Source organism: Phoca vitulina, unplaced genomic scaffold (assembly GCF_004348235.1).
Source record: "Phoca vitulina isolate PV1807 unplaced genomic scaffold, GSC_HSeal_1.0 scaffold2, whole genome shotgun sequence".
Taxonomy (NCBI): Eukaryota; Metazoa; Chordata; class Mammalia; order Carnivora; family Phocidae; genus Phoca; species Phoca vitulina.
In genome coordinates, this window is record NW_022589705.1 from 77,003,282 (window position 1) to 77,141,959 (window position 138,678).

The 138,678-nt window shown below is 44.2% G+C and overlaps 3 protein-coding genes across 6 annotated transcripts; all 3 read right to left on the reverse strand.

Annotated features, from left to right (window-relative positions):
* Positions 1 to 474: 474 nt before the first annotated feature.
* KPNA6 (karyopherin subunit alpha 6) lies at positions 475 to 57,493 on the reverse strand. Of its 2 annotated transcripts, XM_032389092.1 has the most exons (15): positions 57,323 to 57,493; positions 25,101 to 25,186; positions 17,403 to 17,536; positions 16,166 to 16,258; positions 15,658 to 15,757; positions 14,507 to 14,601; positions 13,062 to 13,193; positions 11,631 to 11,719; positions 10,622 to 10,721; positions 10,139 to 10,302; positions 9,916 to 9,994; positions 8,074 to 8,199; positions 7,398 to 7,525; positions 6,211 to 6,389; positions 475 to 5,640 (listed from the first exon to the last, which is right to left on the reverse strand). In XM_032389092.1, exons 3-15 carry the CDS (start codon positions 17,529 to 17,531, stop codon positions 5,453 to 5,455), a joined length of 1,602 nt encoding a protein of 533 aa, XP_032244983.1. In that variant the 5' UTR covers positions 17,532 to 17,536; positions 25,101 to 25,186; positions 57,323 to 57,493; the 3' UTR covers positions 475 to 5,452. The 2 variants fall into 2 exon arrangements, with proteins under 2 accessions (XP_032244983.1, XP_032244975.1); XM_032389084.1 differs by lacking the exon at positions 25,101 to 25,186.
* Positions 57,494 to 59,339: 1,846 nt separating this feature from the next.
* TMEM39B (transmembrane protein 39B) lies at positions 59,340 to 79,274 on the reverse strand. 2 transcript variants are annotated; one of them, XM_032389103.1, is made up of 9 exons: positions 79,171 to 79,274; positions 77,312 to 77,438; positions 76,568 to 76,787; positions 75,891 to 75,974; positions 75,417 to 75,571; positions 67,756 to 68,092; positions 66,621 to 66,808; positions 62,116 to 62,236; positions 59,340 to 60,464 (listed from the first exon to the last, which is right to left on the reverse strand). In XM_032389103.1, exons 1-9 carry the CDS (start codon positions 79,172 to 79,174, stop codon positions 60,222 to 60,224), a joined length of 1,479 nt encoding a protein of 492 aa, XP_032244994.1. In that variant the 5' UTR covers positions 79,175 to 79,274; the 3' UTR covers positions 59,340 to 60,221. The 2 variants fall into 2 exon arrangements, with proteins under 2 accessions (XP_032244994.1, XP_032245003.1); XM_032389112.1 differs by lacking the exons at positions 76,568 to 76,787; positions 79,171 to 79,274 and having other exon boundaries at positions 77,312 to 77,376.
* Positions 79,275 to 86,966: 7,692 nt separating this feature from the next.
* Positions 86,967 to 125,185, reverse strand: KHDRBS1 (KH RNA binding domain containing, signal transduction associated 1). 2 transcript variants are annotated; one of them, XR_004297597.1, is made up of 11 exons: positions 124,594 to 125,185; positions 112,366 to 112,490; positions 111,416 to 111,532; positions 109,119 to 109,265; positions 106,322 to 106,455; positions 105,585 to 105,786; positions 104,995 to 105,062; positions 104,171 to 104,229; positions 101,454 to 101,646; positions 98,796 to 98,855; positions 86,967 to 88,066 (listed from the first exon to the last, which is right to left on the reverse strand). XR_004297597.1 is itself a non-coding variant. In XM_032389126.1 (9 exons), the coding sequence occupies exons 1-9, from the start codon at positions 124,973 to 124,975 to the stop codon at positions 101,549 to 101,551; spliced, it is 1,332 nt and encodes a 443-aa protein (XP_032245017.1). In that variant the 5' UTR covers positions 124,976 to 125,185; the 3' UTR covers positions 100,305 to 101,548. The 2 variants fall into 2 exon arrangements, 1 of the variants encoding a protein (XP_032245017.1); XM_032389126.1 differs by lacking the exons at positions 86,967 to 88,066; positions 98,796 to 98,855 and having other exon boundaries at positions 100,305 to 101,646.
* Between the last annotated feature and the right edge of the window lie 13,493 nt (positions 125,186 to 138,678).

The window sequence follows — 138,678 nt, forward strand, 5'->3', positions numbered from 1 at the left end:
CTTATCAAATTGTACATTTTAAATATGTGCCAGTTACTGTATCTCAATTATATTTCAATAAAGCTGAGTAAAAAAAATTCTTGGGGTACCTGAGTGGCTCAGTCAGCTAAGTGTCCTGATCTCAGCTCAGGTCTTGATCTTAGGGTTTTGAGTTTGAGACCTGTGTTGGGCGTAGAGCTTACTTAAAAGCAATTCTTGGGGTGCCTGGCTCAGTTGGTTAAGCATCTGCCTTCGGCTCAGGTCACGATCTCGGGGTCCTGGAATTGGCCAGGTGTTGAGCTCCTTGCTCATTGGGGAGTCTGCTCCTGCCCCTCCCCCCCAGCTCCTGCACTCTCAAATGATTAAAAATCTTAAAAAAATTTTTTTTTCTTTATAAGCAGGAGCAGGCTGCTGCAATCCTAATTCCACTGTTAAGCCACATGTTTAAACACCCTTGGCTCATTCATTTCCAAAAAATCCAGTTTAGGATGATTCGAAAGAAGACAATTTAGAACTTTGCAACAGGTTTTTATTTTTGCTTTATATCTAGTACAGTGTTTGAAACCTAAAGAAATACATTTTCTCTTCAAATTTGGATGTGTATATAAATATCATTTGTCTGGACTCAGCACACTCAATGCCACGGTTTCTTGGCCTATGTCTGCTCTGAAATCATCAAACTTTGTCCGTCTACCCAGGGGCCCTGAGAACATGGAAAATAGCCAGAGTCTATAGTTCTTAGAAAACTAAAAGCAAATGAATTTGGAAAGAATAAACCAATGGGGAAAAGTTTCGATTCACCTTCCTAGGGTCTTTAGCTGGGAACCCAAGCTGTTTTTGAAGGACATCCAGTCTGACCTCGGTGGATGGGACCTCATACCCACCTCCCACCCCTCCTTAGCTTCTTTAGTCATCAAAGGCAATTCCCACAGAAGCTGGCTAAGAGAGACAATACCTAACTCCAGGGTCTGAGGGTTCTGGTAGAGGTGGACTCTTTTTAATGACATCCTGAGTCAAGAAGTTCCCAGCCAATCTCAGGATCTGAGCTTTGACTTCCTTCACTGGCCCCAGGGCATGGCAGTTTTTTCTCCCCAAACCCAGGAGCTAAAAATCTAATCTACACAAGGGAGGAGGGCTAGCGTTAGGAAAGGGGTTTAGGTATATGCTAACATGGACATCAGCAGTCAGGCTGGCCCAGAAATAGCGAGGTAGGCCCAAAACCACTGGAGACCTTTATGACACACTATAGGAGCCTTTTTCCTGGGTGTTCGGGGCCCAAAATTTAATGTTGCTGCCCACACCCAGTTTTGGTTCTGCACATACCCCAGGCCTGATGCAAAATGCCCTCTCAGAGGAAAAATAACAGCTTTAATTCGCAGACTTGATTGGTATTGACTTCAAATTCTTCCCTTGTCATGGCCTTAAAGTGGGGGTGGGGCTGGGGGTAGACAGTGGGATGACTGAATCACTTACAAAGGCCTTGGACAAAGAGCAGCTAGTGCCTACCACATGGATCCCCGCAGGGCCAAATTCTCAGCTTGCTGGCTTAACAAAAAGACTTCAAAAGTTAAGACACAGAAAAAATACTGGACAAGATTGGTCTAGAATGTGCAATCCTAAACAGCTGTGGAAGAAACCTACTCTGAGCAATTACTCAGTCTCACACTCACTCACTTCTAGGACAGTCCTACCTAGAAGATGTTGCTACTGGTTACGAGTACATCCTATGGTTCAGTGCACTGAGCCTCACACCTTTCCCCAGGCTGCCAGGGAGGCCTCCAGCCAGCCTGTCCTCCCTATGGCTCCCTGCCTTCAACTGAAAATCCAGAGTCTGGGCTCACAGATTATCTACTGAAGAATCCAAGATGATGGATACCAAGCTGAGTGAGTCTCAGGGAGAAGAGGAGGGAAGTACTGTTCATCTTCCCTTTTAGTTTGCTGGAAACAAGTAGCTCTAGGGTATAGAGGGAAACAGGTAGACATGAGAACATAGAAATCCAGTTCATTCTGTCAGATGGTTTTCATTTTAAACTAGTGTGACTTGAGAGAAAAAGTGTGCCTGAGAGCCTTCTTTCACTCTTCCTTGACCAAGTACAGTAGCAGCTATTATCTGTGCAGTTTAGCTCCAAAAAATAGGGCTCTTGGGAAGTGGCTTCCAGGGCAAAGAGTAGGAGTAGATCTAAGGTTCTTTGTAAAGGGGGAACAGCAAGGGTCCCCAAAAGCTGAGGTCATCAATGCCTGCTTTTCGGAAGAGTCATCTGTCCGCACTGCCCCAAGTAACCAGGCTGGCCAGCTGGAAGTGGAACCCATGAAGTTCTACCAGAAGGCAGCAGCCAATGCCAAGGCCATGCAGTCACCTGGGGGCAGCTCAGAATTGAAGGCAGACTTGTAAGACCAAAGACTATTAGTACTAGAGATGTTGGGGGTAGGATAACCAGAGGGGCTGGCAATAAAGAATAGCCAACAGTCTTTAAAACTTCAGCTAAAAGGATCCTTATCCCCTGATCCACACCTAGATATCTCCACCTCCAGCGGAGATCTTAAATGGATATACCAGCCATGTGCCAGCATATGAAGATTCCAAAAACAGGTCTTTTCAAGGCTATTCCCGACAACAGGCTGCGGAGCCCCTTCATCCCTACAACATCCATTCAGAAATCTACCGGAAAGCAGACTGTGACCTCACTGAGGCCAGGGTCTGAAGTCCAGATTGGGGCTGCCCACGAAGAGTGGCTGTCAAGGCTGGCCTATGGAAATAATGTTTTGCTTTCCAAGAGGACCAAAGGAGAGAGGAGACACTGAAGATGTTATTGCCCCTGTGGGCTGGAAGAATCTCACCTGCTGACTGAAACAGGGGTAGAAGGAAATAATGGGAAAATATGGTCTGAGGAAGACGCCAACAAAGGAAAGCTCCTAGAGGCCACTTTATCTGATGAGAAATCTGTCCTCATATTGTACCCTGGGAGACTTCAGCCTTTCTAGTCCCTGGAGAAAGCTGGCTTGTAAGCAGCAGCCAGATGGATCAGAAAAGTCTTCCATCTGGTATAGGCCCCAGATCTGAAGTGCAAGATTTTAGAGTAGTTGGGAAAAGCAGAGTGTGTATGTCTCACAATAAAAATCTGGCCCCAATGACAGGGACTCAACTATTGCTTGAGATGTACACAATAGGTCCTACTAAAGTGCTTTGCCCTTTGGGAAGGACGGAGGGGGGGCAGGTGGCTTCTCTTTGAACTGTAGGGGAAAAGTTTTGTAATGGAGTCAGTGGGCCAAGTAACAGAGGTCCCGCCCCTTGTCTCCTTGTGGGCCGGTATCTGTCATTCCTAAGCATCTGACGTACTAAGGTCAGGGTACTAAAGTCTGACGTCCTGAAGTGGCACAGCATTGGTGTGACCTTTCAGTGATAACTGCAAGCCCCACACCACCTTCCTCAGCGAATGGTTCTGAAGTTGGATCTCAACACTAGGAGAGGGCAAAGTTAAGACCAGTGACCGACAGTGAGCACCTGAACTTTAGATCTGTAAGCAGAGGGGCAGGGATTTAACCTGAGCCAGAAGGGATTTGCAGGAATGGGAGTGAGAGTGGCACTGTCTCTGGGGACGGGCAACGACAGCTCGGCGCAGGCACAGGACTGACCGCAGTGGGGAAGCAGGGGCAGGGCAGACTGTGCCCACAGCTCCACAGTTGGTCTACACTTAGCCAGCAACTTTCTCCACTCCTCTCCCCAACAACTGGGCTTTATTCTCATGTAATCCACCAAAGCGTAGGCAAGCCACTGAGGCACTGCTCTAGCTTTACTCAAAGAGAAAAGGCATTAGGATTATAACTGTCACAAGGAAGGGAAAAACCCAAACCAGGCCCAAGGATCCCAAACAGGAAAGATACCAATAACTCTCACGAAAGTCCCGAGGCTGCTAAGTTTCTATGATCACTGGAGAGGCAGCTGTGTCTGATACTTTGTGTGGCCAGGGCCTTTGAGACTGAATCTGAGTTCTGGGTTTCCTGATATAAGCAGGACGCTTAGCAATAAGGACTAGAGTGGTAGACTTCTCCGGGCCCTGGGGCCATCCTTGCTCCCTTCAGGTACTGGGACAATTAGACCAGGCTGACCTGCTATATGAAGGTTCCAGAGCTAAGGGTTGGTCCCAGGTGGTGGCCCAGAACCTAAGCAGAGAGGAAAAGGACCAAGCCCAGGCTCCCTGAGCGAAGCAGCTTCCTCCTCTCTTTTTGGTCGTCCTCACAGTATCCTACTTACAGAAATTACAGACAGTTCTTCCTCTTGAGACCAAATAAGATTGACCTACCTAATATATAGAATATAAAAAAATACAGAACTTTTTGACATTCTCTCCTTTGGAAGTAAAATATACATGATCCAACTATGGAAGAGGAAGAGGAAGAAGGAAGGCCAAAGGCAGGGATCCCTGGCTATCCCAATACATGACACTCTCACTCCACCTCCTCTGCAACTTATGGGTCACCAGAGCAAGGACTTTCTCCTCAGGAGAGAGGAAGGACCACTGCCCCCTGTCTCGTGCTTAGGAGAAAATACAGCTACCTCAGAGGTTCATTCAACTCCGAGGGGAATTTTCAAGTAAACAAATGAAGTTGGGTCGCACCACTGGAAGGTGGGTAGGAAACATGGGATCAGTAGCGACACATGGGAAGACCCACCTGAAGGCCTGCGCTCCTCCCCTCCACGCCCACTGGTGTACGTGCCCCTGGAGGGAAGGCGAACCCCCAAACTAAAGAGGTCTGCGGAGGGGTTAGAGGGAGGAAGGAACCTTTGTCTCATGGTGACCTCCCCCTCAGCCTCTAGTCCCAGACCATGCTGGCAGCTGGGATTCCTAAAACCAGGAACTCATGGCTCTTGGAAAGAGCAATCTTAATACAAGAAAAATGTGCAAAAGAAAAAAAAATTAAATAACTCAATCCAAGCATACAAGATTAATATTCTGTCAGAGCAAGAACACTTTGTTTTGAATTTTTTCCCTCCCCTCCCACCCCCCCACCTCTGGAATAGTCCATCTGCTCAAGTACCCAAGATAAGAGTTACACAGATCAGGGCAGAGAACTGGGAAGGATGAAGGAAGATAAAAGGGAAGGAAGTCACCACTAAAGGAAAAAAAAAAAAAAAAAATTAAAAAGGTGCAAAATTGATTACCTCAGTCCTCCTTTGTCTACCCCTGGGCTCCTGGGTTAAAGACATATGTGCAGCCAAAATATAGTGTAAGGAAGAAAAACCCAACACGTCCCCTTCTTGTCACAAAACCCAAATGTGAGCCTCAGATGGTTCCGTCTGTCCAGAGGGTGCTCCCTCCAGGGAAGGGGGCGGAGCAGGTCAAGAGCACAGTTTCCAGGGCAGCAGAGGTGTGTGGTGGCTGATGATGGGGGGGCTGGTTTCCCGCCCACCAGAGGGCTGCTTTTCCGCTGGTTGGTGGTGCTTCCCATCCCCTCCCCTCCCCGGAGGCAGACATTATAGCTGGAAGCCCTCCATGGGGGCCTCAGGCTGCTGGAAGATGAACTGCTGTTGTGTCTCATCCACTTGGGGAGCCAGGCTGCTATCATCATCTTCTACACCAAAGTAGTGCTCAATGAGGTCGAAGGCCTTCTGGTAGATTTCCTGGTTCTCATGGCTCTGGAGAAACTCAATTTTATCCAAGCCTACGATGGCGGTGGCAAGGAGGAAGGAGGGACAAGAGTAAAATGTAATTGCTCTTCTCCATGAAACATTTATGTTTTTCTTTCCCTGAGGTATGTTAGTGTTTATCAACATAAGTAATACGATCAGATCTCTCTTTGACAAGAAAGAGGAGAGCCAAGACTTTTTCCTAAAACTACATAGCCCCAAAGGAAAAAGACCAAAATGTCAGTTATAAATCAGAAGTTCTAGTCCTGCTTTAAATACCTGTGTGGCCTGGGCAAATCATTAGCTTCTCTGAAGCTCTCAGAGATGAGTGATGAACACTCTTACTGGAACTTGCTAGAAACTGGAGCTCTATTTTTGCATCAGCGCCATGCCTACTTACTGGGGGCAGAGCCTATCAAAAAGAGAAGTGGATCTATTGCTCCTCAGAGGGAGAATGAAATGATGGGATAAAACCTTGTTCAATGATGACCCCCCAAATCCCACAGCCTTACATGTAAACTACCTTGGAGGCCCTCAGTCCCTGGGGTCCTGACCTGGAACCTCTCTACTTAAGGCAGAGGTGAGGCTAAAGACAGGACACATACCATAGGCTTCCTCAATGAGGCCACAGTAGGGGTTGACCCCTGAGCCACTGCGCTTGCCCTCTTGCTCTCCAAGCCGAAGGATGTTCTCTAACCCATTGAGGGCCACCTGCACAATCTTCGAATCCATCACAGTCAGCAAGTCACACAAGGGTTTGATGCAGCCCAGTGAGACCAGGTACCTAGGGGCAGAGACCAGGGAAGTTCTAAATTAATGCAGGGCAGAAGAGGTGCTAGGCAGGTGCCGTAGGGCCTGTGGGTCTCCTTCACACATGTCAATACTCTCAGCAACCCCCTTTTGCTGAGCCTTCATATCCACTTCTTTATCTCAGTCTCTCCACTCTTCCAATGCTCTGGGTCTAGTTCATTTCCATGGCGAAGGCTGCCATAGATTGCTCCTCCTTGTCTCTATTGTCCCCTTGCTGTAATGTTACCACTCTGAACACATCACTTCCCTGCTTAAAATGTTCAGCCCAAGCTCTACAAGCCTGACAAAACAGACCCTCTCCGATCTGGTTCCTACCCTCCCATCATTCCCTTCCAAGGACATTACATTCCAGTCAAACAAGTAAACATCTCCAGGTTTCTGATTCTTGTACCTTTACTTATGTTTTCTCCTGTCCAAAAGGGCTTTTACAACCCTAAATCCTTCAAAGTTTAACTTAATGGTTATTCCTTTTCTCCTAAGGCTTTAAATATGCTGAATATATTCCTACTCCTCTTCCTGGGCAACAAGCTGAGGGCAAAACACTTGTCCAGTTCCCATCACTCCTACTCATGCTGATGATGGAAACCAAAATCAAAGAGCACACACACACACACACACAAAATGGCTATTTGCTTCTCCCAAGTGTCAACCCCCAAAAATGATTTCCCCCAAAAGTTGCTATGAATGAATCACAGCATGGTTTCTCCTTCATTTGTATGGGTGATTCTCTGGAAGGTGGAAAGTAGAGGAGAGATGGATGTCTGTGTCCTAGGTTTCTATTCTCTTGGAAGAAAAGAGGTACATGCTTTAGAGGAATCTATTCCAGATTCCAATGCCAATCTAGTAGCTTACCAGTTAAACCTGGTGCTGTTGGACTGGGGGCAGACCTATCCCAGGAAAAGCAGTTTAGTGGTTACTGTAGACCATGAACCAAGAAGGAGAGTACACATATCACTCAAGACAATGAGAAACAAATGGATACCTGATCTGCTCAGGTGTTCCTCCTGATGTAGCATTGGTGATGGCCCAGGCTGCCTCTTTCCTTGTACGGAACTCTGCTTTCTGAAGGATTTCGATCAACACAGGGAAGATATTTGCATCTATGACAGCCTGAGAGAGGATGGGGGAGGGGGAAACACACAGCAAAAGTCACTTTAAGAAGATTAAGCTTACAAAAAGGCTTAACAGGGCGCCTGGGTGGCTCAGTTGGTTAAGCGACTGCCTTCGGCTCAGGTCATGATCCTGGAGTCCCTGGATCGAGTCCCGCATCGGGCTCCCTGCTCGGCGGGGAGCCTGCTTCTCCCTCTGACCCTCCCCCCTCTCATGTGCTCTCTCTCTCTCTCTCATTCTCTCTGTCTCAAATAAATAAATAAAATCTTTAAAAAAAAAAAAAAAAAAAAGGCTTAACAAATCTAGCCTACAAAATCAGCTAAGATTCAGACATCTTCCTCCTCCTGGGGGTCCTTTGTTCTTCCCATAGACTAAGAGGATACAGAGGAACTGGGCTTCTTAAAAAGAATATTCAACAGCACATACTGACCCCAATTTCTAAAGGGGAACAAATTATTTCTTCTAGAAGCAAATATCCCACAACCTCTCATGTTCCCTTGCCTTCCCACCTGCTCCTGCCCCGCCCCCTTCCCTCCTGCTTGTTTTACCTGTATTTGAGCCCTGTTGCCAGCAGTGATATTTGAAATGGTCCAGCAAGCTTCCTTTCGGATTGACTCCTTGGGGCTGCTCAGCAAGTGGAGCAGACAAGGGAGGGCTGAACAGTTAAGAATGACCTAGAACACCAAAAGCACAGGCAACAACAAAAAAAAACTAGGTAAACAGGACTTAATCAAAATTAAAAACTTCTGTGAATCGAAAGATACCATCGACAGAGTGAACAGGCAAACCACAGAATGGGAGAAAATATAGGCAAATCATGTATCTGATAAGGATTAATATCCAGAATAAAGAACTCCTACAACTAACAAAAAAACTGAAGAACCCAATTTAAAAAATGCTGAAAGGGCTTAAACAGACATTTCTGCAAAGAAGAAATACAGATGGCAAGTGAGCATATGAAAAGATGCCAAACATCGCTAATCATTAGGGAAATGCAAATCAAAACTGCAATAAGGGGGCACTTGGCTGGCTCAGTTGGTGTAGCATCCAACTCTTGATCTCAGGGCTGTGAGTTCAAGCCCCACGTTAGGTGTGGAGCCTACTTAAAAAACACAACAAAACAAAAAAACCACCAAACTTCAATAAGATACCATTTCACTTATTAGGATGGCTATTATCAAAAACCTTAGACAATACAAGTGTTGGTAAGGATGTGGAGAAATTGGAACCCAGTACATTGCTGGTGGGGATATAAAATGGTGTAGCCACTGTGCGAAACAGCAGGTGGTCCCTCAGAATCTTAAACATAAAATCAGCGTATGATCCTGTAACTCCACTTCTGGGTATGTACCTAAAAGAACTGAAAGCAGGGACTCAGACATTTGTACACCACTGTTCAATGTAGCTTTATTCGTAATAGCCAAAAGGTGAAAACAACCCAAGTATTTATCAACAAGACAAATGGATAAACAAAATGTGATATATGCATACAACAGACTACTATTCAGCCATAAAAAGGAATGAAGGCATGCCACATGCTACGTATGAATGAACCTTGAAGACATTAGGCTAAGTGTAATTAGCTGACACAAAAGGACAACTATATATAGTTCCACTTATATGAGAGACCTAGAGTAATCAATTCCTAAGAGAGAAAAAGTGTTATGATGGCTACCAGGGACTGAGGCCCAGGAAAGAGGAAACAGGGAGTTATTATTTAATGGGCACAGAGAAATCAGTTTAGGATGATGAAACCCTGTGGGGATGGGTGTTGATGACAAATAACAATGTTAATGGGCTGAATGTCACTGAAGTGTACACTGAATGGTAAAAGCAGTACATGTTATATTATGAAAATTCACACATATATGCAACACACACACAATGACCTAGGAATTGAGTGTGGTTTGAATGAGATTACTCAACTCTTAGAAATTTGTCAAGAATCCCACAGAATTATGCCAACTTCTCAAGACCAAACGAATACTCTGATCTCTAGCATTTGAACAAAGGAACCCTTTTTACTGTGCCCTCATCGGAGGTGTTATTAACATGAGGAAGTGTCTGTAGGATTCTAAGGGTGTAGGAAGTAGAGGTAAGATTCTACAGCTTTGTGTCTCAAGGGGACCATGACTCAAAAACTTAAAAATTACCCTACAATGTCCCAGGTAGTCAGTCTGACATTTAGTTTTCCTTCAGAAGCACCCAATGGACAATGATTTGCTTCCAACTTATAAAAGAAATTAAGGCAATCAAGTCAATCATTCAGGAAGTGGCAAAGTTGGAATTTTTCACCCAAGCCCATGCTTTGTCTCCTGGACCATGCTGCCCCCCCAACAAGACCCAAACCCTTGGTTAGGGCTTTTGTCCCTAAACAGCTCCCTCCTTACCTGGGTTTGGATGTCATCCCCGGTGACAATGTTACCCACTGCTCTCAGGGCAGGAGAGGCCACTTTGTAGTCATTGTGCCTATAGAGGGGGGAGACCTGATCAGCAGAGGGCCAGCAGCACTGTCACGGCTCCAGCCCTCTGCACAGAGCAGCAGACTGCTTACGGCAGCTCTTTAGTTGGAGCTTGGAGAACTTTAGGGAATCTTTCCAACCAGATACTCACATTAGAAGCTCTACCAATCTTCGGCAGACTCCAGAATCTATGACTGCCTGGATCTTTTCGTTGGGGCCATCGGACAGATAAGAAAGGGCCCAGCAAGCATCTGCCAGCAAGTCTGAGTCACTGCTGAAGAGTAGGCGAGACAGCACAGGTAAACAAGGGGAGACCTGTTGGAAGCAGAGTGAGAGGGACTCATGAGGGGACAGGGCTAATCAGCTCTACCACTAACCCTAACATCGTTGTCTCCTCCCCTACAAGTAATTCTAAGCCCTAGAGATTTCTGCTACATTAAACCATCAGGACTACCTTTTTCACTTTGCCATCCAAAGCACACAAGATCACCTACTTCATTGACAATTGCCTCTTTCAGTTTCCCATGGACTGAGACCCTAAGGGGTCCCCGAAAGACCTGAAAACTCCTATATCAAAATGCCTGCATATGAAGGAAACTGCTTTCATTCAGAAACTGGTAAGAAGCTCTCTCACCTTTGCAAACTCTGGGGGTGGGTTCTTTCCTCGGCAGAGGTTTGACAGGGCCCAGACTGCATTCCTTGTCATTGTCAGTCGTGTGGACTTGGTAAGGAGTCTGAAGGAAACAGCAAAGCCAGAGAGATCCTAAGCAATGATGCCCTTGGCATAGGGCTGTCACCTATGAACCCCAGGAGCAAATCCAATCAGACCCCTAAGACTCTAGCAGCCTCACCGTGTCTTTCTACCCATAGACCTAAGTTAACTGAGCTTGTCTGGGCCAGGAGGCCGACCTACAGCTTCACAGGATAAGGACCAGCTGTGGCTTGTTAAGACCATAGCTAGTAAGGACATACAAAGGGCTGAAATTTGAGTAAGCCTGCAAGCCTTTTAAGATAGGACATACTGTGCTCCTAACTCTGGCCACAAGATCTAAACAAGGAGTACTGTTCTCTTTGGAAATAAAAGCTGAAGGTCTAGTGTGAGATAAGCAATGATTTTCTGTGAAGGGCCCAAGAAAGAGTTATAGTGGTAGTCTTTGAGATTGTGGTCTCCGAAGAAGTACAACTCCTCCATCTATTTTGATTTAGATGAAGCTCTATTTGAAGGGTATGGGAGGGAGGGATTGGCGAAGGATCCCCATGCCCCTTCCTGGGGTCTTTAATCTGTCGTTTATGACATAGCTCTCCGATGTGCCTATGCATAAAATAGCAAATCAATGCATTCCATAGAAAGGGTTGGATTTTTCCAGATGGGCTAGTCTTGCCTCTCTCTTCTGACTCAACAATGAGGCAGGTATGACCAACATGAGAATCTATAGTGCCATGAAGTAAGGAAACAGAAGATACTCCTTGGCACAGACACAATCTTCTTACTCTCAAAAGATACCTCTATCTTTTACTTTGGCAATCAACATACTTTTAGTATTTTTGCACTTACTCAACATCTTAAGGTAAGCTGCCCCGCAAAGATCTGCCACGTGGCTGCCTTACAGAGGCCCCAGGTGCACATGATCATAATTACTCACGTTAACAAAGGATTAAGGATGGAACAGTTCAAGACGTAATCTCGGCAAACGGAGCTGTCTCCAGCTATGTTTCCAAGTGCCCAGACTGCCTGAAAAGGAGATGATGGAACCGTCACTCACAGACTCTAGTGGCTTCTGTCACTATTTTATACCAGAGTGAGTACCCACCAGTAACTTGGACAAAAACCGTATCAAGGTACCCTCCTTGCTGACCTCCTTATTGAGCATTTGCTCTATGAGGGCCTTTCCTCTCGGAGTTCCTGATTTAGTAGGGGAAGACAGGCTGACATCTGTACTGCTGCCAAAGAAGCCAAACCAAGACCTCCCTATGCCCACTCCTCAGAAAAAGAGAAAGTGATTGGAAAGTTGCATTCTTGCAGCCTCACAGGATCTAGCCAGTATGTAGTAAGGGAGGAAAAAATCTAGGCACCACTTTCTTTCTTTCTTTTTTTAAGATTTTATTTGACAGCGAGAGACACAGTGAGAGGGAACACAAGCAGGGGAAGTGAGAGAGGGAGAAGCAGGCTTCCCGCTCGACCCCAGGACCCTGAGACCATGACCCGAGCTGAAGGCAGATGCTTAACGACTGAGCCACCCAGGTGCCCCTAGGCACCACTTTCTACTTTCTATCCAATCAGTAAAAATTCAATGAAAGAAATGCAAGTTGTGTCTTAATCTCTACGATCTGTAGGTATTGAGAAATGCATACTGTGGTGTCTTCTTTCCAATACTACCTCTGATGCCAAATGTGTGGAGTTTTTTCTACATCAGCAATCAATTCTCCAACACCACTTGTGTGTCCAACAGTCTAATTCAATTCTGACACTAACTCTTAAGAGTTAACACAGACCTTACAGGTTAAGGGCTCAGGCCCACAAGAATGCTCCCCACTTTAGACACCAGCTACAATTACCAGGTGCCACCATACTTCTGACCAACTGGCTATAAATTCAAAAGTTCCCATAATCTCCTCCTCAGAGTCAATAATTCACTAGAATGATTCACAGAACTCAGGGAAACATTTTGCTTACATTAGTAGCTACTGTAATGGATATCACTCAGGAAGAGCTAAATGAAAGAGATGCATAGGGCAAGGTATGGGGTGAGCAGTCATGGTGGTACCGAACTTCCATGCCCTCTCTAGGGCACTGCATCAATGTGCTCACCAACCCAGAAGTTCTCTGGGGAGGTTGGGGTGGAGGCATGGGAAGAGTTGGGGGTTCTGATGACCACCTTCCTCATCTTGAGGCTACCTAGGGGCCCCACCCAATCATCTCATTAGGTGTGTTCCATTATAAATAACAAAAGACATTCTTATCATGCAGGAAATGCCAAGGTTTTTAGTAGTTTTTAGGAACTGGGCACAAAGATCAAATATATTTTTTATTATAGCACAGGGACCCCAAGAATTAAGCCAAATGTGAACATTACCTGTTCCTGTACATCCTCAAAGTCCGAGTTAAGCAGCTCTATAAAAATGGGGACTGCCCCTGCTTCAATGACAATCTTGGTCTGCTGAGAGGTTCCAGAGGCAATGTTCGTTAGAGCCCAGGCAGCCTCAAACTGAAAGTGAGATTAAGCCATGACTGAGAGATCATTCCAGACAGATCAGCCGTGCCTACCAGCTGACTGAGAGCAGTGAGCCACGTGCCCCTGACTAAAAAACTGAAACATAAGCCTTTTCCTCTTCCCCTTTATTTATTTTTATCTTATATTTAAGTAGGCTCCACGCCCAGCATGGAGCCCAATGTGGGGCTTGAACTCATGACCCTGAGATCAAGACCTGAGCTGAGACTAAGAGTTGGAGCCTCAACTGACTGAGCCACCCAGGAACCTCCTCCTCTTCCCCTTTAAATGACAAAAAGCAGGGGCGCCTGGCTGGATCAGTCAGTGGAGCATGTAATTCTTGATCTCGGGGTTGTTGAGTTTAAGCCCCATGTTGGGTGTAGTGATTACTTACAAATAAAATCTTAATTAAAAAAAAACTGACAAAAAGCAGTGTGGCCAGTGAGTAACACAATGGGAAGGTGGACCCAGGCTTCAATGGTCCCAAGTGTAGCTCTGCAGCACCAAGCACCCACGTCCTTTGGCAAGTCGCTTTATTTTCTGAGTTTCACGTTCTTCATTTCCGAAACCAGGATTAGAGTGACATGCATCTCTCAAAGTCCCTTTCAGCTGAGTTTCTGGCTAGGTTCTAATGGATGGACTCACTACCTATTTCTGAAGAGACACCTAGAGAGGTTAAATGATTTGCCTCAGGTCACACAGGTAATTAGAAGTGGACTAGAACCTTTGTATGTATTTTTAAAGTAAACTCTACGACCAATGTGGGACTCAAACTCATGACCCCAAGATCAAGAGTTGCATGCTCTACTGACTGAGCCAGCCAGGCGTCCCTAGAACCTTCTTTGATTTATAACTGAATAATCAAACTGTCATATTAAGGTATCTTTCTTTCTTCTTTTTTTAAAGATTTATTTATTTCAGAGAGACTGAGCCAAAGCATGTAAGTGAGCACCGGGAATGGGGGACGTGGGCAGATGGTGAGGGAGAGAGAGTCTTAAGCAGACTCCATGCTGAGCGCAGAGCCCAACCTGGGGCTTGACCTCACGACCCTGAGATCACCTGAGCTGAAGCCAAGAGTCAGATACTTAACCAACTGCACCACCCAAATGCCCCTCTGGTATCTTGCCTTTGAGACTGTTTTAGGGAAGAAATTTTGGCTCTCTTATTTGAGACCAAGACCTCTGATGCATCTCTTAAATACTTCCTCATATTACTTGTCTATTTCTTGAGAGATGTGTCTATAGAAACACCCCACAACAATTTCTTGGGAAAAGGGCTTTTATCTGGTACCCTTCTACACCAGGCCTCACCTGTAATGTACAATTCTCATTCCTCTTCAGAAACTCCACAAACCGATCCACCACTCCTGGAGTGTTGATAACTTCATCTATTGGAGGACTAGGCTCTGGTAGAGGGAGAAAGGAAGGAAAGAAAAAGTCAGGAGAGGTTTTGGCTGGTGTATTCACTGGGGTCAGTCCACGCATCCTTCCTAGGTAGTTCTGACTGTCCTTATTGATATTCTCAAACTCCTTTTTGGTGAAGTAGTTTTCACAATAATTGGTCATCTTTGAAATGTGGGATACAGTTGGGATGCTAAAGAGAAAACCAATCCCAAATTAAGTATATTCACCTTTGGCTTCCTGAAACTTAATTCCTGAAGTAAAGAATTAAGGAAGAGAAGAAAGCCCAAGAGATGGGGAACCCTCGTCTAAATATTTCCCTTCTAAAAAGAGCATTTGTTTTCTCGGGAGGACTGCTTCATATACTGAGACAAGAAGTATTTTCCTATCATACATCAAATTTTTATTGAGTACAAACTATGTGCCAGACACAGTTCTAGGTACTGAAGATACAACAATGAACAAAGTCAACAAAAGTCTCTGCCCTCATAGAGGAGAGACATTCTATCATGTTAGTAAGTATAATGAGAAATAAAGGAGAGGTAGGGCAGGGTAAGAAGATTAAAAATGCTGAGTGGAGGGGACCTGCAATTTTATATAGGGCATCAGGGTAGGCTTGCTGAGAATCTAGAATATAATCAGAGAAGTAGGGAGCTGTCACACAGTTATCAGCGACCAGAGGATATCAGGCAGAGGGAAGAGCCAGTGCAAAGATAAGAATGTGCCTGGCTTGGGGTGCCTGGGTGGCTCAGTCGTAAAGTGTCTGCCTTCGGCTCAGGTCATGATCCCAGGGTCCTGGGATCGAGCCCTGCATCGGGCTCCCTGCTTGGTGGGAAGCCTGCTTTCTCCCTCTCCCGCTCCCCTTGCTTGTGTTCCCTCTCTCGCTGTCAAATAAATAAATAAAATCTTAAAAAAAAAAAAAATGTGCCTGGCTTGTCCAAGGAATACCAAAGCAGTATGGTTAGAGCAGAATGAGTGAAGGGGAGTAGCAGGTAAGGTCAGTGAGAGGAAACAAGAGCTTAAATCATGTAGGGCCTCTGTACGAGGACCAGGCTTTGTACCTTTGGAAAGCAGTTTCCGGAATTTCTGTGTGGTTGCTAACTGCAGGTCAGAATCATCAGAAAAGAGCATCTCCACCATCTCTCGTGTGATCACACTCTCCTAGAACGTAAGACAGATTTAAGACTGCAAACCAACACCAGAGCTAGATATGAGTACACACTCCTGCTTGGCATCCTGCTTTCTAAAGACTTGAGGGCAAGAGGATGGCATAACAGCAGGCTCAGGAGAAGGTATTTGTTGTTTAATCCATGGCTGCTTTAAGTTGGGACATTTGGATGATTCCTAACCTCTGAGGCAAATGATGGCTTCCCTTAAATGTTTCCTCAGGTGTCTCCATCACCGAGGTAACCCTATTGATTCCTTATGCTGACCAGTTACAAAACTGGACCATGGAAGAAAGAACTTAGCATGGCTGTCGGCAAAGCCACTAGATGAGAACTGCCCAGTTTCTGTTCTATAGACACCGGTACTTCCCAGGTCTACCTGAAGCACATGCAAGGGCCTTACCCCAGTGGTAGAGCTCACATAGGAGTCCATGAGGAGACTGTCGAACATGGCAGCTTCTTCATTAATCAGCTCCACATTTCTCCGTTTAAAAAGCTGAAAGAGAAGAGAGTGGTTAAACTATTCACTGTAATAAAGAAAACCAAGAATGATCCAATGCTAAATTATGGCAGTAACTGTCAAGGATATGCTAGCATAGCTGAGATAATGCCAAGCTTAATATATTGACATGGAAAGATACTCAACAGCTTTACTATGTTATACCTAATTGTTCACATTTTTTAAGAGAACATTTTTCCTTTTTTTTTAAAGTAAGCTCTATGCCCAATGTGGGGCTTGAATTCATGACCCTGAGATTAAGAGTTGCATGTTCTACTGACTAAGCCAACTAGGTGCCCCTAAGAGAACATGTGAAGATTTCTGTGCCCTTTGTATAAAAGTTGATGGGTATAAAAGGCTTTGAAGGAAAGAAATAAGAGTAAAGCAAGAGGGTGGGCAAAAGCAGGTTAGGTAACTGCATCTAGACCTGGGCAAGGCACCAATCATGGTGGTTTATGCCAGAATAGATGATGAGGCATTAATAAAGTCTCAGTCCTAGGGAGACTTACAAAGAATGGACTTAAGACAGAGAAGTAAGGCAGCCAGAATGGCTGATGAACCTCTTAAGGAGCCAGGCCTAACACTGACTATGGGGGTGAAGAAGAGAGAAGACAACAAGGGGCTAGAACTAGAATATTATAGTGAAGACAATATATGAAAAATGATATATATATATTTCATATATGTGAAAATAGACAAAAATGACGTCTAAATTGTTTTGTTTTTTTTTTTTAAATTGAGAGAGAGCATGCGTGAGTGCAAGTTGCGGGGAGGGGCAGAGGGAGAGAGAGAATCTTAAGCAGGCAGGCTTCATGCCCATGCAGAGCCCGATTCGGGGCGGGGGGGCGGCCTCGATCTCACAACCCTGAAGTCATGACCTGAGCTGAAATCAAGAGTCAGATGCTTAACCAACTAAGCCACCCAGGCACCCCGTAAGTTGTTCTAAATTATGGAAAAGGAGTAAGAGATTGGTTCTTTTTTCAAAGCTTCCAGCATCTTTACAATAAAGGAAACTAGATGAGTGGCCCACAGAGCTAAGCTATTTTCCTAAGGGGAAAGTGAGAATGTAAGGTGGAGACCAACCATGGTGGCTGGATTGTTTTCCTGAACAGTATGTTTGAGCACACTCAGGTTAACCTACTTGTTGCTCCCGTTTCTGCTTCCGGAGCTGAATGCCCTCCTCCTCTCTTCTTCGTCTCATTTCCTCAGGGTTTAGGGCATTGTTCTTATAGCTCTTCATTCGATAATTGTCTTTCCCGGGGCTCGCCATGGTCTCTAGAAAAAGAGAAGATAACAAATACAAAAGCTTTTAAGAGGACAGCATTTCTTTTTCACTGGGCTTCTGTCCCTACCCAGCCTCCCAATCTCCCCTACTCAGGGGACTGACGCTCCTCAAGGAGGCCGGATAATCTCAATAACTTAGCACCTGACATCTCATCTTTAAAACAGGGACATGACTTCCTACTTCATAGAGTTGTAAGGATTAAATAGGTTAGTACCTGTGAAGTACTACTTAAAACAATGCTAGGCCATATGGTAAATGCTCACAAGTTATGATCACCTCTATGACAAGAGAGAAAACTTGACTTGCCCAATAAACTCAAATATATTTAACTGAGCTAGGTGAAATACACTACAGCATATCTAATTCAGTGCAATACCATGTTATCTTTAATAACCCATATGCCCACCATCTATTTTTCACATTAAAATTTAAACTTTATTCTGTAATATTTGATACATACAAAAAGATGAAACATAATGTTACCAAGCAAAAAATACAATGAGCATCTGTAAACCCACCACCAAATCTAAAAACTAGAACATTATCAATATGTCTGAATCTTGTGGGCCCTTACCCTGTCCCAGGCTCCTCCAGCCCCACTCCAACTCCAGCCAAAAGGAAACTGCTATCCTGAATTTCATTCATTTTGAGAAAACATCTGCCCAGTATCTAAGTCTGAATAACCAGTTTGTCTGTCAGTCACTCTTTCGAGTAAAAATAGTGTCAACTTTTTAAAAATATTCAAGTATAGTTAACATATGTTATATTAGTTTCAGGTGTACAATATTGTGATTCAACAATTGTATACATTACTCGGTGCTCATCAAGATAAGTGTGCTCTTAATCCCTATCACTTCTTTTACCCATCCCCCTGCCCACCTGCACCATCAGTTTGTTCTCTATAGTTCAGTCTATTTTTTGGTTTGTCTCTCTCTCTCTCTTTTAAGATTTTTATTTGACAGAGAGAGACAGCGAGAGAGGGAACATAAGCAGGGGGAGCGGGACAGGGAGAAGCAGGCTTCCCACTGAGCAGGGAGCCCGATGTGGGGCTCGATCCCAGGACCCTGGGATCATGACCTGAGCCAAAGGCAGACGCCTAACAACTGAGCCACCCAGGCGCCCCTGTCTCTTTTTTTCTTAAAAAATCGTCTATTTATTTATTTACTTATTTTTAAAGATTTTGTTTATTTATTTGACAGAGACAGCGAGAGAGGGAACACAAGCAGGGGCAGTGGGAGAGGGAGAAGCAGGCTTCCCGCCGAGCAGGGAGCCCGATGCGGGGCTCGATCCCAGGACCCTGGGATCATGACCTGAGCTGAAGGCAGACGCTTAACGACTGAGCCATCCAGGCGCCCCAAAATGGTGTCAATTTAAAAAATGTCTAATTTAGCTAGTAACTCAATTACCCACAGGTGATTCTCCTCCAGACACATTTTCAAAGGTTGGGTTTGTACTGTTTCATCAAGGACATTCTTAAGTGAAACTAGCAAATTTTTTTTCCAACAGTGAGGGAGTTAGTGGCAAATACATGGACTACTAGTACAGTTTGGTACCACTGTCCTGATCTGTGCTAAGGCACCAAAAATTTCACCCATCATTGCTTTTGAACTACTTCTGCAATACAAACATCAAAATAGTAGAAATTGGCCAATAACATTTTTAAATTTTTTCTAGCTATATTGAGATATAACTGATCTATATCATTTAAGTTTACAGTACACAAAGTGATGATCTATGCATCATACTGCAAGATGATTACCACATAAGGTTAGTTGACATATCCATCACCTCAGTTACTGTTTTGTGTGTGTGTGTGTGGTGAAAACATTTAAGATCTATTCTCTTAGCAACTTTAAAGTATATACTACAGTGCTGTTAACTATAGTCACCACAATCAGATCCCCAGAACTTACTTTACAACTGAAGTTTGTACTTGTTGACCACCTTCATTCATTTCCCCCACCCCAGATTGGCAACCACCCATCTACAGTTTCTTTGAGTTTGGTCTTTTCAGATTCTACACATACATGGATTTATATTTGTCTTTCTCTTTTTTACTTATTATTTCACTTAGCATAATGACCGCAAGATTCATCCATACTGTCACAAATAGCAGAATTCCTGGGGCGCCTGGGTGGCTCAGTCGTTAAGCATCTGCCTTCAGCTCAGGTCATGATCCCAGGGTCCTGGGATCGAGCCCCGCATCGGGCTCCCTGCTCCGCGGGAAGCCTGCTTCTCCCTCTCCCACTCCCCCTGCTTGTGTTCCCTCTCTCGCTGTGTCTCTCTCTGTCAAATAAATAAATAAAATCTTTAAAAAAAACCAAAAAACAAATAGCAGAATTCCTTTCTTTTTATAGCTGAATAATAGTCCATTGTTTATATATACATCATGTTTTCCCTATCCATTCATCTGTTGATGGGGCACTTAGGTTGTTTTCATGTCTTGGCTCTTGTAAATATTGCTGCAATGACACGAGGGTACACATATCTCTTTGACATAGTGATTTCATTTCACAGAAGTAGTACTGATAGGTTATATGGCAGTTATATTTTTAAATTTTTGAGGTAGCTCCATACCCTCTTCCATAGTAGCTTTACTTATTTACATTATTTTTAAAAAAAATTTAAAGTAAACTCTATACCCAGTTTAGGGCTTGAACTCACCACCCTGAGATCAAGAGTTGCATACTCTACTGACTGAGCCAGCCAGGAACCCCTACCTACTTACATTCTTACCAGCCGAGAACAAACCTTCCCTTTTCTCCAAATTCTTGCCAACACTTGTTATCTCTTTGAGTTTTTAAAGTTTTTATTTATTTATTCAGTTAAGTAACCTCTACATCCATGGTGAGGCTTGAACTCATTAACCCCAAGATCAAGAGTTGCACATTCTTCCAACTGAGCCAGCCAGGCATACCTTGCCTCTTGTGTTTTTGATAATAGCCATTCCAACAGGTGTGAGGTGGTACCTCACTGTGATTTTGATTTGCATTTCCTTGATGACTGGTGATGTTAAGCACTTTTTTCATGTACCTATTGGCCACTCATATGTCTGGCTCTGGGGAAAATGTCTATTCAGGTCCTTTGCCCATTTTTGTTTTTAGATTTTTATTTATTTATTTGACAGAGAGAGACACAGCGAGAGCAGGAACACAAGCAGGGGGAGTGGGAGAGAGAGAAGCAGGCTCCCCACAGAGCAGGGAGCCCGATGCGGGGCTCGATCCCAGGACCCCGGGACCATGACCCGAGCCGAAGGCAGACGCTCAATGACTGAGCCACCCAGGTGCCCCCTTTTGCCCATTTTTAATTGGAATATTTGGGGTCTGTTGTTGAGTTGTATGAGCTCCTTATATATTTTGGATATTAACTCCTTATCAGATACATGGTTGGCAAATATTTTCTCCCATTCTATAGGTTGCCTTTTCATTTTGTTGACTGTTTCTTTTGCTGTATAGCAGCTTTTAAGTTTAGTTCAAGCTTTCTTAGTTTGATGTAGTCCCACTTGTTTATTTTTGCTTTTGTTGCTTATGTTTTTGGTGTCATATCCAAAAAAATCATTGCCAAGACCAAGGTCTTTTTTTCCAATGTTGTCTTCTAGGAGTTTTATAGCTTCAGTTTTTACCAATTAAGTCTTTGATCCATTTTGAGTTGGCAAATAACATCTTAGTCTTCACTTCCCAGGCCCTCTGAAATACTCTGCAGATCGCACTTTGAGAACTCTAAGGAATGAATTGCTGGGTTGTAGGCAGGTAAATGTTAAACTTGACCAACTAGCACCATGTTGCCTCCCACTGTGATACCAATTTACACTATCTTAGCAATACACAACAGGTTCCCATTGATATATATCTTATTACTTGGAATTTTCACTTTTGCCAATCCCTACTGTGTATGAGGTATTTCACTGATAATGATTTGCACATCCCAGATTACTAATGAGGTTAGATTTTATATTTATTAGCCATGTTTACCCTTCTCTGAAAAATCTATTTGTGTATTTTGAACATTTTTCTATTGAATTATTTGCCCTTTTCTTATCAATCTGTAGCTCTTTAGATATTCTAGTTGTTAATCACTTGTGGGTTATTTGTGTTACAAATATCTTCTAGCACTTTGAAGCTTTTCAGTTTTTTCAATTTTTACTTTATGGAGTTCTTTAACAAGTTCTTAATATATATATATAATATATATATAGTAGTTAAATATATATATACAAATACATATATTATATATATAACATAGTTAAAATTTTTTTTATACTTAGCTTTTTCTATGTGTCTTGTTTAATAAACCCTTTCATGCTCCCCAAATCAGAAAGATAGCTTCTTATGTCTTCTAGAGGTTTTAAAACTTGCCTTTTACATGCAAGTGTTTCATCTACCTGACACTTAACTATAGTATATGAGATAGGGATTCAATTTCATTTTTTTCCATGTGGATAAATAATTGTCTTGGCACGGTTTACTGAACACTTTCCTTTCTCACTATGCCACTCCTGTCATCAAACAAATCTCCCTTTCTGACCAAGTCTAGTTTTAGTTTTTTTTAATTTTTGAAAAATTTTAAAAGATTTTATTTGCACACAGAGAGAGAGAATGCACAAGTAGGCAGAGCAGTAGACAGAGGGAGAAGGAGAAGCATGCTCCCAGCTGAGCAAAGAGCCTGACATGGGGCTCTATCCCAGGACCCCAGGATCATGACCTGAGCCGAAGGCAGACGCTTAATCAACTGAGCCACCCAGGTGCCCCCCCCAAGTCTAGTTTTAGAATCTCTTGATCAATTTCTTTCTTGCCCCAACATCATATTTTCTTAAAAAAAAAAAAAAAGATTTTATTTGTGGGGTGCTTGGGTGGCTCAATCGATTAAGCGTCTGACTCTTGGTTTTGGCTCAGGTCATAATCTCAGGGTCATGGGATCAAGCCCCCTGCTGGGCTCTGCTTGAGATTCTTTCTCTACCTCTCCCTCTGCCCCTCCCCCGCTCTCTCTCTCTCTCTCTCTCTCTCTCTCTCACACACACAGACACTTTCTCTAACATAAATCTTTTAAAAAAAATTTTAGGGTGATGGGCATTAAGGAAGGCATGTGATGTGATGAGCACTCGGTGTTATGTGCAACTGATGAATTACTGAACTCTACATCTGAGACTAATGATGTACTGTATGTTGACTAATTGAATTTAAATTAAAAAAAGATTTTATTTATTTGAGAGAGAGAGAACATAAGCAGGGGGGAGCAGCAGAGGAAGAGGGAGCAGCAGGCTCCCTGCTTAACAGGGAGCTTGATGTGGGGCTTAATCCCAGGACCCTGGGATCACGAGCCAAAGGCAGTCAACTGAGCCACCCAGGAGCCCTGGCATACATCTTTGATCAGTTTAAAAAAGACCCCTGTATTCCTAGTTTTCTACACGTTTTTAATCATGACTAAGTGTTGATTATTTTCCAATCCTTTTTCTGCATCTACTGAGATGATATGTGGTTTTTCTCTTTAAAAGGCATAATGAATGAATTAAACTATAGATTTTCTAATATAAAATTATCCATGAGGGGCTCCCCATGGGTAGGCTCCCTGCTCAGCAAGGAGTCTACTTCTCCCTCTCCCTCTCCTCCCCATACATGCACTCTTGCACACTCTCAAAAAAAATTTTTTAAAAGTAGAACAGAGAAAAATCATACAGTAGAGAGGATTAAAAAAGGAAAAACTTGGATATTTCAAAAGACTGAAAGAAGTCAAATCTGGTAAGATTTTTAAAAGGACAAAAGAGAGGGGCGCCTGGATGGCTCAGTCGTTAAGCATCTGCCTTCAGCTCAGGTCATGATGCCAGGGTCCTGGGATCGAGCCCCACATCAGGCTCCCTGCTCAGCGGAAAGCCTGCTTCTCCCTCTCCCACTCCCCCTGCTTGTGTTCCCTCTCTCGCTGTCTGTCAAATAAATAAATAAATAAAATCTTAAAAATAAATAAAGAACAAAAGAGGACACAAATACTAGAAATAAAAAAAGAACTACAAGTAACTAGGAAATTAAAAAGAACATTAACAACTTTATGCTAACACCTCTGAAAAGACAAATTCCTAGAATAACATTAAGTTACCACAATTGACTCAAATAGGATGTTTCACCAGCTTTATAATCATGAAATACATTGAATCAACAGTAAAGACTAGTTAACAAAGAAAATGCCGGGCCGGGGTGCCTGGGTGGCTCAGTCGGTTAAACGTCTGCCTTTGGCTCAGGTCATGATCCCAGGGTCCTGGGATCAAGTTCTGCGTCGGGGTTCTTGTTCAGCGGGCAGCCTGTGTCTCCCTCTGCGTGCCGCTCCCCTAGCTTGTGCTCACTCTCTCCCTCTAATGATAAATAAAATCTTAAAAAAAAAGAAAGAAAGAAAATGCCAGGCCTAAGTGGTTTTACAGAGTTCTACCAAATTTTCAATAAATTATTTATTTACTCTTATACATTCAGAAAACAGGAAAATAAGGGGTATTTCTTTTTTTTTTTTAAGGTTTATTTATTTGAGAGAGTGAGTGGGGGGAGGGGCAGATTCCCTGCTGAGTGCCAAGCCAGACTTGGGGCTCAATCCCAAGACCTATGAGATCATGACCTGAGCAGAAACCAAGAGCTGACGCTTAACCGTGCCCCGAGGAGCATTTCTTTTGATAACAACACCAAAGAATAATAATATGAGAAGGTCCTATACTTTCCTTAGGTCATTTGTGAACAAGGATACAAAAATTCTAAATAATATTAAAACATAACCTGCGATGTATAAAAAAACTAATTCATCTTGACCAAGTGCAGCTTATCACAGGATTTCGTGGGTAATTTCATTTATTTTTTTAAAAAGACTTAGAGAGAGAGAGAGAGAGAGAGAATGAGCACTAGGGAGGATCAGCGGGAGAGAGAGAAGCCAACTCCCTGCCAAGAAGGAAGCCCAATGGGGGGCTCTATCCCAGGAGCCCCTCCTGTCTACTTTTTTCTAACTCATGTACCTAAGTCATTCATGTTCAGACTTTTTATTTTGGTTATTATCTTCCTAAGGCTTTTAAATTTCCTTCAAATTAATATTTTAATTGTAATTCACTTCTGAATACCTAATTTCCATCAGTTTTATTTGGATCATGAGTGTTCTTTTAAATTAGTAATATTTGGGGACTTACTTCTTCTGTTATTTACTTCTAATATAATTACACTGTAGTTAGAGTCTCAGAGATTCTTTTAAATTTACAGATCTTCCTTGACTTATATGATTGAGCTATGTCCTCATAAACCCACTGTTAAGCTGATGATCCTGTAAGTCAAAAATGCATTTAATACACCTAACCTACGGAATATCATAACTTAGCCTAGCCTACCTTAAATGTGCTCAGAACACTCATATTAGCCTACAGTTGGGCAAAATCATCCAACACAAAGGTATTTTATAGTAACATATTCACTATCTCATGTAACTTATTGAATACTATATGGAAAGTGGAAAAAAACTGAATACTATATGGAAAGTGGAAAAAAAAAAGAATGGCCATATGGGCACAGAATGGTTGTAAGTGTATCAGTTGTTTACCTTTGTGATCACATGGCTGGCTGGGGGCTGGGCCTCACTGCTGCTGGCCAGCATTAGGAGAGAGTAGTGTACCACATATCACCAGCCTGGAAAAAGACCTAAATTCAAGATTCAAAGTCATGGGGGCGCCTGGGTGGCTCAGTTGTTGGGCGTCTGCTTTTGGCTCAGGTCATGGTCTCAGGGTCCTGGGTTCGAGCCCGATGCGGGGCTTGATCCCAGGACCCCGGGACCATGACCTGAGCCGAAGGCAGACACCCAACGACTGAGCCACCCAGGCGCCCCTGCTTTATATATTCTAAGACAATTTTATTAGAGGTACATACATTTAGAACAGTCCTGTCCTTCCTGGTGTATTTAGGAATTTTTTTTTTTAAACTGTAAACAGCCTAATTATTCCTTAACAATGCTTTTTGTCTACTTTGTTAGACATTAACATAGCTATCTATCACTTCCATTCCAGTCATGGTGGAATAACAGGGATTGATTTACCTTCCTGCTGTAAACTGTTTCAGATATTGGACATGAGGCAGTGAAAACCTGTGATCCCCAAGAGTGTGAGCCCTACTTATCTCCTTGACTTTCTGCCAGGAAACATGTTCTAGACCACTGAGCAGGGAGAGGGTTACCAAACAGCACAGGAATCTTATTAGTTGGGGAAAGAGACTGGACGGTTTAAAGAGATTGAGACAGCTGGAAATTGTGAGGCAGAGTTCCAGAGAAGAGTGAGATACACAGAAAAAAACTGAGGAAATCTATTTGGGGTTCCCGTAAATCCATGCTGAAGACTAAGGGCGGGAAGGCACTTGATGAATCAGAATGGAGATTCCTCACTGATCACTCAGGGCATTCAGTGAAGACCCTAAAAGGGCTATGCTTTAATAGTGAGATTAAACTATCCCTACAAAAGACTACTAACAAAGTTTAAAAACAAGACTTAAACTGATCAACTGAGCAGAATGTAACAACTGCCTATAAAGCTCTACATCCTTTAAAAAAACAAAAACAAAAAATTCCATCAAAAATCCAATTAAAAACTTACAGATGTGCCAAAAAGCAGGAAAATATGACCTACAGTCAGAAGAAAATAGACCCCAAAATGATGCTGCAGTGCAAATGTTATCAAATGGCCTAATATACCTGTAGCTGGATTCACAGGAGGAAAAGTGGGGTGGAGGAGGAAGGGAGACAGAAAAAAACTTATGAAGAAACAAAGACTGAAAAATTTCCAAATTTGATCCCATATACCCAAGAAACCATGATAAACCTTAATTATGATAAAAACAAAGAAAATCAGGGGCAGCTGGGTGGCGCAGTCAGTTCAGCGACCGACTCTTGGCTTCAGCTCAGGTGGTGATCTCAGGCTCGTGAGATTGAGTCCTGTATGGGGCTCCGTGGTCAACATGGAGTCGGCTTGGATTCTCTCCCCCTCTCCCTCTGCCAACCCCCCACCCCTTGCACACACATGCGCGCACACTCTCTCTCTCATATAAATAAATAAATCTTTAAAAAACAAAGAAAATCACACTAAGGCACATCATAGCAAAATTCCTGAAAACCAGTGATAAAGAAAATCTGAAAAACAGCTAGAATGACTCATTACACATAGAAGACCAAAGATAAGAATGACGTGACTTCTTGCCAGAAACTACAGAAGTCAGAAGATAATGAAGTACCATCCTGAATTTACTGAAGGAAACCTGTCAAACTAGAATTCTATACTCAATGAAAATACTTTCAAAAATGAAAGTGAAATAGAAAACAAAAGCTGAGACTTTGTCTCTAGCAGACATGCACTGAAGAAATACTACAGTTCTAAAACAAAACAAAAACAAACTACAGTACTTGAAGTAGAAGGAAAACGATATCAGATGGTAACTCAGATCCTCACAAAAGGAAGGATACTAGAAATGGTAAACATATAGGTACATATAAAATAACTTTTTCCCATTTAAAACATTTCTTTAAGCCAATAATGGAGATAAAATGGAATTATAAAAGAAAAAAACACAAATGGGCCAAGAACACATGACAAATAGAAAAACTGATTTCCAGGGTGCCTGGGTGGCTCAGATGGTTGAGCGTCTGCCTTCAGCTCAGGTCGTGATCCCGGGATCCTGGGATCAAGGCCGCGTTGGGCTCCTGGCTCAGTGGGGAGCCTGCTTCTCCCTCTCCTTCTGCCTCTCCCCCCTGCTCATGCTCTCTCTCTCTGTATGTCTGTGTCTCAAATGAATAAATAAAATCTTTAAAAAAAAAAAAAGAAAAAAGAAAAACTGATTTCCAGAGTTACAATATTATAATATTCAAATTTCCAGTTTTTAATTAAAAAAAAAATCACAAGGCATATGAAGAAAAAGGGGAAGTATGGCCCATTCGAAAGGACAAAATAAATGGACAGAAACTATCCCTGAGGGGGCGCCTGGGTGGCTCAGTCCTTAAGCATCTGCCTTCGGCTCTGGTCATGATCCCAGGGTCCTGGGATAGAGCCCCGCATCAGGCTCCCTGCTCGGCGGGAGGCCTACTTCTCCCTCTCCCAGTCCCCCTTGCTTGTGTTCCCTCTCTCGCTGTGTCTCTCTCTGCCAAATAAAAATATAAAATCTTTAAAAAAAAGAAAGAAACTATCCCTGATAAAACCCAGATACTTGACATACTAGGCAAAGACTTTCAAACAATGGTTTTAAATACACTCAAAGAGCTAAATATAAATAAACAAACAAACTAAAGGAAATCAGGAAAACAATGCATGAACAAAATGAGTATCAACAAACTGAAAAAGGACCAAACAGAAGAAGAAAAACAGAAGTTCTGGAGTTGAGGGGTGCCTGGCTGGCTCAGCTGGGAGGAGCATGCGACTCTTGATCTTGGGGTTGTGAATTTCAGCCCCACGTTGGAGGTAGAGATTACTTAAATAAATAAATAGATAAACTTAAAAAAAAAAGTTCTGGAGTTGAAAAGTACAATAACTGAAATGAAAAATCCACTAGAGGGGTTCAATGGCAGATGTGAGCAGATGATAGAAGCAGCAAACTTCAAGACAGGAACACTGAAATTATGAAATCTGAGGAGCAGAAAGGACGAAGAATGAAAAGTAACAGAGCCTAGAAGACCCATCAGATTCCAACCATCATTATGGGAGTCAAAGAAATAGAAAGAGGGACAGAAAGAATTTAAGAAATAATGGCAGAAAACCTCCCAAATTCAATGTAAGTCATGCATCTACACATAAAGATGTTCACTGAATCCCAAGGAGGATAAACTCCATATCTAGACACACAATCAAACTGCTGAGAGCCAAAGACACAAAGAGAATCTTGAAAACAGTGAGGGAGAAGCGACTCATCACATAACAAGCCAATTTCTCATTAGAAACCATGAAGGCCAGAAGGCACTGGGATGACAAATTTAAAGACCCAAAAGAAAAAAAAAAACCTGTCAAACGAATTCTATATCTGACAGAATTATGCTTCAAAAACAAGGGAGAAGGGGCGCCTGGGTGGCTCAGTTGGTTGGGCATCTGCCTTCAGCTCAGGTCATGATCCCAGTCCTAGGATCGAGCCCCGCATCAGGCTCCTTGCTCAGCGGGAAGCCTGCTTCTCCCTCTGCCTGCTGCTCCCTCTGCTTGTGCTCTCTTTTGCGCTCTGACAAATAAATAAATAAAATCTTTAAAAAAAATTAAATAAAAAAAACAAGGGAGAAATTAAGACATTTCTGATAGACAAAAGCTGAGGAAGTCTGTTACCACTAGACCTGCTAAACAAGAAATACTAAAGGGTGACCTTCAAACTGAAAACGAAAGGAAATGAAAGGACACTCCACAGTAACTTGAAGCCAGTAAAGGTAACTACACGGGTAAATACAAAAATCAGTATTATTATATTTTTGGTTTGTAACTCCACGTTTTACTTCCTAGATGATTTAAAGAACAAACATATAAAATAATTATAAATCTGTTACCAGGCATACAACGTGTAAAGATGTAATTTGTGACGGCAACAACATAAGGGGAACTGGAACTGTATAGAAAAAGACTTTTTTAAGTTAAGTTGGTACCAATTCAGCCTAGATTGCTATGAATTTAGAATGTTAAATGTAATCCCTATGGTAACCACAATACCTAAAAATACATACACAAAATAGAAATTAAAAATATACACAAAAGGAAATGAGAAGGCAATCAAAACAATTCACTACCAAAAATCAACTGAACTCAAAAGGCAGTAATGGAGGAAGAGAAGAACAAAAAATGTGTAAGACAAAGGAAACAATGAGTAAAATTCCAAAAATCCTTCCTTATCAGTAATATATTATATGTAAATGGACTAAGCTCTCCAACCACTATACACTGTCTGCAAAGACTTACTGTATATCCAAAGACACGGACCAGTTTAAAGTAAATGGATGGAAAAAGGTATTTCATCCATTTGGTAACCAAAAAAGAGCTGGGATAGCTATACTAATATCAGACAAAAACTTCAAGTCAAATATTGTTACAAGAGATAAAGAAGGACATTATATACTGATAAAAGGGTCAATTCATCAAGAAGATATAGCAATTATAAAACATAAATGCACCAGGGTGCCTGGGCAGCTCAGCTGGCTAAGAGGCTGACTCTTGGTTTTGGCTCAGGTCATGATACCAAGCTCAGCACAGCATCTGCTTCAGATTCTCTCTCTCCCTCTTCCTCTGCCCCTCCCCTGGCTCGTGTGTGCTCTCTCTTTCAAATAAATCAATCTTTTAGGGCGCCTGGGTGGCTCAGTTGGTTAAGCGACTGCCTTCGGCTCAGGTCATGATCCTGGAGTCCCAGGATCGAGTCCCGCATCAGGCTCCCTGCTCGGCAGGAAGTCTGCTTCTCCCTATGACCCTCCTCCCTCTCATGCTCTCTGGCTCTCATTCTCTCTCTCTCTCAAATAAATAAATAAAATCTTAAAAAAAAAAAAAAAATCAAATAAATCAATCTTTTAAAAAAATGAACACTTAATAGAAGATTAATAAGGAAACAGAGGACTTCAACAACATTATGAATCAGCTAGACCTAAAAAGATCTATAGAACACTCAACAGAATATATCTTCTCAGGTATACATGGAACATTCTCCAGGATAGACCTTGTAGGCCACAAAGAGTCTCAATGAATTCTAAAAGACTGAAATCAGACAAAGTATCTTCTATGACCATATGGAATGAAGCCAGAAATTCACAAATATGTGGAAACTAACAACATACTCTTGGATAATAAAGTTGGAGGACTTACACTTCCTGATTTTATAACTTACTACAAAGCTACAATAATCAGAATAGCGTGGTACTGGCATAGGGTGTTTACAGATCAACGGAATAAATTTCAGAGTGTAAAAAAAAAATTCACACCTCTATGGTCAGCCAAATAATTTTAATAAAGGTATCAAGTCCATTCAGTGGAGTATGAATAGTCTCTTCAAAAAATAGTGCAGGGACAACTAGATTTCCAGATATGAAGGAACTGTGTTGGACACCTAGCTCATACCATATACAAAAATTAACTCAAAATGGATCAGCAACCTAAATACAAGCGAAGACCATAAAATGCTTAGAATAATACAGAGGGGGGCATCTGGGTGGCTCAGTTGGTTAAATGTCTGCCTTTGGCTCAGGTTATGATCCCAGGGTCCTGGGATGGAGCCCCATGTTGGGCTCCCTGCTCAGTGGGGAGTCTGCTTCTCCCTTTCCCTCTCCCTCTGCCTGCCGCTCCCCCCGCTTGTGCTCTCTTGCTCTGTCAAATAAATAAATAAAATCTTAAAACAAAATAAAACAAAAAACAACCAAAAACTAGCCAGTCCTAAACTGTTTACTATGCCCTGCCTTCACTTTACCTCAGAAATCTCAATAAAGGCTCTGGCCTAAATCAGCTTGCCCCTGCTCCTTCTGCCTCCTGACCACCTGGTGCTTTCTGCTGGGACCCTACAAGCATGCAGTGGCTCCCTCTCTGACCTGTGAGCATAACAAACTTCTTCCTTCTGCACCTCATTCCTGTCTCTTCCTGTGGCCAGAGGGACCTTATCATACCTTCCACCCCATATTTACATTTTAAAAACAATCTCAGTATTTAAAAAACTGATAGGAGTGACGCTGATTAGGGCACCTGGGTGGTTCAGTGGGTTAAGCGTCCCACTCTATTTATTTAAAAGATTTTATTTGAAAGAGAGCGAGCGAGCACGAGCGTACCTATGTTAACGCACAAGTAGAGGAAGCCTTACTTAGTCTCCCTCTAGAGGCATTTCCCATTCTCTAAATTTCCTTTTTTTTTTTTCTTTCCTTTCTCTTTTTTTTAAAAGTGGCTCCATGCACAGGGAGGAGCCCAATGTGGGGCTTGCACTCATGACCCTGAGATCAAGACCTGGCTGAGATCAAAGTCAGAAACTTAACCAACTAAGCCACCCAGGTGCCCCCCATTCTCCTCAATTTCTAATTGGAAACAGTTACTAAAGGTATTGCTAAAGGGGTGAAAAATAAGTTTTACAGGCACACAGAACGAACAAGTAATTCTAAGATTGCTCTCTTCTGAAGTGGTTGGGGTGATTGTAGTGAGAGTTTATTTTTTTTTTAAAGATTTTATTTATTTATTTGAGAGAGAGAGAGAGAGCGCGCACAAGCAGGGGGTAGTGGCAGAGGGAGAGGGAGAGGGAGAAGCAAGCTCCCTGCTCAGCAGAGAGCCGGATGTGGGGCTGGATCCCAAGCGCCCCTGTAATGAGAGTTTTAAAAGAAATCTCCCGGGGCACCTGGGTGGCTCAGTCGGTTAAGCAGCTGCCTTGAGCTCAGGTCATGATCCCAGGGTCCTGGCATCCAGTCCCACGTTCGGCTCTCTGCTCAGCGGGGAGCCTGCTTCTCCCTCTCCCTCTGCCTGCCGCTCTGCCTACTTGTGCTCTGTCAAAGACCTGTACCTCTGAAACAAATAATACATTCTATGTTAAAAAAAAAAAAAAAAGAAGATAGTAGGAAGGGAAAAATGAAGGGGGGGAAATCGGAGGGGGAGACGAACCATGAGAGACTGTAGACTCTGAGAAACAAACTGAGGGTTCTAGAGGGGAGGGGGGTGGGGGATGGGTTAGCCTGGTGATGGGTATTAAAGAGGGCACGTATTGAATGGAACACTGGGTGTTATATGCAAACAATGAATCATGGAACACTACATCAAGAAAAATAAATTAAAAAAAAAAGAAATCTCCCAAGATAAGATTTGGGCTGGTTCTTCAACCAGGAAATCATGTTGGGGGTGAAACACCCATATATAAATGGGAGGGGGGCAGAGTAGAGTCTACTAAGAGAATCTGAGTGAAAGAGAAATGAAAATGGAAGTTGAAAAAAGAGCTGAATTCCGGAGCTAGAGAAACTGAGGAAATGAAACTTCAGAGAAGGTGCCTTGGTCATTCTGGAAGTAGCTTGGTGAACCCAATTGCAGTAATGGGTCTTAGAATGTGCATGTCTCCACATCCACTTGGTGAAACCCAAGTGAATTTATTATTTTTTTTAAAAAAAAGATTTTATTTGTCAGAGAGAGAGAGAGAGAGCACAAGCAGGGGGAGCAGCAGGCAGAGGGAGAAGCAGGCTTCCTGCTGAGCAAGGAGCCCGATGCAGGGCTCCATCCCAGGACCCTGGGATCACGACCTGAGCCAAAGGCAGACCCTAACTGACTGAGCCACCCAGACATCCCTAAGTGAATTTTTATTAAAAAAAATTCTAGGGGACTGCAGTGGCCTCCCTTGGAGTTCCTGATTACTCCTGTGCCTGGAGACTAAAAGGCACAGGGCAAATTCCTAAAGGTAGCACTATGGATTGCTGTCCCCCATTACCTGACACATGGTTTTTCATGACTCTGAGTCTGGGCTCTCCTAGAGGGCTGTCCCCTCCTTTGAGCAGAGCTGACAGCAAAGCTGGAAGGAGAACCAGGCTGTGCTTCTTCAGTCACCACGGTGACAAGAAACTATCACAAATATTTGCTTATGACTTCACTGGAGAAGCAAGGCAGGGGAGGTTAGATTGGAAGAAGGAACAACCGCAGAAGCACATCTGGAATCAGCAACCAAAGGAATGCTGGACTCTCATTTAGGGACCAGAAGGCAAAGGGGCTTTTTTCATCATGCACTCCTCTACTTGCTGGGGCTGGATCAAGAAATCCAGGATATGAGGTGCCTGGGTGGCTCAGTTGGTTAAGCATTTGCCTTTGGCTCAGGTCATGACCCTGGGGTCCTGGGATCAAGCCCTGTGTCAGGCTCCCTGCTCTGCAGGGAGTCTGCTTCTCCCTCTGCCCCTCCCCCCACTCATTCTCTCTCTAATAAATTTTTAAAAATCTTAAAAAAAAAAAAAAAGAAATCCATGATAAAAATACCTTTTCTAGCATCTGTCTTAGACAGCCTTTGGGTTTTCTTAGGCAAGGAACTCTCTCAAAGTGAATAGTTCCCTGAAGTTATACCTCCCATTTCTAGGAAATAAATGTCAAATGTTACCATGCACTCTCTATAAACTTTTAGAACCAAGGAACCAGTAATAATAATACAAAATAGGCAAGGACCCTGTTATGGCCTGAATTCTGCCCTGCCTCCAACTCCTATGTTGAAGGCCTGGCCCCCAGTCTCTCCAAATGTGACTATATGGAGACAGCGTCTTTAAAGAGGTGAGGATACTTGGTTAAGGCCCTAATCCAATATGACTAGTGTCCTTATAAAAAGAAGATTAAGATACAGATGCACACAGAGGGAGAATACCATGTAAACATGAAGACAGCCATTGATAAACCGAAGAGAGAAAGGGCTCAGAAAAACCCAACCCTGCTGATATCCTGATCTTGGAATTCTAGCCTCCAGAACTGTGAGAAAATAAATTCCTGTTGTTTAAGCCAGACAGGCTGTGGTACTTTGTTATGGCAGCCCTAGTAAATTACTATAAGCCCTAACTGCCAGATAAAGAACCTGAGTCTCAAGTCACACACTGAGTGAGTAGTAAGATTACTGCAGTACTCCTTTTAATCACTGATGTTTAAAATTTTGAGATCCATAAAACTTAAAAATTTTGCACATGTTCTCAGAAAAAAGCGTTACTACGCACAGCCAGCTGTCCTGTGTGTGGGATCGGGATGATACTACTACACCTTCAAGCTCAGATCCTGTACACCTGCTGGCTTTAGGGCTTTCCAAATCAAAGCTTTATGTTCATGGTCTGTACTTCAAAAAGCTACCAAGCAATCACTTGATTGAAGGCATCTGCCTGGGAGAACCCAAAGGAGCTATATTTAGGAGATAAGGGAACTAGCTTTATTTTCCAGGCAATGACCTGACAATCTTCAAAGGAGATGGGACCTGGAACACTATGAAGAGTCAGTCTTTTCAAATGATTTCCCTTGTCCTGGTGTTGAGTGGGCGCTCCTCGGCAGAGGGAGGTTCTAAAGAAATGTTATTATAGCTGCCCGGGAATGAGCTAAGGCTTTAAATCACACAGACTGACTATATGGCATATGCTACAGTTAGAAGCTTTACAACTCATAATGATGCATTAAAGGTTTCTTAATGGCACTGGGAAGAGAGATAAAAGAGATAAAATGGTTACTCCCCAATTTAAGGCCTCTTCCTTTCAAGAAAGTAAGAAACCTGATTCCTCACAGGTTGAATGGCTTTTTTCAGTTGGCTTCTCATACCTTTCAGGAGGAATTCTCTAGCAAATATGTATCAACATAAGATTCCTGGGTTAAAACACTATGGCCATATGCCTGTTAATTGAAAAGGGTAAGAGGGTAGGTACCAGGATAGAGTCCATAAGCCTTAGGAGGCTAGTAACATTTGATAATGAGCCAACCTTTTCGTCGATAGTGCCAACCTCTTCGTTGATATCTCTAATCTTCACAACAATCCTGAGAATCCATTTAACAAACAAGAAAAAAGACTCAGAGGATAAGTGAACAAGTCAGGAAGCTAATATCAACCCTGACCTATTTGGTCCCAAACTCCAGGTTCTTCTCATTTCCTGAAAAGGAAAGCTATTGGTAACAGCAAATCCATCAGAATTCTGGGTTGGAAGCTATTCCATCACTGATAAAGAAACAAATCTGGTTACATCCCAGAATTTCAGTTAAACACAAACTCAAATGCCTTAAAAGGAGTAAAGAGGTGAATGATTTTTAACAGGACAGTCATAATATTACATCAGGGATTGCACTCATACTCAGTTTTTACAACACTGTGCCAGCCGAACAAGATTTGACAGGGGCTATGGTGAAATTAGCTGTTTTAAGCCCTGGGACAGTAGCTAAATAGCAATTAAGAGCTAAAGAACCAGGTTCAGAAGTGTTATGACTTACACAAGATCATTCAGCTATTAAATTGTGAAGCGGGGACTGGGATCTAGATCTCTAATTCTAAAGGCCTCCAATTTCACATCCAACCTCTGAGAATTACTTCTTTCCATCCCCCCAACACACAATTCTATTCAATTTGGCTCCTGCCCTTGGACTAGGTTCTGTCTATATTGATCTATGTACTCAGTCATTTTAACTTGAGAATTACTGGCAATCAATTCTCTAATTAGTGCATATGAACAGGGAGCAATTGAAAACTTTGCCAAGATGTCTGCCTAAGAGTTCCACCTTCTATCCACTATATCTGATTTTTAGGAACTCATTTTCATAGTAATAGGTTTTTCTTTGCAGTGACTTCTCTCCTTAGACCACAAATCCAACCAGCCATAAACTTAAAGTACCTCTGACGCTGTGTGAACACCTATACAACCAGAATTAACTAAATCAAAATTCTTCCAAAACAGATAAAGTCAGCCATGATGAGATTGGAAGGGTGGGAAGACAACACACAACACAAATGACAGAGGTAAATTTGGACATTTTCAAAGATGCTCTTCCGAAACTTACCTGGCTCAGTTTCTTATCATAGGCTGGCTTAAATTTTACCTGTCTTCTTGCTGGTCTATCTAGTAGATAATTACGAAGTTTATGGCAAAGTTTTGGTATTACTGATTTACAACTTTGCTAGTTAAAATCAGCACCATAGGAATAGTTCCAGTAATCTCACCACCTGAAATTCTTTTTTTTTTTTTTTTTAAGATTCATTTTTAAGTAATCTCTACCCCCAACATGGGGCTCAAACTCACAACCCTGAGATCAAGAGTCACATGCTCCACCGACTGAGCCAGCCAGGTACCCCTACCACCTGCAGTTCTTTATCCTAAGAGTCAGTCACTTGTGAGTGTATTTTTTCATTCACCCCCCTACCCAAGCTACTGCCCCATTTCTCTGTTCTCATAAAGAGCAAAAAAACTTTCTGTCCCCCTTTTATTAAGAGTTATTTATTTATTAAGAATTTATTTTAGGGGCGCCTGGGTGGCTCAGTCGTTAAGCGTCTGCCTTTGGCTAAGGTCATGATCCCAGGGTCCTGGGATCGAGCCCCGCATCGGGTTCCCTGCTCCACGGGAAGCCTGCTTCTCCCTCTCCCACTCCCCCTGCTTGTGTTCCCTCTCTGTCAAATAAATAAATAAAAATCTTAAAAAAAAAAAAAATTTATTTTATTTTTAGAGATAGCAAGAGAGCACGTGCAAGCAGGGGAGAGGGGGAGAAGGAGAGAGGGAGAGAGAAATTATCTTAAGCAGACTCCAGGCTCTGCGCAGAGCCTGATGCAGGGCTCAATCTCATGACCCTGAGATCATGACCTGAGTGAAATCAAGAGTCAGACGCTTAACTGACTGAACCACCCAGGTGCCCCATGAATTACTTAAACACTAAAAAATTGAAATAGCATAAGAAACATCTATAAACTCTCTTTTAAGATTCAACAATTAAAACAAAACAAAACAAAACAAAAAAACATGGGGCTTAACTCATGGACCCTGAGATGAAGACCTGGACTGAGATCAAGAGTCAGACACTTAACCAACTGAGCCACCCACGTGCCCCAAGATTCAACAATTTTTAACGCCATATTTGTTTTACTCCATCAGATGTACGGATATTTTTAACATACATGTATATATATTTTAACTGGACATTTCAAAGTTGTAAATGTCACAACTTGCACTTCACCCTTATTACTTTAGTATGTGCCTCCTAATAAGGACCTTCTTACATAACCACAATTTCAAACCTAAGAAAATTAACGAAACATCTATTATCTAGTCCATATTCAAATTTTCTTACTTATTTCAAAATGGTTGTTATAGCTAGTTGGGATTTTTTTTCCCCCAACCCAAGCCAGAATCCAGTCAAGGTTCACCCACTGTATTAGTCTTTTAACATTTTATTATAGAAAATTTCAAATATATACAAAAGTAGACAGAATAATCTCAATGCAATCACTCAGATTCAATAATCAACCAGTAGCCATTAATCTATGTTTCTATCTACTCCCAGATCCTGAATCACTTAAGCAAATTCCTGACACCTCATCTATATATATTTCAGTATGTAGCTTCAAACAATAAAAACTTTTAAAAAATAACAATATGGTTATTCTAACATCTGGTCATTTTTAATCTATAAAATCCCTATCCTTCTCTCCCCCGATCCCTTTATTTACTTGCGATACTGACTTTCTGAAGAGACTAGGTCAGTTGTCTTAAATGAATGCCCTGCATTCTCATTTTTTGTCATTAATTTATATGCCCATCTCTTGTATTTCCTGTAAAACCGAAGTTAGGTCTTAAGGCTAGAGTAGATTCAGGTTCACAATATTTTTTTTTCAAAAAAGTTTTTATTTATCTGAGAAAAAGAGATCTGTGCAAGCAAGCATGTTGGGGGGGGGAGGGGCAGACCGAGAGGGAGAAGTAGGCTCCCCGCTGAGCAGGGAGCCTGACCAGGGGCTCAATCCCAGGACTCTGGGATCATGACCTCAGCCAAAGGCAGAGGGTGAACTGACTGAGCCACCCAGGCGCCCTGGGTTCACAATATGTTTTTGGCAATAATACATTAAGGGGATGCTGTGTTTCATGCTTATCACATCAGGAGGCATGTAATGGTGGGCTGCCCAAATGATAATAAATTTGATAAGATGGCAACCAGATCTCTCTTGACAGTCATCTACATACCCTAAGTCTCCATTCACTTTAATTTTGTTGTGACATGTTTCTTGAATATTACATATTTTATGATAAAATGACCAAGTTTTAAAAATAGGCATTAATCATTATTGTTCAATCTGTGTGCTCTGTTCACTCTTCTAACTCTTCAAATTGACTTCTATTCCTTCTGTTCCACAGAAAACTGCTTTTATCAAGGTCACAACCTCCCTGTTGCCATATCTAATGGATAGAAATTTCTGTCCTCTTCTAAGCCCTCAGTAGGATTACTAATCCCTTCTCTCTCGGAAACACTGTTGTCTTGGCACCACTCCCAACTCATCCAGTTCTCTGTCCTCTTAATGGCTCCTCCTCCCTACATCTACATACTGGTTTCTACCTTCACTCACTTACTAGCTGATTTCATCCATTCCGGTGATAACTTAGAAATTTATGTCCCAAGCTCAGCCTTTTCCCTTGAGCTCCAGACCCATATATTCAACTACCTATCAAAATCTTTACTTGGATATCCAAAACTAACTCTAACTCCCCTCACCCAAAAAGCAACAGCAACAACATTTACAAGTTACTCAACCCAAAACCCAAGTAAAAGCCATCCCTGATTCCTTCTCTCTCCACTTTCATCTAATCTATTGCCAAAACCTATCTCAGTTTTATCTCCAAATATATCTTGAATGTATTTACATGTCTTTCAATCCTGACCCCCACACCATCCAAGTCACTACTATCTCTCACCTGGCTACTAAAGCAACCTACCTCTTCCTTTCTTCCCCCACACCCCCATTCATCACCACAATAAAACCAGAGACACCACTGCTCCCATGTAGAATAAAATCCTTTTTCCAATTCAAGGTCCTGCCTATATATTCATCTCATCTCATTCAACTCTGTACCTTCATTCATCATATGCTCCTGTCACAATGGCCCTATCAGTATTTGGAGGCTGTTTCCGGTTGCAGTCTTCACACTTCCTGTTTTCTCTCTGCCCGCAATGCTCTTCCCTAGCTCTTAGAATTGCTAGGTCCTTTCCTCATTACCCTAACCCACAGTCAGCTACTCTATTTTTGTCAGAACACCTGTTTTATTTCCTTCGTTACACTATTTTACAGTCTGTGTCTATTCTCTTCTGTAGGATGTTTTAAGTTCTGCAAAGGCAGAGACCTTTGTTTTATCTCCAGTACTTATTCAGTATTTACTGAACACCTACACTGCCTCAGACACAAGGCCTAGCTGTAACAGCTGCGTAATACGTGTTTGCCGGTAAGTGAGGAAGGGTACAGCAAAGAAATCTTCCTGTGACTGGAGTGGAGCACAACTTCCAAAGGCAGATTTTAGAAGGGTTTCTTTCTAGAAACCCAGAAACCATAGGTTTCCTCCAGAATTGATATGAAAACTGAGTAAAAACAAGTCGTAAAGCAGGACACAAGTGCTTCAGAATACATTTTGGACTGCTAAATCCAGTGACCTTGACAGCCTTGATTCTGACTTTCTAATTTGTCACTGATGATCACCTTTGTCTTCTTAAAACTCCACCCATGATTCTGACAGCACCACCTTCTCCCACTTCTACCTTTCCTACAACTCCTCAGGTTTCATACTGTGTTCTCTTCAGTGCCCAACTCTGTCAGTGTGGATCAAAGTTCTACCTTCGGTCCTCTTCTCAGCAGGAGCAGCCCCCTCCTCAAGCCTCCACTTTTATGCCAAGTATCAAATCCCTACTGTTACTGCCTCCTGAAAGTGTATTTCCAAATGCCTACTGGCTATATCTCTACCTCCCTTTCTCTTTAAACCAGTTTTTTCTCTTATCTTCCCTCATTCGGTTAATGCCATTACCATTCATTACCTTCCTCCCCCCCAAATTTCAACTATTGATAAACTGATTTTTACCTGTGCCAGTCTCTCCGTAACCAGTCTATCCAGCTTCCTCTGAGCCTTTTCTCAACTAGGCCTCAACCATGGCCTATAAATCATTGAACAAAACACTAACATAGTTTCTAACGGCTCACTAGTATGACCCTAGTCCCCCCTTAAAGTACCCGCTTGAGAAAATCTTAAGGCTGCGAAAAGAATTTACTGTTTGTTCCACCAATACCTGAAAATAGGGCCCCATCTCCGAGGCTCTGTGGGAGGGTAGGAGCCTAAGGTCAATAAGCACCAGTTAGCAAACCCAGATGGGTTTCAGATGGACTAATCCCCCTTTCTCACATTTTGTAATTTTTCACTTCCCTTACTCTTCTGAGCCCCCTTTCTCTGGCCCCTCTATTCGTCCATCCTCCCTTTAAAATGCCCAGTTAACCATGTAGAAATCGACATTGAATTCAGAGCACACGTTTCCCTGTTATAATAGTAACATTACTGATTAAAATCTATCTGCCCTTGTCACTTTAACTAGTGTCCACTTTATCTTTGACTTGTTACCCAAATTGGTTCCTACTGACAACCTGCAATGATACTGTTTTAGTTTATAACTCATCACCTCTCACATCTAAACCATTAAATCTTTGAAAGCAAAAATCCGTGGCACAGTGCACACCACACACATGCTCTCCAATGTTCCATCTAACATCTTAAACTTCAGTTTCCCAAAGGATCCAAAGTGGTTAACAACACATTCAACAAAATAAAAATATAAAACCAAAAATCTGGTATAGGAATATACCAATTTGTATAGAAGACAGGGAAAGATGAGGGCCACCTAGGTGGCTCAGCTGGTTAAGCATATGACTCTTGATTCTGGCCCAGGTCATAATCTTAGGGTTGTGAGATCGAGCCCCACATTGAGCTCCATGCTCAGGGTGGAGTCTGCTTGTCCCTCTCCCTCTACTCCTCACCCCCTTCCACTTATGCTCTCTCAATCTCAAATAAATAAAACCTTAAAAACAAAACAAAACAGGGAAATATAGAGATAGATAGACAGACAGCAGGATAAGAATCAATTATTAAAACTGAGTTGCATTTTGTGGCAATTGGGTGGCTTAGCTGATTAAGCGTCTGCCTTTAGCTCAAGTCATGATCTCAGGGTCCTGGAATTGAGCCCCTTACCAGGTTCCCTGCTCAGTGGGAGTCTACTTCTCCCTCTGCCTCTCCCCCCAACTCGTGCTTGTTCCCAGATGTGTGCTCTCTCAAATAAATAAATCTGAAAAAAACAAAAACAAGAACAAAAACAAAAACAACTGAGGTGCATTTTGACATGTTAGCTGCCTGGCAGCCAAAACAAAGCAACGAGTGAACACTTACATAATTTTCATTATCCATGATGGTGCTTTTTTTTTTTAAATAAAAGATTTGAGAGGAATCCTCACTGAGAGCGGAGCCCGCTCCCAAGCCCCCGAGATCATGACCTGAGCTGAAATCAAGAGTTAGACGCCCAACCAACTGAGCCACCCAGGCGTCCCTGTGATGGTGCCTTTTGAAGGACAAAAGTTTTAAATTTTGACTAAGTCCATTTTATCTTTTTCTTTTTTGGTTGCTTGTGCTGATGCTGTATCTAAGAAACTGTCTAACCCAAGGTCATGAAGATCTACTGTTTTTTTTTGTTTTTTTTTTTTTTTAAGAATTTTTTATTTATTCATTTGAGACAGATACAGAGAGAGAGAGAGTAGGAGCAGTGGGGAGAGGTGGAGGGAGAGGGAGAAGCAGACTCCCCACTGAGCAGGGAGCCCGATGCGGGGCTCGATCCCAGGACCTGGAGATCATGACCTGAGCCGAAGGCAGACGCTTAACGACTGCGCCACCCAGGCGCCCCTTTGTTTTTTTTTTTTTTAAGATTTTATTTATTTATTTGACACAGAGAGATATAGAAAGAGAGGGAACACTGGCAGGGGGAGTGCGAGAGAGAGAAGCAGACTTCCTGCGGAGCAGGGAGCCTGATGCGGGGCTCGATCCCAGGACCCTGGGATCATGACCTGAGCCGAAGGCAGACGCTTAACGACTGAGCCACCCAGGTGCCCCTACTCCTGTTTTCTTAAAAGAGTTTTATAGTTTTAGCCCTTTACATTTCTCTTTGATCCACTGAGTTAATTTTGTATAAGGTGGGGGAGGGGGTGAGTGTCCAACTTCATTCTTTTGTAAATGGATACGTATTCTTTTTAGGCATTATATATAATACCTAACACATGAGAATAAAGACAAACCAGTGATCCACATAAGTCCTTTCTTAATGAATCTATCTTTAACTGCGATGCCTTCAAAGTTAATGGTTTTTATGATTAAACCAGTCTATTAAACTAACAAACTGCTGCAGAATACAAGTTTCTTTCCTATGTCAAGTTTCTTAGTTCTCTGTCAGGCCCCAACGCCAGCAAGAATCATGACGCCCCTGCCAAGAAAATCACAGATCTGTGTCCTCACTGCTAGGTATGAAGCAGTCTTCTGAGTTCAGCCCAGAATGCTTTCTAAAGTCTCTAGCCATGGTCAAAAGGTTTTATCTAAATCCAGAGTAAAAGCCAAGATACCCTTTTGAAAGATCTTTGAAATATCCCAAAGTATGTCTAACCTCTATGAGGGGATATTCCCAGGGAAAATTCAAATTTGAATGGTAATAATTTAGTAATAATCTGCTTAGCTTTTAAGGCTAAACTCATATAAAACCCCCATTTTAGTGGTAGGGAGACCAAGGCATAACTTGCAGAAGGACCCAGCTAATTAAATGGGTCTAATCCAGGTATTTCTTAAAAGCCAATGCTCTCTCCATTACATATACCTTACTTAACAGCCTACTAGCCACAAGGGGACTCCCTTGTTATTTTCTGGAAGGAGTGTCAATGTTCCTTCTACTACCCTACCCATTGCCTGAGTCAATCCCTCAAATGAGGTGTGATCCAGTTCTTGCCAGGAATGGGGAATACAAATATTAGGTGACAACAACACTGATAGGACCAGAAGTAGAAAAATGTAGGGACTGGCAAGTGGTTAGGCAATCACTTGAAGGCTGTTTGCCACTTCAAAGGAAAAGCAAAAACAACCACTTGAGTTAATCCTCCTTGTTTTAGAAGTGCCCCACGTGCATGTGTTTGTGTGGAAGGGAGTCACCGGCGGTGGCGGCAGCTACACTGATGATATCAAGTTGAGGGAAATATGATGAGCTGAGATAAATGTCATTTAAGTCTGGTGTAGGGCTTGAAAATGTTTTTAAAAAGTTCAACATTATGGGGGTGCCTGGGTGGCTCAGTTAAGCATCTGACTCTTGATTTCAGCTCAGGTCATGATCTCGGGTCGTGAGACTGAGCCTGGCGTTGGGCTCCAGGTTCAGTGGGGAGTCGGCTACTCTCCCTCTCCCTCTGCCCCTTCCCCTGCTCATACTCTCTAAGAAATAAAATCTTTAAAAATAAAATAAAATAGGGGTGCCTGGGTGGCTCAGTTGTTAAGCCTCTGCCTTTGGCTCAGGTCATGATCCCAGGGTTCTGGGATCGAGCCCCGCATCAGCTCCTTGCTCGGCAGGAAGCCTGCTTCTCCCTCTCCCACTCCCCCTGCTTGCGTTCCTGCTCTCGCTCTCTCTGTCAAATAAATAAATAAAATCTTAAAAAAAGAAATAAATAAAAATTAAATTAAATTAAAAAATCTTTTTAAAAAGTTCAACATTATGTAAATGGACAAGGGTTCATTAAGGGTTTGTATTAGAAAGAAATAGGTAGGCTGAGAGAAGGCAGCTGTGCTAGATGGATCACCAAAAGGCATGCTAGAAACAGTGTGGTACTGGTGAAAGGAGCTACAAGGCTAGACAATCTGATTTTTGGCCTTGCTATTTAATAAATGTACAAACTTGGGTGTCATTTAACTGTACCTTGATTTTCCTACCCTTACCCTGTCTCATACCAGAGTTATAATGAAGATAAATGAGAATATACACAAAACTACTCTAGGATTAGGTTTGGTAATAGCTTTTCAAACTTCTGGAATTTCTCCCCTAGCTTCATGACCAGGAAATACTGCAAACAAGAAAACAGTGTATCAAACAGGTATGACAGCATGAAGCTCTCAGGGTATTATCTGCCAGCCTGTCAGAAATGCTAGTCACAAAGACAATGGGAGAGGCTCTTCTATGGGACAACTGGGTCAGTCCACAATGGGGCCATAATAAGGCTACTCCTATTCTGGCCGATCCTCACAGGACTGGGCTGAGCAGTGATCACTCTAGGAAACAAAGCTGAATCTATGAACTAGGTGGTTTGGCTAGAAGACCACGTGGAAAAACTGTATCTGCATACACAACTATGTATTCAAAGCTCAAGGTCTAAGTGAAGTATGGCACACCGAGGTACTGAATCAATCAGATGTTCATAGTCCCAGAGACTAGTTCTCTAATGCTAATTCTCCCACAGATTTACTAGTCCTTTTGGCCTTTGAGTCTATATGTAAGTGCAATGGTCAGACCTAGGGGTGGGAAGTAAGGGGTAGTGAGAAACATAGGACAGTACTAGGATAGCTATAGTCCAAAATCCAATTTCTCCAAAAGAAAATTTCCAACTATCCTTTGTAGACTGTGCAGAATCTGGCAGCTCTCACCTTCTTAGGGACAACCCACTGCCACTGCCACCAGGTGCTACAAGGAACTAAGATGAATTAAAGTAGGGAAATCGGGATGCCTGAGTGGCTCAGTTGGTTAAGCATCTGCCTTTGGCTCAGGTCATGATCCCAGGGTCCTGGGATCGAGTCCCCCATCGGGCTCCCTGCTCAGCGGGGAGTCTGCTTCTCCCTGCTGTGCTCTCTCTGACAAATAAATAAAATCTTTAAAGAAAAATTAAAAAAATAAAGTAGAGGAGGAGCTCAACTTCCATTGAAGCCAGCCCCAAAATATTCACTGAATATCTTCCAAGCACTCACACTTTTCAAGGAATCAAGAAAATAGGAGCACCTGACTGGTTCAGTCGGTAAAAGTGTGTAACTCTTGATCTTGGGGTTGTAAGTTCGAACGTCACATTAGGTGTAGAGATTACTTAAAATAAAACCTTGGGGCACCTGGGTAGCTCAGTCGGTTAAGCGTCTGCCTTTGGCTTGGGTCATGATCCCAGGGTCAAGCCCCACATCGGGCTCTAGCTCCAAACTGGGCTCCCTGCTCAGCGGGGAGCCTGCTTCTCCCTCTCCCTCTGCTGCTCCCCCGGCTTGTGCTGTCAAATAAATAAAATTTTATCAGACTGATGAATCACTGAACTCTGCCTCTGAAACCAATAATACATTATATGTTAATTAATTGAATTTGAAATAAATAAAATCTTAAAATATATGTTTGTATATATATATATTTTCCAAATAATCATCTCCAAACTGACGCAAATAGACAAGTGATTTATTATTCATTAAAAAAACGCGTGTGCCAGGCACTGTGTAAAGGTTTCTGCCTTTAGGAAGTTTTACAACTTGGGGCGCCTGGGTGGCTCAGTTGTTAAGCGTCTGCCTTCAGCTCAGGTCGTGATCCCAGGGTCCTGGGATCGAGCCCCGCATCGGGCTCCCTGCTCCGCGGGAAGCCTCCTTCTCCCCCTCCCACTCTCCCTGCTTGTGTTCCCTCTCTCGCTGTGTCTCTCTGTCAAATAAATAAAATCTTTAAAAAAAAAAAAAAAAAAAAAAAAGGAAGTTTTACAACTTACTTTACTCTCATAGCATCAAGAATATAATAGACAATGAATCTAAATGTTCAATGAGTTCAGAAGGTGGGAGTGAGAACTATCTGCCCTAAGTATAAGCTCTACAGGGGTCTTTAGAGGCTAGATGGTTAATATTTCTTTTTTTTTTTAAGATTTTATCTATTTATTTGGGAGAGAGCACACTAGAGAGAGAAAGAGCAAGAGTGTGCAAGTACGAGCGGGGGGTGGGGGGGGGGGAGCAGTTTCCCGCAGGGCAAGGAGCCCAGGACCCTGAGATCATGACCTGAGCTGAAGGCAGACCATTAACCAACTGAGCCACCTAGGTGCCCCACTAGATGGTTAATATTTCTGAAGATAATAGGGGTGGGGAGGGAGAACAGTTCACCAGGAGCAAAGATGAGGAGATTAGAAAGCCCAAGGTTGGTTTGAGGAACAGTAACAGTTTGGTTAGGTATAAAAACAAAGGTCTATAGCAAAACGTCCCTGAGATATACAAAAGAACTGCCGGCCAGTTGGCCTCTATTCTGCAGCACTACGCTGCTCCATCCCTAGTCCGTAACAAGGAGGGTTCTACATTGTCAGTGTCTGTAGGTTGAATTATAGAAATCTCTCTGATTAGCTCTGTTTTAACCTTTAGTAATCTGAGAAAGGGCTTTTCCAAGAGCCCTTCTGACAAATTAAAAGCAGAGATTTCTCTAACCCGTATATATTAATCCAAAAAGAAGGAGCCAATTTTGGGAGGCAGTCTTCTGAGGCCCCATATACAAAGGGCCCAAGACAATATGGGGGAGGAGCACCAGACTGAGAGGCCACACAAAGGGAATCCTTTCTGCCCTCAGAAGGCATGCTGTGGACAGACATCCAGTGTTGCCCCCTTAAACCCTATCAACTCCTTCCAAAATGATGTAGTGAGAAAGAGCACCAATTTGGAAGGCAGGTAGATTGGGCTCCAATCCCAATGGCAGAACCACTACCTTTGAGTCCCTACATCCATTATCTATAAAATGAGCATAATAGACTTCATAGTCCTGTAGGACTGATGAAGTAATATGATGGTGTCTAGGGCCTCGGTGCTGAATCAATGATACTTTCTTTTTCTTCTCAGCTCCTACTCTGAAAGGTCTCAATTCCCCGTGAGGGCAATTTCTAGGATGTTAGGGTCAAAGAGGACAGCTATATTTTCTTGCTCTCTACAATAGGTGGTTTTTCCTTTTCTCCTAACACTGTAGCTCCTTTCTCTTGATCCTTACCCTTCTAGTCCATCTTCACTCCCTCCAAAGCTAGGCTGTAAGAACCAATGAGCCAGCATTTTAAAAAAGGGCCTATTCCTGGGGTGCCTGGGTGGCTCAGTCAGTTGAGCATCCAATTATTGGTTTCTGCTCAGGTAGTGATCTCATGGGTCATGAGATCAGGCCCTGTGTTGGCTCCCCGCTCAGTGGGGAGTCTGCTTGAAGATTCTCTCCCTCTGCCACTCCCTCCAGTCTCTCTCAGATAAATAAATCTTTAAAAAAGGGGGGGGACGACTATTCTCTACCATTTACGTCACCCCAAAGCAATTCCAATCATGTCTCATTAGACAATTATTGCCTCTTTGGAAGATGGTGATAACTTTCAAATCTACACCTGCAGTCCACACTTAATACCCAAGGGGTTCCTTCCACCCATATCCCAGAAACATCTTTTTTTTTTTTAAAGTAGGCTCCCTACCCAGCGTGGAGCCCAATGCAGGACTTGAACTCAAGACCTGAGCTGAGATCAAAAGTCAGACACCTAACTGACAGAAACATCTTTTTAAAAAGCATGTTAAGGGCGCCTGGGTGGCTCAGTCGTTAAGCATCTGCCTTCGGCTCAGGTCATGATCCCAGGGTCCTGGGATCGAGCCCCGCATCGGGCTCCCTGCTCCGCGGGAAGCCTGCTTCTCCCTCTCCCACTCCCCCTGCTTGCGTTCCCTCTCTCGCTGTGTCTCTCTCTGCCAAATAAATAAATAAAATCTAAAAAAAAATAAATAAAAAACCAAAAAAAATAAAAAGCATGTTAAAATTTTTTTTAAATTGTCACCTTTTCCATAAACCTGCTCCTTATACATTTCTTTTAATTCACAATCCACAATCCCTAATTTGAAATTCCGAAATCAAAAGAGCTCTGAAAATAAGACATTTAGTAAATACAGCTTCAAAACACATTCAGCAAAACTCGAACAAAACATGAGACTACAGCCTTTATTTATCCCACTTAATGGTTTGCTACAAAATATTAATAATACTTGACTATATAGGACTCTACCCCAGATTCTGTTGGAGGTGCTATCCAACTCTTATACACTATAAGGCCTTTCTAAAATCTAAACGATTAAAATTCTGAAATATCTGGCATAAATGGTTTCTTTTAAAGGCATGCATTCTCAATGGGGGAAATACTGCACCCAAAAGGGTAAAATTGGTTCATGGGGAGTGGGGGGACTTACATATTACAATGGTATGTGGTGCTCCAAAGCTCAACATTATCAATAAAGTCTTATTTCTCAGTATTTAATTTCTCTCAATGGGTTTTCTTGAATATCACATGAGCAGTACTGACACTGATTTCATGGAAAGCAGACAACAGGTATGCAAGATCCGTACTCAAAGTTATGGTGAACAGAGGGCCACAACTGGGGGACTTTCTCTTGACTGACCACTAGATCTCAAAGTCATACAAGAAGTGGCCTGTGCATACCTGTTATGCCTTCTGGATGTTATTTATGCTTTATACTCGGTGCTTTTGTGTGTGACACGGGTTTTCTGGAAATTAAAAGTTTATATTTTATTATTTAATTCTACAAACTAAAATTTGTCATGATTAGTTATGCCAAGTATTGAAAAGAAAAATGTCAACAATATCTAAAAGAATATCTGAAAGCTAGTTAAGTTGTAAGTTTCTTCATATCAAGCTGTTTAAAAAAAAAGTTCACTAAAAATAACTTTAAGTGATGTTTTCCTATTACTGAAAAATGAACAGCTTTGAATGATTTTAATTTATTACATTAGTTATTTATAAATGCTAATTTGCATGTGCAATTTGATACATTAGCATTCACGTAAGTAAATTACTTTAAAAGTTACTCAGCAAATACAGCTATAAAACTTAGTTAAATGCAAACAGCTTTTAATTTTAACTTTTAACCTAAAATTTTTGTTTCATCATTCTTAACCTTACATTGAATAAAAAGCAAGCGTTATGTCTACCCTTTTTATGTATAAAGCATAGACATACTACCATACATAAAAAGAGTATATCTGTGTGTTAAAATTTCATGGGAGGGATGCATCAGGAAAAAAAAAAATGTCTAAAAGGGCTCCTTAAGAGGGGAAAGAAAGGTTGAGAAAATACTGATAACAAGGAATTAGGGGTCTGTACCAACATCTCAGCTTTTCAAGCCAGAAACTTGGGAGTTACTCTTGACAACTTTCCCCTTATCCCCACATCCAATCAATAAGAAATGCCAGTTTTATTTCCTAATTATTTTTGCACTCTTTTCTCCACTCCTACTGCCAACTGCCCTAACTCAGGTCTTCAGGATTTCTTGTGTAGACTTTATAAGAGCCTCATTAACCTCTTCTTTCTCCATATAATACAAACTTCTTGAAACAGTTTGCCTCTCCTCGCTCATTCCTTAGCCCGCTCCAATTTGCTTGCATGCCATCAAAACTGTTTTTGTAAAAGCAACTGATCAGGTGCACGATGTTAAATTCAACCAATCTTTTTAGTCCATGTTTTGCTGGTCCTCTTAGCAGCACTCAACCCTGACAACCATTTCCTTCTTGAAATACTCTTTTTCCTTGGTTTTTGAGACATCAATCACTGTTTTCTTCTTCCAATTCAGGCTGCTGATCCCCATCTTGCGTATTAAGGCTGATGCACGTTGGGGTTCTCTTTTCAGCCCATCTCCCATGATACATCAGTGATTCCATGATTTTAGTTACCATATATAGATAAATAGATGATCAAACATCTATCTCCATCCCCAGACCTCACTCTTGGAGCTTCCGACTTCTATAATCCAATTGCTTTTTGGACATTTTCCCCTAGAGGTCAGAGAGACACCTCAAAATGTCAAAATTTAAACTCATCCCAGTTAACAGCATCACTATCCACTCTGCTGCTGAAGGCAAGAGGTCTAGGAGTCATGCTTTTAATTCCCCCACCCGCCCCATCAGCCTCCTGGTGAAATTAATAACCAAGTCCTGCTAATTCAAATTCCTAACTCTCTTATTCCCTACTATTACCACCTCAATCGCCATCATCATCTCTTGCCAGGACTACTGCACTACTTAAGAACCAACCACTTTGGGGCACCTGGATGGCTCAGTCATTAAGCGTCTGCCTTCGGCTCAGGTCATGATCCCAGGGTCCTGGGATCGAGCCCCGTGTCAGGCTCCCTGCTCCGCCGGAAGCCTGCTTCTCCCTCTCCCACTCCCCCAGCTTTGTGTTCCCTCTCTCGCTGTGTCTCTCTCTGTCAAATAAATAAAATCTTTAAAAAAAAAAAAAAAATAAATAAAATAAAATGGCATTTCACTATCATCAGGATAAAGTCCAAATATCATTCCCCCCATGCTACCAATCCCTTTAGTCTACCAATCTTCTGCTTCTGAAATAATCATTCCCACCCTGCCACTGACAATTCTTTTCCCTAGGTCAGATCTCACTTAGCTTAAAAGGCCTTCCCTGATTCCCCTGGGCGAGGGTGGACCCCCTTACTATATGTGTCCACAGCATTCTGGACTGCCTCATCCAAATACTTACCATTTTTCACTGGTCTCCAAAGTGTGGGACACAAGATTAACTAGGAGGTAGGAAGAAAAACATATGTATATATGCTAATATACTAATACATGTATTAGGAAGGCTTACCTTTATTGTAGGTGTATATATACATATAAGCCTATTAATATTGGCAATGTGGCAATGTTTATCTGTTGGTCACATGGCCAAATTTTCCTGAAGGAAGACTGGAAGTTATACCAAGGTGAGGATACTTGTTCACTCACATTTAAGATACTGCCTCATAATGTAGTTTGTTTGGGTGCCTAGTTAAGTGGATTTACAAGCTACTTAGTTGTTTTTTTTTTTTAAAGACTTTATTTATTTGACAGAGAGAGAGAGAAAGCACAAGAGGGAGGGGGGTGTAGCATGCAGAGGGAGAGAGAGAAGCAAGCTCCTTACTCAGCAGGCGCCCCTCTCTTGTGCACCTTACTCCAAAAGTATATTATGCTTAAAAAGAATACCTACTGGGATGCCTGGGTGGCTCAGTTGGTTAAGCGTCTGCCTTCGGTTCAGGTCATGATCCCAGGTCTTGGGATCGAGTTCCATATCAGGGAGCCTGCTTCTCCCTCTCCCTCTGCCTGCCGCTCCCCCTGCTTGTGCTCTCTCTGTCTCTCTCTGACAAATAAATAAAATCTTAAAAAAGAATACCTACTAAATACATAATGCTATCATGATCTGCAAGACTTTAAAAATGTCTGTTGTCATCCTCTTTTTAAAATATTTATTTTGAGAGAGAGCGCGCGTGTGCGAGCGCACATGCGGAAGGGGCAGAGGGAGAATCCCAAGTCAACTCCACGCTCAGCAGTCTGATGTGGGGCTCGTATCTCATAACCCTGAGATCATGATCTGAGCCAAAACCAAGAGTCAGATGTCTAACCCATCACTGCCACCCAGGAGCCCATCTTCATCCTTTTAAAATACATAAACTAAGAAATATTTTATAAAATACATAGAATATTATTTTCTAATATTTTACAAGACAGGCAGGTCTTGGGCTATATTTGGCTTCAAATATCCAAATATTTGGTTAGCTTAAGGTTTTTAGAATTTTTAAGTTGGCTCCATGCCCAGCATAGGAGCCCAATACAGGGCCTTAACTCAGGATGATGAGATTGAGACCTGAGCTGAGAGGGAGTCGGAGGCTTAATCTACTGAGCCACTAAGGTGCCCCCAAGGTTTTTAGATTTTAAGAGTTAAGTTGTAATATTTATAAATGTTTAATCCAATAATATCATGAAAATCTGGATTTCCAACTTCAAGGGGAGAGGGACTGTGGAAAGGAATGGGAAATTAGGCAATGCTAGACCTCCAGTCCCCCATGGAAACAATTGGCTAGAGCTGCATAGACCACATCGAACTCTGTAGCTGGCCTGCCAGTCTCCATGTGGTTGATTACCCATTAGAATTTAAACTCTGAAATTTCACCAGAAAGAGATTTTTGTCTGTTTTGTTCACCACTGTATTTCCAGGGCCTAGAGCAGAATAGTCCCTGCACATACTAGGTATTCAATAAACATTTGCTAAAATTGATGAATAAATAACCACTGCCTGCCTGGCACCTAAAAGTATATTTCTGACAAATTTTCATAATATGTTACTGCCTTCCCCTCAAAGACAAACTATTTAATCTATTAATCTATTTTTAGCATAGGGCCTGAAACACAGTAAGTCCTTTATTTATTCACTAAGTGACTAAAAGCAATTACTATTAAGTATTTACTACTTGATAATAAACACCATGCTAAAATGGTTTACACACATTTGCTCACTGAACCCTCTTAACACTCCTTTGAGGTAGATATTATCCCTATTTTTTTTTTTTTTTTAAGATTTTATTTATTTATTTGACAGAGAGAGAGAGAGACAGCAAGAGAGGGAGCACAAGCAGGGGCAGTGCGAGAGGGAGAAGCAGGCTTCCCACGGAGCAGGGAGCCCGATGCGGGGCTCGATCCCAGTACTCTGGGATCATGACCTGAGCCGAAGGCAGACGCTTAACGAATGAGCCACCCAGGCGCCCCGATATTATCCCTATTTTAGAGATGAGCACTCTAAGGCTGTGGAGATTAAGTTACTGGTTGAAGAACGAATTATATTAGTTTTTTTTTTTAAGATTTTATTTATTTATTTGAGAGAGAGTGAGAGAACATGAGAGGGGGGAGGGTCAGAGGGAGAGGCAGACTACCTGCTCAGTGGGGAACCCGACGTGGAACGAGCTCGATCCTGGGACTCGGGGATCGTGACCTGAGCGGAAGGCAGACCATTAACCTACTGAGCCACCCAGGTGCCCCTGTATTACAGATTAAGTAACTGTTAACACAAGAAAGAATATAAAATGGGCTATATGAAAGGCAAGAACAAAGTGCTACAAAATTCAGAGAGCTCACTTCTAGTTTGGAAGGCATAAAGTATCTGAGAGTTCATGAAGGAGGTAGCATTTAAATCAGACCTTGAAAATCAGGCAAGATTTCCATAGAAAAAGATGGGTGGGGAAGGGACTGTAAGTAATCGCCAGTAATGCTAACATACAAAGGAGGTAGTCTGAGTGGAATGCAGGATATGTACATGAATCTCTAAATACAGTAAGATTAGTAAAATCATTAGGAAGGCCTTGAATACCATACTGTATGGGTTATGATTTTATCCTGTAGATAGTAAATCCCTGAAGTTTCCTAAACTAAGGAGTAGAGTGGTAAGATCAAATGGGTGTTTTAGCAACATTGCTACAGCAAGAATTACAGCAGTGGTACAGGAAGCTATAGAAGAGATCTGGAGGGCTTCTAAAATACCTTTACAATTTATATTTTTTGGTATCTAGTACTTCACTGAATCTTCATTAATATTAATAAAGTGTTACCCATATTTTCACTTTTTTAAGATTTATCATTTGAGAGAAATCATGAGCACCGGCGTGCAGGGCGGTATGGCAGAGGGAGAAGTCTTAAGCTCAGCGTGGAGCCTGATGTGGGGCTTGATCCGACGACCTCAAGATCATGACCTGAGCTGAAATCAAGAGTCAGACGTCCAACCAACTGTGCCACCCAGGCACCCCTATCCACATTTTCACTTTGAGGAGCCTGAGATTCGGTAAGGTTAAAGAGCACAGAATTAATACTCTTTGTGGGTCTTTGCTGTGAGAAAAACCTACACAAAGCAATTTAGAAGTAACATGATCACAGTCTTCAACAATTGCCAATACAGAAAGGGAAGAAAAGAGTGAGGAACCAAAGATGGATAGATGCCCCAGTGCCTGGGCCAATGGTTCTACCATTTACAGAAATGAAGGAAAAGTTGGCCAGGAAAGGGGAGTAAGTTTGATGCTTGTGGGACACTTAGGTGGTGACTGACAATTAGGTGCCTACTCTGCAAGTAGCTGTTATACACGGGTGGGTGGGCAACCCGGGTTGGAGGGAAAATAAGAGATGGGCTAAGTTACCTCTGGACCAGGAAGTGTTCTCAGTTAGAAAGGTTTTGTTACTTGCAGCCAAAAACCAAACTAGAAGTGGCCTTAAGTATCCTAGTTAAATCAAGAGATAAGACAGTTCCAAAGTTGCCCAATTCAGTGGCTCAAAAACATCAAGAAAATATCAGATTCTTCCCATCTTCTCTACTCTCACCCTTAGAGCTGACTGCTCTTACTTATAAATTCTGCCTCACGACCCCAGCATTACTAATGCCAATTTTAGAGTCAGAAAAGGGCTCTTTCCTTTCCAGAGGCAGAACACAGCCCTTAATAGCCCATTATGTTGGTTAGAACCATACTACCTGAGTAAGTGGTTCTATTGACTAGCTCTGACCTTTCACAAGTTACTGAACTTCTCTAGGCTTCAGTTTCCTCAACTACAACATGAGAATCTGAGAAGTAAAGGAGTTAGTATTATAGCACTTAGTGCCTAGCACATAGCAAGTTCTATTTAAATGCTGGCTATTATTACAGCTTGCCCATCTCTCTCTCTTCTTTTTTTTGAGGCTCTCATACTTTGGTGATACCCAAGTTAAAATAGAAGAAGCTGGCAAAAATTAATAAAATAAATAATAAAATAAAACCTGGCAAATCTCTTTTAAATAAGGAAGTCTTTGCCAGAAGTCCCCCAGGCTTCCCTTCCTGTCTAATTAGCCAGAGCTGCATCACATACCCAGGCCTAAATCAATCACTGCCTAGGGAGATAGAATTACAATGACCGGTTAATAGTTTATTTAATCAAGTCCTATCCTTGGGGCTGGGTTAGCAAGATGGCAGGAATGGGTGATAAAACAACCAGTGTCTGCCAAAGCTTAGTTTTTAAGAGACTGTGGTCTCTGCTAGGGAGGGTCAGAATAAGTAACTTCTAGAGCTGCAAGCATCACCCCCACAGGCTCCTAATGGCAGTGAAATCACTACAAAAGTCTGTTAAAGCTAATGACCTTTGGCACAGGACAAACAGTATAGGATATAGTAGGGCTTGAGTAGAGCACACCTGAGAGGCAGTGACATACAGCAGGTTCTAGATTCATGGGGGGGTGGTGAGGGCTATGTTAGTATCCCCAGAACACAAAGGGCCTAGATCACCAGCCTTGGATGAGTGGCCTAATCTTCACAAAGCCTCAGTTTACTCATTTATGAATGGGGATAACCCAAACTACCTTGGATTCCATGTTAGGATTAAATGTATCCTTAGTTTCACTCACACCGTATGTATAAGGATCAACCAAAAAACATGAACACCAATAGCTGGACATTCAGAAAGACCAAGTGGGACAGGGAAGAGGTACCTAAAATGGAGTTGGAGAGAAAAAGGGAGGCCACTTAACTCTAGACTAATAATCCCCTTCAGGACCCTGCTCAGGCTTTTTTGCTCCATATAATAAGAACTTTCATTTCAAAGTCTACCAGAAAAGAATTAATTTTACTTCACACCTTAACTCTTCTAAAAAGTTTGTGTACAGCAAAATGGGTAAGGATCTCACTTCTGGCTCTGCTACTTACTAGCTGTTATCTTCTCTGAGGGAGTTTCCCAATCTATAAACTTATTTCACTGAGCATAATAAACTTAACATTAGCTCCTTCCCTTTGAGACACCAGTGTTTCTAAAATTGAAAGCCAATAGAAAATCTATAACATAAAAGTCCCCTAAATTTTCCATTGATACATAAAGCTGCAGTTAACAAAGATAAGCCCATCAGGCTTGACAGTAGATTCTGGAAACCGGAATGCTGAAGGGAAAGGAATGCTATTGAAGGTAGAAAAGAATCTGTTCTGATGCCTATGGAGCCTTTACTAGGCTCTGAACACTGTTATCTTAGTCCTCAAAACATCTTGATAACACTCCCTTTCCCCTCCTTCTAGAGATGTGGAAAAGGAAGAATCAGAAAGGAAAATAACATTTATTGTGCACTGTGCTAGATGCTTTCTACTGCATTCGATACTTACATGATTTCTCTGGATGGGAAAGCCAGAAAGTGGCAGGCAGGATTATAATACCAGATCTGATTCTAAAGTTATTGCCTTGCAACTCAAGGGAATAATTTATGGTTCCTTAGGATCAGGGTTCTTACAAAACTCAAACCCAGAATCTCATTTAGCTCTCCCTCCACACACAATAGTTGGGGTGAGCAATTCACTTTGGAGTTTTTCAGTTTCATTCAGACTAAAGATTTCAAAGCGGGCCCACTAGCACAAAAAAACCCACCTTTACAACTTTGCCTAGGGTTAAAGCTTTCTTCCCCCCTTTCCCGCCCAACCACTAGGTGGCCAAGCCATAAAGAACTGCAGCTATACACTAGGGCTCTGGAGGGATCACCCTGGTTTAGCCACTAACTGTGTGACCTTGGGTAAGTTACTTTACCTCTCTCTAAGTCTCAGTTTCCTTACCTGTAAATTGGGGTAACAGCTGTATCTGTCTCATTAGGTTGCGCATATTAAGTAAAACGTGACATGTAAAGCCGTCAGAACAATGCCCACGCGCAGGAAGAGCTTAACAAGATGCATAGTTTTTTAATGCTTAAGAGGAAATAGCTCTTCAGTGATGGTTCTGTCGCTAAGTCCAAAGACTTAGCCATCGGATTCTCTCTGAGCACAGGCCTTGCCAGCCAGAGTCCCTTCAGAGAGAGCAACAGGTCGCTCCTTTCCTCCTAACCAGGGCCAGGCCCACACCTGAAATCCCCAATCTACTACATATGGCCCCAAGGTCTTGGCCTGCGGTTTTCTACTACTAGGCTGTCACTCTGACTCCAACCGAACCACCCCATTTCCGCCCGTGGCTCGGGAAGTTCTGCCGGCCTTCAGCGGCCCGGGCTGCTTACGGCATGGCTGCCCCTGGTTACGGGCCTGGAGCCGGCAAGCCTGGCGTTCCCTCACCAGAGGACTCTACTCGCGACGTAGGCAGGATTTCCCTTGAGTTCAGAGGAGCCCCCGAATCCACTCAAGATGCGCGTCGGTCAGACACACGCCTGGAGAGGGCTCCCTCAACGCCGCCCTGGCCTGCCGCCGGGAGCCCGTCCCCCAGCCCCGGTCTCGGCGCAGGCCGGAGGAGCGGCCCCTTTCCAGCCCCCGGGAACGCGTGGGCTCCAGCCCTGGGCCACCACGTGGGGGCTCCAGGCGTGGCAAGGTGCTCCGGGAACCAGCCCCCGAAGACTGCTCCTGCAAGGGCCCTAGCCCGGCCCCAAACTGGCCTGAGCGGCTCCCCCGGCCTGGCTTCTCCCCTCAAACCTATTTGGAGGGGCCTCAGACATCTTCTGCAGACCGGAGACAGGCTCCCGCTAGACCCCAAGCCCCAGGACTGCCTCAGCTCGAGTCCCCAATTGCCTGGCGTCCTTACTCACCCATCGCGGCTCCGCTCGCTCGTACTTGGCGGCGGCAGCGGCAGCGGCAGCGGCGGCGGCTTCAGCGGTAGCTTCAGCAGACAATATGGCGGATCTGCAGGACGGCAGGCCGAAATGGACAAACAACTTAACATTCAACCCGGGGAAGAAACGCGCTCTCCGCCCCACAGCCTAGTTTACAGGGAGGAGCGCATTTAAAGAGACCGCAGCTACTAAAGGCGGGGAATAGGGGTGGAATATAAGAGCAGTGAAGAGAGACTAGGAGGGGATACTTACTAAAGAAAGTCAAGTGTGCTTAGGAATTCTCAGCTTTTTCTGCTCCTATTTCCTCTTTTATAGTGAGGTCTCCTCCCCTAGAAAATTTTTCTCCTTTCGTAGTTAAAGCCAATCATAGACCCTGAGCTGGATATGAATAAGGAATCCTCTGGAGAGGGGGAAGAGATTTGCTTAGGATATGGAGATAAGGAAATAAAGAAGCTAAGAGTCAACCCGATTACAACCTTATTGGGAGACAAGAAGTGGAAAAATAATGAGACTGGTGCAGGGCTTTATAGTTGATCGAGCGATTTCGTCCCCCACCCCCACCCCTAGCAAGCTGAGGGCAGGGGTAGGTTCTGTACATTCATCACCACATCTCCAGCACCTTGCACAGGATCTGGCACATGGTATGTGTTCCATAAATGTTTACTGAATAAGCAACAAATGAATAGGCCTGTGACTTCCACAAAGTGAGGAATGATCTCCCTTTTTTAGAGATGAGGAAATTGAGGCTAAGCGTTCATGTGCCTTTTGTAATCATGGAATTTATGACTGGTACACATCAGACCTGCCTTTTTGCATAATGACAGGCCAGTCCTGGTCCCCCACCTCAACAAACAGGAGAAGGGTATATCTTCAAGTCCCTAGTCAAACAGGGAATTGTCTTTCGGAAGCTGAATGAGGGACCTGGGTTTCCAGGTTCTGTTGCAACAAATTGCCTCCTCCAGTTGTGTGTCTGGCCTGTGCCTGGCCCATTAAGGGAAACAACTCAAAAAGCCACCTCTGGAACTCAGGGTCAGGAGAGGTAGCATTATCTTTCTCTTCCTACTGCCTCTGCTCAAGGTCAGACTTATTTTCTCCTGGTCTATTTTGCCTGCTCCTCAGTGGTCTCCCGCCTCCAGGCTCCCCAGTTGCACCATCTCGGTAAAGCAGAGACCTTGTCAGGTTGTTCCTCTGCTTAGCAAATTCTGTCTGTCTGCTCTTAGGTAATGCCCAAACACTGCAATCTGACACACAGGTGGGTCCTTATTCACTTCTTGGGCTACTCCCCACCAGGCAACCCAGGCTCCATCCATATTTGGGGAACCCCCTTTCCCCAAGTATGCTATCTTCTTTTCTGCCTTTGCATATGCTGTTTCCTCTGCTTGGAATGCAATGCCTTCCCTTCCTCCTTGACCATGGGGTGAACAAATTCACTTTCAAGACCCAATTCAACTTTCCCCTTCCTGAAAAACTCTTTCCAGTCTGGGTATCTGTCCTCTCTGCTCCCCAGTGCCCTGGACACACATTTTCCTCAGCTAAAACTTAGCATCCTAATTTGCTCACAAGTTATGCCTCTCCTGGTTGTCTAAGGGACAGTATCTTCCTCACCTCTGTATCTGTCCCATGCCTAGCATGATGCCTTCCTCACCAGAGACACCAAAAACTTTTGTTGTAGTGTCTCCCATACACCACCACAGACTCATCTGCATATCCTGTGGCCAACAAGGGCTCAGTGAACACAAGCAGAGTAGATGAGCGGCTAGGACTGTCCTTTTCTCCCAGCCTGAGCCCTCCAGCCTGTCTTATAGGAGCCAGGGGGCTCTCCCAAGCGGCTTTGTTTCCACTCTAGCACTTGGCCTTGCTTCCACACTCTCCCTCGCCTAGAGCCATTGGTCCTGATCCAGCACCTCCCTGCAGACCCACCCCATCCCCACCCCATCCCCACCCTCTGTTCCTTATCCTTCCTGCTCTAGGAACCATTCTGCTTACCCTCCCCAAATATACCAGGATATTCCAAATCTCTGTGCTATTCCATATGTCCTTTCCTCTGCTTGAAGTGCCTTTCCCCCATTTTGTCCACCTAGGAAGTGGCTGACAACTCAGACTATCCCTGCCTCTAAGAAGTCCAGAGAGCATTAAACATTCTCTCCTGTGCTACTCTGTATCTTGTAACTGTTATACCCATCCCAGTGCAGTATGACTTTTTTGTTTCTGTGCCTAGGCATCCTGACACAGAGCAGGGTCTCAGTGACTGCATGCTGAGAGAATCAGGACATCACATTCTGCTAGGATAATGGTGGTGTCTTTTGGGAGGGTTTTTTGACTACTGTGTTGTCTTTGGCAAGTCACTATAGTTCTCTGAGCTTGTTCTTCATCTATAGAGTTGGAATGACAGCACCTACCTCCTAGGGTTGTCATAAAAGTTGGATTGAGACAGGCCTATAATGCACATAAGATTAATGTCCAGTACACAGCATTTAGCCATCAGTAGCTACCACTGTTACCATGACCTCTGGTGCCTCATCTCTTCTCTATTGGAGAAGGCAGGACCCATAGGGGCCCCAGAAGCCACACAGGGGCTTCCTGGCCCAGAGTCCTAACCTCTAACATCTGCTCTCTACCTGATAGGCAAGAAGAAGGGAAAGAAACAAAGGACACACAGGCTTAATGGGAGTATAAAAATAGGACTTTTTTCCCCCCCATAATCACATCAATTATCAAAGAAACAAACAGTATGTAACAAAAATACAAAGCTCTGGTGAATTTTTTTGTCTGTTTTTGTGGGTTTTTTTGCCCCTCACCCAACCCTCCCCAACAGCCCCTTCCCAGAGAGCCCCTGGCTGAAGCCTGGATGCTGTCCCTGGGGTCACCCTGGGGCTTAGGAGAACCGGTGGTCCAGGTCCCTCTGCGGGCTGGCCGAGTAGGAGTAGGCCTTGCCCAATACCAAGCGGTCCCGCAGCAGCTTGAAGAAGGCATAGTAGTTGCTGAAGAGGATGAGTGCCAGGGAGATCGTCTGGTGCCACTTTTCAGAAGACATTAAGGAGTATAGCTGGTAGACAATGACAGCACCCTCCAGCAGCAGAAGGATGTTGAGGATCCGCAGGGGTTTGCTGAAAAAGAACTGCCCAGGAAAGGGTAGGCAGGGACTAGAAAGTATGTTCCAGAAAACTGCCTCCTGGATGGGGGTTCTGGGGGGGCCAGTGAAGGGGACAGGCTCTTGGGGCCCCATGCAGACATGGGTGGGGACTCTGCCACCCTCTCTGCTTTTGCTTATGGTCTTTCTTCCGTCAAGACTACTGTTTTGGGTGCCTGGGTGGCTCAGTCATTAAGCGACTGCCTTCGGCTCGGGTCATGATCCCAGGGTCCTGGGATCGAGCCCCGCATCAGGCTCTCTGCTCAGTGGGGAGCCTGCTTCTCCCTCTCCCACTCCCCCTGCTTGTGTTCCCTCTCTCACTTTGTCTCTCTGTCAAATAAATAAATAAAATCTTAAAAAAAAAAAAAAAAGACTACCGTTTCCCACAGAAGTTAAGATCTTGTTGAACTTCTACCTTCCTCTAGGAAGCTTTTCTTGAGAGATCTTGCTTGCTCACTCAAACTTTTTCTGGTCTGCAATCAACACCTTTTTATATGTGATCCTCCTGGGTACAGCCTGGCCCGAACAAATTAGAATCTTACGACATAGATACGGAAAGTTATTATAGACTATACAGCCTGAGTCACCCACTTCTTCATGGGTAGCATCCCGACCTAGGCCAGAAACTTCCAGGGCATGTGGTGACACCTCACTCTGACCTGGTATTTAAAAAGCAGGGTAGAGTGCAGGGACTCAAGAAGAATGTTTTGATCAGTTCCAAAGAGTGGTCAAGGTCTAGGGAATCTCGATTCTTCAGGGGCCAAGGTACCTAAACCTCAAAAGCTGCTTACAGGATGGGAAGAGACGTGGCAGGAAATAGGAGTCCAAGAAACCAGCACGCCAGGCTCAGCTCTGCACCTGACAGCCTGCAGGACCCTGGGCAAGTCCCCTTCCTGTCTGGGCCTCAGGTTTCTCTACTGTGAAGAGATCACCCAGATCAATTTCTTAAACTGGGTTCCTTGGAAGCCCAGGATCTGAGGAGGCCTTTTTGGGGCCTAAGGTAGTGGTGAGTGGGAAGTGAAGGGAGTCCCAACCCTTTCAAATAGAGGGGTGCCATGAGGTCCTATATACCGGACTTTAGTCTATGACTGTTGGAAAAAGGATTTTGATAGCAAGATAAGTAAATAAAATGGAGACCACTGGCCTCAGTGATTTTGAGCAGCTCTTTTCATAATGCTGAGTCCGTGAGTCCTTACCATCGGACCCAAGGTTCCCAGCAAGGCACCCTTGAACAAGTCAGACGCTAAGCCAATTTCAGTCTCAGAAAATGGCGATAGCCCTGGCACTTCTCTCACGCGCAGGGTGAAGGCTGAATGGAGGGTGCGTGGCAGGTGCTTACCACCGTGCCCGGCACACCATATGAATGAGGATAGTTATGATTTTTGCCCCTAAGAATCCCTCCTTTTATGGTGTCATCTTTCCCGCCTCCACCCGACGTTTTCCAAGATCTGCTAGCACGTGAGCTGCGGTTATAGAGTCACCGTCTGAATGGCTGTCCAGTGCTGCACATGTGGGGTTTCCTTTGGATTTGAGAAATACTGAAAATAGCTTTCTGTTGCTAGGACATCACCCTCCTGCCTTGGGATCCTCCCGGCTTGAGATCAGGCCCCGCCCCTCCTTCCCAGGGGAGGAGACTCACGTGGAAGCGGAAGTGGGAGACGTCCGAGGGGATGGCCACGTTGTAGTGGCCCACGGCTTTGTAGACGTTCTTGCTGTGCTTCACCAGCACGCCCTGTGGCCACATGCATTCTTCCGTCCACCTGGAGGCACAACCCAACAGTGCCCCTTACACCCAGCTCACCCACAAAAGGGGCTACCAGCAGACTGGGCCTGGTGTGACCACCAGGGCCCGACTCCCATTTCTATCATTTAGACACAGTGACTTTCCTTTCTTGGGTCTCAGGTGCCTCCTCTGTAAAAATGGGGTAAGAGTCATGAGAAATTCATGGGAGTCAGAAGGTCTAGGGTTGACATTCATGTTTGAGGGGCTGTCAAGAAAACGCTTTTCCCTCTTTGGGTGCATTTTCTTTCTTTCTTTTTTATTTTATTTATTTATTTGAGAGAGAGAGAGCAGGAGCAGGGGAGGGGCAAAGGGAGAAGGAGAGGCAGACTTCCCGCTGAGCAAGGAGCCCGACTCGGGCCTCAATCCCAGGACCCTGAGATCATGACCCAAGCTGAAGGCAGACACCCAACCGACTGAGCCACCCGGGAGCCCTGCATTTTCCTCACCTACTCTCATCTCTAGCCTCCAATTGGTCCACTGCACAGCTGCCTGAGTGGTCTTTGTAAACCACCAAGCTGAGCCTATTTTCCACTCAAAACCCTCTGAAGCGTTTTCAGTGCCCTTGGATTCAAGTCCCCAAGGATTCGCTGTGGCCTCTGAGGCCCTGCGTGGACTTTCAGGACTCCGGCCGCATAGCTTGTGCTCAAGCCATTCCCAGCGGTTTCTAGTTCTCCAGCACAGCCTACGGTTTCATGTCTCTGTGTAAGTCACTCCCTCCAACTGGACTGCCCTTCCTGATGCAGTATCCTTCTGGCAAGCTCTTTCAAAACTCGGGATCCTCCAGAAAGCCTTTCTCAAACTCCCCACAGAGTTCAGCATCCTTCAACAGCAACCTGAATCTCCTGCTACTGGTCCACTTTCCCCAGTGTTTCGTCACTTATTTCCCTGTATCCCTCCCTCGTCTGGGAGCCCTTGAGGGAAGGGATGGTGTCCATTTCATCTCTATGTCCTCAGAGCACGGCACAAGGCCTGGCACAGAGAGGCCTCAATGAGCATGTGAGTGGGATGGTACGTTCTTCCAGTTCTGCCACATCTCCCAGGGACTCCAAGGGTCCTGGGCCAGAGGACAGAGAATCACAAAAAACTCTAACTCATGTTCCTACCTTGTTGATTCATTCATTTAAAAACCAGTTATCAGGGGCGCCTGGGTGGCTCAGTCGGTTAAGCGGCTGCCTTCGGCTCAGGTCATGATCCCAGGGTTCTGGGATCGAGCCCCGCGTTGGGCTCCCTGCTCGGCGGAGGGCCTGCTTCTCCCTCTCCCTCTGTCTGCCGCTCTGCCTACTTACGCTCTCTCTCTATCTCTGTTAAATAAATAAATAAATAAAAATCTTAAAAAAAAAAAAAACAGTTATCGGAGTACCTGGGTGGCTCAGTCGGTTAAGCATCTGACTCGTAGTTTTGGCTCGGGTCCTGATCTCATGGCTCATGAGAGAACTGTCAGGCTCCAAGCTCAGCAGCAGTCTGCTTGGATATCCTCCCCCACTTCCCCTCCCCTGCTCATGTGCACTCTCTCTCCATCTCTCTCTCAAATACATATGTAAATCTTTTTTTTTTTAAATTTAAAAACTAGTTATTATGTTATACCTAACAACATGGATGAACTTCACAGGCAATATGCTGAATGAAAAAGAAACTGAACCCAAGATTTCATTTATGTGAGGTTGTAGAACAGGTTAGTTTTGAAAGAAAATAGAAAAATGGTTGTCTGGGTGGTGGTGGTAAATGGGGGGCAGTCTTTGGGAAGAGCCAAGAGGAAATTTTCTGAGAGGCTGTAAATGTTCTATATCTTGTTCTATCTATATGTGGGGGTGCAGGTCTGCCTACATATGGGGGTACAGGCCCTCTACAAGGGGGTACAGGTCTACCTATACATGGGTGTATAGGACTATCAAAACTCAAAGAATTGTACACTTTAAGGTTTATGCATTTCAGACTTTTAACTCTAGGAAACAAACCGAGGGTTGCTGGAGGGGACGTGGGTGGGGGGATGGGGTAACTGGGTGATGGGCATTAAGGAGGGCACTGAGTGTTATATGCTACTGATGAATCACCAAATTCTACCTCTGAAACTAATAATACACTATATGTTAATTAAACTGAATTTAAATTAAATAAAAAAAAAGATTCGTGCATTTCACTGTATAAAAATTTTATCTTAAAAAAAGACTAGACACAAACCACAAAAATTTACCGTGGACCTATTTTAAGCCGGGCACTCTGCCAGGAGTGAGATGGCTGAGCGCTTGACAGGCAAGGACCCTGACCTCCAGGAGCTTTAGTCCTGGAATAACAGGTAAGTAACTAAGCAAACAGAGTAGAAAGAGTTAGGTGCAATGATCATGATATTAAGGGATTGTGGGAGCACGGGGTAGGGGGCACTGAACCTATCCTGGGTGGTGAGGAAAGTGTTCCTGGAGGAAGCAAACTGCTAAAGGATGCATAGCAATTAATCAGGAAAAGAAAGGTGGAAAGGGTGTTCTAGGCAAAACAAGCATCATGTGCCAAAGCCTGGATACAAACATGCATAGAGAATTTGAGGATCCGAAGCGGTCTGGTATGGCCAGAGCAGAGTATGAGCAGGGAAGGCATGGTAAGAGAGGAGGCAGAAAAGGCTGGGAGGGCCCAGTTCAGCAGCTGGGAAGCCATGCGAAGGAGCCTGGGTCTTCTCTGTGGACCATGGTGAGCTATGGACAGGTTTCTCCTCATGTTCACCTATATTCTACCTTTCTACTCCTCCCTCCCTTCAGAGGCTAAGGCTAAGCCGAGTCCCCTTTAGGCCCATTTGGCAATGTCTATCCCCTTTCCTTGACTATTTGGACAGAGCCTGGGAGGGACCCTGACCAGCATGGAGGGCTATGTGACCCCAAAGGTTATGCTCCTGACCACAGTTCTCCAAGTTCTCTTACTTAACCTTACCCCAGGGAGAATGGTAGCATCCCCGTTTTATAGACCAGAAAGCAAAAACCCAAAAAGGCCAACTGCTTACCCAAGGACATCATGTATCCCTTCTTGGAACATCAGAAAAAAGGAAGAAAAAAGTTACTACTGATAAGAAAATGTAGCATTCTCATTGGCCCTAACTCCTGGAGGCAGCCAGGGGACCCTTCTGGGGCTGTGTCTGAGGACCTGGGGAAATGGATAAGCCCTAAGCTAAAAGAAGGAATGTCTGTAAATAGCACCTACTACAATGTTCCATGGACCGTCCTAGGCACTTAGCTACTTTTCCTCTATCATCTATCTATCTATCTATCTATCTATCTATCTATCTATCTATCATCTATCTACCTACCTACCTATCTATGTAAAGTAATCTCTATGCCCAACGTGGGGCTTGAACTCACAACCCCCAGATCAAGAGTCACATGTTCTACTGACTGAGCCAGCCAGGCGTCTCTGTGGCCTCCCTTTGCATCTCTGCTTCTTGATGGACCTACCTCTACAAACCTGTCCTAGGGGCCTCTTCTCTGCCACACCTTGTGCTGGGCCCGAGGCTCAGATGTGATTCAGGAGGGCCCAGACTTGAGGAGCTTCCAGCCTAATGGGGGGATACAGGCAGGAAAAATGAGGGTAACCTGGGTGAAAAGTACTGAGGATGGCACCATGAAGGATGAGCCAGGCTGAGGGGACGCTGGGCTCCTGAGCAGGTGCTTCTACCTCTGCAGTGCTGTCCTGCAGCCGGGCTTCCTTCTTCCCATCATCCTATAACCATTTGTGTACGCGGCTGTCACCCGCACCAGACTGACCTCCTCTAGGACCTCGTCTTGGTCATTCTCTTTGTGACTCTGCTTCCCTGGCCAGGGTTCACCATCGGCTAACATGGCACCCTATCCTCTGCCCAGATTGATGGTTCTAAGGCACCTTGGCATGGGTTCCTCCACTGTTCCAAAGCCTCCATAGCCCCCCTCTGCCTGTAGGTCAAGTCCAAGCTCCTCTGTCCAATACATAGCACCAGGACGGGTATGGCTTCAGAAGACGTAAACGTCTGCCAGAAAGGAGGTGACCTAATGACTGAACGGATGAGTGAGCAGGTAACAGAAGGAGAGAAGCAATGAATGAAGGCAAGAGCAAATCGGTCCGTGAGCTGCGTAAGTAACAGTCAGTGAATGAGAAAGTCAACGAGTCTATGAATTTACTGCCTGGCCTTCTCCCGTCTCTAGCACGCTGCAAGTTACCTAAGCACGGGGGACATGTCTGCCTGGGGCCCAACCATATCCCACTCTGGCCGCAAGACCTAGCTTACAAGACGTGCTCAACGACCACCCACCAGCTGAATGCATGAGCTGGTGAGGGGGGAGGCCCGTGGCTCCGCAGACACGGACCACGAGGGCTGGGGTCGGCCAGGGACGCGGAGGGCAACTCACGGGTGCTGCAGCACGTTGGAGCACAGCGCTGGGTCTACCTTCTGCCAGCAGCCCAGGTGGGCAGCGGCCTTGTGCAGGAGGTCGCAGTAGCTGGCGGGCAGCAGGTGCTGCATGAGGATCACTGAGGTGCTGACGGACACCAGCAGGAAGAGCTCACAGGACCAGCGCTTGTCATAGTAATGCGTGTTCTGGGGGCAGCGGGAGATGGGTAAGGCCTGGGATGCCCAGAATGGCCTGACCCCCTCCCCTTTCCGCGATTCGATCTGCTTTGGAAACCAGGGCAGCCTTCCAGGGGGCCTGAGACCAAGGATCAAACACCTAACAAAGAGGGCTTAATCATGGACCTAGACCCTAGACCCTGTGCCCCCCACTCAGTTCTCTACAAGCTCCTCTTACAGAAAAACTGCTCCCACTGCCTACCACTCTGAGCCAGAGTACAGGCTCTGGGGTCCAAAAGGCATGAGTTCAAATCTTGGCTCTGTTCCTTATTAACTATGTGACGCTGGGCAAGTCATCTCCCTTCTCTGTGCTCTAGCTTTCTCTTCTGTTACGTTGCAAGAACAGCTACCAAGCACCTCTGAGAGGCGGCAGGAGGATTATCACACTCATGAAAGCTTTGGCATGCTGCAGGTGCTCAAGAAACATTAAGTCCTCTCAGCCTCAACTCATTCAGCGCAGTCCAGCCCTGGAGAAATGTTTCAAGCCTACTGGCTGCCGGGGAGGTACCTTCCCAGAAGGCCATACAAGCTGGAGAGAAAGCACAGGCTTTTGGAGTCGCTCGGGTCTGGATGAATCCTGGCTTTCCTACTTCATGATACAGCTGGACATCGCAACAGGCCTGGGCCAAAACAGCCCTAGTGAAATACACCACTGCTTCCTGTTATCAAGTATCATGAACAACAATGTCCTGTCCCCCTCACTGGCTGGGTGACCTTGTGCAGGCCACGCCCTCTCAGTGAGCCTTGTTCTCCCCGCTCTAAAATCGAGGTAGTCGTTACTCTAGCCCTCAAGAGAACAGATGGGAATCTTATCAAAAACGGTCCAGTTATTCATGCAAGCAGGAGGGCTCCTGTGGGGCAGGCAGCAGGGGAAGGCCCCAGGCAGGCCCTTTCTCCCCCTGGGTTGAGCCACGCACCTTCACGAACCAGACAGGCACAAAGGCCACATAATAGGCGCTCAGCATGGAGCTGACCAGCACTTCCTTCATGCGCCAGTTGAAGTCCATCTTGAGGAACTCCACCTCGCTGCGGATGAGACTGGGGGACAGGCAGCAAGCGTGCGTGGGCATGGCGTCTGGCCCATACAGCTGCCGTGTCTGCTGCTTCCACGTCTCCCTCAGCGTCAGCAGGTAGTCCCGGCTCCGCGCTAGGCCACTCACCGCCTCCCGGGGACCCATGGAGGCCATGTGGCTGAAGAGGTTCGTCTTGCGGAGGTCACAGTTCAGCTGCAGGAACGGAATGTACATCCCAAACCTGCTGGGGAAGACAGTGGTGAGGGGGAGGCCTGCCTGTGGGCCACGATCCCCACCCTTACCCACGGAAGGACTCTTCTTTCCTCCCTGGGCCTAGCTCTCCCGGCTACTCAGAGGGCAGAATGTACCCATCCTTCTATCCAGCCATCCTTTGATCAGTCAACATAGGTATCAGCATCGAGTGCAGGCCAAGCATTGTGCCGAGCATCGGGGACAAAGTAGGAAGCAGGAGCTGAGGCCCTGCCTCGTGGTCTATTGCTGACTAACAGTGATCCTAACAGCCCATGTTCATTGGGCACACACTATGCTCTAGACACTGTACTAAGCACTTTACACGTGTTCTCTTCTTTTGCTTCTCCTAAGAACACTATGCATTCAGTACTATTATTTTGTATCCCCTTTGAAGAAGCTGTGGCTCAGAGAAGTGAAGTGGATTTTCCAAAGGTTACCCAACCAGTAAGAAAGCAATAGAGCCTAGATTCAAACCCAGAACCATCTCGTACCAAAGACCAAGACGCATACTCAACAAATACCATGAATAATTAATTAGTTAAAAATGTACAAGGGGTGCCTGGCTGACTCAGTCAGAGAAGCAGGTGGCTCTTGATCTCGGGGGTCATGAGTTTAAGCCCCACACTGAACACAGAGATTACTTAAAAAAAAATGTACGTGGTACCACAAGACAGGTCTAAGTTGTGACGGCTGCGTACTCAAGAGGTAGCTCTTCAGCTTGTGGAGAAAGGAGGTTCAGGAACAGTATTTATTGTGTGCCTATTATGTGCCAGGCACTGAAATGGGCCCCCCCCTTTTTTTTGTAAGATTTTATTTATTTATTTGACAGAGAGAGAAAGGAGAGCACAAGTAGGGAGAGTGGCAGGCAGAGGGAGAGGGAGAAGCAGGCTTCCCGCCGAGCAGGGAGCCCGATGCGGGGCTCGATCCCAGGACCCTGGGATCATGACCTGAGCCGAAGGCAGATGCTTAACGACTGAGCCACCCAGGCGCCCCTGAAATGGGCCCTTGAACAATACAAATCCATTTCCCTGAGCAGTACCCCTAGGGCTGGAGCTAATTAGTCAAGGGGTGTTTTGAGTGCATGGCTAGCATCTTTTGAGGAGAAAACTAGGTGGACCCAAAGCCCAGGAAAGTAGATAATTATAAAAATGTAGTTAAGAGCCAGGGTGCCTAGCTGGCTCAGTTGGTGGAGCATGTGACTCTCGATCTGGGGGTTGTGAGTTCGAGCCCCACATTGGGCACAGAGATGACTTTAAATAAAAACAAACAAACAAATAAATAAATAAATAAGTGGGGGGAAGTAGCTAAATGCCTAGCATGGTCCATGGAACATTATAGTAGGTGCTATTTACAGACATTCCTTCTTTTAGCTTAGGGCTTATCCATTTCCCCAGGTCCTCAGACACAGCCCCAGAAGGGTCCCCTGGCTGCCCCCAGGAATTAGGGCCAATGAGAATGCTACATTTTCTTATCAGTAGTAACTTTTTTCTTCCTTTTTTCTGATGTTCCAAGAAGGGATACATGAGTGTCCTTGGGTAAGCAGTTGGCCTTTTTGGGTTTTTGCTTTCTGGTCTATAAAACGGGGATGCTACCATTCTCCCTGGGGTAAGGTTAAGTAAGATAACTTGGAGAACTGTGGTCAGGAGCATAACCTTTGGTCAAATAGGCCAGGATTAAAATCCCAGCTCTGCTACTTACTAGTACTGTAATTTAGGGTAAGTTATTTAACCTCTATGAGCCTCAGTTTCCTTAATTTGCCCTAAGTTACATAGCTCGTATTGATTCTCTACACTCAGACAGGCATTACACCTAGTGTTTTCATAAATACTTTCTTTAAACCTTGCAACAACACTCATCACGGTGCTTGAATTCAAAGTACAAGACTCATAAAATTTTGTTTAGAAAAGAGAGACCAGTGATTCTGTGGGACAGAAAAGAAGACTGAAATGGGATTCCCACAACACTCTTCAGGACACCTTGTGGGAATGAAGGAGTAGGGCACCTACAGGAACATACAAGGGATTCAGACCCAAACTTATGGCCAAGTACTTAAGAATCTCCCTGGTTTTGCCTCTAAGAAGGACTGCAGATATAATTAAATTATTTGGTGACAGCAAGTAACTGCTCCACAAACCACAAGTTAGAAGCTATTTCACATGCAAGACGGCAGATTCCCTCTCATCTTCTCCACTCAAGACGTGACAGTAGAAAAGTAGAAAATAAATTCATATCAGCAAAAAGAATGGGAGTGGGGTTATCAGTTCACAAATGATTCTGACAAATTTAGAAAGCAGATGGAAACATGTTGACAGATGAGGAAGGAAGCCATCATCTACAGCAGTGCTGTCCAACAGAAATATAATGAGAATCACATATGTACTTTGAAATTTTCTGGTAGCCACATGGAAAAAAAATATGAAGTTAATTTTAATACTCTAGTTTACTTAACCCAATATATGCAAAACATTATCATTTCAACACATAATCATTATTTACAAATGACATTTTTACTTATTTTTTTTTTTTTTGAAGATTTTATTTATTGTAGAGAGAGAGAGAGAAAAACGAGCATGCACGGGAGTACATGTGAGGAGGGGGAGGGGCAGAGGGAAAGGCAGAGAATCTCAAGCAGACTCCATGCTGAGCGTGGAGCCCCACGCAGGGCTCAATCTTACAACCCTGAGATCATGACCTGACCCAAAGCCAAGAGTCAGATGTTTAACCAACTGAGCCACCCAGGTGCCCCTACTTTCTTTTTTTGTACTAAGTCTTCAGAATCTGATGTTTATTTCACACTTACAACACACTGAAGTGAAAGAGGCAAACTAGCCTCTTTCAAATGTTCAGTAACAACAGGTGGCTAGAAGCTCCTAAACTGGATGGCGTGGGTCTAGAATATGCTATGAGAGGACTGCACTGGGGGTAGGAGCCTATCTGCCTAGTGACCCAAGAGAGACTGACTTGAAGTAGGCACAGCTGATAAAGGGTAGAAGCAAGCAGCAGGACTGAACAAATGGGATTAAACAAAGATCTGTGTTTATTTGTAAAAGTCAGTCCCTTTATTCTCTTACCTCATACAACCTACCCTGAAGTATTCTTACATACAAAAATTGAATAAACTGTCTAGGGAGAACTGTGGTCTCTAATGGGAGCACCTTAGAGTAACCCCCTCACTCTGGCTTCTGGCCTATGGGGGCCCACAACCTGACAACTAGCACCGCACTTCCTCATCCTAAAGCGAAGTCTGCCAGTCAGTGTGTCCTGCTCATGTACTTAGAATTCCTAGTCAAACCTCCCACTCACATATATAATGGCAGAGGGAGAGGAAGTGCACTGCAACTATTCAGTCCTTCATTTGTCAGTGTAAAGAGACAACCAAAGAAACGAACTATGCTTAGAAAACTAGCAGCATGAAACAAAAAACTGACCCCAGTGGAAATACAAAATTGAGGGAACAGAAGAGACTTTTTTTTTTAAAGTTCATTTTTTTTTTTTTTAAGATTTTATTTTTTAACAGAGAGAGAAACAGTGAGAGAGGGAACACAAGCAGGGAGAGTGGGAGAGGGAGAAGCAGGCTTCCCGCGGAGCAGGGAGCCTGATGTGGGACTCGATCCCAGGACCCTGGGATCATGACCTGAGCCGAAGGCAGACGCTTAACGACTGAGCCACCCAGGCGCCCCGAGATTTTTAAAACAAGAACAGAATGCTATGAGAAAAGAACAATCAGGAAATAAGAGGCCTTGGAGATGAAAAATATGATTGCTGAAAAACTCAATAAAAAAGCTGAAAGATAAAGTTGAGGAAATCTCCCTAAAGGCAAAGTAAAAAGAGAGAGCGGAGAAAGACAGAGCAGAGAGAGAGAGATCGAGACAGAGAGAAAGAAAGATGGGGGGAGGGTGAGGGAGAAAGGGAGAGAGAGATGAAAAATATGAGAGAAAATATAAGAGAAACAGATGATCAATCTATGAGGTCTACTACCTGATAAACAGAAGCCCCATAGAGAATAGAAAAAAATAGAAGGGAAGATATTATCGAAGAAATAATAGGAGAACATTTTCCTGATCTGAAGATATATCCATATCTCCAGGTTAAAAGAGTCCTAGAGTACTGATAAGATGAATGACAAAAGTCCCACACCAGACGCCTCCTTGTGAAATTTCAATAATCAAAAGATAAACAGGATATCTCTAAAAGTTTTCAGAAAGGAAAAAAACAAGTCATCTACAAAGTAACTGGAATCAAACTGGCATCAGACTTCTCATTAGAAACATGGGATGCTAGAGACAATGGAGTAATATCTTCAAACTTCTGAGAGAATATGAATTTGAACTTAGAAATCTACATTAGCTGAACCATCAATCAAGTATGAGGGCAGAATAAGGACATTTTTAGACATGCAAGGCCTCAGAATGTATATACCTCCCACATACCCATTGTTAAGGAAATTACCTGATAATGCACTCCAGCAAAATAAGGGAGAAAACCAAGAAAGAGGAAGACATGGGATCCAGGAAACAGTGGATCCAACCCAGGAGGGCAGCGAAGGGAAGTCCCAGGCTGAGAGCTGTACAGCAGGCCTAAAGAACAACCACTCCAGACTGGAGCAAGAGGATGGAGGGCTCCAGGAGGGATGTCTTTAGGGGGAAAAATGGACCCCAGGCAACAGGTAGCATGATTGAGAGGCTGGATAAACTGAGGATATGCTGAAGGCCCATCATTCTTTTGTCAACAAGAAAAAAGAAAGGCAATTAGAACTCCAAGAAAAAAAAAAGGCTGTATAAGAAAGTTCCAATCTAAATATGAAGCAAACTAAAATGTGACATGATTTTAAGCAATTGATGGAATGTAAGAAAAGAGAAACCATTTTTCCTTGACATGAGGAACTTTCTTTTTTTAAGAGGCCCAAGATTATAACTCAGTAACTACAGAGAAGGAATATCATCTATGCACACTACTTGGCCCTGAGGTGAACAATATTTTCATATTCATAATAACATCAAGACTACCTACAGCTTTTTAGTTTTTAGAATTAACCTTAGACAAAGAATGGAAGACTTAAATGTGGTCATATAGGAGAATGTGAATGTCAAGCTTAATATATAAGAATATAGCTGCCAGGAAGTGAGAGGAGGAAGAGGGGAGGAAAAGTGGATGGGTAGTGTTCCTAATATTACTGTCTACATAAAAGGGATTAAGATACTATTGATGAAATAAAAAATACAGGCATACTGACATTATTGGAAAAGATAATCAATAGAGAATAATAATAACAGTTATAAAATACTGGGAATGGTATGGATGGAAGGGTGAACTAAGTAAATCTTCATCTGTCATTGAAGGGAATCAATGAATGTGTGCATGTATGTGTGTATGATATGCTTGTATATGCATAAAACACTTATTTCCAGGATATATGAGAAACCAGAAATATCGGTAGTTGCCTCTTGGAAGGGAAACTGGGCAGCTAACAGACAGGAGCCAAGAAGAGACTTTTTCTTTCTATATTCTTTACACATTTTGAATGTATACATTTTACACATATTTATACATTTTGAATTTTAACTCTGTAAACCTATTATCCAACTATAAAATCAATCATATGTTTTTAAAAGGAATAAAGGCACAAGGATACTAGAATTATGGGGGTAACTCAAAAAACAGTGAAAGCCAGAAACAGTGAAGGAGATCACTTTGGAGGAGTGGGACTAAAAAGCTGAAAAGTGGGGTTGGAGGCTGCTTTTCATCATAAGCTTTTTAGCACACCTGGATTGATTTGTTAGGATATGCCTGCCTTATGTTAATAAAAATTTATAAATGAAATAATAAAAAAAATAAAGCAAAATATGACTACTGGGTGATACCTGTATCCGAGGAGAATGGATTCACTGGATAGTAACCACAAGGTGAAAAAATTAAGGCAACTGTTGACGGCTCTAACCAGGACAACCCTGAAGGGCCATTTGTTAATATCTATGGACTGCACCTTTCGGTACAGTAATTCTACTTCTGGGAATCTGTTGTACGGAACTATTGGACAAGTGGGCAAAGATGTATGCAAAAGAAGGTTCCCTACCTCATTGTCTCCAATAGGGAAAAGCCAGGAACACCTCAAAAGGCGAAAATAGAAGACAAATACAACAACTGTGAAAAATCTATATAATGGAATACTATGAGGCCGTTAAAAAATGAGGCAGTCCTGTATGTATTGCCATGGAAAAATACCCAAGTTATAGGATTATGCGAAAAATGTAGTAAATTGTACAGCATCATGCATAGATTAATCCCTTTTTGTTAAAAAAAAAAGTATATGTGAGTATGCTTGAACAGAAAAAATTTGGGAGGATATGCTGCAAATAATGGTTTTCTGGAGGACTGATATTAAAGAGGACTTTCATTTTCTACATTAAAAGCTTCTGTAAAGTTCAATGTGTTTATAAGACACATGTGTCACTCTTACAATTAAAAACTAGTTATAATTGAAACAAGTGTGATGGGTCTCCTCCCATGACAGCGCCCTTTTGGTCATGCAGGGTAGAGAGGGATGAGTATCTGGCTCTGAAGCTTCCCAGGACAGAGAACTGGCCCAGCCTGAGGAAATTCATGAACCAGAAAGCTCCGGGGTTGGGAAATGACTGTAAATGCCCAGGGAGCCAGGAGCCTGCACCAGGAACAGCCAGAATGGATGTCTTGCCAAAGTTCTCCCCAGTTCTAGGCGAGAAGGGGGCAGTCCTGGGCTCCTCCCAGACAGGATCTTCCCATCCTCAACAATCTGGGCTCTGGTGAGATGGAGTGAGTGAGCAAACAGACACGAAGACTGACATACACACATGGCATGTGCAGGTACACACACCCCCCCCATTTCACGCACAGACACCCACACAGAAACATTCACACACGCAGGTGCTTGCATGCACACAGACCTGGGGGAGGCACCGAGAGATTACATAAACACTGAGATACAAAAAAAGAGAAAGAGAAAGAACCAGAGAAAAAAGGAAAGGAGAGGGAGACAAAGCCCATGCATCCCCATCAGGAATGTTCGTTTGGCATATACGCTCAGATCTGAGTCCCATTCTGACCTCCCCATTGGTGGCACCTAGGGTAAATTATGCCTGCTCTCTCAGTTTCTGCTCCTGCAAAAGAAAGCTAATCCTCTTGTTCTTAGGGGGATGCTGTCAGACAATGTGGGAGGATATTGCTGCTGCCCTTCCCTGAGTCTTCCAGGTACGGGGGCCTGCTGACCCAGCCACACTCAGGGCAGAGGTCAGGAGCTGGGTGCTAGGCAGTGAGGGGGTGAAGTGAGGGGTACTCACGGATAGCAGAGGAACAGGAGGTTCAGGAAGGAGTAGGTCCTGAAGAGGTGGATGAGGGAGCGGCACAGACTCCAGCCTGTTGCCGTGAGAACGGTGAAGCGGGTGAGGAACAGCAGGACGGAGCGAAAGAGGGAGACCTTCCCCCTCTGAGAAGCCTGGGTCGGGGCAAGATAGGACGGGATGGGGCCTTGGATGGAGGCCACCGGGGCTGTGCCCACATCCCACCCCGCATGGCCTGTGATCCCACCCAGGGAAACGTGGGGCAGCAGGCTGGGCTGGTGAACCTGGCAAGGTGAAGCCTTTTCCTCGATGCCCTGTAAACTCCAAGAGTGATGGGATGTAATGTTCTCCAACCAAGTTCAAAGGGAGCCCCAAGGAACTGCCTTAGGCTTGAAGGGCCTGGGATGTTTTCTTGGTACCCCCAGGGGAAAGGGGAGTCCCAAAGTCCCCGGCCAGCCTCTGGGACCCAATCACCTCCTTCACGATGGACCCAATGAAGCGGCGGCCCAGAACGATGGTGGTCACCATCAGCAAGTTGAAGTCGATCAGGTGGAAATTCTGTTGGGGGTGGGCAGAGGCTGGGGGTCACATGGGCCCCCTGTCCATGTACGGGCTTTTTTCATCCCCACCTCCCCCTGCCAAGTCCTTTCCACAGGGACTGTCCCCACTCTCTGACCTTTACAGGCCTCCAGCTGAATCAGGCCAGGAAATTACCTAGAGGAGCAGAACAGGACCGAGAGGAGGGAAGTGGGACAGTCCCAGGAGATAAGAGAGTGGTGTGCGAGCCCTCTTGCTATGATCACCCGTGCCCCTGTCCCTGCACCTCTTTCTCAGCATGGAGATCTTTCCACTCCTGAAACTCATGTATGCCCGTGGCTCTTCTCCCCGACAGGACTTAAGACTCTGCGCTCTTTTAGGCAACATCTGTCAGATTTCTCTCTGCTACCTTTCAAATGCCTAACACGGTACTGAGCAACCAGGGGTGAGCGTTCAGGAATCATTCGCTTCCTGTTCCTTCTACACTCTCCATTTCCAGCGTGAGGCCAAGTGTCCAGGGTGCTTGGTAAGCTGTGTTAAACTGAAACCAAATGTCACACACACACACACACACACACACACACACACACAGCTGGTCCTAGCTCGGAACCTACCAGGGAGGTGTGGGAGGGTGGGTGGGAGGGCGGATACCACCACACTGTCTTGTAGATGTTGATGTAGTGAACGAAGAGGGCTATGAGCTGGCAGAAGAAGAGCTGCAACTCAAACAGAATGCTGGCCTGGACTGGCAGCTCGGGGATCTTGCAGTGCTGGAGGGGCACAACCGTCTGGGCGGCCAGCGGCGGGCTGGAGAGGCCCGTCCCAGAACTGCTCCTGGGAGGTGGGCAGGGAAAAACATCAGCAGCTGACCTGAGAACCCCACCAAGAGGGCTTCCAGGACACAGAGTGGTGGGGTTGGATCAGCAAAGCAGCTCATGGCAAGGATGGGAGTCCTCCTAATCCTGCCCGTCAGACAAAGGAGCCAACAGAGCCTTTTCCTACCCCTAATCTTATTTGGGCTTTCCAACATTCCCCAGGAAGGAAAGAATTATTAGATCCATTTGACAGATGAGGAAAAGGAGGCCCAGAGAGGAGAAACAACTCGTTCAAGCCACCGGAAAACCAGGAGCAGGACTGTAACTGGAATCCAGGCCTTTGGGCTTATTACCCTATATCCCACTGCATCTGCCCAAGTGACCACCACTTCTGAGTCTTTTTTTTTTTGCTGCTCGCTGTACTCAAACCCCCATCTGACATGTGGAGTATCAAATCCTAGAGCCCGAGCCCACTGAAGGAGAGCTTTGTTCGTATTGCCCTTGGGAGCCCATGGTGAGGGGAAAGAGACAGAGGTGGTTTACCTGGTGCGAGAACGGACACTGGTGACCGATGCACTGGAAGTATGGCCCCCACCAGAGCCCCCTGAGGATCCTGGCTCACACAGAGGATTTCGACAGTAGGATGTCCTGTTGGGACCTCTTCGTCCTCCTGCGGGACTCAACATAAGGGAGAGCCTCAAGCTAGAGGGCACAGATCAAGGATAACAGCAATACTGGCTACTGATTACCTGGTGCCTCATTCCATCATTAATCACAGAGACCTCTGATCTGGCCCCTGCCTACCTCTTCAGCCTCATCTCCTACCACTCTCTGACTGGCCTCCATGCTTCAGCCATCCCGTCCTTTCTCTCCTTAAGCAAACCAAACCTGTTGCTACCCGTTGTACTTGCTGTATCCTATCCACAAAGCCCTTCCCTGACTGCCATTTTTAAAGTACCTGCCCCCATAACTCTCTCATTTCTATTCTTTTTCCACAACAATTCACTCTTGAAATTATCTTATTCATTTGTTAACACATTTATTGTCTGTCTTTCTCACAAGACCAGAAGGTCAGTGAGGTCATTACCCTTATCTGTCTTTTCTACTGCTGCATCCCCTCCTTCCATCACAGTGTCCAGCATAAAGGAAGTGCCCTGTAAGTGTATGTTGATGAGAGAATGAACCCAGCAAAGTAGGTCTTCCACAGATTAGGAAACTGAGTTTACACTGTGTCACAGGTAGTTTGGGGTCTGAGGCTTGAGCTCTTAGCTCTGGTGTACACTGCTTTGTTCAGATACTACAAGTCTCTCTAGGCTTAGGATTCTGGGCACCCTTGAAGCCTTTTCCTCCAGAGTCCAAGATCCAGCTCAATAGGTGTCTCATGGTTGGTCAGGACCAGAGGCTGAGAGCCTGGCGTCTCATGGTCAGGACCACAGCCTGAGCATAGGGTCAAGGATGTGGGCTCTGGGAGAATGCTGTGGTTGTGGACCCAAAACCTATTTCTCTAGGCTTAGCAGTCTAGCCCAAGCTCCCAGGCACCATCCTGCACAAAGGTCCTACACAAAGCTCCGAAGCACCACCCAAGGCCTAATCAAAGTTACAGCTTTGTTCAAACCTCCTCATAGCAACACAGCCTACACACACACACACACCCACCCCTTGCCCTAGCTTCCCAGCTCAGAAGCTTTTCCCACATGTCTCCAAAAAGTACTTCTCCAGGAGTTCTGCACCCAACCAGCCCCCAACCCAGAAGCCCTGTTCATATACTATTATACCTTATTATACCTGGCTTAAACATCTCACACATGCACCGTCGGTCCAAAAGCTCTGCCCACACCTACTCTCCTCTCTTTAGAAGCTCTACACCCACATAAAGCCCCTGGGCCCAGAAGCCCCGCCTACACACTGTTGTCAGCCCAGAAAACCCGCCCACAAGCCAATAAAAGCTCTCTCTGCCCAGAAGCCCCGCTCCAGAATGGGCTCCCGTGGTCTGGAAGGTCTCCTTCCCGCCCCATCACCCCAGTGCCAAGCCGCTACAGCCCAGAAAGTTCGCCCCCGCACCAGCGCCAACAGCCCACGAGCTCCGCCCCAGCACCAAGGCCCCGCCCACCGCTAAGCCCCGCCCCCCACTTCTAGCCCAGGTGAGCGGATCCCCACCAAAGCCCATGCCCCCACAGGCCCTCTCCATTTTAGAAGTCCCGCCCCCCGCGCCAATGCCCCGCCCCCACAAACGAGGCCCCACCCCGCAAGGCGACAGGAGGGGGCGGGGTCCCTCTGTGCCCCGCATCCCCTCCCCCTTCCCTCGCTGGGATCCTGTCCGCGCGGGGGAGCAGTCAGCATCTTGGCCATCCCGACCCCCACGCCCGCCGGTTCCCCGGCCGAGCCGGAGCCGCTCCGCTCACCCATCTCCTCCCCCCGGCGCTCTCCGCTCCGCCGCCGCAGCTCCTGCGGGCAATATGTCGGAGGCGACGGCGGCCGGGAGAGGACTAACCGCCGCAGCCCAGTCGCCGGGTATCAGCCGCGCGCTCCCGCAGGTCGCCAAATTTGCATACAAGGCGGGCTGGAAGCTGGGGGCGCGCTTCTTAAAGGGGCCGCGCGGACAAAGGCGGTGGCTGCGCGCTCTTTGTCTCGCGGTCCCCTACGCCCTTCCTGCAGCTGCTGCTCCGAGACCCCAGAGGGTGACTTCCGTCACCTCCTGCTCTTCCCGTGCGTGCCTTCTCCCAGCATCTCTTCAGTCCTGAGGGAAGGGGCCGGAACCGCCTCTCGGCTCCTGCCGGAGATGGACAGTATCCAGGAGTGGCCCGCAGGCGCCTCAAACTCAGCGCGTCCCAAATTGGGCTTTCGTCTTTGTCTTCGGCCTTATTTTTCTTTGGTCCACCCTGGTCAAAACCTGGGAGTCATTTCCTTCTTTCCCTCGACCCCCCCACAACCGATCTTTCACCTAGTTTGGTGGACCCTAGGTCCTAAATCTTTCTTCTGCCATCCCCTTAGTTCAAATCCAGATTCTGCTCCTTCTGAGCCTTGAAATCTTGTTTCTTGCTCTTTACAACGAGGCTGGTAATATTCACCTTAAAGGTCTTGGTGAGGATTGAATGAGATAACGCATGTAGAACAGGGTCTGTTTTAACAAATGTTAGCCATCATTATTATTAGGTTGCATGGCAAGTACTTAACATAGAGGAAGCACTCAATAAATGAGCTACTACTACCAACCGTTAGGACTTCTTCCCTCACAAGACCTATAAACTGTCTTAATCACCTGGTAGCTCCATGGCTTAGCACAGTGCTTGGCACATAATAGACATCAGTATTCAATTAATTGAATGAATTAGCAGATATTTAATTAATAGATACTCACACAGCTTACAGTTAAGTGGGAGGAGATGGACATAAAATTAGTAAATTCTGTAGCATGTTAGAAGGGAATGATTGTTGTGGAGGTAAACAGGAAAGGGGGATGGGAGTTTGCAATTTTAAACAGGACAGTCAGAGTAGGCTTCACTGAGAAGGTGACTTTTGTCCAAACACTTGAAGGAAATGAGTGAGTCAGTCATACAGCTATCCAGAGAAAAGGGGTATTCCGGGCAGAGGGAAAAATCAGTGGAAGGGCCATCAGGTATGAACACGGCTAATGTGTTTAAGAAACAGCAAGGAGGTCAGTGTAGCTTGGCTGGAATAGACATGAGAGTGGGACATGAGAAGGGGTGGACCATATAGAGTTCCTCATTACTCTGAATGAGATGGGGAACTATTGGAGGGTTTGAACTTTTTTTTTAAGATTTTATTTATTTATTTGAGAGAGAGTGAGGGAACGAGAAAGACTGAGAGAATCAGTGGAGGGAGGGACGGAGGGAGAAGCCTGTCATGGGACTCGATCCCAGGACCCTGGGATTATGACCTAGCCGAAGGCAGATGCTTAACTGAGCCACCCAGGAGCCCTGAACTTTCATTTTTATTTTATTTTTTAATTAATTTTTTTTTAAAGATTTTATTTATTTGACAGAGAGGGACACAGCGAGAGAGGGAACACAAGCAAGGGGAGTGGGAGAGGGAGAAGCAGGCTTCCCACGGAGCGGGGAGCCCGATGTGGGGCTCGATCCCAGGACCCTGGGATCATGACCTGAGCCGAAGGCAGACGCTTAACGACTGAGCCACCCAGGCGCCCCATGAACTTTCATTTTTAAAGAATCACTCTGGCTGCTGTGTAAGAATAGACTGTAGAGGCACAAGGGTAGAAGCAAGGAGACCAGACAGAGGATATGGCAATGATTTTAGCAAGAGATGTTGATGGATTGTACCAGATTGAGTGAGGGAGATGTGTTGGATTCTGGATTTGAAGGTAAAGTCAATAGGATTTGTGGACAGATTGGATAGGTGTGTGGAAGAAAGACAAGATTGAGTATTACTCCAAGGTTTGTAGCCTAGGCAAATGGAAATGTGAAGTTTAATTCAACACATATACATCTATTAAATTATAGATTTTACACCAAGTCAGGCCTTCCCTTCTGGAGGAATAGAGGCCCAGAGAGGGAGAATGACCAGCTCACAATGTAATGTAGAAACCAGGGCTGAGATTTCTTTTTCCAGCCAAAGAAATTCTGGTAGAAGAGCTGGCTCTGACCTCTTTAGACTGCTGAGTTTGAAAGGTATCTTGTTAATTTCTGAATTGCCAAAGCCCAACACTATCTGGCATGTGATAGGCATTCAAATGTGTATTAGTTCAGTTGAATTCAGGTAGTGGCAAACTAGCTCTTAAAAGGAAACTCAATTGGGAAGGAAAGCTAAATGGTTTCGGGAATAGTCCATAAAAGACTGAAGCTGGGCCATTCCCGGGAACTCATTTTAACTCAGGTTAACAAACATTTTTGAGCATCTATTATATAGCGGACACTGCGGATTCCGAGGTGCCACTCATCATTGGGAGAGACAGAGAGGAGAACCAATAAATGATGACACAGTGTGTTGTACCAAGTCCAGAGGTGGACGGAGGGTGACTAACTCCGACAGGGGAGGTAGTCCAGAGAAGGCTTCACGGAAGATGACATCAGAGCTGGTTTCTGAGAGAGGAAGAAGAGTTGGCCTGTCATGCTCCTATGGGAGGAAGCGATAGCTCGGGGCTGGTAATTCCCTTACGGGGGGGGGCTGGTGGCAGGGGCGTGTCTTGCTGTCCATCTATTATGTGGAAGGGTGCTGGACCTTGTACATGGCAGATACTCAGGAAATGTTTGCTTAATTGATTTGAGGGCATTCATACAACCCAGTGACCCAGTGTAAGAGGGTAAAGCCACTCAGATGGGCATGTAACTCATTATCTGGGGCTCCTGCCCACCTTGAACAGGTTGATTTTGCCTGCCCAACATCCATTCTTCCTTCTGGTTAGAACACTTTGATTTTCCCTTGGGGAACTACCCTTCCTCCCACTCTCTCTGTCCATGTGGTCTGGTGGGGCTGCCTTACTCTGCAGTTCCAGTGTGGGCAGATAACCCTGGCCTGGCGAATCAAAGCATTCCATCCCTGCCACTCCAGGCTGCTGTGACTGGTTTTGGGGAGGGGGAGGGATTAGTGACTCTAGCCAGGCCAAATGAGATGCAATGCAATCCTAGGACCTTTGCTGGAACAATTGGGAAATAATTTCCTCCCCTCTGGGTTGGCTAAGCCAGCGAGATATAAACTTGGAGCTTTGTGGTGCCTATGTTGCCACCTTTTAAGGAGGTAGAATTTAGACAATGAAGGAAATACAGAAAAGTGAAAAAATCAGTAGACACAGTCTTGATAGCATCATTTGAACCCCTGGATCCAGTGATACCTGAATCCTTATGGACTTGAAAAAAAATTTATTTACTTATTTTTGCAGGGGAGGGGAGGAGCAGAGGGAGAGGGAGAGAGAGAATCCGAAGCGACCTCACAGCTGAGCGTGGAGCCAACACTGGGCTCAATCCCATGACCCCAAGACCGTGACCTGAACTGAAATCAAGAGTGGGACCCTTAACTGACTGAGCCACCCAGGTACTCCTGGACTTTTTCTATTACAAAAAGCCAGTTCGTGTTTGGTGTCTGACAACTGCAGCTGAAATAATCCAGAACGATGTACACTTCTGTCCCAGTATCCAGCAGTAGTATCCAGGGTCCTAGTCTTTTCACATCCGCCTTCTACAGGATCCCTGGGGAAGAGAATCAGAAGATGGCAGGATGTTGGTTAGGTTCTTGTTTTCCAGATCTGTGGCCACATGTTTTGCGACCCTGAAGCCCTCACTTCCTTTCTTTGCATCTTCATTTCCTAATTAACTTGCTCTCTATTGGTTCTTCCAGGAGTCTGGATTTTTGAGGAAATGCCACTGGCTCTGGGCCAGCCCTGTGTCATTGGGTGTCAAGAGTTGGGATCTCTTCCTTGGTCACGTTATTCTGGGGCCATGGCTGGCAATTCTGTCCTCTGGATCAGTAGTTTTCTACCTGGATTCTGCAGACCTCTAGTGGCACCCAGTGGGGGTGCTGAAACCACAGGATAAAACACTACTTTCTGGAGTGTCAGTTTTATTCATGAAAACGTGAGGCAATATTTTCAATATTTACGTGTCGTTATTCAGAGCACCTTCTCTGCGCCAGTCTTAGAATCAAATCCTGGCTCCACCACTTATAAGCTTCATGACCTTAAGGAGTTCCTTAACTTCGTTGTGCCTCAGTTTTCTCAGTGTCAATTAGTATTAGTACCTGTATTAGTATTAGTAGGGTAGTATTAGTACCTGTCTTAGGAGATTATGGTGAAGATTAGTCTGCGGAAAGTACTTAGAACAATGCCTGGTGAAGGGGCGCCTGGGTGGCTCAGTCGGTTGAGCGTCTCCCTTCGGCTCAGGTCGTGATCCCGGGGTCCTGGGATCGAGCCCCACGTCGGGCTCCCTGCTCAGCGGAGAGCCTGCTTCTCCCTCTCCGTCTGCCAGCCTCTCTGCCTACTTGTGGTCTCTCTCTCTTTGTCAAATAAATAAATAAAATCTTAAAAAAAAAAAAAAGAACAGTGCCTGGTGCACAGTAAGTGCTATTTAAGTTTTAGTTACTATCGTTATAACACAGATCTATCATGAAGTACAAAGAAGACTAATGTGAATTTAAGATCGAAGACTTTGAAGGAATGTCATCGTAGCTCTGTTCCAGCTTTGCAGGGCTTGGCTCTTTCTTCTGACAGCAAGAATACTTACACCGGATTTTTATTACAAGCGCCGAAAGAGAATCCATGTGTCTTCATGTTTTTCTAATTTCCTGAGCCATTCTTACTTCCACATATATGTTAGTCTCCCCGTCTAACTTTCTCCAGCTCAGGGCCACCCACCCACCTGTACTTACCCGGACATTTGTCCTCCCATGTCTTATAGTATTTGATTATTACAAAGATAATAAGTGCAAGCTTTAGAAAATACTGTATTTCTTGTTTAGGTGTTCAAAAACGAACAGGATTTGGGTAGGTAATGTACGTGGGTGAGGATGGAGTGGGCAATGAAGATACAGGGAACAGCATGAGCAAAGGCCCAGAGGCAAGCTATGTTCTAGAAGAGCAAGTCCATTTCAGCTTGAGAGTAATTGAAGATGGGGTTGAAAAAATAGGTTAAGTTCTTGAATGCTACATACAGTGAAGAGTTTGGACTTGATTATACTTCTCTAAGTCTGTTTCCTCAGTAAAATTAGGATGATTCCTGTCATTGAATTGTTGTGATTAATGACAAAAGCAAACAGGTGGGAGAGATAGCTTATGTAAGAAATGGAATGAGGGGCACCTGGGTGGCTCAGTCAATTAAGTGTCTGACTCTTGATTTCGGCTCAGGGCGTGATCTCAGGGTTGTGAGATCAAGTACCGAGTTGGGCTCTGCTTTGGGCGTGGAGCCTGTTTGGGACTCTCTCTTTCCCTCTCCCTCTGCCCCCATCCCCCCCACTCTCTCTCAAAACAAAACAAAAGAAATGGAATGATTGTCATTAGGAGTTGGGGACAAGGATTCTTCTCTCCTTGGTATAAAGCCAACCATCCCACCTCAGAGTGGCCTGCAATGTAGTCTCTTTTGAGATCTTATTTTCCTTCAATGCACATCTCAACCACCAGAGGGAGCTTGGTACAAAGGAATCACAGCTCCGAGCTCAACAGGACAATTGCGGTGGGCCCGGTTGGACAGGGGATATGGAATCCTGGACCCAATCCAGAGTCTTAATGGTATGAATGGGGCATGGACCCAGGTGCCCCCCTCTCTGGCTCTCTTTTCTTTATTAGACCCATCCCAAGGAGGGGTGAGGCATGCTGCCACAACCTAGCAGTTAGATCTAAGATGTAAGATCTCTAGGACAGGGGGTAGAGGATGAGGGCCAGATCTAATCTGAGGATGGGGGGTGGGTCTGAGTTTCTGTATCTCAAGCAAAAAAGGCCTTCATCAACTCTGCTCATAAGTCACTGGGCCCAACTCCTTGCTAGAACACCCTGCACCAGGCCAGGTAGTCCAGCTAGACCTGGGAACTGTAGAAAAGTAGCCAGTGCTGCAGCCTGAGGAAGGGGATGGGAGAGGCAGGGCCCTATCTGACAATCCGTCTTTGGAGTGGCATCCACATTGCCCTGGGACTCCAGCCGTTAGGTCTAACAGAAAGGGTTATGCGGCCTAGCTTCTCCAGTCACAACTAACCTAGTATTTCATAGGATTTTTGTAAAACCTCCTTTGCTTTGTCTTCTGGCGCTGAGTTAAACAGGGACTTTTCTGATACGGATGTTCAAACGAAGGCCCAGAGACACTTAGCAATTTACCCAAGATCACGTAGCACTCCAGGGCAGAGCTGGGCCTGGAAGCAGCAGGATCGACTCTGAGGGGGCCAGGAAAGGGAAGGCAGGCAGACAGAGCAACAGCCTTCAGAACCTGCTGCAACAAGCACCGGCTCTTGGCCAGACTTCATAACCGCCCCTCCGGAGCCCGCTCTGTTGCTAGGCCCCAGGCTGCCAGCCCTGCCCCACACTCCCACCCCGGTCCCCTGAGAGCCCATCACCCTGGCAACAGCCAGAGGAAGGCCCAGCTCAAATATTTATGGCTCAAAACAGTTCAGAGGCTTCAGCTGGGGGGAGGGCGGAGGGTTGATGTCATCCCTTCTCTGCTTGCAGGGGAGGTGACTGACAGGCGGGGCAGCTGGGTGGGGGGGCCGAGGCCACTAGGTCAGGGCTCTCAAAGGAAGATCCCTAGGGCTGCAAGCGGTAACCGGAGAAGGGAGGAGGCTGTATGTGACAGACGTGACAGGTGGACAGGACTTGGGGAAGAAACACAAGCCGGAAGAAAGGAGGAAGGAAACTTAAGTGTTTGAGCAGTATCATATGTAGACCTCGTGTTAGGTGTTTCATACCCATTTCATTTGTTTCTCAGATCCTGCTGAGTGGACAAGGATTATTAGCCTACTTTTAGGAGTAAACAGGCCTAGAAAAATACACACCAAGTGATGAGCTAGGATTTGAATGCAGGATTTGGCTTTAGCTCCCCGAGCTTTACTGTAATTCCGTGGCTCCCAAGTAGATAGCCCCGCATCTGGGGGTGGAGGGTGTGGCTGCCCAGGAAAGGACTGCTGGCTTTCAGATAGTGACCCAGGCTCTGTGGCTCCATTTATCATTCAGATGCCATCTGAATCCCGAACTCCCTGCGCCAAACTACGCCCCTGCCTGCTGACCTGCAGCAGGTCCTCAAATAAAGGAGAAGATAAAGGAGCTCTAGCCACAAGGTGAGGCCTAAGCGGCCAAGAAGCCAAGGGAGATGCAGCCTCAGTGGCCAGCTCTGGACCACGAGTCTCAATGCAAATAATTTGACAAATGCATCTCGGTTTGCCTGGGACTCTCCTGGTTTGGGCACAGGAAATTTCTCTGTCTTGAGTAAACCTGGATAAGGTTTGTCACCATATATGAATCTCTCACACAAACGCAAATGCTTTCCTGTTTCAAAGTACTTGTGGTGGTGAGAGGTACGGGTGAAAAGCGGGACCATGAAGTCTGATAGCTGCTTCTTTTAGCCTTATACAAGTTATTTATCCTCCTTGAGCTTCAATTTCCTCATCTGTAAAATGAGTATCATGGATTGGAAGATTAAGTGAAACTGTGCAAATAAACGCTTGACATAGTGCCTGCTATATATTAAGCACTTAATAAATTATTAGCTATTATTTATAATAATCAATAATGAAGATAAAAATGGGCTCAGATGTTTACTAACTTGCCCAGAGTAAATCAACTGATTTCAACATCCTTTTCCTGCTAAGAATGCATCCCAGCTCATTAGAATGCCCCAGGCACAGTTAAAATGCAGAGTCTCTCTTCCCAAACTCAGCCCTTCTCCTGGTTCCCTTGTTAGGATAAATGACCAGAAGAGTTATTTTATTAAAGGAAGAGTATAATATTAGACATCCCTAACCTCTCAGGAAGCTCAGTATGAAATCAGCCTAGACATAGGCCACAGGAAACTGGAAGTCTATCAAAGGCTGACTTTCCAATCCTTCGAGAGAACGTGTTAGGACAAACAGCTAGCTCAATATAGTTGGAAGAGAAGGAGCTAGGCAAGGGGCCTTTGGCTCTTTCCCAAAGCTGACAGAAGCTACCAGAGTGGGACCATTCTTCACTTGACCAAATCTTTTATTGAGCTCCTCAGTGCCAGGTATTTGCTGGGGAAAGGATAGAGTACAGAGGTGAAATGGAAAAGCCCTACTCTTCAAGAGCCTTTTAGACAAGGTTAGTAATCAACAATGAAGAGAAAAACAGGCTCAGAGGTTAAATAACTTGTTCAAAGTAAATAAACCTTCTCACTTGGCTTTCTTCTGCCTGTAACAGAGGTGACAACCAGCCTTGTCCTGGGAACCCTCCGGAGGTGCCCAAGGGCTCCTGGGCTGGCACCTACAACACAGGTGTGGTAAGGTGGGAAGGAAAAGGTGGAGGTAGTGTGTTCCAGCCAGTTCTGCTGGAGGCTAAGGGGAAGCAGGCAAAATAGGAGTGACACAGTGGGAGATGCCAGTTTATTCAGATCTAGGAGGCTGTGCCTGGGATACCATTAGTCCCCTTCAACTCTTTAAAGTCCTGAGCAGGTTTAATTGTTAGCATCACAGCCCCCTGCAGCCCTGAGGACTCCACTCTGGGCCTAGAGACTCTCTTAGGGGATCCTGGCTGGCTTTCTGTATGCAAATCAGACAGATCAAGAAGTAGAGTGGGAAAAGACTGTTGATCTCTCCTGGGTTTCTCTGTGCTCAGCAAATGCCCTCAGGCCAGCCTTGACACAGCGGGCAGCTCTCCTGGTTTCCGGAGTCCTCTGATCACTGCAAAGACACGGGTAGAAAATTAGACACGAAGCTACCCTATCAAGGGGCTTCCTAGCCTCCCATTTGGCCAGGGTGCCCCCCCTTACAATCTCCCCATCCCATGGCACAACTTTAGTTACTTCATTCCGTACAGGTTTCTAGGTGCACAGATGGGTAGGCAATAGAAGTCCACAGCCTAATAGCTGTCTTTTTTGCTGTTGGTCGGGCAATGAGAATGGATTCTCACTTCATATACCTCCCATCCTTAGCCATGCCTAAGCTGAGTGATCCAGGGCAGAATCAACTAAGCCACTGGAGCCTTTAGCTATTCAAACTTTGGGGCCTCCAGCTCCACAAAAGGGAAAATGATTTCTGCTCTCCCAGAGATGTGAAAAAGATAAAGATTAACAAAGAGCTTTAAAGCCTCTGGAGGAGGGGCGCCTGGGTGGCTCAGTTGGTTAAGCATCTATCTTTGATTCAGGTCATGGTCCAGGGGTCCTGCGATCCAGCCCCGTGTCGGGCTCCCTGCTCAGCAGGGAGTCTGCTTTTCCCTCTCCCTCTGCCTGCCCCACCCCCCCACTTGTGCTCTCTCTAAAGTAAATAAATAAAATCTTAAAAACAAAACAAAACATAAAGCCTTTGGAGGAAAGAGAACGAGGAAATAGTCATCTTCTTACAGCTATTATTAGCACCTCAGTCCTAGGCTCAGGGAGGCATCTCCTCTGGCCTTTTGAGGGGTTCATCCCAGCTCCAAATACTCAGGGTTATCTGCAGGAGACACACATCTGAAGCCCGGGGCACATGCCAAAGCCTGTAGGAGTGCTCCCATTCTGTTAACATATGGTGCCCCCGTTCTGCCAGTTGTTCCAGCCAGTAACTGGAGGAGCCCCCCCTCAGTCAAGCCCTTCTCTCCCACATTAATCAGCCACCAAATGATGTTTATGGTAGCTCTGAAAAGTCCTTGGATCCAGTCACTTCTCCACATTTTCATTGGTATCACCCTACTTACTATATAGGTCTTCCTCATTTCTCGTCTGGACTAACACAAAGTTTCTTAATAGGTCCTCATAATCCATAATCCATTTTCCACTCAGGAGCAAGTGAAGTTTAAATTTAATCATGTTGTTCCCCACACCTCACTCCTGGATTCAGTGGTCTTCAGTGTTGACCTTAGAGTAAGGGCCAGGTTCCTACCTCACCTTGAACCTGCCTCAGTCCCACCCTCTGCCTAGAATGTGCTTTGTGTCCTTGCCCCAAACCATTTCATAAACCCTCTAACTAACTCTTCCTTTAGATGTCAGCTTAAACAGCATTTCCTCAAAGAGAACCCCTGGGCTAGGCTGGGCTGCCTGGTGTCTGTCCTCATACAACTCTGTTCCTTTCTTTCATAGCTCTTATCACAACTGAAATGATAGATGTTATTTATGAGACTAACATCTCTTTATCATCTGTCTCCTCAAATATAAGCTCATGAAGTCAGGAACCAATTTTACCTTATTTGCCCCTGAATCTCCAGTATCTAGCACATAGTAGGTGTTCCAATTTATATTAGCCAATGTGTTTAATAAAATTGGGGCACCTGGATGGCTCAGTCGGTTGAGCAGCTGAATCTTGATTTTATCTCATCATGATCTCAGGGTCATGGGATCGAACCCTGTGTCAGGCTCTGTGCTCAATGGGGAGTCTGCTTGAGGATTCTCTCTCTCTCTCCCTCTGCCCATCCCCCTGCTCACACTTTCTCGCAAATAAATAAAAAAATAAAATGAATGAAAAAATAAAATGAATGAATAAAAATCTTTAAAAAAAATAAAATGAATGAAAGGGGGCATTTATATTGACTTCTGGAGAGAAGCTGATGATGAATCCTATCAGAGCACAAGGTATTTCTTTCTCAAAGGCAGATGTAGAGCTTGTTTCTGAATTCCAACCTCAGAGAGCCTGAGAAATGGGGAGCACCTGTTCTATACCTAAAGCTGGGCCACGAATGGGAAGCATGAAGGCTGCAGGAGCTAAAAGCCCCTGGGAGGAATTAGCTCTATCTGAACCCAAACTCTTCTATCTCAAGTTCTCACACCACAGTGTCTGGGAAGAAGAGACTGAGGTGGACTAAGTGGGCTCCAGAGGTTGACAAGGGAACAGTTAATTCAGGCATCTTAATGCAGTTTTAAGAACAGGAGTAGTCTCCCAATTTCTGGCATTGTGTTCTACTTAAGTGACTGATCTGGGCAGGCAGCCTGGCTGTGCGTCATCCTCTGCCTGGAAACCTCTCAAATGAGTTGTCTTTTTTCAGGAGTCCCCATATCCTCCCCAAGTTTGCCCTGGAACTGACAAGGCCTCCTGGAAGCGACAAGCTCCCTAGGTCTAGGTGGGGAGAAGCACTGGGATAGCTTGTGTTCCTACCGGAAAACTCCTACCTGCCCATCTCCTGCCTGAGACACCAGCCTAAGACACTCACCACAGCAGTACACCTCCTGCCAAGAGGATGCTGCGTTTGTAGTCAAGGAATGTCGAGAAGCTAAACTCCAGCAGAATGGTTATGAAATTTAAGTCCCTTCCAGATACAAGTCTCCTTCCTCTTAGAATAGAGACCCATGGTTGGCAGAACACTGGCTGAGAACATGTCCTCAGCCCCAGTGCGAGAACAGGTTACAGAGTAGAAGATTTTCAGCCCAGGGGTTAGAAAATTGATTTTTTTTTTTTTAAAAGATTTTATTTATTTGGCGGGGGGGAGAAGGAGAGGAAGAGGATCTCAAGCAGACTCGCTGCCGAGTTTGGAGCCCAACATGGGGCTCAATCTCATGACCCCAAGATCATGACCCAAGCCGAAACCAACAGTTGGACGCCCAACCGAGCCACACAGGCACCCCAGAAAATTGACTTTAGAGGTCAGTGAACTTATCTGCTCCTTTTTTTTTTTTTTTTAAAGATTTTATTTATTTATTTGAGAGAGAGAGAGCATGAGGCGGGAGGGTCAGAGGGAGAAGCAGACTTCCCGCCGAGCAGGGAGCCTGATGTGGGACTCGATCCCGGGACTCCAGGATCATGACCTGAGCTGAAGGCAGTCGCTTAACCAACTGAGCCACCCAGGCGCCCCTTATCTGCTCCTTATTACCCCCTAAAAAGGTTTGGTCTGCTGCCTAAAGGCAGCCTCCTTGGAAGCCCAGGGAGCAATCAGGCCACAACAGAACTAGGGTCCAGTGGCCACCATAGGCCTTTGCTCCTAAGGGGCCTACAAGGGCGAGCTCAGGGAACAAGAGAACAAATAGTTAGGCTGGGCAGTGCACTTCCTCCCCTCCCCCCCAACAGCTGCTGTCTCAGACAGCTGTATTCAGCCTGTCTGCTCAGGCTATTAGTCATCAGATGCTTGCTAGCTTTAAACATGTAAAGACTACTAATCCAGAGAGCAAGAGGTACATGAAGGTTCTGGAGAGAGAAAGGGAAGGCTTAGAAGGATCTGTTTCTCTTAATTTCAGGAATCTGGAAACCAGAAAGAGGTGCCCATCCTGTACACCAAAGCTGGGAACTACTTTTAGTGTAAGCTGATCTTCTGGTGGCCACTGTAGGTATAGAGAAGAGACCAGGAGGCAGTTAAGTGAGAGCAGAGACTTGGGTCTAAACTCCAGCTCTTAGGGCCTGCGGTCATCCTAATCTGGACTTGTCAGTTTCCCAGGATAAACCCTGCTTCACAGGGTTGTCTGTGAAATTAAGTAGGTCACTGTATCTGCATATGATAATTCCAGTAGAATTAGCACAGAATTAAGAGCTTAAAATGGAGGCAGAGACTTCATGCATTCAGGGGAAGCAAAGCCATGTTTAACAATTCCTTAAGAGCAAAATTTCTATCAGAGGAGACTCCAGGTTCTGGTCTCCAATTCACAGGGTGGGTTAAAGGGACAGGAGGTGGGAAATCGCCCTTAACATATGACAAAGGCCTAACGTCCCACCCTCAAATAGCCCAAATCTCTGAGAGGAGAGAGGATTATTCTTTCTGAAAAAGGTTAGAACCAAAAGGCCTTCAGGCAAGAGGAGAGCAGAAGGCAGGCAAGGTGAGGGGAGAATATCCCCTTCACTCTCCCACAAGGAGTGGTGCCACTTTACAGAAAGCTCTGCTCTTCTGCTTCTTCCCTCCTTCCCTACCTTGCCGGCACAATGGCAAACACAGGTGTGTCCAAGTCACTCTCATGATCAAGGCCTTCAACAGCTCCCTAAACTTCAGAATCAAGTCCAAATACTTTGCCTAACATTTAGCTTTTCAAAATGGGCACTCCCCTCTCTTCCAGCCTAACATTTATTGGGTGCTTCCTACAGGTCATGTTGAATGTTTTTCATGAATTCACTCAATCTTTACAACGATGTTGTGACATAAATGATAATCTCCCATTTTACAGATGATGAAACTGAGTCTTGGGGAGGATAGCTCGCCTAAGGCTCCAAAGCTAGTGAAACTAACCCTGGAGGCGGCAGAGTTGACATTAGTCTGTTTAAAGCCGTAATAAGGTGTTGTGTTAATCTGTCTGCCTGGTGTTTTCTAAACCTTCTCAGACAGCTCCCCCAGGCTCCTTCGTATTCGGTTCAGCAACACAGCACAACCACACACTAGTGCAACTGTTGAAGACTTACTCTGTCCCATTAGACTGAGTGTTTGGAAGGTAGACACTATGAACGGATGGAGACCCATGACCCAGAACAGCCAGAATAAAGACCTCAGTGGCCTCAGCAAATGTTTACTGCCCTAGCAATAATATTCCCGCAGCAGCAGCCTCCTTCCAGGATAGAGAACAGCTCAGGCTCCCTGAGGTGGTTCTGGCTGACAGGTAAAGCTCCTCTACATTCCAGCATAATCCTGAAGCTGAGCTTGATCACAGACTCTGAAATCAGACTGCCTGAGCTTAAATCCCAGCTCCACTACTTAACAGCTGCATGACCTTGGATAAGTTATTTAATTTTCTGGGCTTCAGTTTCATCATTGTGTAAAAACGGGACAATAATAGCTACTTCACAGGTGGAGAAGACAGTGCACGGCACATAGTAAAAAATCAATGTGAGAACTGACAGAATGCAATAGTCGTTAAAATACTTATTTTTCAGATTTTAACATCCCCGAAATCAGGATGCATTTTATACTTGATACGAAAACAAACTATCGTGTCAGTTTAATTGGCAATATTTTTTCTTTCTTTGCAGTACTTGCTACATCTTATAATAAATGGCCTCAGTGTCAATGAAATATGGTGTTATCTTACAGAAGGAGCATACTTTCAGCATAGAGAATGGACTTCGGTGTACAAAAATGCTGACAGGCACACCCCACAACTTGCTATGAGACTGTGGTAAATTACTCCCTCTCCTAGTATCAGCTGCCTCCTTTACAAAAATAGGGACACACAGTAGGCCTGCAAATTCAGTTCTCTCCTCCCTTAGTCAGGCAGAGCTGCCTATTTTCCCTATGTCACTTCCTCCTTCTTTTACAAAGTAGGGTCAAGATCAATGAATGGGAGTAGATGGAATAACAATTTAAATGACTACTTAACAGTAACACTGCCAGCAAACAGCAGCTTGCATAGGCTCACACAAAGCACAAGAACATATCAAGAAAGAGGGAGTCCATGTTCTGCCTTGTGCATTCCAATTCCGGTATGATCTTTGGGCAAAGCCTTGAGGGACATAGAACTTCGGGGTTTGAGACGAGGCAGGGAGTACTTAAGTTTCAAAAACCTGAGCAAAACAGCCACTACCGTAATACCTCTATGCCCCTATTCACATGGTACAGGGGAACTCTGCATATGCGCGGGCAAGAAGGTTTTTCGGTCCCAACTCTCAGGCTGCTGTTCCTGAAACAAAACACAGTCTGAATCTGTTTCATCCTTAGTGGCCAGAAAGCCCTAGCAGCTGCTGATGCATCTTTACCTTCATTCTTAGCTTGCGGCAGGAGTGGGAAGTGGTGGGGAGAAAACAAGAGGGGACAAGCCCTGAGCCTTCTTGAATAACTACCATATCCCTAGGGAAGAGAGGGTGAGGCTGTTCCCTTAGCAGCCACAGTCATTGCCAGGAGCACCCCGGAGATTCCACAGAAATCGTGGAGGGAGATGGAGAGAGGAGCAAAGGACGTTGATGGTGGGGGAAATGGCATGTGGAGCTCAGCCTCGAAGCCTCTGAGGAACCATATATGGCCAGGTGTGGCAGCTAGAACAGCAAGCCTCATTTCCACTTTAGCAGCCTGTGCTATAAGCACAGGGTAAAGATGTGGTTTGGAGATACCCATACATGGGATCAAATCCTAGCCCCATCACTTACCACTAGCCTTTAGTGGTGCCAAAATAATCCAGTTAGCTATTCCTTATCACTGAGTAGCTACTACATGCCAGAAATTATATTAATCACTTTTAAGTAATACCTACTTCAAAAGGTAGTAGATCTATACCTCTGTGGTCAATTAGTGTGCCAATATGGACAAAGGCACCAAGATCATTCAATGGGGGAAAAAACAGTCTTTTTAAAGATTTTTTTTTTAAAGATTTATTTATTTGACAGAGAGAGAGAGGGAGAGAGAGAAAGAGTGTACACACACGCATGTGTGCATGCATGAGAGCAGGGGGAGGGGCAGAGGGAGAGAAACTCAAGCAGACTCCCTGCCGAGCATGGAGCCCGATGTGGGGCTCGATCCCATGAGCCCCAGGATCATGACCCAAGCCGAAATCCATAGTCAGATGTCCAACTGGCTGAGCCACCCAGGCACCCCCAAAACAGTCTTTTTAATAATATGATGCTGGGACAACTGGATATCCATATGCAAAAGAATGAATATGAAACTCCGATCGCACACCATCTGCAAGAGTTAATGCAAAATGGGTCACAGACCTAAATGTAAGAATTTAAACAATAAAAGTCTTAGATGGAGATAGGTATAAATTTTCAGGACCCTGATTAGACGATGGCTTATCTAAGACAGCAAAAGCACAAGCAACAAAAGAAAATAAACTGGACTTCATCAAAATGGAACTTTTGTGTCTCAAAGAAAATAAAAAGATAACCCATGGAATGGGAGCAAAACACTTGCAAATCACCCATCTGACAAGGGTCTCATACCAGACCATACAAAGAACTTACAATTTAATAATAAAAAGACAAATAATTCAATTAAAAAATTGACAGGAGATTTAAATCAACATTTCTCCACAGAAGACACACAAATAGTGGATCAGCACACGAAAAGAAGCTCAACAACATTAGTCATTAGGGAAGTGCAAATCAAAACCACCATGAGACACCACTTCACACCCAGTAGGATGGCTACAGTAAACAAAGCAGAACGTAACAAGTGTTGGTGGGGATATGGAGAAATTAGAAACTTCATACATTGCTGGTGGGAATGGTGTAGGCTCTACATAAGAGTCCGACAGTCCCTCCAACAGGTAAGCATTGAGCTGCTGTCTGACCCAGCAATTCCTCTCCTAGGTGCATGTCCAAGAAACTGAAAACGTATGTCTACACAAAAACTTGTACATGAATGCTCATAACAGTATTTTTCATCATAGCCAAAAAGCAGAAACAACCCAGATGTCTACCAGTGGGTGAATGGACAAATAATGCTGAAAAACACATACGATCAAATAGTATTTGACAATAAAAGGAAAGAGGTACTGATACAAGTTACAACATGGATGGAACTTGGAGACACAATGCTAAGTGACAGAAGCCAGTCAAAAAATACCCCATATACTGTATGATTCCATTTATATGAAATGTCCAGAATAGGCAAGTCAACAAAGGTAGGAAGTAGATGAGTGGCTGATCAGGGCTGGAGAAGTTCAGTAGACTGGGGGAGATGACTAAAAAGCATGGGAATTCTTTTCTGGGGGTGATAAACATGTTCTCAAATTGACGGTGGTGAGGACTATACAATTTCGTATCTATTAAAAACCACTGAATTGTACACTTTATTTTTTTTTAAGATTTTATTTATTTGAGAGAGAGCATGAGAGAGCAAGCAAGCACAAGCTGGGGTGAGGGAGGAGGGCAGAGGGAGAGGGAGAACACGGGGCTCGATCCCAGGACCCCAGGATCATGACGTGAGCAGAAGGCAGACACTTAAGCGACTGAGCCACCCAGGCGCCCCTGAATTGTACACTTTAAATGGGTGAATCTTATGGATATGATTGTATCTCAATAATCGTAACGTGTCTTCTAGTTTGTATTAATAGAAGTTAACCAGAAGCTGCAAGCTGGTAGGCTGCCTACGGGCAGCATTTGGCTTGCCACAGAGGTTTTACAGGGACTAATACTAATCTGAACGTACATTAAACAATTGCTGTATGTGAAATCCAAATTTCTAGTTTTTCTGGAAAATCAGATCCAGCAAGTCTAACAAAAAAATTTCTGGAGCTGGAAAAGAAACATGAGCGAAAATGAACTTCAAATGTTTGACAGGATATTCCTTCAGGGGTCCAAGGTAGAACCCATGACTCATTCAAAATGAGGGATAACTTCTAATACTTGGAGTTGTCTTAAATGAAATGGGTCGCTTTTGGAAATAATATGCTTCCTATCACTAGTACAAAGTACTGATACATGTTACAACAGGGATGATCCTTGAAAACTTTATGCAAAGTGAAAGAAGCCTATCACAAAAGGCACATATTATGCAATTTCATAGAAACAGAAAGTAGGTTAGTGGTTGCCAGGGGCTGGGGAAAGAGGGGAATTGGGAGTGATTGCTAACAGGTATGGGATTTCTTTTTGGGGTAATGGGAATTTTCTGGAATTAAATAGTGATGATGGTTGCACAGCACTGTGAATATTCTAAAAGCCACCAAACTGTACACTTTAAAACGGTTAAATGGTAAATTTTAAGTTCCATGAATTTTGTATTAATTAAGGGAGAAAGGTAGAGAAGACCAAATGAGATCGTCCTTATTAACTGCTTAGGATATTATCACAGTAATGTTAGCTACTATTATCAACTTCATTTGGTGATAAAGAAATGAAGCCCAGAGAGGGATTAAGGGTTTGGTTTTGTCAAAACAGAGACCAAGGCTATGATGAGGCAGAGTCAGGACAGGTCCCCAGTCTTGCCTGGCTCTAAAGATTACAGGACTGTAAATTACAGGACTGTCACAGGTAGTGACAGAAAGCTATGGACAACACTGGGACCAACTGACTAAGCTCCACATTCAGAAAAGGCAGACCACTGACAGACCTGGGTCTGCCAACAATAAAACCTGTTTTTCCAGGCGCAAGTTACAGGCCGAATGAGGAAAGAAGCATCCCCAAAATTCTGCTCTTAAGACTACCCTAGGAAGAGTTGGAACGAATTCTCTGCATTCAGGGACTTTCCTCTAAAATTGTTTTGCCATTCATGTAATCAGTATCAAACTTAGGACTTCCTTGGTGCCCAGAACCATGCTCAATACACACAGTCCTCTTTAAAGTCTCTAGATCTCAGAGGCTCCTGGGAGAGGCAGGTTGGGAAGAAATGAACTCCAAGAAGGCGAATTTCACTGACAAAGGCTGTAAGTGCCTTTGGCCTCTCCCGAGTTTGGTCTTTTCCCTTCGGTGCCCTCCTAACCCTAACAACCCACTCAGGGGCAGAGGGAAAAATCATCCAGCTAGTTCCTGGATGGCTTCAATCAGCAGGTAGGCTTGCTCAGTTGTCAGAACCCCCCGCCCCCCAATCGGGGGCTACCCTTTCTTAGAGAACGAACACGAGTATTTATTATGTATAGGACACTGAATTGATTGGCCTTATATATAATAAAACTCATTCAGTTTGCTGACCACTATAAGGTGTATGTTATCACTATCTTCCTTCCTAGATGTGGAAATAAGTGGTTTTAGGTCACGAAACAAAAATAGGTTGCCGATTCAACTGTTAGGTCTCATGCCCTTTCTACTATGCCACACTATCCTTTTCTGAGGGTCTCCTCAGGGTGAGAAATACCCCTTCCTTAGATTAAAAGCAATGTAATATGGAGAGTAAAGACGCTAGGTTCTGGCAACAAACTTGGGCTTGATTACTAACCAACCATACTCATTATATGACCCCGGGAAGTCACTTAACCTTATTAAGTCTCAGGCACTTCTGTAATACACAAATAATACTGGACAACTGTTGTTTGCCTGCCCAGTATCCATTCCCTTTTCCTAATAACACCCGACTTCCTTTTGAGGAATTACTTTTTTCTTACCACAACCTGGTAAAGTATGAACATGTGACTTAAGCTAATACAGTCTTGACATTCCCTCCCTAGAATTTGCATCTTCAGGGAAAAAGAAAGCAAACAGGGCTAGAATTCACTCATTCTAGCAACAGCACCTAAACAGCTAGTCCTGGCTTCAAGAACATTCCTGTGGTCTATCACTGCTGTCCCAGTTCTCTGCAGCCCATCTGGTTCCCATGCCAGATTTTCTAGCCTTCATACTAAATCTGTGAGCCCCTAACATCCTTCTAATAAATTCCGTTTTATTTACATTAGCCGGTCACTTTGTTGCTTACAACCAGTGAACTCCAAATGAAACACTGTCCCATTAGGTTATTGACAGGATAGGGTGGGATTCAACAGATGTAAGCTGACGCTACAGTCATCGCAAGTAAATTCAATATGGACTGATGGTTGTGTTGTAAATATGGTACAAATGACATGTGAGAAAAATTTGCCCATGGACCATGTCCCAGGCCACCTCCTGGCAAAACTATCTTATAATTAGGATAAAAGTCCCACATTCTTAATAGAAAGCTACCTTAACATACCTGACATGGGTCTTCACTACCCACTCTACTCCAGGAAATGCCTCAGGAGTTTTCAATCACCTGAAAATGGAGAAGTAAGAGATCAGGCTTTTGAAGAGGAAGTTAAAGACATACAAAATAAAAGATAGAGATCCTGCATGCAGTTTACACATTACAGGAGAGAAACATGCAACTTTAAAGAAATTTTAAATAACATTTCATTGTGAATATCAATATGGGGACCTATAGGGGCTCATCCTTGTACATTTTTAAATAGCTGAGCAGAAAGCTTGACTTTGGGGAGCAGCAGGTCTAATCTACAGTCATTGAAATTTTACAATGTGTCATTTAAGATGTCAGACTTTGTGCCCAGGTTACATTACAGTTCACTTGTGATGGGCAGGATTATTAAGAGTTATGGCTAATTTATGCGGCAGCATATGGTTTTTCTTTTTACAGCTATTTTTTATTAAACAAGTTTTGCCAAGTTTTAACATTAAAATTAACAGCTAAAGAATTGTTTATGCAAGTTGCTGTCACAGTTTATGTAAAAGAGAAATATGTGCTATTAAAATCAGACATTTAGGTTACCTTTGGTTTTTTGCGATGCATGTTAGCTTTACACATCCTGATTCTCTTGCGATAATTTTCCTTTAAAAAGGGGGGTATAGAGTGATCTCTTTTCATCAAAACAAGACATAATGCCCTGAAAGCTGACTTCAAACCATGGTTGAAAATTCAGTTATTTACACTTTATCACAATCTACAAATACATTTTTTTGTTGGTGTGTTTTAAAAAGAAAAAAAATGTCCATCATGCACTGCTGCAGGCAGCTTGGCACTTCATACAAGAGGATTTTTCACCCCCGAGCAGTTTAGGTGGCTCCCTTAGGGAAGGCATGAGAACCCTGAGAATTAACAGAGGAGTGGAAACAGGGCCAACCAATTCCATCATTTCCTCTCTTGGTCTCTCAGGAGGGAGTTCAGAGCCAGCCTATCATGCCAGATCCTGCCCCAGCCCAGCTGATTTGTTAACAGCATTTCTGGGATCGGAAGGGAAACCCTTAAGGGCACCCAGGGTTTGCTGAATTGTCATATCTAAAGGCAGGTGCTATCCCTTTCCAAGCTCACGGAGATTATTTGGTGTCACGCTGAGGGCCACCTAGGGGCTCTAGAGAGGTGCAGACAAGGTGGCTGGCGCTTTAAACACTGAGGCCTACGTACAGAAACCAATCCAAGTTTCGGCTCAGTTGGGTTTTTCTCTCCAGAAATTAGAGCTTGTGATAGGATGGGATAAAACTGCTGTCAACAACTTCCAGGGGGTGAAAAAGCTTTGGTTATTTTTAAACTAAAACTTAACAACTCGATAAACTTTTTTTTTGGTAAACTTAAAATAAAATCCCCCCCACCACTTTTAAGAATGTCTCCAACTTTTAACAAGCCCATTAACTTTAGAGTTAATTTAAGTTTATTTGAAAGAGAAAACTATTTTATTGTCCACCCAAAAAAATGACAATTCATCACATTTACTTTGATTAAAAAAGGACTAAACTTTATTGACAAACTGCTGCAGACATTTTGACATAAGTTTAAGCTACCTATTTAGGCAGACTTACACATGTAGCATTTAATCTTCCAAGAACAAAATGGGAGGACGGTACAAATCCAATTAGGACTTTAACTTATGTACAAAGTGGATTTTGATTCCTTTTTCATTCAGCTGCAGTGTCCCTTTTTATATCATGCTAGTGTTGAGACATACTTGACTAACTACCTTGGGAACAGTTCAATATTGACAACCGTCAACTTAAAAAAATCATCAGCTTTTGGTTCTAGTGTCCAAGTGAGCTTTTCATGGAGTGCAGAACCTCAGAGGGACAAAACACTTTGTCTTTTTAAATACTGAAATTTTAATTATTAGTACGATTACTGAAGGATTTTTCATGGCTGAAAAGCTCTGCATCAAATTCAATCCAGGTGGCCAGCCCCTTTCCCCGAATCCACCTCTTCAAAACCTACTCCCCACTAAGTATCTCTCAACACTGTATGTCTGGGGCTAGATTTCAAAACCCACATAATGAAAAAGTCAGTTTTACAAACCTAATTTTGTTGTTGTTTTAAATCAATTAACGTTAAAAATTGCATCAACTATTTAATTCATGAGGATCTTTCATATTAAAATTTAACCTTAAGATTCAACCGCCATGTGCTTTTAAAGGAAACATTTTTAGAGACGTCTGAGCTCACTTTTACATGGTGGCACCTACTGCCGTTAACGTTTGTGATTTTAAATCTTAAACAGCCCTGAATTTTGAAATGTAGCCTAGTTTGGGATTCTGCAACTACAACTTTACGGGATGCCTCAAATCAAAACTAAGAGAAAGTTAACAAGCCTTAAACTTCAGAACCTTTAAGCAAGCAATGTCACTTTTGAAACTAACAGGTTTGTGGTTTTTTTTTTTACTCAACTTCTTTTTTTTTATTATAAAAGGTACATTTCTGTTTATATTTAAACAACAAAGAAAAAAGCATCTACACACTTAAAAAATTAATTCGATATTCCTAAATCTATTTTAACTCATTTTAAAATACTACATACAGAAGCCAGAATGCAGAGTTAAGAATGGAGTAAGGTGGGGAGAAGAAGGGGACCACGAAGAAAAACACTTAGACAATTACTTGTCTGTTGTGGGTAAAGCAACAGGAATCCTGGGAGATACAAGAAATCAGTAACAACTTTGCTCATAACTGATATTTTCCCCTCATGTTTGTTTTTAATAACGTCCATATGGGTGCTCTCTGTATGCTCCCTTCACTGGCCTAGCTGGAGGGGCCTTCAGTGACGGCCTGGTCCCATTCCAGTCGTCTTGGCCTGTGGGGAAAGCAAGAACAGTTTATAAACCATGTGCTATTGGCATTTTGGGATGAGCAGGAATAGGTCAAATGGTAAAGATCACCAAAAACACTGCTTTGCTTCCAGTGTCTTGCATGTCCCAATGGTCCCTGCTTTTTGCTCTGCTTGGCCCTCCTGAACAGCTTAATTTCCCAGCTGTAGGGCAATTTTGAGTGGACAGACAGAAGGAAACAGCTCAGAAAAGGCCTGGAGTCATCTTTAGCAAAGAGGTTCTCCACAGGCAACATGATCTCTACTCCAGCCCCCAAACCTGGATGAACCCAACACTTTGCTTGAGACAGGGAGGAAATGAATCTTAATAGGTCTGCAATGCCCTTTTTCCTGTTCCCAAAGGAACTGGGGAGAAAGCCTCAGGTAATGTGGCAACTTTGGGAAGTCTTTCAGACTGGAAGCAGGTAGCTCCCTTTCCAACAGCAAGTCAGGTTTCCCTGTTGAAAAGTGTCCTCTGGCTCTCTGGGAGAAGCAAGCACGGGCCACATTTCATGAGGCTTCCCCACCAGCAGAGCTGGTCCACTGCTCTGGCAGAGGGAAGTACAATTCAATGTGTTTATAGCAATGATATGGAGAATTCACGGTTTCCTTTCTCATGCAATAGTCCAGAGAAGCCAGACAACATGGTTGACATCCTCAAATGGCTTTCCTTTGTTACAGGGAAAAGCCTGAGGGAAATGATCACTTACTTCTATAGCTGACCTCTTATGAAAAGGAGTTGCATTTATGAGCTTATTCTTCCCACTTGCCCCCATACTTTACCCATGCCAGTTCATTCCTGATGTATTTCTCCAGCTGCCTGCATTCACTAAAGGTCTAAAGCCTCTATATGGACCTGAAGTCCCACAGAGCCCTATCTAAGCCTGTTTATACCCTTAGTATAATAGGTACATCCATCACTTTCCAAGTGGCTTCTGGTCCTAACAAGACAGTTTATTTTTGTAATTCTGTTTATAAAGGCAGAAATCATAACCGATTAACTGTGGCAACAACACACCAGGAGCAAGAGAGGCAGCCGGCCTCTTTCAGTCCAGTCTCTTCTCTGGCAAAACAGAAATGTAATTCAGTCAAACACATACAGAGGCCCCATTGTGCTGCCTCACCCATGGGAGGGAAATACCCTGGGGCAATCCCACTGCCCTTCTGAATAGTGGCCTACCAGCAGAGCAGTGCAGTGTTACTGATGGCAACTGTCCAGTACCCTTTAGCTAGAACTGGTAAAAAGTGTTTCCCTAGGCAAGCAGCTGACTGGCTACTACATACTGAGCTGAGGAGTTAAGCTCAGCTTGTCTGTCTATGGGAGCTCCAAGAGGCTCCCTACTCCCTTTTCAGCTAGGCTAAGGTGTGTGTGTGTGGGGGGACACACGACACTGTTAACTAGCATTTTAAGATGAACTGTCAATTGCTGAGCCCCTGGCCAAGGACTCTGGAATTCCCTCAGGTATGTTGAAAATACCTTGCGTTTAAAAGGCTGCTCCCCCTCACCCACTGCCGCATGGCACTCCCTCTGGGGCCTATTAACATGGGGTCATAATTGGCTCTTGAGGACACTCTTGAGCAATGTGTTTTCAACTAAACCTCAGGGAAGACAGCTTGGTCCTGCTGCCATTTCAGCCTCTATAGCTCTCCTGGGATCAAGGACTGAGTTGAGATGTCTCCAAGCCAGTAAGGAGCTTGGTGCCAGTACTGCCCTGAATTGGCCCCAGCCCCTACCACCTCAGATCTGAGACTGACAGGCATGATTCTAGCACCCAACCTGCTTTTCGCTAGCTACTTGCCATCTAGTTCCCTTTCAGCTAACATTTCCTCTACACTGAGATTCTTTTCAATGAGATCCAAAATTGTTCTTAAAAATGAAGTGGGGCCGGGTGCCTGGGTGGCTCAGTCGGTTAAGGATCTATCTTCAGCTCAGGTCATAATCCCAGGGTCCTGGGATCAAGCCCTGCGTTGGGCTCCCTGCTCAGTGAGGAGTCTGGTTCTCCCTCTCCTTCTGCCCCTCCCCCCCACTTAAGCACACTCGCTCTCTCTCACAAAATAAATAAATAAAATCTTAAAAAAAAAAAAAATGTGGTGGGGCTGGAGAATAAAATTGGATATGATGAAGTTCTTAGTATGTACCAATGTGGCGTAGGCACTAACAGCAAAGGCCCTGCAGCATGACCTAGGCCTGGCAATCTCTCCTGGTCTAAAGTAGAAAAAGATCAACATCAGCTTAAAAGTTTGCAGCTCCAACCAGGCCAAACAGACATCTAGTTTAAGACATCTGCTTAGCTTTCCAAGAGTAACTCCATCTCACCTTAAGAACTCCTATTTCACGGCACACCACACAAATTCAGTAAGAACGGGACGGCTACTGTCACATCTACCAACATCTCAGCTTTCTAAAGGCTCCTTTTTGGGTGTGTGCCCAGTGGCCCCCAATAGTCCAGCCACTAGCACTCGTGCAGGCCCTTACTTGCACACTCTGCCCACCATGGAAATAAAGACATACCATAAGCTTCGTAAGAATCTTGAACCTCCCCATGTCCATAGTCATAATATTCTGAGTCCCTGAAAGCCAAAGACAGAGTGTTAGAGAGTGACAGAGTAACTCTATTTCCATTTCTCCTTCTTCCCACATTTCAGGCATTTTACTACATGTGTAAGACAGGAAAATGCTCATTTTGCCCCATCTGCAAACCAGAAAATATTTCCAAAACACGTATGTGCTATGTATTTAAGCAAAAAAAAAAAAAAATTTACAATCATAGCAAAGAAAAATGGATATCACATAATTTAAAGTGGAAAAGCACAATCCAAAACTGACCAACTTAATCATAGTGTACACACACACATACATTTATAGGGCTCGCTGGAAGAGAATAAACAAACATGCTGTTCTGTCCCCACTGTACAATTTTGAAATACTTTTTCAATCAGTCACAGATAAAATACATATACACAAAAACGTTATTTAAGACAAGTGCAGAAAATAATGTAAGTTATGGTAGTAGGATTCTAGCTTCCTTTTAAACTTTTATGTACCTTTAATGTGGCAATAATACATCAAAACAATTTAAAGGCATTTTCCCTTCATTTCCATGTGGTCACAGCTCAGGAATTTTTCATCTGCTATTCCCAGATTCTATACTATAAATTAAGACTCAGTTATCTAAGCTTACAGATCTGTGTGCCTTGCAGACGTGGAAAGCAGAGATACCCTCTAAAGGGGAACCACACTGCTCCTTAGATGTGTGCTACCTAAATCTCTCGGTTGCTCCAACTCCTTCCATCCATCCCTAGGACATGAAATAGCACTTCTATTGCCTGACTTACCCTTGGCTCTGGCTGTAATAGCCTTCGTAGCCTTCATAACTTTGTTCTGCATATGTGTCATCATATCCCTAGAACAAATAAAATGAAATAGAAAGTCAGAATCACACAGAGTAGGGAAGGTAATTACATCCCATGGGAGGACGGTAGGCTTCTAGATTAACAGAATGCAGAATTTTCCTCCAAAATTAACACCCACTGGGGAATAGTTGACAGAGAAAGGGTTTTAAAAAAAAAAAAAGAAAGACTGAACCACCAACCAAACCAAACCACCCTTCAAATTGTGGGCAGGAAACAAGGTAAAATGTTGAACTTGAGCATTATCAGTAGTACTAGTGGAAAGACTCCTTACTAAAACACTGTGCATTTATCAAGGCACAGCCTATTTCCTGTTTAACCTATTCACACATAGTAAACTATGCTTAAAATGGAAAAATCTTTTCATAGTTTAACATTCACTGCAAAAGAAGAGACCAGACTCCAGATCTTATAGGTAGTCCCTGCCACCTACATCAAGGGCCAATGCCCTATCACTCAACTTCCTTTGGCAACCTTCTAGGTATTGGAAATGGCACACTGTTCAAATTTCTTACATATTCTTCATATGTCTCTGGTGCAGGGGGTGGAGGCAAAGGTATTCTCTGGATGCCTGCTGTCCGTGCTCTTGGTGCCGGAGCACCCCTCACTGTAGGTGGGGGTGGCACTCCTCGAGTTACGGTGGCACCTCTGGTGATGGCTCCTCTCACTGGTGTACCACGCACCAAAGCCCCCCGAGGTGGTCCAACACCACGGCCCCTGCAAAAAGAAAATTTATTTTAAATGGAGCTTTTAATACACAGATAATACTTTCATGTTCAGATCTGTTTGCAAATTCTGGAGCTAGACAGATTTCACAATGCCTTAAGTAAACTATTATTAAAATACAGGGGAAAAAACAAACAAACAAAATCCCCAAAAAACCCCACAGAGGAATATATGGGTGGGTAAAAGACCCATCCCGGAGACTCCCCAGGTTCCGCAGCAGACCTATGAATATTTCATCAGTGGATGATGGAAAGTCTGAACACTCCATAAAGGTCAGTCACAAAAGGCAAAATTCTAAAACCAGAGACCATTTTAAAATGCTAGAACTGTCCAAAATTAAAAGACCAAAAGTTTCAACAGGACTGCTGCACTTGACTATGGCCAAAGTACCTAAGATCTACTTATTCCACTCTTGATGGTATAAATCCTGAGGCCCCCTTCTAAGCTGCAGATAAGAGCACCACTAAGAGAGAAATGGTACTGGTCAAATTTACATCCTGTTTCTAGTTGTCTCCATTATTTTTACCTGGGAACAGGTGGAGGAGGAGGTGCAGCTCCTCGGCCTCTCACTGGCACCCCACGTCCGCGAGAGGGCTCCGGTACTCCATTCAAGTAGGAGAGCTCTAGAAACTGCTCCTGGCAGATATCATCCATCATATCCTGCAAATGAAAGATAATAAGGATTACTGGGCCACATCTCCACCTTCTGCTGAGAAGCTGTCCAGCCCACATAAGCCTTGGATACTAAGACCAGCTCTGAATGCCTGGATGAAGTCTCAGGTCATGCATTCTCTGAAGTCAAATGGCACCCTACCTGTCACCTCTTCGAGGAAAGTCCTGATGGCACACCCCTCATTATTCAGCTGAAGATCTTCATAATTAGTCCCTACCTAGCTCTCCAGATCACTTCCAGCCACTCTCCATGGATAACCTCCTTTCAAGCCATGTGGAACAACTTGTAGTTCAGAACCTGGCATACTTATTCACCCATTCTGGTAAATAGCTTCCTCTTCCTAGGATAGTAAAAGCCACTACCGTTAATTAAGCTCTACATACTGGACACTTTACAATAACCTCTCTATAGATTTTGCAGTTTAATCTTCAAGATAACCCTGAAGTAAGTAGGCAGGTCTTCCCATTTTACAGTTGGGAAAAAAGAATCAGGGCATATAAAGCCACCAGCCTAAGGGCATACAGCTAGTAAGTGGCAGACTTGATGTGAATTCAGAATTATCTGTCTCCAAAATCTAGGCTTTGAATTACTAGACTACATTGCCTTTTTTGTCTACCTGAGAGACTAACTCATTCTTACAAGACTTAATCTAAAATATTACCTCTTTTGAAAAACTTTCTTTGATGCCACCCCCACTCCCTCCTCTTTTTCCACAGCATCGTGTAATTTTCTCTACCCAAGCACTTACCACGTCATTCTAGAATTGTCTTTCTCACTAGATTGTGAGAAAGGAGCCATTTTTGTAACTTCAGACCCAAGCAGAGTATTAGGCACCTACCAGATACTTAACAAATGTTTGGGATGAACAAGGAACCTGAGGCTCAGAAAAGTGAAATAATAACTTGTCCAAGATGACGCGGATAAAGGTCCCAGTCCAGTGCTCTTCCTACTGTACCAGGAAGCCTCTCTGGTACAGTTAATGGTTCTAAGGGGAAAACGGAGGCTCTGGTCATGGATGCAAAAATAGGCTCACTTTTTTTTTCTTCACAAGAGGGAAGAATTGAGTCAAATGCCATTTGCAAATCTTTTCACATATTTCCTGATGAGAGCCATTCAGTTTTAATACTCCATGCTTTTTTATATATCCCAGGTGGATAGAGCTTCAAGGATAGAAGATTCTAGTCACCAGAGAGATGCCCCCCCACCCCAACTCTTCACCTCCTCCTACCTTACACATTACTGCTGCTTGAGACCCACCCTGGAGAATCAAGTGACCAATGACAGCCCATTTGCCTAGATTCTTCCAAATGCTACACCAACACTGAGGAAACCCAGATATGCCTGGCAGGCATCTTTTTAGAAGACCACTTACATGAAAGCCTTGTAAAGCTATCCCTTTTGAGAAATATGCTGAGAGTAAGGATAAAGAGGAGATGGGCATTCCCCTACAGTCCTTCAGAAACTGGGTGGCTCACGATGCTTCAATAGAACACCTCAAAAAGAGTAAAAAGAACTCTCTGAAGGGAAAATTTACCAGCTCTGAGGTCTTCTCTAGGATATTTTAAATTGGCTGTTTCATGTTTGAACATTCTAACGAAGACGAGGTACTTGGAAGCAAAGCAGCTGCTGAGACATCTGAGACAGTGTTGGAATTCTTAGAGCTCAGCATTATAGGTACACACTGCCTATAAATTTCTGCTCTATCAATTCTCACATCCTCTGACACCACATTTAGTTCCAACTCCTCATTTTGCGTTCACAAGAAAACCAAGAACTGTATCTCACTCCTCTTAGTTTTAGTGATGAAAACAGGATGCTTACTCAATTCTAGTTAAGAGTATTTCTCATGCTTCTTAAGGTTCCAGATTCATCCTTGGTTATTAAATATTCAACTGTAGTATGTTAATTCTGACAACTAGTAGGTCTTGCTGAGCAAAAATCACACCATTTTCTACTTATTCAAAGAATGGATCCTCTGACCAGGTGGTAATAAGCAAGACAGGTAACCTGGTCTGTCCCAACTCTTCGTGGGCCTCAGTTACACTCTGAAAGGAACTGCACACCTATTTGTTTAGTATCATCAACAGTCAAGCCTATAACAATTATGCCTCTTTCAAATCAAACTCTATGTGAGAAATTCCTCCAGGAGAGAAAGCCCTGAATGCACCCTGGTCAAAATTTAGTCTATTAACATTGGATGCTAGAAGGCTCTTGCTGTTATGTTCTACACTCTCTAGAGTCTAGAACGTAAACCCTTGAGTACAGGGGGTTTATGACCGTCTTAGCCATTGTCTTATCATAACCTCCTGGTTCCACACTAATACCAACACACTTAGTGAAGACTCTGTTAAATCTTTGTTAACCAGACGTTAAGATGCCAGATACACTGTGGACCTAAGATACTAACAACAGATCCTGGTATATAACTAAAACCACATTAGACAAGGACGGGTAGAGTGGCTTTGGGGCACAGTGTTTTGAGAACTAGGTACAAGTAACACACTACTTCAGAAAAATGAACATAAATACAGAATTTGGTACGCAATTTCAGGTTATGCAGAGATCGTGATTAAGAACCCCTGCCTTATTAGCAACAGCACAAGATCCCAGTTCTCTCTTGATCAAAGATATAGGATGTGGATTTCCTTACTGGTACTAGGAACTTCTTGACTTCCTCCATAGCATGGGCCATAAGAGCATAAGCCTCACATGGGGGTCCAAAGACTTCAATAAAGACATGCAGATCCATATTCAAGTGGGCATATTTCGGGTCTCCACCTTTGCGCAGTTCTTCCTCCTATGGAAAAATGCAGAAAAACATCACATCACATGGAATGGGAGAAAATGACACTGATACCTCCAGCCCAAAGAGACAGCAAGAAATAACCTAAAAATCTAAGAAAAACAGCAAAGTGTAAGAAGAAAGCAAAACAAGGACTGGAGAATAGTAATTCACACAACCTGCTAAACCTGTAATCAGTCTGCTACTAAAAGTTAACCACTGTCTTGAATTCCTGGTGTATTCACTGCAGCTTTTTTTTTTTTTTTTAAAGATTTTATTTATTTATTTGACAGAGAGAGACGGAACACAAGCAGGGGTGAGCGGGAGAGGGAGAAGCAGGCTTCCTGCCGAGTAGAGAGCCTGATGTGGGGCTCGATCCCAGGACCCTGGGATCATGACCTGAGCCGAAGGCAGACGCTTAACCGACTGAGCCACCCAGGTGCCCCTCACTGCAGCTCTTATTAGAAGGTACAGAAGAAACTTTTTTTTTTTTTAAAGATTTTATTTATTTGACAGAGAGAGACACAGTGAGAGAAGGAACACAAGCAGGGGCAGAGGGAGAGGGAGAAGCAGGCTTCCCGCTGAGCAGGGAGCCCGACGCGGGGCTCGATCCCAGGACCCTGGGATCATGACCTGAGCTGAAGGCAGATGCTTAACGTCTGAGTCACCCAGGCACCCTGAAGAGAGAAACTTAATTCCAGTCTTCATTCATATATCAGCTGTTTGCCAAGCATGCATGCATTCATTCACTGCCAAGCATTTGCTTTTAAATCCCAGGTAGTGCTGTTAAGTACCAGCTCTTCTTCTTTTTTTTTAATTTTAAATAATAAATAAGTAAGTTTATTTATTTATGGGGGGAGCCAAGGGAGGGGAAGAGAGAATCTTAAACAAGCTCCATGCCTAGCGTGGAGCCCAAAGCAGGGCTTGACCTCACAAACCCTGAGATCATGACCTGAGCCGAAACCAGGAGTCAGATGCTTACTGACTGAGCCACCCAGGTGCCCCTAAACTTTTTTAATTTATTAAGTAATCTCTACCCCCATTGTGGGGTTCAAACTCATGACCCTGAGATTAAGAGTCGCACGCTCTACTAAGCCAGCCAGGTGTCCCAGCACCAGCTCTTCCTATTTGCTTATATGGTCTGGGGAGTCATAGGGGAGGAAAAAAGTCAGGATAGAGTGAAGAAAATCTCAAGTAAATCTCATTAGGTAGAATAACATACTTCAGCCCTAAGTGTATTCATCTAATGAGAAATGTGAGTGGACAAAAGAAGAGGCTCTGAGAAAACAATGTTTGTCAATTTAGGCTGCAAAAAAGAGCCCTGAATGACTAAATTTTTAGGCTGTACCTGATATGTCTCATCTAAAAAGCTGACTCTAGAAAGCTAAGACTCTTCTGTCTTGATAGGAATTTTTTTGAAACTTATAAAGAATACAAAGCCCATGGGGCTATGACATGAAAAAAAAAATCAGCATTAGGTTCTGTTGTCAGGATTACTCATGGTTCCTTTTGAAATACTTTCTTTTAGGGGTGCGTGGGTGGCTCACTCGTTAAGCATCTGCCTTTGGCTCAGGTCATGATCCCGGGGTCCTGGGATCGAGCCCCGCATCGGGCTCCCTGCTCAGCAGGAAGCCTGCTTCTCCCTCTCCCACTCCCCCTGCTTGTGTTCCCTCCCCGGCTGTGTTTCTTTCTGTCAAATAAATAAATAAAATCTTAAAAAAAAAAAAAAAAAGAAATACTTTCTTTTAGTGTTCTTTACATTCCAGCAGGCTATTAAAAAACCCAGACAACTAATTCTCAGACTCACCTGCACTCAAAACATTATTGCTCTCACTTTTCTATGTTACTGGAAAGGGAATATGCTGTTCACATTTTAGTGTCTTTCGTCTGGATCAGTTTTAGTATATCCAGCTCCCCTTCCAAGTTTTCATAGACAAATGCTTACAAATGTGAAAGTTGCTACTGCTGCCTCCATTACTATGCAGTCAAAAGTCAGGAAAGAAACAATCACCAGGGAACACCTAGGCTCTTCCAGGGTTGCCAAACAAGTAAGTTAACCTGGTCTATAATCTCTTACAGCCAACACAAATTTAAGGGATTCACATTCTGTACAAGCGCTGGCTTCTTGAAGGCATGGTCTTCTTGCCTCACTGACAGGAGCTTACCTTGGCTTTGTCTCTCATTGAGCCCTTGCCCAGCACAGAGATCTTTGCACCTGTCTCTTCTTGCAGTCTTTTGATTGTATTCCCTTGTGGCCCGAGGATCTTCCCCACAAAATTGAACTGACAGAAAATAAAAATAGATTTCTCAATATACATGTTCCTATAAAACATTTCCACATGTATTATCTCATTTGATCTTCAACAACCCTGTAAAATTGGGGGCGTATTACCATTCCCATTTTACTGAAGGATATGCTGAGGATAGACTGAAAAAAGTGAATAGTCTAACATTACACTAGAAAGTAGCAGTTCCTAGACTTGAACTTGGGTTTCCTGATGTAGTCTGGTGCTCTTTCCAAATTATCACACTGCAACCCTTAGTACTTCAACACACATAAGTATTTTTAAGGCAGTGACCTCAGAACAGAACAGACATATGGCATTCTTTTGTAGTACTTGTTTCGTCAACTAAATAGAACTAATTTCTTTCCTTTAAAAAACAGAAAAAAGGAGGAGGAGGAGGAGAAAAACAAGAAAGGATTTATTTAGAAGTAAAACACTGAGTAAGAAATAAAATTAACTTCACCTAGTCAAGGATTTGTGTTACATTTCCTGTATTTAGATTTTGCGTCAATCTTTTTCCCCCCACGTCAATCTTTCAACAGAGGGCAACTCTTCAATTTTTTCCTTTGAACTTGGAGACTGAACAAACACTTGAGAAAGAAACTCTTTTTGGTAATAAAAAGTTGATTATATTTCCTTCCTAGCTATAGGTATGCTGTTAGATCTAGACTTAGATGTTTCAACTGCCAGAAACAAGTACTGCAAGTATGGGAGAGAAGCTTCACAGGCTCAAGGACCTGATGCATCACAATTTCCAGAAGTCTTTATTTCAGCCCATGGCTCTCACACCTACAAAGACAACGAAGTGAGTGAGGCACTTTATGCCTTACCTTGGGATACTGCTTCACAGGTATCAGTACCCGCTCCTTCAGCTTCATGTTCTTATGAGAAAATAAATCCAAGTAATTCTCCTCATCGTCTTTTTTTGAATCTCCTTTCTGAATCTTCTCAATCTCTGGATAAGACAAACACAGTTTAGTTTGTTCTGGTATCTAGACGCAAAGTTCCAAGTCTGCATAAAGCAATAACATAGTAGAAGACCAAATACTTCAGACGCATGGAGTTGACCAGGAAACCCAAAGGCTGCTTCTCATGAAAGCAGTTTGCTCTTCCATCCCCACCTGAAGCCTCTACACCAGAGCCATTCAAATGTTTCTCAAGAATAAGTGAATTTAACAAAACCAATGCAGAGAGATGGGGAAAAGGGGATAAATGAACTAAAAATAAAGTCTACATCAAACAAAAAACAGCACAAAGTCATATCTTTATGAACAAAGGTCAGTAATTTAAATATACAATGAACAGGGGCGTCTGGGTGGCTCAGTCGTTAAGCGTCTGCCTCCAGCTCAGGTCATGATCCCAGGGTCCTGGGATCGAGCCCCGCATCGGGCTCCCTGCTCGGCAGGAGGCCTGCTTCTTCCTCTCTCACTCCCCCCGCTTGTGTTCTCTCTTTCGCTGTGTCTCTCTCTGTCAAATAAATAAATAAAATCCTAAATAAATAAATAAATAAATATACAATGAACAGTCCCATTAAAATTCCATTGTGACATAGTGCTTTGGATAACAGTCCTTAAGAGTTTTGAAAAGTTATTAATTTAATTGCTCTAATTTTTGGTTTCCTCATCTGTAAAATGGAATCAATATCTACCTCATGAGGTTGCTATAAAGACTGAATAAAATAACATGTACACATTTCCTAGGAAGTGCTTAAGCGTCAACATTATCTAGCCCAAATTCAGGCAATGTCCTAAAGGAAAACATGCACTGAGGTACTTTCAATTCACAGGTTAAGATAGTTTCATCAGATATAACCTTAGTATCCAAAAAGACTTCCTTCCTTGGAAGCATCTGAGTGCTTCCTATGGAGAGGCAGATGAAGGGAGAGATACAGGTATGATCATTAACCCCTAGGCGAGACTTACTAAGGGCCAGGCATCCATCCTATAAAGTATAGGAAATATGTCAGAACAAGTCAGATATAATCCCCATCTTCACTATGTTTATACACTGACACTCCCGGTCTACGAAGAGGGCAATGAAGTACACTTCCAAGTGTTACGACAGAAGTACTAACAGAGATGGGGCAGAGTGTGCGCAATGAACAGCAACTAAAAGGTTATATGGTCCACTGAAAACAGTCAAAAAAAGAAATTTATACTCCCTTAAGTCAGTGGAACATTCTAAAGAATGCAGAATGTTGGGGCGCCTGGGTGGCTCAGTCGTTAAGCGTCTGCCTTCAGCTCAGGTCATGATCCCGGGGTCCTGGGATCGAGCCCCGCATCGGGCTCCCTGCTCCGCGGGAAGCCTGCTTCTCCCTCTCCCACTGCCCCTGCTTGTGTTCCCTCTCTCGCTATGTCTCTCTCTGTCAAATAAATAAATAAAATCTTAAAAAAAAAAAGCAGAATGTTCTCCTTATATATTATCCCCATACTATGTTTCTATCTTCTATAATTTTTTTCTTCTATAATTTTTTAAAAGATTTTATTTGAGAAAGAGAGATAGCGTGTCCTAGCGTGGGAAGGAGGGGTGCAGAGGGAAAAGGAAAGAATCTCAAGCAGACTCCTGGCTAATCGGGGAACACAAGGCAGGGCTTGATCTCACAACCATGAGATCATGACCTGAACTGTAAGCAAGAGTTGGACGCCCAACTGACTGAGCCGACCAGGCACCCCTCTATCTTCTATAATTTTAAGGTAAGGGTTCTCAAACTTCAGTATGCATCAGAATCACCTGGAGGGCTTGTTCAACTGGGCCCCAACCCCAGTCTGGGATTTGTGTTAGGAATCTGCATTTCTAGCAAGTTACCAGGTGATGCTGATATTGCTGATCTAGGAACCACACTTTGAAAGCCACTGGTTTAAGGTATAAAGATGTATTATTTCAGGGGCACCTGGCTGGGTCAGTTGGTAGAGCATGCGACTCTTGATTTCGGTGATGTGAGTTCGAGACCCATGTTGGGTGTGGAGATTACTTAAAAATAAAATATTAAAAAAAAAGATATACTACTTTAAACACATTGTGTAAACCCATACCTTTAAGTTTTTTTTTTTTTTTTTTTTTTTAAAGATTTTATTTATTTGACAGAGAGAGAGACAGCGAGAGAGGGAACACAAGCAGGGGGAGTGGGAGAGGGAGAAGCAGGCTTCCCGCAGAGCAGGGAGCCCGATGTGGGGCTCGATCCCAGGACCCTGGGATCATGACCGGAGCTGAAGGCAGACGCTTAACGACTGAGCCACCCAGGTGCCCCCCTTTAACCGTTTTTAAAAGTAACTGTTTAGGGGGCAGGGAGAGAAGGACAAGCAGACCCCTCCGGGGAGGCTGCCGTGGGGCTCGATCCCAGGACCCCGAGACCATGACCCGAGCTGAAGGCAGACGTCCAACTGACCGAGCCACCCAGGCGCCCCCCCCATATTGTAAATATTCTTAACTAAACCTTTACTCCTATGAGAAGAACTGTAGATGACAGTGCTCTTCACACTCCTATGTTTCATTGCTTGAAAGAGAACAAATTTGACCTTAAAATTAACATACTAAATGCTTCATTCAACACCCTATTTGTTTGCTGTTTTACTGGTGGTATATCCTGACCTCTATTCTGCCCTCCCACTTAACTGCTAATATTAGCTTTTTCTAGTCACTAGTTTTGAGCCTACCATCTCTGAATACTACTACTTTTTTTTTTTTTAAGATTTTATTTATTTGACAGAGAGAGAGAGAGACAGCGAGAGAGGGAACACAAGCAGGGGGAATGGGAGAGAGAGAAGCAGGCCTCACGCTGAGCAAGGAGCCCGATGCGGGGCTCGATCCCAGGACACTGGGATCATGACCTGAGCCGAAGGCAGACGCATAACGACTGAGCCACCCAGGCGCCCCTGAATACATCTCTTCTTGAGTTTCCAGGCTGAAAAAATGGGTACTCAATCCTCAAAAATCCTAGGAACAAAGATGCCACATTTGTGATCTGAAAACATCACCAAAGAGCTTCTAAAAATGTGGAACAAATTACATGCTTCATTTTAAATGTCTCTCTGTGTGTCCTAATTGCTACCATCTAGTTAGGCCATTCAGCTATATTTTATAGCACTTTCCAGAAACTTTACTTGGCCAGTGCAAGATAAGACTCAAAGCCTGTTAATCTATTGTACTCCTACAGGAAGGAGAGCTGCAAACACCGAACCCAGGAGAAAGGTTTTTATGCAATGTAATGCACCCTGTAAATTTAAGGCCTTTCTTTCTATAACATGGATCTTTCTGTTATATTTTGCACTAATCATATCTTAATTAGAATCCCTTTGTCCAGTTTATCTCACAATTTTTAAAAGAATATTAAAGCATTTTTAGAGAAGTTCCGGAAGGATGATTTAAATAAAACAGCTTTAAAAAGATAAAAGAATCAGGGGAGTTTGGCCTAGAAAGCAAAACACAAAGAAGCAACTTGAAGTCTTCAAGAGGGCTCATCTTCCATGTTTGGAAGGGAAAGGACTGAATATTCATTCAGTGTCTACTATGTATCGAATACTGTACAAATATTACCTCATTTATCCTACAAAATAACGCAGTGAAGTAGCCGGTACCATCCCCATTTTACAAATGAGGAAACAAACTCAGAAAAAAGTTTCTAAATCACAAAGCTGTTAAAGTACCAGAATAAGGATCAAAACCCAGGCTTTCTCTTAACTTCAAACCTCATGCTTTTATCACTGCCTTTCGATGAAGAGTTTCTAAAGTGGGGGGGGGGGGGGGGACTTTACTTAAGCAAGGAAGAATTGATTTTGTAAAATTTTGGGTACAGTTTATACCCTCAGACACTGTCATGTGGTTAAAGTCCATGAAAGGACTCTGTGGGTGCTTCAGATGTTCAGTAGCCTGACCTTTTCTTTTCTTTTCCAATTCTCTATTTCTCTCCTTGGCCTTACTTTTCTTGGAGAGCTTGGAGTAGGTTGTATTGGGAAGAAAAAAAAAAATCAAGGAGAAGCTTCCTAAAAATGGTTTAACCCTCAGGCAACAGTACTTTCTAGACAACTTTTTTGAGACTAATTCCTTTAAGTGATCTTTGCTTGGGCCTCTAGAGACCTTAGCTGTCCCAAGAGCCAAAGACAGGAAAGCTAAAGTGTAAACAACACAGAGAGGTGACCCATTTGTTTTCTAGCCAGCTGCTTACAAAAATCGTATTTCATCCAGTGTCTCTGTGTGTCAGGAATGTTGTATTTATTGTTTCATTTTGTCTTTATAACCAAGACTATCCTTATTTAACAAGTGCAAAAACCTGGGCTCAGAAAAGTTATATAACTCATCACAAAACTTGTTAGTGACACAGCAGGTACTTAAACCCAGGTCACTCCTTCCATCAGTCAGAGCAAACTCAACTAATATTGTGGCATTTCTTTTACTCTATCTTTTACTATGATTTAACCGTTCCTTTTTTGGTAGGTCTTACCACAATCAGATTGTAAGCTCTAAAGGATGAGGTTTCTTTTTTTCTTTTTTTGGTGCAAAAGGTGGTTTTGTTAAAGCATGGGGACAGGACCCGTGGGCAGAAAGAGCTGCTAAGGATTGCTTTTTAAATGCATATCTCAGAGGAAAGAGCATGAGTTTTGAAGCTGATCATGACCTGAGCTGAAGGCAGACGCTTAACAACTGAGCCACCCAGGCGCCCCTAAACTGAGTACCTGCCATCTTTAGTATAATGTCTCATACACAATAGGCATCTATAAATGTTTACTGAATGAAAGAAACGTACCATTAACACCCTCAATGATTCATTACTTTTATCATTCCCAAGTTTATAATTCTCTGCCCTATACCTTCATATGACTTTATCATCCCCAAATTTGTAATTCTCTGCCCTGTATCTTTTCTGTTGGTACCCACCTTGTGGAATCACAAGTCCAGTAAGTTTACTGTCTTTGTATAAAAAAAACTCCATTCTTTTTATTTATCAAATTATTTAACTGTTTTAAGCAAGAGCAGAGACCAATCGGTCTTTAATCTTTTTTGGGGTCATGGGCCCCTTTGAGAATCTGATGAAAGCCGTAGATTAGCGCCTAGGAAAAGATACCAACACAATATTTCAAAGACAGTGTTGACAGAGGATAGGTATTGGTTCAGAAAAATCCCCCAAAGTCTGAGTAAAGAGCCCCCTGAAGGGCTCAATTCTCACATTCCAGGATAGTGGCAAACCCTGTTATGACATATTGACCAGGGTCTCCTGAATCTCTTTCTTACGATATAATTTAGAGTTTAGAGCTTTTCTTTGCTTTTTTAAAGATCTTATTTTAGAGAAAGAGTGCATACAAGTGGGGGAGAAGGGCAGAGGGAGAGGAACAAGCAGACTCCCCACTGAGCAGGGAACCTGCAGTGGGGCTCAATCCCAGGACCCCGAGATCATGATCTGATCCGAAGGCAGATGCTTAACCAACTGAGCCACCCAGACACCCGCCCCCCTTTTTTTGAGATAATTGTAGATTTATATGCAGTTGTAAGAAATAAAAGATCTCATATACCTTCACCCAGTTTTCTCCATAACACTTCGCACATATATAATATAGTATCATAACCAGAAAATTAACATTAATACAATCTACTGGCTTTATTCAGATTTCATCAGTTTTACACCCACTTATATGTGTGTTTAGTTCTATGCAGTTTAATCAGTCATGTGAGCACCACCACAGTCAAGGTGCAGAACAGTTCTATCACCAGGATTCCTCATGCTACCCTTTTGTGGCCAGAGGCCCTTCCCTCCAGCTGTTTTTCACACTGGCAACCCCTTATCTGTTCTCCATCTCTATTATTTTGTATTTTCAAGAATGTTAAATTAATGGAATTATACAATATGTTTCCTTTAGAGACTGGCTCTTTTTACTCAGCATAATTCTCTTGAGATCCATCCAAGTTGTTGCATTTATCATTCCTTTTTACTGCTAAGTAGTATTCCATGGTATGAATGTACCAGTTTATTCACCTATTGGAGGCATATGGTTTGTATTCAGTTTTGGGCTATTATGAATAAAGCTGCTTTGAACATTCATGCACAGGTTTGTGTGAAACTAAGTTTTAATTTTTCTGGGATAAATGCCCAAGAGTGCAATTGCTGAGTCGTATGGTAAACATATGTTTAGTTTTGTAAAAAGCTGCTTTATCAGAGAAAAATGTATGCTAACAATATTTTGCTTAATCTCACTAGTATTATGTTCTATAAAAATAGTATTGTACCGTATGTATCTAGCCTTATGGGACTTGCTTTTCTAACATTAGATTTCCAAGATTTCTCTATGTTGTTGCATGTAGCTGTAAGTTTTCATTTTCACAGCTATATAAATATTTCATTTTGAAAAGCTCACAGTCTTCAGTCAATGGTGAAACAAGTTGCACCATTTTGTGAACAACGTGCACCATTTTATGAATGAGGCATTCACGTACAAAAGTTTCTTTGGGCATATTCCTAGGAATGGTGTTGCTAAATTTTAAGGAATTTGAAAGTTAACTTTCAGATGAAATGTTAAACTGTTATCCAGAGTGGTTGTATCAATACACACTTCCACCAGCAATGTTTAAGAGTTCCTTCTAATTCTCAGTCTCTCAAACCCTAAGTTTTGTTTGACTGATTTTCTGTCAATACTGTAGATTTTCATTATTTTCCTGTCTCCAAATTTTTTTTCTCATTTATCGTCATTTCTTCTTCTAGCTACTTTATATTCAACATGTCAGGTTGAAAAAATAAATCCAGTTGGGGTGCCTGGGTGGCGCAGTAGGTTGAGTGTTTGGCTCTTGGTTTCGGCTCAGGATGCATCGGGGTCATGTGATCGATCCCCTAGACCAGCTCCGAGCTCAGCGTGGAGTCTGCTTGAGATTCTCTCTCCCTCTCCCTCTGCCCCTCCCACTCGTGCTCTAAGATAAATAAATAAATCTCTTAAAAAAATAAATCCAGTTGGAATTAGTTTGGGAAATGCAAAAAATCAACATGTTAAAAGTCCTGTCATCTTTACAATGCTAGTCCCCCCACTTTCACCTCCCTACCCCACAACTTCCCCAGGACGTGGCATATTTCTCTTTTCATTCAGATCTTCCTTTATCACCTTTAGTAAAATTTTGAGGGGTGCCTGGGTGGCTTAGTCGTTAAGTGTCTGCCTTCGGCTCAGGTCATGATCCCAGGGTCCTGGGATTGAGCCCCGCATCGGGCTCCCTGCTCAGCGGGAAGCCTGCTTCTCCCTCTCCCACTCCCCCTGCTTGTGTTCCCTTTCTCACTGTGTCTCTCTCTGTCAAATAAATAAATAAAATCTTAAAAAAAAAATTTTTTTTTAAGTTGACAATATGTGATCACAGTAATACTGAGATAAAAATTCTTCCTCATAGAATGGCCAGGAAAATTGAATAAGTAGCATACCTCATAGCAAGTTACATGCTCTACACAAAGATTAAATATTATTTAATGTTATTGTTTATAATTATTCACATACATTTTGAACTGATTTTTACTGCTTATCCCAAGGCAATTGATACTATTCTTTTTTTTTAATTTTTAATTTTTTGGATACTATTCTAAAAACGAGATTTTGTCAATTCTTTTCTAATTGGCTACTGCTCATGTATCAGAAACCTACTGATTTGTACATCTCTATCTTGTAATCAGCTGCATCACTGACCATTTTCCTATGTAAACAACGATATTGTTGCAAATACTGAGAACCTCTGCCTGTTTATCCTACTATTTACACTTATATTTGGTCTAGAATTCTTTGCAACTAATTCCACTTTCTGATTTTAATAGGTTTTGCTAGCCCTATAGATGAAATAGATATTTCTCTAACATATTGTGCACGAAATAAATTAAGTATTTTGAAATTTCACTAGACTAGTATAGTGAAGTTTCACTTCACTAGTCTTTAAAATGTCCAATGAGTGCTTTTGAAAGATGGATTTCGAAGTATATTTTCAAGATCTTGTGGGGATTAATCTATTCAAAATGTTTCCTTACTCCTGAGTCATTTACACAAACTTATATTTTCCTAATTGTACAAAGTAGAAAAAGAACACTGATATGCGTACAGGCATTGTATGTTTATTACATAAATATATAACACAAGATAAATTATTTTTGTTTCAGAAAACAAGCATGGGTACACGGAGTCCTTGCATGTCTGCAAATGCATTTAATTGTCATCGTAGCTGAGTATCAATTTGGCTAACACAGAAGTCTATATTCAAAATATAAATCTCTCAGAACTGTGTTGATGTTTTTCCATCATGCAATGAAGATGAGTATCTGTTCATCAAATATTTAGTAAGAGTCCATTCTGTGCAGCACTCTTCAAGGAACAGGAGATACAGCAGTGAACAAAGCAGACAAAAGATCCCTGCCCTGGTAGAGCTGACATTCTAGCTGTGAAGGAGGAGTGGTTAACAAATACACACGTAACTACAATATATAGTACATCAGATGCTGATTAAGTGCAAAATAAAGTAAAGCTGGGGAACATCTGGGGAGGCTCAGTCAGTACAGCATACGACTCCTGATCTCAAGGTTTCTAAGTTTGAGCCCCACATTGGGTGGAGAGATTACTCAAAAATAAAATCTTTAAAAAAAATAAAGCTGGGAAAGGGACAGGAAGGGGTATGTGGCTGCTGAAGGAAGAGTGGTCTGGGTCTTGAGGATTCTCTTTGGAAATGAGCAGAGGTGCCTGAGGAGTCAGTTCCAAGAGCTAGGCTCTGCTCTTTGGGTTTCCTTCTTCTTCTTCTGGCATTATCATCTTTATTGACCTGTTAGCTAGCACTCCAATGCATTCAAATAAATTGGTAGTATTTTGTCCAAGTAGTACAAAATATTTTTGAAGTACAATTTGTTTACAATTTTTTGCAGGTATTATATATAGTAGGGGTTGGGGTGGGTGGGGAGGGTTAGGTGTATGGATCCAGACTCAGACTGACTTCAAATCCTAGTTATGCTGCTTACTAATTTTGTTACTGTAGGCAAATTATTTAATCTCTGGGTGCCTTGATTTCCTCGTCTGTAAAAATGAGGATAAGAGTAACTTCTCATAGGGGCGCCTGGGTGGCTCAGTAGGTTAAGCACCTGCCTTCAGCTCACGTCATGATCCCAGAGTCCTGGATGGAGCCCCATGTTGGGCTCCCTGCTCTGTGGGGAGCCTGCTTCTCCCTCTCCCTCTGCCTGTTGCTCCCTGTTTGTGCGCACGCGCGCGCGCTCTCCGTCAAATAAATAAAATCTTAAAAAAAAAAAAAAAGTAACTTCCTCATAATATTGTCACAAAGACTAAATATTTGACAGAAAGTGCTCAGACCAGTGCCTGGCACAGTAAGTGTTAACTATATTTTTCTTACATGTATCCTATCAGAGTTTTGTTTTGTTTTGTTTTTTTAGATTTTATTTATTTATTTGAGAGAGAGAGAGCAGAGCTAGAGATAGAGCATGAGCTGAGGGGAGGGGCAGAGGGAGAGGGAGAAGCAGACTACCTGCTGAGCAGGGAGCCCAGCTCTGGGCTCAATCCCCAGAACACTGGGATCATGACCTGAGCTGAAGGCAGACGCTTAACCAAATAAGCCACCCAGGCACCCTTTTATCAGAGTTTAAATACTACTATTCTGTCTTCTCAGAGTCTCACTTCCTCACAGTGGGTTGACTCCACTACAATCCCTTTTCCAGATCATTAAAAAATACATTAAGAGCCAGGTCTGGGGCGCCTGCGTGGTTCAGTCGTTAAGCGTCTGCCTTCGGCTCAGGTCATGATCCCAGGGTCCTGGGATCGAGCCCCACATCGGGCTCCCTGCACCACAGGAAGCCTGCTTCTCCCTCTCCCACTCCCCCTGCTTGTGTTCCCTCTCTCGCTGTATCTCTGTCAGATAAATAAAATCTAAAAAAAAAAAAAAAAAAAAAAAGAGCCAGGTCCAATATATATCAAAACTTAACCACGCTAAGCAGCATCCATATTCCCCAAGTCTGTTTTCTCAATGAGCTAGCATTACCTCAGCCCCGATTCTTCAATTAAAATTTCAGTTTATTAAAAAACAAACACCAAAAAAGCCCAAGTTAAAAACTATTAAAGAGCACTCTCTTGTAACAGAATTTAAGCAGTAAGAGTGAAAATTTTAAGTAACTTTTTAAAAAAAGATTATTTTTCAGTAATCTCTACACCCAACATGGGCTCCAACTTACAACCCCAAGATCAAGAGTCACATGTTCTACTGACTGAGCCAGCCAGGTGCCCCTGTAAGTCACTTTTAAGGATCAACAGTTTTTGATGCTTATTCTAAGAAACCACCTTTTACTTGAAAGATAAACACTGTACTAGGCACTTGGTGTGGTCAGAAAGGCAAAAAATACCTTGTTTTCATACGTTATTCAGTACCATGGATTTACAATTAGAAGAAAACTGTGGTGTAAGTTATTATCTGATTTTGGCCAAAGGGAATGCTGCTAGTACTTTTACATGACATTTAATTCTCTCAACTCACCATCCCACTTTCCAGATAGGGTTACTGAGGTTCAGAAAACTTCCCAAAAGTAGGTAACTAATTAAGGGTCAGAATTTCAAACCCAAGCCAACACCTTTAAGTTCTAAAGTTTGTTATTCTTACTCACTTAACCCGGACTGCTTAAAGATTAGAGGAAATAAAAATTAGACTACCAGTCAACCTTTAGCATTTAGCCTGCCATTCCTAAGTCTGCATGTACTTGCTTTCAGATTCAAACACCAGGTGTTTGCTATATGCAAGACAACATGAAAAATCTAAAGATAAAAAAAGGCCTCCTGGTCTTCAAAACGATTGCCAGAAGAACACAATGAACAGTAATGTTTCAAACAATCTGACTGTGTTACAGAACAGCAAAGCACCCAATTGAAAATGTAAGCAGTTTATCCAAATGTTCTTATTCTTGACCACAGCGAGCTTTGTTCATTGCATTAAAAAGTGAAGACCCCTTACCAATGTAGGGAGATAGAGAACAAAGGGGAACGATCTGTCCATTATATCAACCTTGCCAATGAGTCCAACTACTCATTTAGCGTTGAAGGCTGCAACTTTTTACTTGCTTATAAAATAACTAAAACAACGTTTTAACTAGAAGAGAGGGCAAAACAGACGGCTTTAGGGAGAAATCAGAGCGACTAGGTGAACGGCCAGTGCAGAGCAGGAAAGGAGCGTTAGTCTACAGAGAACAAAGACTACTTTTCCTAATCTATTTCACTACTGAAGCAAAAAGAAATAAAAGAAGACCAAGCCTTTCAGGTACAAGCATCTTGCAACTTCTCTCAGTTTTTGTCCATCTTGGGGAATGTCCTGCAAACCACCCTTTACCTCCTCCTACCCCATTTCACTGTCTCTAGGGTTATTTTTACCCTTCTGATGAACAACACCTTGTAAAATAAAGGGGTCCAGCCTTCTGGCTCTATAGCAATTATCATTTTATCTGCCGAAGTCGGAAATCTGATTCGGAAAACCTCAAGCTCCGATTCCCACAGGTTGCTCCTGCCTCCGAGCAACTTAAGCTCCTGTTACCGCTAAGTCCGGCCCGGCCCCCAGCGACCGCGGCGCGCTGGACAGGGCACTCCAGCCTCACCCCATTTCACCTCGGCCCTCCCTCCCACGGTCCCTCCCCGGCTCGGGCTGTCTTCACCCCCTACACCCTCAGTAGAGGCGTCTACCGCCACCCGCAATGAAGAAAGCTTTCCCTTTGGGGGGGGGTAGAGGGAGATAAAGATTCATTTCTGGAAGAATCTGAACACTCGGAGCGCAGGGCAGCTGCAAGAAGTGGGAGGGGGAAGGGTCGGGAAAGGGGCGGGGAGCGCAGCGCATCCATCAAGATCTCTGCGCTAAGATATCGCCAAGTCCCCTTCGGGCCTTCACTGCAGCTTAGAAATTCTCCCTCGCACCGAGGGCCGGGATGGGAGTGTGAAATCCAGGCTCCCCAGGATGAGAAAGAGAGAAGGGGAGTTCACGACTGCCTTGGCCCCGAGGGGGCGGGAAGCGGGCGGAACAAAGCCACTGCTGCCCATGCCCCCGAGTGGCCAGGCGACCCAGAGGGATCCGGGAGGCCCGCTTACCTGCCGTCAGTAGCTGCATGGCGTGAGTGAAGGACGGGTCGAGCGAGTCCTTCTCGGCCATGAGTTCGGGCAGGTACTTGTTCTCCGGCTCCATCTTGACGGAGGCAGTGGCTGAGGGGGGCAGCAGCGGGGTCGGTGCTGGACCGCCCACTGTCGCGTCGGGACCCGTGGCCGAGGGCGGCAGCAGCGGTGGTGGCTGCGTGGCGGGCGAGGCCCGAGCGCCCCCCCGGGATCCCCCTCCGCCTCCCCGGGACCGGTGAGGCAGCGGTGGCTGCCGAGACGGCGCCTGACGCACTGAGGGGTGGGCACCGGAGGGGTCCATGGAGCCGCTGCGGCCCGAGGACCGGCTCATGCGCGCGGCGGGGTCGTCCCGGCGCTGCATTGGGGCGGATGTGCGATCGAGGGATCGAGGAAGCGACGCGGCAGCGGCAGAGGCCCGAACGGCGGTTGGCGGGGGTGGAGAGCGGGAGCGACAGCGACCGAAGCCGACCCGAGCGACCCAGCGAAAGAGAGCACCGGAAATGAGGCGGCGCGCGTGCGCAACCAGCCACCGGCACCGCCCTTGGGTCTCTCCGCGGAGAACAAAGTCTCCAGTCGGGCCACGGCGCCTGCGCACTGCCGCGGCGCCCGAAGAAGTCGCCTCCCCGCTCCCCTTTTCCCTCCGAGCCCGCCAGGCCAGAGTCTTGTGCGCGTGCGCGAGTGGCCGCGGGCTTCGTTCGTTTTCTTTTCCACGTGACTCGGCGCTAGCGGGACACGTGTCTCCTCCCCCTCTGGCCGAGTGCGCGGAGGGGCGGGGGCTGTGGAATGTCTTTGTCTGCGCGCGAGCCCGCGGAGTGTGGGGCGGGAGACCTGTTACTCGCGGGGCCACGCCCCCGCCAACGGCTAAGACGCGGAGGGGGGCTGTGCTCTGTGGGGTTTGGGGTGGGAGTGAAGTGGCGTGGAGGGGGGGCGTCACTGAAGTGTGGAAATAAACCGAAACCAGAGTGGGGGTCACGGGAGGGCGGTCTGGGCAGGAAGAGAGGAGAGAGACTGCCTGAACAGGGAAGAGGAAGAGACAGAGCACCGGGGAAAAAGGGGTGAAGGAGGGACGACTAAGGGAGATCTGACTCAGGGATGAGGGGTGGAGATGGGGAAGGGAAGCTTGGAGGGAGAAATTGAGGAAGGACGGGTCAGTGGGAAGACTGAAGGCTACTGGAGGACTTGACCTAAGAGGGAAGGTTTAGATTGGAGACCGGCAACCTAGCGAGGAAAAGGGCGCCCGACCGAAGAAGGAAACCCCAGAAGTCCTATCCCATGGTTTCCAATATAGTAGGCTCTAAAAGTTTAGCCATTGTTGGTCTGAGAAGTCGCCTTAAAAGATGAAGCTTTTAGCTCTTCACATATAGTGCTGCTTTCCGCTGACTTAAGTTTTATTGCGCAAAAAAAGTGAGGAAGGGGCCAGGTCCTTAATCCGTGATGGTTGTATCACTAGGATGGCTCCTTCTACTGATATGAGTGCTAATCCCCCTGCCTCTGTCGGACCCTTCACAATGGATCATTCCAGACTTGCTCAAAGAGACAGAGCCTTAACACTGCTCTCAAGGCCAAGGTATATAATGGACAGTCTCCCACAGCAGTCTCCTCATCCCGGGGTACTATATGCAAATGAGCCTAGGTCTCTACTCCTATAAACTCTCAGAAGCCTGGTGCTTTCTCTAACCTTTCCCTCCACAGATTTGTGCTTTCCCCATTCAAAGCACTCCCATTTCTTTTCCCTTGGGATCAGTTTCCCTACTAAGCCCATGCTTTTCAAAACCATTTCTGGACATTGTCTTCTGTGTGGCTAGAAACGGTTGATTTTTGAATCTGAAACTTAGCAGCCTTCAAACTAGGGAACATTTAAGGCCTGGCTATCTTCTTGGGGGTGGGGGAAAGAAATTACCCACAGAAATGAGAATAAACACAAATATCTCCATAAACTATCACATATTATATATATATATATATATATATATCCACTGTTAGTACTTGACTTTGAAGTCACATAGGTAGTTTATAAGTAGGAGAAAAAATGTTTTTGAGTAATTGTAACAAAGAATTAATGTGACCAGTGCCAAAAGATAGGTGACTATTAAGTGCAATTGGAGTTCAAGGCAGGAGATAGATTTTGGCCAGGGGAGAATGAGTTCCCGGCAAAGGGAAGGGCGAATAAATGAGCATTCGAGATGAGAATGTCAGAGATGCATTTAAGGAATGGGAGTAATCCAGTTGCAGAGTGCGAAGAAATAGGTGGGTTGAGAGAGCAAATGCATGGAGGAGGGGAAAGAGGGGGCAAGGTGAATTTATAGCTCTCTTGCAACTCATTTCAGCTGCTGTCCTTGAAAATCCTGTTTGGGTGGGAGTGGTGTTACAAATGGCTGAAGTGTCCTTGCTCTGTAATGAGATGCCCAGATGGAGGTACCTTGAGCTGAGGCTAATAAAACTTTGATAAAGAAGTGTCTGAGAAGGAGCTGGGTAGTGGTATCTGTGGGTTTCTAGACTAGAATCACCAGTCCTTCCAGATGGCTGCCAAACCTTTACTTACTTGAAAAGGGTGGGGTTGAAGGGAGATTTGAGCTCTTCTTCCTGATGAGACACACAAAAGGTAATCTCTGAGGCAAGGGTTGTGACGCTGCGGTGAACTTACCAAGTAAGTGATGCAGCAGCCTTCCATTGGGGTGGAGGTGGGCCTGGCCCTGGGAGTTCCCTGGGTGCTAGAAAAGTAATTCCTGTCCTGAAAGCTCAGAGGTCGAGCTCATTTTGTGTTGACCACGGTATCACATGGTGCTCCAGGTTCACCTGAAGGTATTAACAATATATAGCCTTGTGAAAGGACTGACCTCGGAGTGAGGCAGACAGATTTAAACCCAGCAATGCCTTGTCCTTGCTGTATGTCGTTAGCAAAAGCACAACCTGTCTGAGCCTTAGTTTCCTCCTCTATAAAGTGGAGGTAATGACATCTACATTGCAGAACTGGTGTGAACAAATACCAGTGTAAACCTCCTGACAGTAGAACTTATAAGCAAAAGGAAAATTACTATCATGCCATCTGCTGCCCAATGAAGAGTTCGGGGCACTTCATCTTGCTTGTGGATCTGAAAGGCCTGCTCTCTACTGTCTCATTTTCACTGACTATAGACTTTGTTTTGAAGGGGGAGTTTCCAAAAACACAAGTACCTTTTACCCTGTTTCCTCCCATAATCCAGTTACTATAGTGAAGGTTGTAGGAACAATTGGGAGCATAGTGATTCAGATAGAGTTGGGCTCTTCTTACCTGCTGGATGCTTGAGCACATTACTTAGCCTTACTCAACCTCTCCTTCCTCCTCTTTGATAAAATCTCGAGCCGAAACAATACCTACCTCTGGGCTGTGAGGATTAAAGCATTCAGCCCCAGGCTGGCAATTAGTAGGTGCTTGAGAGGCGATGGTGACCATTGTTATTATTACTACACACATTTTTGAGTACCCTATTGCAGACTTTCACTTTCGTGTGAGTCCCTAATGGATGGATTGGGAGAGATGGAAGTTTGTCTGCAGCTGCCTGACCTGTGTGACCTCTACCAACGGGGGATCCACAAGCCTTGTCTACCTCTGCTGCTTTGCAGCCAGTTCCTGGGAGAAGAAGGGCTCCAGCTCTGAACAGGAGAGTTTCTCTTCCAAGAGTGTAATTCATCTGTTCAGTCTTAGACACCTACTTGGTGCCAAATATATGGAGGGTGGAGAAGGAGAAAGGGAGACCAAGATTCAGTGTTTTAAATTATTTTGAGATTTTTTTTTTACTATAAAAATATATACTTTTGGGGCTCCTGGTTGGCTCAGTCGGTAGGGCATGTGACTCTTGATCGCAGGGTTGTGAGTTCAAGCCCCACGTTGGACGTAGAGGTTACTTAAAAATAAAACCATATGTGTATATATATATATGTGTGTGTGTGTGTGTATATATATATTTTTTCTAGTTTTAAGAAAAATCCAACCATAAGATAGGCATAAAATGAAATTCCCCGCAAACCTTGCCCATGCACTAGACTGCCCCTCTCCAAAGCATTACTCAGTGGTTACTTGTGTAGCTTTCCAGACATTTTAATACATGTATATGCAAATCTATCTTTTTTATTTTAAACACAAATTGCAGCATTCTATACAAACAGTTTGGGACTTGTTTTTAAATGAAATATTCTGGTCGTTTTTCTTTCTCAGAAAATCTATTTCATTTTCTCATGGCTGCCTAGCATTCCATCAGCTACCTCTTAACCACTTCACTTCTGATAGAAATGTAGGTCTGGTGCCATATTTGGAAATGTGTAAGGGTCATTTTACCTTTTCATTATGGCAAATCATAATGCAATGAGCATCACTGAACAACATTTTTGTGCACTAGTATCCATATATCTATAGGTTAATTCTAGAAATGATACAAGAAGACTGTGACATGCAGCAGGGGAGGGGGCAGTCTCTTCTCCCTTCTCCACAATTCTGGGTGCCATCCTCCCATAATTTCAATCTTTGCCAATGTAATAGATGAAAATGGCATGAGATTGAACATTGAATAAGAGTCCATGCCCTCAAGGAGCTCTTGGCTGGGTGAAGGAGACAAATATACAACCAAGAGTTACCATGTAGACTGAAAAGTGCTATAGCAGAGGACTACAAAGAGCTGCAGGAATGCACAGGAAAGAGTGACTGACCAACCAGGGACATGAATTAAGGAAGTTGGATCTTTGGGAAGTTGCCAGCTGGAGTGGGGGCAAGGCATTTAAATGTTGGTTGTTCAAAATGAATGAATGAATGAATGAATGAATGAATGAATGTTGTTTGTTCAGCAGAGCTTGGTCCCTGGGCCTGTTCTCCATTTTCCATGTTCATGATTCTGGAATGTAGACCTCTAGCCCAAACTTCTGAGTTCCAAATCTAGATAGCCAATTGCACCCCTGTTATGTCCCTGTCTGGCTCTGTAACTCCACGTGTCCGCAATAGAATTCAAACTTCTGCCCCTAGCAGTGCTGCTTCGGGCCCAGATGACTTAACATAGCTCAGGGCTTGGGAGAAGCTCCTTTTCCAGGACCCAGGCCTTCTCCAGCACCTCAAGCAAAATTTAAGGGCCAGCAAAATTTAAGGAGGCATTCCCTCTCAAGGCCATGTTCCTTGCTTGCCTCACTCTAGTCCCAAGGTGCTCTTAGGATTCCCACAGAAGGTGCCTTTTGTAGCGACAAGGGGGATCAGAGCAGTGTTGGTGTGCCCAGGGACTTAACTCATTGCTTTGTCTGACAGCCACGTGTGAAAAGTCCCTAGAAGTGTCCCAAAAATACTTAAAGGGGACTTCTCAGGGCCAACAACAGGAACTCAGGATGATGATTAATGTTCATGTGGTTTTGTTTGTGTCCATAGGCTTCTGAGGCCTACATGATACTTGGGTTATAATCATCTTTTTTTTTTTCTGCCTGTCCCCCCCAACCAGAAGGTGAGCAGCTTATGGGCAGGAAACATTTCTATCTTTGTATATACAGACGGAGGTGGAACAGAGTAGGCATTCGATAAATGTATGCTGACCAAGTAAATATCTGCGAAATAATTAAACTCCCATTCTCTCCGTTGCCTTCGCCACCAACCTGCTCCTCCTCCAGTGTCCCCTGTCTTAGGGAACAGCTCCCCTAACTCGCTGCACAGCTGGAAATCTGGGAGTCATCTTTAATTGCTCTCCACTGCCTCACCCCCCCCACATACACTCCATGCCTAAATCATGTTGTTTCCTGCATAAATATTGTAAACCCCATGTTTCGCTATCTCTGCCACCTCTGCCTCCATCTGAGGTGCTGTAATGCCTCACTTGAACTTCTGCCACCTCTGGACTGGTCCCCTACTACTACTATTACTACTACTACTTCTTCTCCTTCTCCGTCTCCGTCTCCTTCTCCTTCTCCTTCTTCTTCTTCTTCTTTTCTTCTTCTTTCTTCTCTTTCTTCTTCTCCTCCTTCTCCCTACTTCTATTCCTACTCCTGCATCCTTTCTCTATTTTCTACCCAAAAGCCAGCATAATATATTTTTTAAGATTTTATTTATTTATTTGACAGAGAGAGACACAGCAAGAGAGGGAATACAAGCAGGGGGAGTGGGAGAGGGAGAAGCAGGCTTCCCGCTGAGCAGGGAGCCCAATGCGGGGCTCGATCCCAGGACTCTGGGATCATGACCTGAGCCAAAGGCAGATACTTAATGACTGAGCCACCCAGGTGCCCTGCAGCATATTTTCAAAATGCAGATTTGATTGTGTCTGCCTGCCTGCCTCTGTCTCTCTCTTTCTCTCTCTCTCTCTCTCTCTCACACACACACACACACCCCTTGTGAAACCTTTTCAGTGACTTCCCATTGCCCTCAGGATTAAAGACCAGAGCTCTTAACATGCGTGACTCCACCCTGCCCGCATGGCTAGCCCCGCCTGGCTTTCTTGCCCCAGCTCATGCTGTTCCGCTCCTCAGTTCCTGTACGCAGCAGCCCTGGCCTTTTTCAGTTCCTCAACGAAGTCAGATTCCTGCCTCCTCCAGACTGCACACTTTTCTGGTTCCTTACCCTAAAATTCTGATCACTGCTCTCCTGCCTCCGACCCAGCCCCTCCCTTCCCCAGTGCCTCTTTTCCTTGGATACTGTATACTGTAATTTTAGATATATGAAAATGTCACTTCTTTTTTTTTTAAGAGTTTATTTTTAAGTTATCTCTGCACCCAATGTGGGGCTCGAACTCACAACCCCCAAGATCAAGAGTCACATGCCCTACTGATTGAGCCAGCCAGGTGCCCTGAAAATGTCACTTCTTTAGGGAAGCCTTCCCAGATCCCCAGAGCAGGTCAGATTAGCTCTTGTTGTTATCATGTTTTCATGGCTTATTCCTAAAACCTATCACATCTTATTTTATTTTTATTTTTTTTAAGATTTTATTTGTTTATTTGACAGAGAAAGCACAAGCAGGGGAAGTGGCAGGCAGAGCGTGAGGGAGAGGGAGAAGCAGGCTCCCTTTTGAACGGGGAGCCCCATGTGGGACTCGATCCCAGGACCCTGGGCTCATGACCCAAGCTGAAGGCAGATGCTTAACTAACTGAGCCACCCAGGGGCCCCACCTATCACATTTTAAATTTACTTTGTGTTATTGTTTGAGTAACATCTACCTCTGTCACTTGAATGTAAGCCCCATGAGGGCAGGAACTTTGCTTGTGGTGCTTAAGGTTATGTCCCCAGCACCCAGCAGAGTGCTGGGCTGGATGGTCTGATCAATAAAGATTTGTTGGCTCAATTCATAGAAATAGGAACAGCACACACAGAGACATTAAAGCATTACAAAACTTGGCATGGGTCCCTGGTTTGGCAAGTCATGTCATATGACCTAGACTGGGGAAGGGGAAGTGTGCATGGAAAATGGCAGGAGATGAGGCTCCAGCCATAGTCTGTGTCTGGAAGCTCAAGTAAAGAAATAGAATGCCCATGGGGAGCAGCAAGGCGACATGGACACAGATCTAGAGTAGAGAAGGAAACCAATGGCTCACAGGCCAGATTTGACCTGTGCATATGTTTTAATTGGCTTGCCTAATTTTAAAAAATGAAATAGTTGCTGGTACTTCAACATTGGGAGAGTTCACATTTAAAAACAATTTCTGGATTTCTAGTTTTTCTTGAAACATCAGACGTTCTAGGAACCCTGGGCTCATATTCCTTCAAGCAATAATTAGTTTCTGCCTTTAGAGGGCACTGCCTCTAACTGCCCAGGCATTTTTGCTCCCAGCCAGACTCTAAGCATTTGAGTTAGTGACCCAGTTCTAGAGGGAACCATTGATTGGAGCAGGTGGGGAAGGGCCAAGGAACCGAGGGAGAGAGGGGAGCTCACATGGGAGTTGGAGACACTTAGACCTAAGGCACACTACATCTGGACCCAGTCAGTCTGGCCCAGGCTTGGGCTGGGGGAGGGGAATAAGCTTCAGAACTTAGAGACTCTCTTCCACCATCAGCAGCTTTTATTGGGCTAAAGAGAAGATAAAAACAAAACAGGAAATCTGCTTTGATCCTAGCTGATCTGAGAGTAAATGAACGGAAACTTTGGAATTTTGCCAAGGTAAATGCTAACTTCTTTTGGGCTCACCTTTGCCCTGTCCATATCACAGAGAGATAAAAGATGAATAAGGCTATGGTCCTTACTATTGAAGAAATTAACAGTCTTGTGGGGGAGAAAGATAAATAACTATTATGTGCTAGATAATAGGATAGAAAAGCACTCGTTCATTCAATAAATATATTTTGAGCATGAGCATCTACCATGTGTCAGACTCCGTGCTAGGTGCTGAGATATAATTATGAAGAAGACAGACATGGCCTCTGACTAAGAGCTTATACCTAGGTGGTTTGGGAGATCAGAGGATGATGGAATTAATTCTGACAGGCAATCATTCGAGTTGGGCCCAAAAAGAAGAATACAATTTTGCTAGGGCTTGGGTTGGAGCATGGAAGGCCCATTCCAGTCAGAAGAAAGAACAGGAAGAACTGGTGAGAATGTGTGAGATGTTTGAGGAATAGTGAAGCACTGGGTTGGAGTGATTTTTGTAGAAGAAAAGAAAGCGAACTGTTTAGACCCTAGGTTGCCTTTTAATCTAACCATTGGATTTTTTTTTCTAGAAATAAATTCTTTAAAATGGAACTGTTTTGGGGATCCTGGGTGGCTCAGTCAGTTGAGCATCCGACTCTTAATTTCGGCTCAGGTCATGGTCTCATGGTCATGGTGTCGAGACCTGTGCAGGGCTCTGCGCTCAGTGGGGAGTCTGCTTGAGACTCTCTCTCCCTCTCCCTTTGCCCCTTCCCAACTTGCTCAGGGGAGCACTCTCTCTCTCTCAATGGAACTGTCTCAAAAATAACTAAAATGGAAAACCAATCCAGGGGTGAAAATACTATTGTGCCAGTGTAAAGAGTTTCACTGTAAAATAAGGCATTGTTTTCATTGTTTGAAATCAGCACAACATTCCAGAACTTACACGTTGAAATGAGAGGTTTTGAATTCCTCTTTTCAAATTTGTCTTCAGGGCCTAAAGTCCATTCTTCAGACTGTTATCAAAGGTGACAACTTTTTATTCTTTTTTTTTTTTTTCTGGTTAATGTGACAACTTTTTATTCTTGAAGATGAATTTAATTTGGGGAAACAAGTAATTCAGAGCCTAAGTCAGTGAATAATATAGAAATCAAGTTGGGGAGGGGCACCTGACTGGCTCAGTGGTAGAGCATGTGACTCTTGATCTCAGAGTCATGAGTTCTAGCCCCACATTGGGCGTGGAGCCTACTTTTAAAAAAAAGAAAGAAAAGTCAAGTTGGGGAGAAATTTTTAAAAAAAAATTTTTTTTTTTAAGATTTTATTTATTTATTTGACAGAGACAGTGAGAGAGGGAACACAAGCAGGCAGAGCGGGAGAGGGAGAAGCAGGCTCCCCGCTGAACAGAGAGCCCGATGTGGGGCTCGATCCCAGGACCCCGGGATCATGACCTGAGCCGAAGGCAGACGCTTAACGACTGAGCCACCCAGGTGCCCCTTTTTTTAAAATTTTATTCACTCATTTGCAGGGAGGAGGGAGAGAGAGCAGGCACGGTGTGGGGGGTGCAGAGCGAGAAGCAGGCTCCGCAATGAGCAGGGAGCCCGACGCGGGGCTTGATCCCAGGACTCCGGGATCATGACCCAAGCTGAAGGCAGACACTTAACCAACTGAGCCACCCAGGCACCCCAGGGAGAAATATGTTTTAAAGAAAAACTTAGGTGTGAGGTCAGAGTAGTGAATCTGATTTTCTTGGGTAACTTCTGAAGTGATCCTGAAGTCAATTCTAAAAGATGACATCCCCAAATACTTTTGAGTCATGATGGCTGTCAGAACAAGGGTAGATACACCCATCCAAAACAACTCCTTCTAGGACAGCACTTTGTTTTATTTATGCACACATGCATTCATCCATTCAATAAATATTTATTAAATACCTACCCAATAGATGCCAAGCATTGTTCTGGGTGTTGAGGTAAGTGGTGAACAAGATAGACAGGTCCCTGCTTTTGTGGTACTTTGTAAAGTGGGGAGGCAGATATTCACCAAGTAAACTAACAGGGTCGAAATAAGTTTTAGAAAGACAATGAAACCAGGGGCGCCTGGCTGGCTCAGTGGGTGGAGCATGTGACTCTTGATTTCAGGGTTGTAAGTTCGAGCCCCACGTTGGGTGTAGATATTACTTAAAAATAAAATATCAGGGGCGCCTGGGTGGCTCAGTCGGTTAAGCATCTGCCTTCAGCTCAGGTCATGATCCGGGGGTCCTGGGATCGAGCCCCACGTTGAGCTCCCTGCTCAGTGGGGAGTCTGCTTCTCCCTCTCCCTCTGCTGCTCCCCCCTGCTTGTGCTCTCTTTCTTGCTTGCTCTCTCTAAAGAGCATCCCAGGCACTGAGAGGCTTAGGGGGAGTGAGAACTTAGTGAGTTTGAGGACCCACAAGGAGTGCAGCGTGGCTGGATTTTAAAGGTATGTGTCCTGTAAAAAAAAAGAAATCGGTCTTAAGGGTTTTTTTTGGTTTGTCTTTAATATAAGCCTTTTGAATTTGTGTAGAAAAGATATTCAAGGTTTTTCAGCACAGAATGACATAGTTCAGGGGCCTGCCCAACTCTCAACTGCCTCTCCCTAATCTCCTTGGATCAGTCTTAATAATAATCTGTTGAGCTGTAACTTTGAACCTGATATTATACCCAGTGTTGAAAAGCACAAAGCATGCTGGTTGAACACCTCTGTTCTCCCCTAACTAGATGAGAAGGAGTGGTGGAGGGAAAAATCACTACTCTCTGAGTAATGGAAACAACCTACTTGGGAAACTGCTTGAGACAACTTAGATCCTACCATCCACGAGGCCACAGCCCAGGGGGACAGTGTGGTAAAGAGGCCTGGGGCCTGCTTTAAGATTTTTTTTTTTTCTTTAAGTAGGCTTCATGCCCAATGTGGGGCTTGAACTCACAACCCCAAGATCAAGAGTCACATGTTGTACCAACTGAGCCTGCCATTCCCCTGCTTTAAGCTTTTGTACGGACTCCTGAAAAATTCTATTAGTTGAAGGATGGGACCAGTTAGTTGATTCTATGCTCCAATAAGCTGACTTGTTAGGTTTGTCCCTAACCTCTAGGGTAGTTGTGCATGAAATGGATTCCTGACTGGCATAGTTGGTCTGCATTTCTTTGGATAGTGGTTCACTACCTGTTGGGTCAGATTTTTTCCTGAGACAAGCTCACTAGAGCACTTAGGACTTTCAGATACCTTTTTTAATTTTTATTTTTTAATTTTAATTTTTAAAAAAGATTTTATTCATTTATTTGAGAGAGAGCACAAGCCCGGGGAGCAGCAGAGGAATAGGGAGAAGCAGTCTCCCCACTGAGCAGGGAGCCCGATATGGGCCTCGATCCCAACACCCTGAGATCATGACCCGAGCCGAGTGCATCTATTTAACTGACTGAGCCACCCAGATGCACCACAGATACCTTTAAAAAAATATATTTATTTGACAGACAGAGATAGAGAGAGAGAGAGAGAGAGAGAATGAGTGGGGGTGGGGCAGAGGGAAAGAATCCTCAAGCAGACTCCCCGCTGAGCACAGAACCCAACTCTGGGCTTGATCCCACAACCCTGAGATCACGACCTGAGCAAAAATCAAGAGTCAGGCGCTCAACTGACTGTGCCGCCCAGGGGCCCCTCAGATACCTTTTTTGATAGGAGAAGCTTCTCTCCACGATTCATTCCTTACTAGGAACTTGAAATCACAGAAAACAAGTAATAGTCAACATCTCCCTGTGTTCAGTTTAATTATCACAACAGTCCTATGAAGCTGGTGCTGTTATTCCTATGTTACAGTTGAAAAAATACAAGCACGGGGAGGTTATGGTCACTTTTTTCGGGTTACCAGGGATTTGAATCCAGGTAGCTGGACTTGAGAACCCCTAAAATGATATAAATTGATAAATTTTGTCCTCTACTTCTGTAAAATTGGGCATAATTATATTGAATACTTCTTTTTAAAAATATTTTATTTTAAAGATTTTATTTATTCATTTGAGAGAGAGAGAGAGCACAAGCGGGGAGAGGCAGGGGGAGAGGGAGAAGCAGGCTCCCCGCTGAGCAGGGAGCCCGATGCGGGGCTCGATCCCAGGACGCTGGGATCATGACCTGAGCCGAAGGCAGACACTTAACCATCTGAGCCACCCAGGCGCCCCTATTTTTTATTTATTTTTAAAGATTTTTTATTAATTTATTTGACAGAGAGAGACACAGTGAGAGAGGGAACACAAGCAGGGGGAATGGGAGAAGGAGAAGCAGGCTTCCCGCAGAGCAGGGAGCCCGATGCGGGGCTCCATCCCAGGACCCCGGGATCATGACCTGAGTCGAAGGCAGACGCTTAACGACTGAGCCACCCAGGCGTCCCTTTTTTTTTTTTTTTAAACGGACAACTTTTTATTTTTTTAAAGATTTATTTATTTTCTGACAGAGAGAGACACAGCGAGAGAGGGAACACCAGCAGGGGGAGTGGGAAAAGGAGAAGCAGGCTTCCCGCAGAGCAGGGAGCCCGATGCGGGGCTCGATCCCAGGACCCTGGGATCACGACCTGAGCCGAAGGCAGACGTTTAATGACTGAGCCACCCAGGCGCCCCTTTTTATTTTTTTTTAAAGAATTTATTTATTTGACAGAGAGACACAGCGGGAGAGGAAACACAAGCAGGGGGAGTGGGAGAGGGAGAAGCAGGCTTCCCCGCGGAGCAGGGAGTCGGATGTGGGACTCGATCCCAGGACCCCGGGACCATGACCTGAGCCGAGGGCAGACGCATAACGACTGAGCCACCCAGGCACCCCCGAATTATTGTACTTTTAATGATAAAAATGAATTGTTAGGGCTTTCACATTAATTTTTACACTAAATGACTTTAATTCCAGGCACTTTGAATTTCTTTTGGATGTAGCTGGCAAATTATAAATACATTGTCATTCTGAACTCATTAAGTAGCTCCAGGTGCCAGTGTTGTTCTTCCGGTTCTACAGAACCAAAATAAACTTTTGTAAACACACAGGAAAAGAAAACCCTTCACGGTTAATTCCTATCATTTTGCATTCTTGTAATCACGGGGAAAAACAGGCTTTCTTACTTCTTCATGAACCCTCTGAGACTCTCTACACCGGGGTTTGACACCTGGCTCTCATTCCTTGGGTCAGCAGTTTGTGCCTAATGATTTTCAGCTGTCAACTAATAGTTTTCTCTCTTGCCTTGTAGTCTAATTTCACTGCTGCTAAGCAGCCTCATGCTTTTTACCTCAATAAACCAGATGAGAGTCCAAATTCTTGGATGTCTGATTCAGGAACAGGTATGATACTTATTTTTTTATAACAACTTATCTGCATTTCTAATAGGAGGATAATTCTATACAGTGTAATAGAGGGGTTTCTGTAAATCTGTTATATGTTGTCTTGTGCCTCTGCTAAGTCTGACTTCTTGCATTAATTTGTGTTACACATTCTGTAAAGATAGATGGAAAAAATACTTTTACAGTTATTTCAAACAGTTGCAAAAGTCATCTCAGCATTTTCCAGGTGCTCCAGAATGAATTAAAAAATTCAAACCCTTTGTGAACCATTCTTTACTCTCCATGGTAAGCTTATTTTAGTTTCAATGATGTAACATACTGATTTTTCTCCCCCACAATCCCACATCCAGTTTGTCAGGATGAATTAGCATTGCAGGCTGAAAATTGCCAGAACTGAACCACCGTCATGCTCTCACCCTCAGAGAGCTCCCGTCACCTGTCACCTGGGGTTCTGCAGCTTCCTGCCCAGCCTCCCTGCCCTCATCCTGGCACCCTTCCATCTGTTCTCAACACAGTAGCCTCTAGGATCCTTGTTAAAGCTAGGTCAGATCATGTGACTTCTCTGCTCAAAACCCTACTGTGCTCTTTCCCTCAGAAGAGCAACCAGAGTCTTTATAGGCACCCACAGGCCCAGCAAGATCTAGCCTTGCTCTGTTTGACCTCATTTTCTTTTTTTTTTTTT

Coding starts and splice junctions, on each gene's coding strand:
- KHDRBS1 (XM_032389126.1), bottom strand. CDS start 124,975: ATGCAGCGCCGGGACGACCCCGCCGCGCGCATGAGCCGGTCCTCGGGC. Junction 112,491..124,593: donor CATGCAGCTACTGACGGCAG/GTAAGCGGGCCT, acceptor TGTCTTATCCAG/AGATTGAGAAGATTCAGAAA. Junction 105,063..105,584: donor CAGAGACATATGAAGAATAT/GTAAGAAATTTG, acceptor TATTTGTTCTAG/GGATATGATGACACATATGC.
- KPNA6 (XM_032389084.1), bottom strand. Junction 14,602..15,657: donor CCGGAAACTGCTTTCCAAAG/GTACAAAGCCTG, acceptor TCCCTCTACCAG/AGCCTAGTCCTCCAATAGAT. Junction 7,526..8,073: donor GCAACAGGGCTCAAATACAG/GTAAAACAAGCA, acceptor ATCCTCTCTCAG/GCTGTCATAGATGCAAATAT.
- TMEM39B (XM_032389103.1), bottom strand. Junction 76,788..77,311: donor AGTGTCCGTTCTCGCACCAG/GTAAACCACCTC, acceptor CCCACCTCCCAG/GAGCAGTTCTGGGACGGGCC. Junction 66,809..67,755: donor TGCCTGTCTGGTTCGTGAAG/GTGCGTGGCTCA, acceptor CGCTGCCCCCAG/AACACGCATTACTATGACAA.